Below are 141,631 nucleotides of genomic sequence, written 5' to 3'. Positions count from 1 at the left end.
AGTACATTTCAATCAAATACAGGCTAACCTTGAAAATCACACAGAGATTAAAAAAAGATGCAAGACACAAACAGGAACACACAGTCTTAGTGAAAGTTTAGATAAAATTATTTTTCCTTGATTCTTAGATCTTCTTGATTCTTAGATCTGTTCAAGGTAATTTTTTGTTGCACTCAGAATAAAGATACCTAATTATTTCCTCTGTTCAAGGAAATTCTTTACACACACAGGTTAAATCTGACAGAGATCTACTCTCTGATATTTCTCCTCAGAGACCTGAAAATTAAGGTTCCATAATTTTAGAATTTATTCTCTCATAACAATGACTCAGATTTCCTTTTTGAAACCCTAGACCAAGAAACTTGGGGGTATACTGTTTATTATAATACAAGTTGGGGTTTGTGGCAGATGTCCCAAGTTTCCCAGGCAGCCCCAAAAATAATTTTGTGTGCACAAATTATCAGTTTATCTTCATGGTCTACTAATGGAGAGCTCTTTCAATAGAACACATTCTATTGATGTACTCCCTTTCCTGCAAGTGGTTAGAGTGAAAATTAGAAGCTGCAACACTAAGAAAAACTTAAAACAGACATAGAATATATAAACTTACCCAGAGAAGATCTAACAGCTGGTAATAGGGAGAGAGTCAAATCACAGCAGGAAACCTAATAGAAAGTTCTCCCTTGTGGACAAATTTTCCACTTGGGTCCAAAAAAACACAGGGGAGTTTTCTAATAAGAATCTGGAGTGTGGAGCTCTATTCCCTTCATGGTCACCAAACTTTGACAAATTGAAAAAACAACTTATTAATTGGGCTAGCTAATAATCGGTAAATTGATGTCAGCAGTTTCTCTTGGAAAACCAAAGACCCCCCAAAAGAGACACTAAATGAGAAAGTGAATTAGAAATCTTCAGCTCCTCCTACTGAGAACATGGTTTGATCAGAAGACTCAGTCATTTCCACCAATCTGAATGGGGGAATCCATCTCCACCCAGATCACTCTGGTTGGTTTTCTCCTTCATGAGCTGGATCACCCTAAATTCTAATGGAGGGGTACAAGAACAGGGATGTTCTACTTAGGGCAAGAACTCACCAAGGCTGGATTCTGTTTACACTTTGATGAATCCTGGTTGGATGGGGCTTGGCCCAAGATTAAAGAGCATGTTCCCTGAGGGTTGAGGATAATCTCATCAATCAGTCTTGTCCTGCAGAGACTGACTGACCTTCTAAGGGGCATGGTCTTTAAATGAGGAAATAGGGAAAGAAAAGACCTGCATTCCAATTTAATAATTGCTTATTAATATAATAGAAAAAAATTTTCTCATGTTCACATACTTTCAGGCTCTAGGCAATCTATTTGTTAAAGAAAAGCCTATGGAAATATGACATGCATCTTCACAGGTTATAGGTCACCTTTCCCAAATTGAACTGAATTTGACTATTCTGCTTTCTGACCCTAAAATGTTATTTTAACATTTATCCTTCAGTTGCTGTAACAATATAGGCTACATTTCTGCATGATTTAACTATAAGAATGTTATGACCATTTTGTTCCCTTTCATGATGCACAAATTCATGCCTTTTGAGTGAATCAGAGGGAAAGCAATGCTGGAGAATGATGAAGTGATAGGCCACACTTCCCAGACCTTTACAAGCTAGGTTAGTTAGTCCAGAAGAGGAATCCATTTTCTGATAAGACATTTGGAAGATATGGAGTGGGAAAAGGAGACTGTTTCACCAACTTAGAATTTGTAGTCAAAGTATTGTCAGCAACGCAACCTCTGTCCAAGACATTCTTCCTGCCTCATTTGCTAAAGCTGTTCATTCCCTGTCTTTCATCTTGCCTTTCTCCAGCTCCATCTATATGGCTATTCCTGAACTCATTGGTCTTTCTGAACTGGGCTTATAGGTCTATGGAGGTTTCTGAAGGTCAGGAGATATCATGACCAACACTTTACTTTCTTTCTGATTCAGATGAGATAATATTTGTAAATCACTTAGTGCAGTGCCTGAAACATAATAAGGCTTAATAAATGCTCGTTCCTTCCCCATGATTCAATCGAGAAAATAATTAGAGCCTTACAAAGAGATTTTCTGGTGGAAGGAATTTATTATAGTTAGTTTAATACTTCATCAACTCCTTTTTCCTCATGATTGGGTCTGTGAAATGCCAGTTACCATATAGAATGCTTTTTTTTTTTTTTAGGCAATCAGGGTTTAGTGACTTGCTCAGTGTCACACAGCTAACTGTCTATGGCTGGATTTGAACTCAGGGCCAGTGCTTTATCCACTATGTCACTTAAATGTCCCTTAGAATGCTTTAAAGCTGTCCTAAGAATTTTGGGACACCTTCTGTGTCCCATTGAATATTACAAAAACCCCATGATATGGGTACTATAGGCATTTCTGTCTCCGTATCATAGATGAGAAAACTGCCACCCAGTGTCATACTTATAGGCTTATAGGGTGACACATCAAGTCAGTAAGAGAGGCAAGCTATGAACCCAAGATCTCTCAATTCCAAGTGTGGTATGTTAACCATAATACTTTGAACTTTTTGAGGAAAGATATGAATTAAGGATAGTAAGAATTAAAGTTCACCATTTCCTTTTTATTCCTAGTGCTAAAGCTTTATTTGATTTTTCTTGATTATATCTTTCCCCTTGCTGCAAGAAACTTGTGGGACCTATGGGGTAGTCATTCCACTTTCTCTCAACTCTGGACAACTATAATGTGCTGCTTTATGAAGTGATGATGGCAATGATTCCCCACCAGGAGAAAATCTTCTTCAAAGCATTTTTTCCCTGGTAATTACAAGTGACATTCATGCACATTCCTAACTAGCCTGTCAAAGGTCCAATGGGAGGCATTTGTAAGAAAATTTAGGTTAAGTTTGAGGCCATGAGATATCTCTTTCCTTTGTGAAAGATGATCAGCCCATTCAAATCTGTCAGTTCAGTCTCAAAATCATTACTATGCTCTCTCCTTAATGAGATCATCTACTCCCGACTTGAAATATCACCTTTATGCAAAAGCCTCCCAAGATCTCCATCTCCATCCCCAATCTCTTCTGGTCCTACATTTTTTTTCTGTAATAAAAACATTTTATCTACTTATTTATATTAAAAATTAGGATAGCATTAGTCATTCATCCCCTATACCACTGCTACTAGTTAAATATGTAGCTTGACTAACTTTATTAAAGAGTAATAAATGTTTTGTTAAAAATAAAAACCATAACTTGGACCTTCAATGCCACCAACTGAACTTGCTTAGTAACCATTCTCATTTAAAATAATTGATTTCAACCTATAAAATAGTGGATACACAGGGCACTAGGCCTGGAGTAAGGAAGACTTGATCTGACCTCAGTCACTTACTAACAAAGCATTTCACCTCTTTCCTACTTCAGTTTCCTCAATTAAAAAACCTTGATAACAACAGCACCTACGTTCCAAGGTTGCAGTGAGGACAAAATGGTATAATTCTTAGCACAGTGCCTGGCATATAGTAGGTGCTTAAACAATGCTTGTTGACTTCCTCTCTTTTTTCCCCTCATCCCCCCTTCCACACTCTTTCCTTCTTAAGACCACCTTAGGATGCTTTGTCCATTCATTTTCACTCAATTTTCTGTGAATCTTTCATTATTATGTACAGCTTGATTCTTTCAAAAACGAAACACACAAAAAGCCATGGTTTTCTCAGTACATGTTTAGAATGCAAGTAAGAATGATGTAACAGGTTTTGCTTGTCATTGCCTGGATGAAAGGCACATTTGCCTAATGATATATGCTTTGGAGTTACTACATTAAAAATATAGCATTAGGGATTCCATTTTGCTTTTAGCCACCATTTGGTGAAGCTAAATTTTAACTGCTTGTAAGTTACATGATTTTGGAGAAGTCACAAGATTACTTCCCCTCTTAAAAGTCACCTGTTTTAAGGGATGTCACAAAACTACCCTTGTCCCTCTCACCTCAGTGTGTCCCCATTTTCTCTTCCAATAAGAAACCAGGTGTCTCAAGCTCAATAATCCTGTTTTTTCAGTAATCAATCTTCTTGGCTACTGAAAGCCTTCAACCCAGTTTGCTTCCATATCTGCATACATTGCAAAATAAATTATCTGGATATCTGCTCAGTTCCTGTATTCCATAGTAACAGAATTTTAGGAAATGGAGAAGACACAGAGACTCACAAATAGTATATATGTTAGGTTGTATGTGTTTGTCCTTCATTGCTGAAGAAGACCATGCCATCAGAGAAATATGACATGACTTGCACTCAATTTTGTTTTGAGGGAGGACTGTGCAGGTCACCAGCCTCCCTTCTCCTCCAGAGCCATCTCAATCCAGTGACCAGATATTCATCAGGATGACTGGAGATGACCCAGGATGAAGCAAGTGGGGTTAAATGACTTGCCCAAAGTCACACAGCTAGTGAGTGTCAAGTGTCTGAGGTGAGATTTGAATTCAGGTCCTCCTGACTCTTTCACTGGTGCTCTATCCACTGCACCACCTAGTAGTCCTCTATATGTTAGGTTAGAAACCACTTGAAAGAGGTCTAATGTCTTCAGTTTAGAAGTCAGAGAAATAAACATATGATGCCTGACTTGACTGTCAGGAGTTACTGTCAGTGGATAGAATCTTGCTATGATACTGAATGAATGAATAAAAAAAATTTAGTAAGTGTTTACTATATACCAGGCATTGTGCTAAGCAATGGAAATACAAATATAAAAGTGAGACAATCTCTGCCCTCAACAAACTTACATTCTAATGTTTGGAAGTCAACATACATACCTGTATATGCATATATATGTATATATATATATTCACACACAAACGTATATGTACATATATATATATATATATATGAGGGATTATTGCTCATCCTTTGTTCTAGAAGAATACCATCTTGTGATGTCTTTACTTGCATGTGAATTGGATTTAAGTGAGGCACAGTTCTCTAAAATTCATCAGCCTTACTCTTTTCTGTAGAGTCATCAGAGTCCAGTGGCAAGACAAAAGTCAAGACTGGTGATGAAAAATGACTCAACAGGAAGCCACTAGAGTTTGTTAAGTATGGATACGATATATGTGGAAGTAGGAAAATGTCAATTTGGCCTGAGTAGATACCTGGTTGGAATGTGAATCATCATTTGATCTGGGGTATGTATACCCTTAGTCACAAACCAATAAAGCCAGTTCATCTCCAGGGCAGGAGTTTCAGTGGCTAGAGAAAACACAAGCTAATAGACTGGTATTGAGTTATCCCTTATTAAGTAGCTGAAATTTTGGCGAATTTGCTGTTCTACACAACAGCCCCAGAGAACAGACAGGGCTCAGCAAAGATAATACATCACAATTACTGGAACTCAATCCCTAAGGAGTGGCCAGAACTTAGAATGACTATATATCTCACTCCACTCCCCCAAAAGCCCATTACAATATTTAGGGGATGTTTCCTTGACTGTCTTCAACATAGCTAGAATATCCCAATGGGTCAGAAACTGAAAACAGACCCAACTCTGGGGAAAGGTCATTTTGAGTCAGGTGATGAAAGAAAAGATCAGGAGCTATAACTGGAGGATTTGAAAACTGGGCATCCTATAAAGATCCAAGATTTTGTATTTCCAAAAGCCTTTCTCAACCATGGGCAACCCTGAACACCATGATGATCGGGGATTGTCGTGGAAGCTATGTAGGGAACCTTAGGCTTTCTCCGTAACAAGAGAAATTATACTTTTAGGTAGATCCATGGTAGAAAATTTTGTTGTTGAATATCCAGAAAAATCTATGGTCCTACTGTTCTAGGCTAGGCTCCTGTTACACAGCACTGATACAATTAAGGCTTAATTAACTTCACCCATTTCTAGTTAGAACCAACTGCTGAAATTCTCCTTTGAGTTGCAGTACTGTTATAACTTCACCTTTCTCATCACGAATAGGCCTTTCTACTAATTAATCTTTAAAGAACTTACTTTTGCTACTGGTTCATGTTCTCTGTTGGTCCCGTTGTTCCATCAGCAACATGGTAGCTACTGTGGTAGGCCCTTTGTCTGAAAATCTTGAGTAAACAAGATTCCCAGAAACTCTGAACCTTCAAACAGGATGTATATCCCACTGCTTGTCTGGGCCACTGTCTTTATGCTACCCTTGAGACAGTAGGGACAAGGAACCCTCTTCCACCTCCTTATTTTTTATTATTGTAGACAGCATCCTCTTAGATCCTCAGGCTACTAACCTTAGTGTCATCTTTTATTCAGCACAAGAAGTGATTTTCCTGAAGCACAGATCTGACCATTTCAGTCCCTTACTCAATAAACTCCATTGGCTCCTTATCACTCACAGGATCAAACACAAAATGTTCTGTTTTGGATTCAAAACCCATAACCTAGACCTCTACACATTTTGCCATTTTTCTTATGTCTTATTCTTCCACATACACTTTTCAATGCAGTGACAATGAAGGTTAACAGCAGCTATGAGACAAGTTTGATTCATAGCAGGGCTTCATGACCTGAATGTGGTTTCTGAAGGTACTTGTCAGAGCTCAGGGACCACTTGGGACTGGTGTGAAACAATTCTGGGATGTTGCAGTGGCTGAGTTTATCCAGAGGGTGAGGACAAAGGATTGTTGTTATGCCAAGTTCAGAGCACAGCTTGCTTGCTTGGCATTAACTCTGGAAAACAGGGTGTCTCCTAATAGTGAAAAAGAGAGGGGTGGTCTTGGCATGGGGATCCTGACATATTCTTAGGGCTTAACACAGTGCCTGACACAGGCATGTAGGTATGTATGAATGAAGTCTCTGTTTTGTATGTAATCTCAGCCTACATGCTGCCCTTCAATTTCATTTCACCCTTTTGTTAAAAGATAGGGTTAGGAAATTGTACATCGAACTCCTGGACCAGGCTGACATCTTTTCTCCAAGTCATAGTCTTAGGGAGGGTGCCCCTTAGACATTAAGTAGCTTGCCCAGGTTCACATATCTGGTGATTATTAGGGTCAGGATTTTCTACAAGCTTCTCCACCTGGATTTTTGACGGATTCTCCATCATAAGGTGGCCTTATAAGAAAAACTTTAAAAAAACAAAAATAAAAATGTCTAGTATGGCCTGAAGACATTAAGAAGGAAAGAAAATAGAGGTTCACACTTAATCTGTAGTATTCAGGAGCTTGTTTTGCTCTTTGCCCCGCCCATTTCCACTTAATTACTTCCTTTTTTCTCCCTTGATTGAAAAAATTGAGCATGGGTACTTATAGAAGGATCCCAGATACCACCCCTCACTTGCCCTTCCTCTTTGGTTTGGCTTAGTTCGGCTCAGCATACTCCAGCTCAGCTCAGCTCAGCTCAGCTCAGCTCAGCTCAGCTCAGCTCAGCTCAGCTCAGCTCAGCTCATTTCATTTCACCTCCTGGCTCAACCTCAGCGAAGATTAAAGAAGATTATAATTCCCTGTGGAAACTATGGACTGCCCCAAGGTCTCTCTTTCAGATTCAGGTAAGCACCTCTTGATTTTTTAGCTAGTAAGGACCTAAGTGTGGGATGTCAGAACCCTCATGCCAAGACCACCTCTCTCTTTTTACTATTAGGAGACACTGTTTTCCAGAGCCAAGGCCCTGAGCTTGGCATAACAATCCTTTGTACTTATCCTTTAGACCTTACAGCTAAAGTACAGCCAGCCTCGGGTGGTCCCTGAACTCAAGATAAGCACCTTCAGGAACCACTTTCAGGTCATTTCCACCAGACAAACTTGTCTCATTGTTATGACTGCTCCATACTGCCTGGTTTTTTGTCTACCTATGATTATATGCATCAAGGCTTGTCCTTGGTACTAGAGGAAAACTTAGCTGTCATATCTAGTTTTCCATCTCTGATGGAATAAAGAAGATTTTTTGATATGACTTCTATGGGCATTTATTTGCAGAGTTTGACAGGGATAATATAATTTGAAAGGAAGATCCTGGAACTCTAGAAGGCCAGTGCAAACTGAAGTTGGAGTAGAGCAGACTGGAGCCCATGTGAAGGGGAGGGGTCTCCCCTGCTGTGATCACACAAGCCAGTCTAGGGCTGATATCAGAACCTGATGGTGAGTTGGTTGCTCAAGGAAATAAAAACCCTTCTGGGGAAGGAATTATATTTTCTCTCTCTCTCTTCCACCCAAGCTGTTAGCAGTAGAGGCCCTGGCTGCTTGTCTAACTGCCTGAGCCCAACTGGCCCAGAGAATTCTTAGGAACTTTGCAGTTTATAAAAAGACTCCTGCGTTAGAGAATGAAATTATTAATATTAATTATGTGGTTCCCACTATTTGCCAGGCACTATTCTAAGCACTTTACAAATATCTCATTTGTTTCTTACAACCTTGGAAGGTAGGTGCTTTTATTATCCTTATTAAGGTAGTTTCTCCATTGAGAAAACTGAGGCAGATAGAGGTTACATGGTTCACCTAAGGTCATGAAGTTAGTATCTGAGGCTGGATTTGAACTTGAGGCTTCCAGATTCCAGGTGCTTTATTCCCTCAGCCTGTAGCTGCTGCTCCTCCCCACCTCCCACCTCATGTGAGCTCCATTCAGAAAGATTATTGTGTTTGTATTTATATACCTTGAGATTTGCACATAGAAGGTGTTAAATAAATTCATTAAATTGGGAGAGGTAGGGACTTCAGAAGATGCTAGATCTGGAGCCAGGGGACCTGAATTCCAGTCTCAGCTTTGCCCACTCCCTAGCTTTTGGATTTTGGGCAAGTCCCTTCTGTTCCCTAGACTTAATTTTTTTCTCATTTATAAACTAAGTAAGTCGGACTAGACCTCTCTAAGACAGAAGAGGGTGGTAAATGCTTAACAAGAGTCTTTATTAAAAAAAGAAAAAAAAAGTAAATATATAGAGTATATTTTTAAGATTCCTCCACATTATTAACTTGTTCTCCATCACTTTCTTAAGTGTAGACAATAAACAAAATGACAAATCAAGACCCGATTTGTAGCATTTCCCAATTTTCTTGGTGTTGTTGACCTTTAAATTTGGTTAAAGGAGGCAAACAGGCTAGGCAATATGTTAATCCATATAGTTTATTCCCTTAAAGCTAGTCTAAGCTGGCAAAGTTGTACAAGGAGTCAAAATCTAAGTTCTGACTGATTGATACAAGAATGAGCAGGCTTAAATCTATTTTAGTACAATCCCAGGATGTCTGTGTCCCTCAGATTTATGGTCTCTATATGTGTTTAACTATACCATGAGAAAGGAATTTTCTTAATTGAAAAGGTGGTAAATACAATAAGAGTTGACAAAGTGTCAATTGAAACCGTGACCCACAATATCTGTGTTTTCTTTACCATTAACATGCCATAACATAGTATATGACCACGAAATATTAATAGACGGAAAAAGTCCCATTACTCAAGAAAGTGTCTTGGGTTAAGGGTCACATCCGTAAACAGAAGAAAAAAAAATGGACTTAAGTCAGCCCCATCTGGCTTTGTTGACATAAGAAGAAGTATTCTCTGAGTTTACTCAGAGAACAAAGAAGCTGTTTGATTAATTCAGGTTCTGGCCCTTATTAAAGTCCAAAAAAATGATATTAAGTGATTTTCAGTGTAAATGAACAATTTAATATTTGATTCCCTGAGGTTCCAGCACATCACCGCCTGAACTTCCTTCCAGGTCATTCAACGTAATACAATTAAAATTGCAATTAAATAATTACATATTACTTGAGACATTTCCTAAATTGTTTAAGGCAAACACCTTTGGGCCTCCACCTAAAGACTTAGAGATGAACAGGGGCAGCTAGGTGGTGCAGTGGATAGAGCACCACTGCAGGAGTCAGGAGGATCTGAGTTCAAATCTCACCTCAGACACTTGATACTCACTGTGTGACCTTGGGCAAGTCACTTAACCCCAATTGCATCATTCTGGGTCAACTCCAGTCATCCTGATGAATATCTGTCTGGTCACTGGATTTAGGCTCTGGAGGAGAAGTGAGGCTGGTGACCTGCACAGCCCTCCCTCACTCAAAATAAAGTCAAGTGCAAGTCATGTCATTATTTCTCTGATGGCACGGTTGTCTTCTGCAATGAAGGATGAACACTTACATAGAGATGAACAAAGGGAGATAGGTGGAACCCTCTGCTAACTTAATTTGTTCAGTCATTTCTTTTTTTTTACTCTGTCCAACTCTTTGTAACTCCACTTGGGGTTTTCTTGGCAAAGATCCTAGAATGATTTGCCATTTTCTTCTCCAGTTCATTTTACAGATGAGAAAACTGAGGCAAACAAATTTAAGTGATTTGCCCAAGGTCACACAGCTAAAAAACTGGTCTGAGACCAGATTTGAACTCAGGTAGAGAGTCTTCCTGACTCCAGGCCCAGGCACTCTATTCACTTTTCCCTGAAGACATACTATTTCCCCACTATCTACCAGTGGAGGAATAGTAAGAAGGGCGAGGATAACAGAGGTAAGAAGGTGGTTTATTAGACTGTAATGTATCCATAAGTGTATGATCTTGGGAAATGCCTCACTTGAGACAAGAGGGAGTAGCTAGATCTAAGCTATATTTTGTAATGTGTTCACTCAACACCTGTCTACTGAATGCCTCCTAAAGATAAATCCTTCTGCTAGAACTTAAAGGATGCTTCAATCAATAAATAATTATTAGGTACCTACTCTCTGCCAGACACTATGCATGATACAAAGAAAGGTCAAACAACTAATTTGGCAATAATAATCAAAAGAAAAGCAGTAGAATAAAAGAGGATCAGGAAAGGTTCCTATAGGATTTTACCTGGAGCCAGGGAAACTGATGAATAGAGAGGAGGAGAGTTTTTCATATAGTAGGGAAAAGAAGTCTTTGTGAGAAGAACTACCCCAATTAAGCTTGGTGCTCTCTGCCTACCCCTCCCTACCTTTCCTGCCACCTTCTTGTGGATTGTTTTCCTTGATTAGGTTATAAGCTCCCTGAGGGCACAGATTGTCTTTGTTTCGAATAATTGTATGTCTAGCACTTAGCACTTAGTAAGTACTTAATAAATGTTGGATTGGATTCAATTGGAAGAGCTTCCCAGACCAATGTGGAGGAGGAAAGTCAATGCTGGGAATATGTGAGAAGATAGAAAGGTAATGGGGAGAAGATGAAGAGTTTTCAATGAGAGGACTTTCTATTTGATCTTGGAGGTGATAGAGAACCGGAGGAGGAGAGGAGGTTGATGTGGACATGATGAGGTTTAGGGTTAGGACAGCTGGTTCAGGTGTGAAAGAATTCACTTAGACCGTCTCTTTTGGTCAATGGAAGCTTTTTATTTTATGTGAAAAGGCATCACAGGCCTCCTTAGCAAGAAAGCTAAGTAAGCTTGAGATATTTGGGGGAGTTATAGTTATAGAAGTTTCAGAATGATGATGTAGTTTTAGAGGTTTTTATGGGGTTGAATATGAGGGACAGAATAGGAAACACAAGATAAGGGAGACCGGGGAAATTTTATAACCCAGAATGGGGGGAAACAAGGAATTTTATGGTTCAACATAAAGGGGAAATTTTATGGCATTTTAAGATAAGGGGAAGAGATTTTAAGGTGCCTCGGGTTACAGAATAAACTAGGGGCTTCACAAAGTACTGGAAAAGCAACCCTTAATATTATTTTTAACCCTTAGGGCACTATTTGTATCTGCATCAGTCAGACCTGAGCTGTAGGAAAATCACTTTGGCAGCTGAGTGGAGGCTAGATTGGAAGGGAAAGACACTAGTAAAAGGGTGACTAAGAAGCAGGCTATTGTAATAACAATGAGAGAGAGAGAGAGAGAGAGAGAGAGAGAGAGAGAGAGAGAGAGAGAGAGAGAGAGAGAGAATGAGAATGAGAATATGAGGAGTTAACAATTTATATCTGGGGGGCAATGGATAGAACGCTGACCCTGGAATCAGGAAAACCCGAATTCCAATTTGACCCCAGACACTTCCTAGCTGTGTGACTCTGGGCAAGTCACTTCTTTAAAAGAATTCATACTTAGAGGCTGTAGACGTGTTGAATTGAAGTTCAGGTACAGGACATTTAGTTTGAGATATTTTGATGGTAGTTGGAGATGCAAGACTGGAAGTAAAAAGAGGTTAAGGGTTGGATAGGTAGATTTGAAAATGATCAGCATAGAAGTGATCATTGAATCCATGGAAATTGATGAGATCACCAAGTTCAATAGCAAAGAAGGGGAAGAGAAGGAGGCCTAGGGACCCTTACCATTAGCAGGTTTGACTTGGATCCCAAAGATGACAGAAGGAGCCATCAGAAATGTAAGCAAATTGAGTTCTGAAGAGATCCGCTAGTAGAATTTGGAGGCTTACATCACCAAATTTGAGCCCAACAAAGAGGAAGGGCCTAGAACATAGTTTGCCACAATTAGCTTCAGGACATAATTCTTACTCTCTTTTCCCCTTCTTGATGAATGGCCATAGGCAGTTTAGTCTCTTTTTCCCCCAGAGTTGGGACCATGCTTCAGAGGAAGGAATCATCATTTTCTAGAGGTATCACCAACAGCACCATTGGAAGCATGAAGGCATTATTGGCTCACTTTCCTCTGCACCACCCATCCCCCACTTCAACATGCTGGTCCTCTGCTAATTTAGATTCCATACTGGAACAAATCAAAGCATTCGTGAGTCTTTCTACAGTTAACAAAAGGAGATTTACTTAGCCACGGCAGGAAAAGGATATTCAAGATAGGCAGTGAGGTCACCTCATGTTGATTCAGGTGAATGTAATTCTCTTGTTTATGTTACCCATCATGACTCACTGCCTAAAGTTCTAAAACCTTCTCTTTCTTCCCTCCCTCCCTCCCTCCCTCTATCTCTTCCCTTCCTCCCCCACCCCCAGTCCTTATGTGGCTTACAGATAATGAGGAAATGTCAACAATCTGAATCCTTGGTCCCCAGAGCCAACTAAATCTCAAGGAATGTCTCAATAGTTTTAAAGAAAAAACCATTCTAACCTTTATGAAGGGGGAGAAAGAGAGAAGGGTTGAATTATTGCTCCCATCACACAAGGAACAATATTCAAATCTATAAATATATGCAAAATATTTTACATAGTGTTTTCTGTCATTAAAAAAGGGCAATATGGTATAACACATAGCAGAGGGCAGCCTTGGATTAGGAAGAACTAGGTTCAGGTCTTACTGCTGACATGTGTTATCCATATGACCAAAGTTGAACCTCTCAATGCCCCAGACACTTTTCTAAAATTCTGAAGTTATAGATAAGGTGGCTATCTTCATCTGTGAAGGGTATTTATACAACAGGAGTCCTCCCTCCAATATGGATGAAGTCACAGGTCTAGACCTCCCCCTCCATCTCCATGTCAATATCAATTCTTTAAAAAAAAGTTATCAGATGCAGAGTCCTGAAGCTAAAGTTCCTATCCTCTATAATGGGTTAAATTCCCTAATCCAGGAACAGAAACATTTAAATAATGCTTTCAGGTTTGCAAAGTCTCACTTACTATTCAAAATATCCTGTGATACAGTTTTTACCATCTCCTTTTCTTATAGCCAAGAAAGTTCCGTGACTTGACCAGGGTCACACAGCTAGTAACCTTCTGAGTCATAATTGGAAGCCAGGACTTCCTGATTTCAAGTTCACTTTGCCTCCTCTCAAGCTAAGCTAGGCAAGTATGATCCCCATGAAAGATTTGAACCTGGACTCAATAAGAACGGGTTAATATTTCTGGCTAGAAGAAAAGTCACAAGACTCCTGCAGTGTTCTTTTTGGGTTATCTTCTTTACCGTGCACTCATAGGTCGGATCTGCCAGAGGGTGACTAATACAGGTGCAGGGCATTCAGTGTGATTGTTGTTATACATGATACACCTGTTAGATATGAAAAACTAATTTATCTTTACTTAACAAACTAGTGCGACAGAAACACTAATGACATGACACTTACTAATACTAGAAATCAAACTTTATTAATCAAATGCATGCAAATATTAGTTCATTTTATCTATTTGAACACTACAAACGTTTCCCCCACCTGATTTCCTAAGGCTTCCTAGTAAGTATGTCTTTATTGGCATTCAGTGATAAGGTTTCCTTTTTGCCCTTCCAGAGGCACTTTCAATGGTGATTAAATCTCCCCAGTACAGATATTCAACTAGTTTTGGGGAAAGTAGCTGGAAGGCTGACTTCAGACAATTTTATTTTGTTGATCTTTTCCTGTTTCAGGCCCTTCGGAATTTAGTGATACCAACAGACTCACGGGAAGCTCAACAGTGGAACCCAAGTCCAAGTCCTTGAATAATGGTTCCAATAAGGAAAATAAAGTCAGGAAGAGGACAACCTACAGCGAAGAACAACTTCAGGAATTGCACAAGCATTTCAATCAGACTGTATATCTTGATTCCCCACAGATAGGATACATATCTAGAAGACTGGGGATCACCCGCCGTCAGGTGAGCAGGGGACATTAAAGGCTCAAGGTGCAAAGTTTTGCAATGAGTAAGAAGGTATGCCAGGTTTGCTTTGGCTTGGTTTTAAACTGAGAGATGTTAAAGGGTTTCTTCTTGGAGAGCATCACAGGACAAGACCTACCGGTGTCCCTTGGTAACATAGTATGGGGGCAGTAGAGAGAACGTTGGTCTGGTTGCCCAGAGATATAGGTTCTAGTCCTATCTCCATGACTGGATTTTGTACTGGACTTTTCCTTTGCTCAGCTGAAAATGAGGGGACTAGACATTGTTCCCAAAGGTTCTTTTCAGGACGTAAGATTCCTATACCAGGATGGGAGCTAAGACTTGGATACAATCATGTCTTCTCTTACTTCTTTGCCTTCTGCCTTTCTTAGATTGTCTTATTTGCATTTTACCCCTAAACACCTGCCTACTCCCTTGCCTCTTAGGCTCTTAACCTGAGTTACCATCATAGTTCCTAAGGTCCCATTATAGAAGCGATTCATGCACCTCTGTTCTTCATTTCATTTGTTATTATAGCAAAGGTTATCTACCTTTTCCTTCAACATAGTTCACTTTGACATTAAAGAATTTTTTTCTTCTTACACTTTATCTCCCACTTCTCTCTTCCTTCCTTGTCACATTTCAATGCTTTACAGAAAAAAATTTGTCCCACAAATGTATAGGTTTAGTTGATCTCTGGAAATTTTTTGAGGCTTGTGATTTAATATTTTTCTTCTTTGGGATATGTCTCAGCAAAATGTATGTTTTTTAAAATATATATTAGAAGAATATGTATTTTGCCTGATTATAACTACCTTATTTTGGCCATCCTCTTTGATCCTGTGACCTTGCTTATCCTTTTCTGTCACCTTTTATTTAAAAAAAAAAAATCTCTGCCCTTGCACTTTTTTTGACAGGTGAGAAAATGGTTCCAGAACATGAGAATGAAGAAGAAAAAAGAAAAGAATGGTTTAGTCCACCAATTTCAGTCATCGAAGGTAAGGATATTCCTCAGGCATTACTCAAGAAAGACATAGCCTGATGGTTTCTTGGGATCATCTTTGACTCCTCTTTCATCCTTATCTCCCATATCTAATTAGGTGCCAAATACTTATACTTCTGCATCTAATTAATAGCATCTCGTATCCATCTCCTTCTTTCCACTTACATTACCTTTTTCCTGTTTCAGACTCTCCTCCCCTCTTATCTGGACCATTGCAATGTCTCTCTACTACAATGTCCTACTCCTTCCTACCTGGATGCCCTGCTTCAGACCCACCTACACCATTTTCAGCCATACACTAGATTCTGGAGAATAAGCATGTAATGAAACTCAGAAGTCGGAAGTTTTGGGGTGAGGAAGCCAGGGTTGGGAAAGAAGCATGGTCCATGGGAGAAAAGCACATATGAGATGCTGATGGTATACCAATGTCCCCTTCAACTCATGACACATGAGTCATAACCATATTGTCAAGTCAACAAGCATTTATTAAGCACCTACTATGTGCCAGGCACACTGTGCTCAGTATTTAGGATATAAGGCAAGGCGAAAACAGCCCATGCCCTCAAGGAGCTTATGATTGTATGTACATGCAAACAACATAAACAAAAATAGATAAATAAATTGTAGATCATCTTGGAGAAAAGGCACTAGCATTAATCTTGTATCGGTAGCACTGGATCTTGGTAAATTCTGGATCTTGCAGAAGGTAGGATTTTAGCTGAGACTTGAAGGAATCCAGTGAAACTAAGAGGTAAGGATGAAGAGGGAGAGAATTCAGCCAGTGAAAATGGAGTCTCTTTTGCAAGGAATGGAAAGGGGACCAGTGTGCCTGGATTGCAGAATGTATGGGGGGGGGGTGCTGGAGGTCGTAGGGTGGGGGTGGAAAAGTATTAGAAGACAAAGTTGGAAGGGGCTAAGTTATTAAGGACTTAAAAAGCTAGACATTGGATTTTGTATTGATCCTAGACTACCAGAATTTACTGAATAGAGGGGTAAAGTGGTCAAATCTGTATTCTAGGAAAATTACTTGGACCCCTTAGTGAAGAATGGACGGGAGAGGGGAGATGTTTGAAGCAGGGAGACCAATAGCCAACAGCCTATCACATTATTCTAGGTGTGAGTTGATGATGACTTACAGCAGGGTGGTAGCATTGTCAAAAGAGTATAGGGGTGTTTGTGAGAAATATTATGAAGGTAGAAGGAGGGAAGGAAATAAACATTTTATGAAACAATTACTATGTGCCCAGCTTTGTGCTAAATAATGGGGATACGAAAATAGGAAACAAAAAAAGAACCTGTCCCCAAAGAACTTACCTTCTACTGGGGGGAAGAAAACACATAAAAGAGAAAAATTGAGGTTATGGGAAATAGATGAAGGTACCCACTCAGGGCATGATTTTGAAGTCCAACAGTTAGGAACAAGAGCCTGTAGAGGAATAATGGATAAAAAGACAATACTTAGCTTCGAATTGGGTATCCCTCAAGGCAAATTACTATGTCATTTATTTCAGTCTTTGCCCTAAGACCTTGCTCCTGAAATCATGCTATATCCTATAGCAGGCTTAGATTGAGCTTAACAGCTTACTAAGAGTCCAGACCTTGTCCCAGTCAACTGTCCTTTAGCTGGACAACTCCATGTTCTACTTTTTTTATCTTTTGATTCAAAATATGAGATGTTATATTTATCCCTATTAAAGTCTGTCTTACTAGATTCAGTCCAATAGCAGGGATGGGGAACCTGTGGCCTTGATGGGTGTGGCCTTTTGACGAATACAAGTTTTATGGAACAAATCTTAAGGGGATTTATTCTGGATTCAATCAAAGGGCCACACTTGAAGACCTAGAAGGCCACCTGTGGCCTTGAGGCCTCAGGTTCCCCAACCCTGTAGCTAATGTAATAAGAGGTAAATTTTGGGAGGGATGCATGTTAGTGATCTGTTCTAGTTTTGTGTCATTGGCAAATTTGATTTTTTTTGTTTCAAAGTCAAAGCATGCTTAGTAATGACTTTGAGAAATGAAAGAACAGTACAATGTCCAGCATAGATCATTGGGCCCCTCCAGTAGAGATCTCTTTGTGTCTGGACATTCTGCCTGTTTGGAATCTACCCAAGTATCCTTAGTCGTCTTAGCAATGTGTCTATCATTTCCAGAAGAATGATACAAGATACTTTATCATATTCTTTGCTAAAATCTTGGTAAGTAGTGTTTCCAAACTTTTCCACTGGTGTAGGAAAGCCCCCCCCTTTTTTTTTAAACAAATGCAATTCATTTGGCATGTCATTCTTGATGAAGCTGCACTGATTCTTTCTGATCTCCACTTTTATTTTTAGAATGTTCACCCATCATCACTTTTCAGTTCTCTGTGGGCTTTGGATATATAGATAATGGTAATTAATGAGGAGCAGGTTAATTTAGAATTTAGGAGAATTCTTAGCTCAGTCCTAAGCTGGTATATATTGAATTACCATGTATGTAGAACTTCAAAGGAATCATTTCCTTTCCATAATATTTTCCATATAGTCCAAATTCAATCCTTAAAAAAGAAGGTACACAATTCTTTCTAGAAAGAAAATTGTGCTAGACTACCTCTGATAGTCCCAATTGGACATTTTTTAAATGGAGATGAAGACCTGAGGCGCACTGCCTGAGTTTTCTATGGAGGATTTATAGGAAGATGTAGAAAATCACATAGGATGATAGCTGTGCAGTAGGAGGGAATACCCACATAGATGAGATTATGGGTATATTAAAGGTGAGAGAAGAAGAGATTGATATGAATTTATGATAGATTAAATAAGCTTGATTTTTTTGCTTTTATCAGTAAGTCTTATCAGGGCTCAAGCTTGAACACAGGAAGGGTATGAATAAAGTTACTCAGGACTGAGAATTAACAGTTTGCAAATAGAATTTTTAGAGGAGGGGAAAAGAAAAAGGAATTTTGGGGATGACTAGGTATTTCCATTGAAAAGCAGTGGAGGAAATAAATGAAGTCAAAATGATAGAGCCATATGGAGAGAACGGTGAGTGCTCAGTGATATGACTACCAAAAAGATGATGAACATGGTACACATCCTTTTGAGCTTTAGTGTGCTGGCTAAGGGACAGAGATCATAATACCACTGTGTTCTCTGCTAGTTATTCACATAGGACCTTGACCCTCATCCTCCCTGACCCATATTCGACTTTTGCAGCTCCATCTTCTGACTCCATGAATTTTCACTGACTGTCAGCCACACCTGGAATTTTCTCCATCCTCATCTCTGACTCCTGGCTTCCTTCGAATCTCACTTATAACCTATTCTATAAGAAGCCTTTCCTAATACCACTTAATCCTTGCACCTTCCTTTTGTTATCCCCAAGTTATCTTGGGGAATATCTTATGTATGGCACAATGGATAGAGCACTGGACTTGGTCTTCCTGAGTTCAAATTTGACCTCAGACATTTACTAGCTATGTCACTTTGAGCAAGTCACTTAACCCTGTTTGCCTCAGTTCCTCCTTTATAAAATGAGCTGGGGAAGGAAATGGTAAATCACTCTAGTATCTTTGCCAAGAAATCCCCAAATGGGGTCACAAAGATTTGGACATCACTGAAATGACCTCAGAACAACAACAATATTTTATTTGTGCATACTTAGTTGCATACCATTCTCCCCTATTAGAATCTTAAGTCCTTGAGATAAGGGACAGCTTTTTTTTTTTTTTTTTTTAATACTCACCCTTTTTTTGTGTCCCAAGTGCTTGGCACATTGCCAGACACAGAAGCTGCTTGACAAATGCTAGTTGGTTGCTTTGATTTGACAGTGCTCTTTCTCAGATATCCTCTTCTCCTTAAGCTTCTGTGACAGTGCCTACTGCTGCTTCTCCTGCCTGACTCTTCCCTTTTAATGTCCTTTTCTGGCTTATTGCTCCCCCTCCTACCACCTATATGGGTTATCCTTAAAGTGTCCCAGGCCTTCTCTACTCTCTATATCATGTGCCTCCCCTCATACATTCATTCAATCATTTGCCAATCTGGTCAATTTTATCTCCCTAACCTCATGGATCAGTTCAATTATCACCTCTTACAAGAGACCTTTCCTGATTTCCCTCAATTATTAGTGTTCTCTAAGATCTGTTGTTTCTCGCTGTCTACTTGATGGAGAAACTATTCCCTGGTTTAGTCTTTGGATCCTGAGCACATGGTGTTTAACAAGTGCTCGCTGAATTGAAACAAACAATTTTTCTAGGACCTCTGACCTAAGCTTCTTTATCTGGAAAATGGAAATGATTGTTTAGGTTTACTATTCACAGGCCCTGTTACCATATCAGTTTTCCATATTGACATAGGAGGATTAGGAGTTCTGTCAAAGTACCAAATAATGATGCCTCCTCTTTATTTTTCAGACTTGTGACCCATCAGTAGTGAATCCCAGTAGGACTCAAGGTGTTGGCCAGCCCGATGTTGCATTGCAGCAAGTCTCTTCGATAAATACTACTACTCACCCAACTGAAAGGGACAACCAATCCTGGGATTACTTCTCTCATTTACATAAACAACAGAAGACAGTTGGGTTCCCAAATGGCTATTATCAACAAGCACCTGCTGTTCCCACTTATTTCAGTCCTTATTTAGAGCCTCATACTTTTCAGCCAAACAATGATATGAACCAGTCCTGGAATATGTCCTCACTAGATATCTTGCCACAGCAACAAAATAGAGGAAATTACCAAGCTAGCCCAGTTTATGGTTACCCTGAAGCCAGCTCATTGACTAGTGAACATAAATTCTTCACGCAACTTTAATACCATCATAAATCCCAGTCATACTTTGTCTACCTCACTATCCAGTCTGCTCTACCACCATATCAATTGCTTTTGCTCTCAAGTATTCCCCTATTTGGATCCTGTTTTGAATGAGTTCAACTCTTTTCTTTTGGCACTTGAAATATTTATTTTTGTGGATTTTTTTTGTTTTTGCAAATTGTGTAAAAAAACCAAACCAAAACAAAACTTGACACTTATTTTTTTTTTAATTTTGAATTCCAAATGTTCTCGTTCTCTCTCTCTCTCTCTCTCTCTCTCTCTCTCTCTCTCTCTCTCTCTCTCTCTCAGCAATTTGATACAGGTTATACATGCCAAAAGATGTTGTAAAAGAAAACACAGACCAAAAAACCCCCATACAAATAAGAAAAAGAAAGTTTTAAAAAATCTGTGTTCAGACTCCATCAGCTCTTTATCCCTAGAGGTGGATAACCCAGGGAATAAATGGGGGAAACAAAACCTATGCTTCTCCCCTATTTTTTTTTCCAGTTATATTTGTAGAGCTGGGCTCAGGGGATTCCAAAACCCAATCCCACTATTTTTTTTTCCTCCCATCTACCAGTTGGACTGTTTTAGGAAATAAATGAGAAAAGTAGTTTTTTTTTTTAATGTAACAATGTCTTTACAATCTTAATACTGTATTTTAAACTGTATTTTAATAAACCGTGTGGTTGTTTAAAACCACAAAAAAAAATCTGTGTCTGTGAATAGATTTAAGAGGGGGAAGTCTATCAATTTGGGGGTGATAGTAGAACCACTAAGAGACAAATTAAAATTTGCATAATTCTCACATTTCAGGGTCCTATTCTATTTCTTTCCTAGATAAAATTTGAATCTAGCCAGCATAGAATCACAGAACCTGTGGTGCTCATGGGAAAGGAGGAAAGATTAGTTCAAGAACTAGTAGGTAAAACATTCCCTGGTGAGCAATTGGGCTACTTCAGCCTTTGGGAACCTGTACAATCTCTGATGCTACTGAAAGGTGAAGACTAGGTTTTTCTTCTACAGCTGACTCTCTTCTCCAGTTCCTGGGATAATTCTTGTCTCAGAGCTTGCCCATGATTTTTAAGACCACTAAAGACATGGTTGGTCTTGGTCTATTTATGTTTAACTCTATAACTCCAGCAAGGTGACAATGATTTCACTCCCAGTTTAATTTTTTTTTTTTTTTAGTCATTCGATCATTTCAGTTATGACCCCGTTCGGGGAACTTTTGGCAAAGATGCTAGACTGGTTTGACATTTCCTTCTCCAGTCCATTTTACAGATGAGGAAACTGAGGCAAGCAGAGATAAGTGACTTGTACAGGGTCACACAGTTACTAAACATCTGAAGCCATCTTCATTTATTACTTTGTCTAATTCTCCCTGAGGAAGATATCTTCCCTGTGTTATAATTTGAGCCCAAATGTTGTAGATTTAATTTAATAGATTGAGCACTGCAGCAACTATATGTTGCAATACTAAATTTATAAATCAAAGAAGTTTCTATAGTTCACCTGCCTGATTACAGAAATACACTATGAAAGGAAAAGGAGGTCCATAGTTATGAAAATATCAAGACTTGTCCCTTCAAGTGCACAAACTGACCTGACATAAGCCGTAATAGGAGGAAACTCCTGTTTCTTTCCTTTTAATTTTCTTTTTCAAGTCCTTCCTTCCACAGTTGAATGTGTTTTGCTATATGACTATTAGTCTTCATTTTATGCAGCTTTATTATACAACTGTGATTTCCCTCGCCTTTGCCTTTTTTCCTCTCCATTACAGTTCCCAGTCCCTTCCTTCTTTTCTTCTCCTATGAACATTAAAAACCAATATAACCACACACAGACCTTCTGTTATTTCAAATGTTCTCTTTGATCCTTAAAGATATTAGGGTTCTAAGAAGACATTTTTTTATCTTACTGTTAACATGTAAACAATTTATTCCCACATATTTATTTTAAATCAAACCAATATTTTTACCTTTATATTTTTCTATTGGAAAATCAGTCCATCAGTCAATCAAAAAACATGGATTAAGCATCTGCTATATGCAAGTCATTGTGTTCAGCACTTGAAAGCAAGCAAATATCTGCTTCAAAATGTCTTTTCAATTTGACCTTTTATCAGGATTTTTTTTTTTTTGGAAACCCTCTACTCCATTAAAGATCTTTTTTCCCCTAGGATTATACTTGGTTATGCCTGATGGGTTGTCCTTGGATATAAACCGTTTTTCTTTCCCTTTTTTGGATAGCATATTACGAGCTCTCCTCTTCTTTATGAGTTCTTTGTAGCAGTAGCTGCTAAATCTTGTGTAATCTTTGTTAGAGTTTTTGGTATTTGAACTCATTTTTGCTGTTTATGGTGTTTTTTCCTTGATCCACAAACTCTGAGTTTTGATGTTCTTGGGAATTTTTATTTTGTTTTCTTTAAGGAAGTAACCAAAGGATTCTTTCTTTTTTTTTTTTTTTCACTTTGTCTACTGGGTCTAAGAAAGTTGGTCAGTTTTTATTTATAATCTCTCGAACTTTGGTATCCAGACTTTTTTCTGGTCATAGTTTTTAGATAGTCCAATAACTCTTAAATAATCTCTTTTCAAATTATTTTTCTAGGTCAATAGTTTTTGATAATAGATTTCTTAGATTTTATTCCATTTTTTCTTTCAGTCTTTTGGTTTTTGTTTTCATGTTGCCTATTGTCTCATCAACTTGTTTTCTTCCTGGTCCATATCATTTTCAATTATTGATTGAATCACTCTCTGTCCCAAAGTGTCCATTTTCCACTTTTTCCTCCCTAACCTTTCCATTGTGTATCTTTGTTTTTGAGGTATTCTTTTGGTGCCTGTGGGCAATACAGTTTTTTCTCTGAGACCTTATCTGAACTTATTATGTGGTCAATATTCTCTTCAGGGTATACCTTTGTGCATCTCTCAAACCAAGGTATTTCTCATGGTGTTCAGTTTTCCTTGGTCTACTCCTGCTGGAGTTTGCTTGGATCAAGATCTGCAGCTGATTGTTATGGGCAGGTCCTGTTTGGTCTTGAAAATAGTAAGCCAGACTAGGCCTTTCCTTTTTATACTCTAGGAATGCTCTGGCCCTAGGCTCCACCTTGGACTTTCATGCTATTTTGCTGAGTGCCCACAAGTTCCAAAACCACTCTCCTGCAGCGAAAGACCTTAGAGAAGAGACTACTAACCTGAGTTTAGAGGCTTCTGAACTCAGGTAGGGAGTGCTTGATCTATCCTAAGGCTCTCAGTGCCCCCTGACCTCTCCTCTTTATACTTCTCCTTCCAGCTCCCCCAGTGTTTCTATTCCAGAACTTCTGCAGGATTCTAGGCATCCCTCTGTGAATTTCTGGACTGGGCAGGGGAGTCCAGAGGCAGTTCTTTTAATCTCTTAATAGGGAAGTGCATATCTTTGCCCTGATGGAAGGTATGTGGGGCATCTAGGATCCTAGTTCTAGTACACTCTCATCTTCCCACAATTCATAATTTTATTCTTAACACCTATCCATCTCTCATGATACAACCTCCCGTATGGGATTATATGGAACTTTCCCATCCTTTCTCTGAACTCTTTAAACTCTGCTCTCTCTACATTTGGCTTGTATATAAGACTGGGTTTTGGTTTTTCTTGGTTATTTGTGCCAGGGACAGGAGTTCCTGAAATCAAATACCTGGGACTCATCAGATTATGAGAAACCTGAGACTGGGGAAAGATTCCTGAGACAAGCATTGCTGCTAGGATTCTTCTCTCTAAAGGTTTGTATGACTTTCCATGTTTTACTGATCCCACGAATAGTTCTCTTGTTTTACAGTTATCAAATAAAAGATGGGATATGGCTCATCAGTAGGGGCTAGTGAGCTAAGCATTGAGCAGACGCCGACTCACAGAGCTTTTGGAATCTTCAGAACTGTTTCTGGAGGCCTTACTGTAAGAGAGAGGTGCCCCAGTACTTATATGTTTAAATGGGATTTTTTTCTTAAGGTACTATAATTAAAGAACAAACAAACAAACAAACAACTTATCAGTATTCAGAGAAGAAGTTAGTGCCAAGTAGGAGGAAATTTCACCCACAGGAGAGAAGTAATTTGGGAATAAAAATGTTCTTGAAGATCTACTAGCATTTTTTTTTCCTGGAGGTAAATGGGGTTAAGTGACTTGCCCAGGGTCACACAGTTAGTAAATATCTAGCTCTAGGGCCATTGCTCTATCCACTGTGCCACCTAACTGACCCAGAAAGCTGGTATTAATACCTGATGTCAGTTTAATTAAGTTGACTTCATTGATTCAAAGCTGAAAGTCGTCTTAAGGATCATATAGTCCATTTCCTATTTAAATTAAGACACTGAGTCACAGAAAGGTTACCTGACTTTCCTAAGATAACTAAGGTTGTAAAGAAGCAAAGGCAGGATTCTAACTTTTGATTCTTTTACTCTAATGCAACAAATTCAGCCCAACACTTTCCATACTGTGCATTGCTTCCCTGGAGAAGGAAGTGGTACCCTCAACATATTTCCACTCCTGGGGAAAGCTCTGCTTGCCCAGACCTAATTTTGATTCTATTAACTCCCTCTCTGATTCCCCATAGCCACTGTTCCAAACCTTTTACTTTTTCCTATTGCCCTGTCAACTGTACTCTTGTTCCCCACACTTTTGAGCAGGTGACTCAGTTTCCTTTCCTCTAGCTCCCCCCACCCCCTTCATCCAATGCTCAAAACTTTTTAGCAGCACCATCATCCATAGTTCTGCTTTTTGGTGATGATAGAAGAATAGATATTCCTCTTTTGCACTAAGGCTAATGTGCAGACCCCTAGTCTTTAATCTGACTCACAGAACTGGGGTGTGGGGGTGGGGATGGGGGAAGAGACCTTAGGGGGCACTCTGTCCCTTCTCCTCAGAGGTGGCTTTGGAATGGGGTCAGTTCAGCACCTGTAAATCCAGCTGGGCATTGGGTACAAGATTTCAGCAGATCCAAGAAACTAGTAGAGAGTGAAGTATGGGAGAGACAAAAGGAGAGGGTACCCTACAAGCTAACATGTAATGAAGGGTTTTTAAATACGAATTCCTTTAGGATGACTTTTTTAAAAAGCCACAGATATTTGTTTAAAAGGCAGAAAATTCGGTTTCCCAAATCTAATTTGGTTGATGAGTTCAATGCCATATATGTTAGTCGAAGTCCAAAGGTTCCATGTGACCTTGGGAGTTCTACTAATTTGAAGAAAAGAGAAACTGGGCTTCAGCTCCTGGTCGTGTGGGCACAATGGTTCCTGGTTCATTATTATTCCACCCCGCACTCCCCCCTCCCCCCCCCCCCCCCCGCTTCCCACTCCCCCTTCTCCTCTTCCTCCTCTTTCCTTGATTGATTTCGTGTTAAAACTTTAAATTTAAATATACCCAGAATCACCTGTTATATAGTAAACTCACATGGGACCAAACGTGATATTCCCTTTTTATACTTCAAATAGACAATCCTTAAGTACACAAAACAAGAGGAGTCTCTGTGGCGCAATCGGTTAGCGCGTTCGGCTGTTAACCGAAAGGTTGGTGGTTCAAGCCCACCCAGGGACGTTTTACTACGAGGCAGAAAATAAAAAGCGTCATTCCATTTGTTCAAACGATAGGCAAAACCTTCCACTCAAAGTATGCTAGTTCATTCTAGGAAAAGTAATTAATATTCTATCAGAAAAATGGTACTGAACTTCGTCTAGGTTATAATAGAGGTCTTTGGGGTCAGTTTTGTACTTTCTCCTCTGAAAATCCACCAGGTTTCTTTCCGTATCCCATGGATACGTGGCAAACGACGTATGGACAGGTGACCATAGTAGTGAGCGCCACTCTCCTACATTCTACCTGTAGAGAAAAGGCAAGTGTGTGCTGGCGTCAGTAGGACCCTGCAGATTCTCCCAGTAGGATGCTTAAGACCTTTCCTCAAGGACTGGTTCCACGATAACCATCTCGGATTACCATCTCTGGAACAAGGTCAAGAACGTTCTCCTGCTTAGGGCTCAGGGGCTTTCCGGAAACCCCCCCAAATCAAGAAACGTCAGTGGTTCGACCAAGACCTGATGGGACGCTGGAACCCAACATTCCAGTCACCTTAAGTGATTCTTCCTCCACCCACCCACTCACCCCTGGCCCCCAACCCTCTTACTCTCCATCTCCATCGAAGCCAGGTCGGCTTGGTTTTCTCTTTGTTTTGCCGAGTGCATTTATTGACATGAGGCTGCGAAGTGAAGTGGATAGAGACCTCTTTCTGCCTCTGATACCTAATATCCAGTCTTGTAGACAACTCTCTGAGGCAGAGATTCTAAATCTTTTAAGGCGGTGTCTTGGTAGCAGCTTTATTGACCCACTTCTCAGAATGTTTCTGATCTGGACCCTGTTCATTTACTGATGGTTTCTCTCCCTTTAAAGAAGTTGTTTAAAGGGCGAATTGCCCTGTGTGACAATGTCCCTCCACCTGCCACTTTTTCTTCTAATATCCAACAATGTATCTGCAAATTGGGTGGGGTGGGGTGAGGCGTGAGGGGGAACAGAGAATGAATAGATACTTCTATAGTGCCAGTCATTTTACTAGGTGCTTTTTTAACAAAACAACCCTGGGAGGAAGGTACTATTAAATCATACTCATTTCACAACTTGAAGAAACTGAGGTAAATAGAAGTTAAGTGACTTGCCCACGGTCGCAAACCTAATGAGTGTCTGGGACCAGATTTGAGCTCAGTTATTCCTGAGTCGCCAATGGGACATGGTCACAATCTGATGAGGAGAAGTGCAATCTCCCAGCGTCCTCGCTGTAATCATCAAGTTCTAGGGTCGCCTTTTCCATTAGAACCCTGGGTAGGATCCATACAAATAAATATAGCCAGCATAAAGGGAAATTTCTTGGAGACAGGGCACACCTACCTACCCGTATTTGACAGTCACTACAGAAAGAAAAGACATTTATTTCCCTGACACATCTTTGGTAGTAGGAAACTACAACATGAGCTTCAGACCCCCAGAAACACTGCACCGACAGGACCTAGATGGGTTTTGTCCATCTCTATTCCCTCGTGAGACCAATTTTTAATTTCTTATCTGCAGCCCAGATTCCATTCAGACCACTAGCACAGAAGGAAGTTTGGAGAGAATTCTTCTGCTCCTCTAATGCTGAAAGCTTATAGCAGCACTTTAGACCATGCTACAAGAGTAATATCCCTTAGACTGCAACTTCATTCTCCATTCCACCCTAGTTTTAATTCAGTCTGAATCATATTTCTCTCCCCATCAACGCTCAACCTCCCTTACCCTGGATACTGCCTAGGTCTTTTCTACATATATGTGTTTAGAGGTAGGTGAGGGACAATGATTCTCCTGAGCAAAACCTGCCATTTTATTTATATGCCTCCCAGTCCAAACTGGCTAGGAATACTCAAGAGCCTAGGAGTCCAGCTGATGTTGTCCAAAATTTCCTCAGTTCTATAAAATGTTCAAATCATCTCCCCAAGGAAAACTTCAGGTCAGTATGACCAGTGCCTTCCTGTCTCTCCTCGAATTCACCAATCTCTCTAGTGATTGTGTTAGGCTGAGTATAAGGAAAAGATGAACGGTTGAAGATAGGAGAAATGGACAGAGCCCAGTGAAATGCTTGTGTTGTGTTGTGCATAGAGATGTAGTTTCTCTATTAGTCTGTATTCAGTGCTTATGCATAGTCTCTATATCCTGTTGAAAAAAGGCATGTTCCTTCCCTAGTGATGGTCAGATTCTGTGGAACTGTGCTCTCCTTCTGTTCTATGTCATTTATCCAATCTGTATGTTTTTTTCCCTTCTCCTAATACCAGGAAGAGGCTATAATAGAAAGAAATAAATGGAAACAAGATCCAGAGAAACAGAGTGGAATCCCAACCTGTGTCATAATGTTGAACGGAGGAAGAACATGGTACTGAGTAGATAGAAAAGAAGACACATAAACACATACACAACACATAAAGTAAATAAAAGATATATAGCTTTTCCCAGAGTAGAGCACACTAGATTCACTAAGGAAGCAGCTTCTTGTCTTACAAGAGATGATCATGTGTTTTTGATGGAGCTAGTCTGTAAAAAATAGCCAACAGAAGTCAGAGGAAAGAGGTATATGTAGAGGTGGTTGTTTACTTTCTGATAAGAGATGCAGAATAAGATATTTCTCATTTAATAATGGTAGAGAAGCCAACTGTTGTCTCCAGACACATAGCCAAAAGATGATAAAGAACTTCCCAAGGCTTATCAAATTTGATTATTACTGTATTAGGGACTTCTGTTGGAGCACAAGTGGTCCTGCCAGTTGTAAAGAAACTTCTTTCAACTCCTCTGTCTTTATGAATGTCATAGTTAACAAATGGCATCTTTTAGCTGTTTAAATGCAAAGACAAGTCTCTTCCCTCATTTAGTTCCAGCTAGGTGGTCGCCATTAAGTTGCCAATTGAAAGGGCATTATTATAGATAGTTCATTTTCAGTCCAAAACTGTGATTCCCAGTGGTGGTCTAAATTGAAAAGGTAGCTTCCTGTTCCCTAATTTTGAATAAAACTCTCTCCTTCAAAAGTGGTACCTTTATTGTCACATCTCAGAATATTAGAGATAAAGTATCACTTCACCTTTAGATGAGGAACTTAGAAATAGCTTTAGGTCTTAGCAATCAATAAAGGACTTGACCAGCATTCCATCTGACTGGAAGCATTGGGCAAAGAGGCAAGCAGGCCCTCTAGGGTCTTAGACCTTGACCTTGTCCTCTCCCACTCTATTTCTCTTTGGCCACAAGGAAAAAGCTTCTTTCCTCTGTTCCTATCTCCTCCTTCCCCTGGGACTGAGCAGAGGAGTCTAGGCTTAACCTTACCTTTATTTTCACCCCTTTCCCTTCTTGTTTCCTTCCAGTTGAGCAGAGTCCAAGAAAGAGCAGTACATAGTTAACATTACAATCATCAATGTACTGAAAGATGATAAACTTGTAATTCTGGGTGACTTTAATGCCAGAGTAGGCACAGATTATCAGACATGGCAGGGAGTCCTTAGGAGAAAGAGAGTCAGAAACAGTAAGAGCAATAGTCACTTACTATTAAAGACTTGTGCACCTCATGACCTCATCACCAACACTGTCTTCTGTTTGCCTAAATGCAATAAAATTTTGTGGATGCACCCTCACAGCAAACATTGGCACTTAATAGACTATGTCATTGTAAGGAGAAGAGGCAGACAGGATGTGAGAGTGATGAAGTTAATATGTTGTGCAGATTGCTGGATCAATCACAGACATCCTCTCCAAGCTAAACATTCCCACTCAACCAAAGCTGCAACCCCAAGGCAAGATGACTATCAGAAGAGTCAAGAGATTACAGTATTTCTCCAATTATGGACATGTTGTTGTTGACTTGGAGGGAAAGCTGAGCCAATGGCAACAGTAGAGCAGAAAAGGAATGTGCAGCTTTCAGAGATCTGGTGCACATTAAGTACCATGTTTACTCATCTGAGCCAGAACTACAAACATCAGGATTGGTTTGATGAAAATGATGGGGAAATTCAGAAGCTACTAAGTAAAAAATGAGGATTCCACAGGGTTTATCAGCAGGATAGTTCATCTTTCTGTAAGGTAGTGTTTAACTGCATCAAAAGTAAAGTGCAAGTGAAGCTTAGAGAGATGCAAGATTCTTGGCTCAATAAGAAGACAGATGAAATTCAGTTTTACACTGATAGTAACAATCCAAAGCACTTCTACAATGCTGGAAGTGTACTATTTTCAGGCCAAAGACCTATGGTACATCTCAACTATTCAGTGCTGATGGAGCCATATTGATCAGTGATAAGGACATGATCTTGGAGAGATGGGTTGAACCAGGGGTGGGGAACCTGTGACCTCAAGACCTAGGTCCTCTAGAACCACTGGGTCCTCAAGTGAGGCTATTTGACTGAATCCAAACTTCACAGAATAAATCCCCTTAATAAAAGAATTTGTTCTATAAAGCTTGGACTCAGTCGAAAGGTTGCACCCAAGGACCTAGAGGGCAGCTGAACACTTCTACGGTGTTTTCAACAAACTGTCATCAACAATGCTGAAGTCACTGACCATATACCTCAGGTTAGAGTCAATTCCTCTCTAGCTTAACTTTCAACTGAAGAAGAGGTTTTGACTTCCTTAAGGTCCTATCATATGGCAATACACCTGATGCTGATCCCATTGTGGCAGAGATTTACAAGACAGAGGTCCACTGCTTATACAAAAGCTGACTGAAATCTTCCAGGTTATATAGCAAGAGGAGGTTGTCACTCTTCAGGAGATCAAGTATGCCTTCATTGTCCATCTCTATAAAGGTAAAGGGAATAGGTTGTCCAGTTATAATTGTGGGGGGAGGGGACAAGGGGATGGGGTGTCTCTCTCTCTCTCTCTCTTAGTCATTACCAGCAAGATTCTTGTCAGAATCTTTTTAATAAGGAAGGATTGCCTCTAGGGAGTCTTTAAGAATTTGTCCTTGGCTCTGTTCTGTTCAACATTTTTATCACTGATTCAGATAGAGGCACAGATGGGATACTTATATTTCCAGATAAGATGAATTTGACTCACAGTTTGGGACCACAATGAAATCTTGTTCACTAGGTGAATAAAATCACAAGTTAGATGGAAAAAAAATGGGTGAAATCAAGTAAGCTAAAATTCAATACACTTCTGTTAAAAAAAAAAATCAATGTTACAAGGACAGGAGAAGGCACAATAAATAACAGTTTGGGATGAAAAGAGACTGGGGTTTTAGTGGATTCTAAGCTTTTGGGAGTCACTGCAGTCCAAAAAATTAAAGTGACGAAGTGGTTTCCACAACAGGGGAAGTTATAGTCCTACTGTGCCTTGACCTGGTTCTATCACTTCTGGAGTATTGTCTTCATTCCTGAGCCCATCTTTTAGGAATGATGTTGACATGTTGGTAAGAGAAAGGTATCCAGGATGTGAGAGAGCTGGAATCCATATGGACTGGCTAAATAAAGTACATATGGAATTGGGGGTGGTGGGCAGGTAGGGAGCATGAGAGCTTCCTTCAAGTATTTAAAGGGTTATCCTTTAGAAGAGAAGATTGCTCTGCTTGATCCCAAGGGGGAAGACCTAGGAATAAACAGTAGAAATTTAAGGGAGACAAATTTAGGTCCAATGTCATAGAAAAAGTCCTAACCACTAAAACTGTCTGAAAGTAGAGAAGACTGCCTCCCAAGGTCAAGTGAATTCAGTTCTAATAGAGGACTAAGCAAAGGTTCTGAGATCACTTGCTAAGAATATTGCAAACTAGATTTCTGCTATAATATGGGCCTCATTAATGACCTTTGAGATCTATTCCAGCTGTGAGAGTCTGTGATTCCATAAATATGACCACTAATAAAAATATACTACTTTTCCATAATTGGAGAAAATCAATGAAGAGAAAGAAGGAGAGAGCAAAAGAGGAAAAAGAAAACAGAGGAATAGAAGTATAGCGAGTATCCAGGAATGAAGACACATGGAGTCAAAAGAAAAGGACACATTTTACCCTGGCAATGACCAAATTTAATGATGAAAAAGATACTCCATTCCCCTCTCCCATATGTGTTACCCAAAGTCACTCACTTTCAGAGCTAGAGGGCATCACAACCCTTGAGTAAGACAATAAAGCATGCTTCAGGAGATGCCAATGTATTTTTCTTAAGGCAAATCTCCCTTTGTGAATTGAGTATAGATTGTCTGACACCTAAAATTCATCTTTCTATAAATAAAGTACCAGCTGTGCTATGCTATACTTTTCTATCAGAGACAGAGCTGACCTTGATGATTTTATCCTATGTGTATCTTTAATAGAGCATCCAGATTATCGATATGAAGACTGAAAAATTCCTGAAATAAAAGACCTTTAAATGTCCAAGAAGTTGGATGCCTTTATACAGGAATATCTCCATTAAGCTTTTAAGGTCACTGAAAAATTATAGAGAAGTAGTTTAGAAATCCTGTTGGCAAACTCTAACAGCACTCTTTGGAAGGATGTCTGCATTTAACCCAGTCCTCCTACCAGGAGATCCTGACTGTGTCAGAGGACAACGCACCCACAAGTCACAGCTTGAATCCAAGGATGTGCCAGTTCACTTTACACCATTCACCCAGCACACATTGCCCTGGCACATAATGGAAATTCCATGAGGTGAAAGGGAAATTTGAGAAGGTCTGTCTCATTAGTGGAAAAATAAACATAAGGTATACTTGACTAACGGAGCAAAGGATTTAATAACAACATCTTCTCATAAGAAAGATGGCATATGGCTCCGTTCTTTGTCACTCTCATCTATTCAACAAGCATTTACGAAACATCACATAAGTGGCAGTGTGGTGTAAGGAGAGCCAGCCTTGAAGTCAGGAAGAACTGAATTCCTTTCCTGTCTCAGGCACATGTTAGCTGTATGACTACAGGCAAGGCACTTAACCTCCCAGTACCCTCACATTTTTGTGTTTGTGTGTGTGGCAATCAGGAGTTGAGTGACTTGCTTGGGTCACACAGCTAGTATGTCTGAGGCCAGATATGAACTGAGGTCCTCCTGACTCCATCTATCCACTGCACCACCTAACTGTGCCCCTAATGTGTTTTTTAAGACTCTAAGGTACACAAGTATATACATTTAATCTTCCTAATCACATGGTAAGCCTTTAATAAATGCCTTATTCATCCATTTTGAATTTATTTATTCATTCATTCAACCTATAATCGGTAAAGAAAGTTTCCACGCTGATGAAAAAAGCGCAGGTTGAAACCAAATAAACAAAACAAGCAAATAACAAACCCCCTTCATAGGTACAACATCTATAAGCCGTTAAGTAGCTCAGTTGTCAGAGTTCTGGACCAGGAGTCAGGAAATCATGAGTTCCAATCCAGACTCGGATATGTGATCTTACACAAGTCACTTCACTGCTGTTTGCCTGGGTTTCCTCAGCCTTAAAGTGGAAATAATATTAGTACTTATCTCCCAGGGTTGTTGTAAGGATCAAGTCAGATAATATTTGCAAAGTACTTAACACAGTCCCTGGCACAAAGTAGGTGCTATATAAATGCTAACTAATTGTAGTAGTAGTAGTAGTAGTAGTAGTAGTAGTAGTAGTAGTAGTAGCAGCAGCAGCAGCAGCAGCAGCAGCAGCAGCAGCAGCAGCAGCAGCAGTAGTAGCAGTAGTAGCAGTAGTAGTAGTAGTAGTAGTAGTAGTAGTAGTAGTAGTAGTAGCAGCAGCAGCAGCAGCAGCAGCAGCAGTAGTAGCAGTAGTAGTAGTAGTGGTAGTAGTAGCAGCAGCAGCAGCAGCAGCAGCAGCAGCAGCAGCAGCAGCAGCAGTAGTAGTAGTAGTGGTAGTAGTAGTAGTAGTAGTAGTAGTAGTAGCAGCAGCAGCAGCAGCAGCAGCAGCAGCAGCAGCAGCAGTAGTAGTAGTAGTAGTAGTAGTAGTAGTAGTAGTAGCAGCAGCAGCAGCAGCAGCAGCAGCAGCAGCAGCAGCAGCAGCAGCAGCAGTAGTAGCAGTAGTAGTAGTAGTGGTAGTAGTAGTACTGGTAGCATTAACTATCATCGTTAGACAATCAAAACTAACAAAGACACATAGTTTGTTTGATTCTGTTTCCATTGGGAGAGCACCACTGCATATTGCCCACTACTCTTAGCTATTCAGCTCGCAGATTTTTATATGGTTTTTACGTACATTTTACAGGGTTTTCTGCACTTATAATCCCCTCTCTTTGTTGGCTGCCACAATGGGCTGGTGTGTGGCACTCAGTCTTCTGTATCTTTCGTTGTTTTTGTGTGATATTGCTATGATGTTGCTTTACATTAGAAGTTCTAAGAATGAAAACAAAACAAAACACATCTCTCCCCTCCACCAATCCTAGCATTGTTTTCTGAAGCTTCTTAAGGCCTTACCTGCAGCTTAGTTTTTAATTGTTGTTGCCCAATGGAACATTTGCTGTTTCTATTTTTTTTTAAGTTTCACAGTTTTGCTTCACAGTGCTGGTCTTGAACCTGAGGTTACAAGGGCTAAAGATCTTCATTTACCTTTTTGAAACTGAATAGGGTTAAAGGTAGTAGGAGCATGACAGTGATTCCTAATCTCCCTCTGGAACATAGTAGATCAATAGTAAACAAGCATTGTAAAGCACCTAATGTGTACTAGGTATTGTTCTAAAGCTCTAGGGAGACCAAAAAATGTGTGTGTGTGGAGGAGCCTTTAAACACTTGTTGACTGACTCAACCCTGAGTTGCTCTAGGGGATAAATAGCCAGGGAGATAATGGAGCATTTCCACCTACCTCTCATCCCTAATAGGAGAGAAGGGATAGTGTTCAGTCTCTTTTTGTCTTTAAGAGCAAACAGAAACAGGCAGGTCAAAAGATGGAAAGTCAAAGACCATCAGGTATAACCAGTCCATGGTCACTCAAAATGTGTTGTTATAACTGTTTTATCAGCACCTTTCCTAATCATAAGTGGGAATAAGCCTTTCAAAGGCAAAAACACAGACATGAACCTATTGGATGGTGTTTATAAGTCTTGTGGGGTTGCTCCATTCCTGTAAAACTGTTTACTTCCACTAAATACTGGGGAGAGGGGAACATCAATCACCAGGTCTCATCGCTGTTGACTCTAGGGCTGATTTTTTTAAAGAGGGGAGTAACTCTTTCCTGGAATCTGACGGAGAAATTGGAGGTAAATGTCTCAAGAAAAGCAGAGAGGGCATAAGGGATGTTTGCTGAGTAAATATCAAAGCCCTGTATCTATGGGGCAGTGAAATTCAGGTAGGCCCAGAGTAGTCACATATTCCTTAGTCATATCCAAAAGGGATGCAGCTCCTATCAATGAAATCTCCACCTTCAGAGATATCCAGGCTTTGCCAGCACCTGGCACCTAAGGAAACAATGAAATGTGAGTCAGGACCTCATCCTGGATGACAGCAAAGTTAGAGAAATCAATAGGACATTTATAAGATGCTTAGAGATTCCAATCAGTGCCTTTTCTGTTTGGAACGAGCACAGCCTGGTTTCACTCTCCATTTGTGTTCTGGGGAACATCCTTGTCAGGGAACATCGGCTTCTTTATGTCCGTGAGAAAAAAAGTGAAAAATATATTTGAGCATCTCCATCCCTCCCTTTCAATAACATTTGTGGTAAGTAATAGTCCTGGAACACCAGTGACAATTCTGACCCTAGGGTAAATTAAGGATGTCTTTAACAACAAGGTCCTCATAGTGTAGTGTCCCTAAGGTATCAAGAAGGATGCTGAGGGAGTGATTTCAGGTGTGTGTGTAGGGGGCGGAAATGTGTCACATCAGATGAAATAAAGTCATATCAGCTGAAGTGCCAGTTTCCTGGGAGACGTATGACTGCTTCCTCTCTGGTACTGACTACATGGTCTGGGTAGCACAGTTCTCCCACAGACAGATTCCAAAATATTCACTCAGGTTTTATTTTTGAATATGAAATTACACAAGCCCTCTTTCCCATCACACTCCCAGATGCACATGTTCAAATAGTCCTGGTTTTAAAAGGATCATCAGAAGTGTGACTGATCCTTGGCTAGCCATTGGCCAACTGCCTTCTAATTCTATTGGTTTTGATGAAGCATCTTCTTCGAACCTTGTAAAGGGCTAAACAATCCCTTGTTTAAAATTCATTTCAATTCTGAACACCTGTCTGTTACTTTTCCATTACTTCCCACAATTTTATCAATTTGGCAGATGAGAATCCAATTGATATGGGACAGTGGTGGGGAACCTGCAGCCTCAAGACCACATGTAGCCCTCTAGCTCCTCAGGAGTGACCCTTGACTGAGTCCAAGTTTGACAGAACAAATCCTTTTATTAAGGGGATTTGTTCTGTGAAGTTTGGATTCATTCACTTGAGGACCTAGAGAGTCACATGTGGCTTTGAGGCTGCAGGTTCCCCACTCCTGATCTAGGATATCTTGTGCAATTTCACTACCATCACCAGAGAAGAAATTTCATATAATTTCAGCATACATCAAAGAAACTTTGTTATGGAAGAGCCTTTAAAGTGGCATTTTGGTCTACTAAACAAATCTTCCACCAGTCCTATATCTCTAACTGTCTACAGACCATCTCCACCTAGATATTTCACCAGTACCTCAAAATAAATGTGCATGTAACTCCAGACCCAAAGCATATTGGTACAGGCCTCCCTCCTCATTGATGGATATAACATCTCGTGCCTGTATGAGGGGCAGGCAGGACAGAGGAGACATTCACTCCTCTGAGCTCATGGGTCTCTTTGAGTCTCTTTGTCTCTTCAAACTCTCTTGGAATCTCTGAGTTCTGCAGTAGCTTTGGGTACTTCTGGCTTCCAGCCTCAAGAGAGAAGATGGAAGATGCCAGCCCCATTTTAGGTTGCTGAAAGAAAAGACTCTGGGAAGAAGCTGGCAACCTCCATCACGTCCCTATCCACAGATAGAAGAGACTTTTCAGAACATCTCCTCGGATGAGATCTAGCACTTGCTTTGTCTTGGCTGAGCTGTTACCTCACTCCCAATGGGAGAGCTCCTTCACTCTGTATTGTCTAGTACATATTCTCCTATGTACACTTTGTCCAATTTCTGTTTTGTTACTGAATTGGATAAATGGATTTCCTTGATAATTACTATCTGTGTTCATTGTGGAATTGGGATTTGCCTTGGATATATAGCTTGTGATCCTCCTGCTGCTTCCCTGATAATGAAACAGTAATCAGAAGCTAGATTGAACAGCAACCAAAAAAAAAAACAAACCAAAAAAATCCCCTAGACTAGTAATAGTAATAATATTTAAGGAAGCATACAGGTATAAGTCTAGCCTGGTACCCCATCTCTCTTCGGAGACAGAGAGTGACCAAGCTTCTGTTGGCCCTAACTTCCTGCTTCCCTTGCTGGCAGAAACTAAAGTTTCTCTTGGAGAAGGATGGGGAGAGAAGAGGCAAAAGATATCTACTTCTGTCTCCCTTTGAGTTACATAATGACACCCCCAAGCTACACGTGGAACACGGTTCTCCCAACATCTAAAACTGAGCTTACTATATTTTCCCTTAAGCTAGTTTCATCTTCTTAGATCACCAGTCATTCCTATTCACAATCTTGATTGACTTTCCCTTCTCCCTCCCATATTGGATCAAGAGAAATGTCTTTGAAGTAGAGGATTGAGGTTTAACTATTACTGCTATGTGATCTTTGACATATCACTAAACTTCTCTCGACCTCTTTTTCCTCCTCAGTAAAATGAGGGTGTTGAACGAAATGGCTTCTAAGTTTCTTTGTAACTCCGTATCTGCGATCCTAAATAGTCCCTGTGAAAAATACAGAAAATGTAATTAGCCACAAAAAAACCTAATCTTGGGCAAAAGTCTAGAGTATTGTGTTTCTTTCCATAGTGTTTAGAATTTCATATTCTTTTTCAGGGCTCCCAGCTTAAAAGAGGGGAACGAAGGAACACACATTAGAGCGGACTAGATGGTCTCCGAATTCCTGTGATCCCTCAGTGTCACTGATTCTTTCGAAAGAATCAGGAATAAAACTAGAGAAGGGAGAAGAGAGAAGAGTGGGGAACTAATAAATAGTGCAGGTCCGGAAGTCAGGAGGACCTGAGTTCAGATTTGGCCTGATATTCTCACTAGCTGTGTAACCCTGGGCAAGTTGCTTAACCCTGCTTTCAAAACAAAGAAAGACAACTCATAAAAATCTTCAAGTTCAAGGTGAAGTCCTTTCACCTTAAGAACCTGAATCACACAGCATATATGTCATTGGTAGGACTTGAAACCAGGTCTTTCTGCCTCTGAAATTAATTCCATTTCAACTAGGGCTTGATGTTGTGATCTAAAAATGAGATTATATTTATTTTGTGTATTTGTAGAAGACTGAGTAGAAACTTTAGACAGCTGTTTTTTGTCCTCAAAGGAAGAGCTTTCTAAGGAGATAGATGGAGCTTGACCAACTGGGAGCCGTTAAACTGGCAAGCTGTCCAGAAATAAAATGTTATTTATAATATATGCATATATACTGATAATGTTTAATATAAAATTTTGGAATAATCTCTTTGTTCTCTCTGAAGCAAACTCAGAGAATGCCTCTTCCTATGTCAGCAAAAGCCAGCCAAGGCTGACTCTACATTCCTTAGGAGACCTTTAACCTGGGACACTATCTTGAATAATGGGACTTTCCTTTGTATCTTATTATCTATAGACACATACTGTGTTATGGCATATTAATGGTAAAGAAAATATAGACATCTTAGGTCGTAATTTCTATTGAACTTTGTTTACCCTTTGCTATGTCAGTTATCTGTTTAGGGCAGGAAGCCTGTCACTCACTAGTGGTGGGATTTCTTTCCTTGTCACCAAGACATATGTTTACACGGCCTGGAATCGCAAGGCCCAACCTACATTACTTTGTTAATTGTCTTGTCTTACTGAATTTATGATTTGTTCAACTAGGAGAGTTCCTTTCTCATGGCAAAATGTATATAAGCCAGAAGATTTCTGCACTGGGTAGCCAGAACATTTCTGGCTCCATAATGCATTATGTTACCGTTGTCTTTAATAGGGAATTGATTAATTAATTAATTAAATCATAAAAATGTATGCATTTAGCCTGTTGCCTTTTCTTTAACCAAGTTTTTAGGTCAACAATACACACCCATACATTCTGTGCAGTAGGGACCTCCTCAGCTCTGAAAGAGATAGAGCAAAAGTTAACAGGGATAATGTAGAAAAAATGCCTGAGCAGAGTGGGAGATTTGAGAGAAGGAGGCCAAAGTCTCTTCCACCCCGCCGACTTTGCGATGCCAGAAAGCACTCCCCCAGCCCCACCCCAGGAGAATTTCTTCCTCTCCATTCAACCCAAATATACAGTCATTGCTTCCCCTGGGAAGTCGGAAGATTCGGCCTACACACTCCACAGCTGAGACGAGTCAACCTCAAGGTACTCATCTTCCAAACGCACCCAAAACACGCAAATTCAATTTCACAAACATTTATTACGCAATCCTCCCCACTAAGTAAGCAGCATTGTACCAAACAGCGAAGACCAGAACAAAAGATGAAGCCACCTCCTTCCCTGACCTCAAGATGCTCACAAGCCATTGGGATTGTTTCCCCAGGCAGCTGCACCTGAGGCCCGTAGATCCCGCCCCCGCAACAAGGGAGGCCCAGTCTGGTTCAAGAAGGGGCTGAGGTCACCTGAATGGTGAAAGGGAGGGGTTGGAGGAGGCGTGGGGCAGCCAGAGCCCCTGGGGGTGAGGGCTGCGCGCCCTGTCTGCTGCTCTCGGCCTGGGGTAGGCGGGGTGAGGAACAGGGCTGGAACCTGCTGGTTAGAAAAGAGGACCCGTCTGAGGAGCTGGAGCCGGGGCTGTTGGATCTCTGGGCTCCCACCACCTAGCAAGAGGCCTGGACAGTACAGAAAACCAGTGGAAGAGAAGTCTAGCTCCTAGCCTCAACTTCGGCCCACAGGGACGCACGAAGTGCTTCCTGTTGTCAGGGGGCTGCTCCTCTACCAAAGGGTTGCCAGGTTAGCAGCTCCCAGTTGGTCAAGCTCCATCTATCTCCTAAGCTAGGTAAGTCAAGAGAAAATTGCCTTTCCTTCAGCCCCCTTTTCAGGGCCTTCTACTGCCATCTGGGTAACAAGAATTGAGTTTGGAGTGGGGGGTCTCTTCGTCTATACCTCTAGAGGTCTTCTTGGCCACCCTCTGGAATTGGAGGTAGGATGAGTCAGGGTCTGGGCTGCCTGCCTGCAATCCTGAATTTTTCTGTAGCTCTCTCTCTCTGGTTTGAACGAGGTATATTCTTGGCTTTGGCCGGATGTTGGAAGGGTGAGGACTCTGGACCAAGAGATAGAGCCTGGTGCCCTGCCGCTGTCCTCACATGGACTCCTTAAGGCAATCATTGATAGTAGGGCCAAGAGTAAATGACTCGTTCTCAGCTTCAGAGGTCTATGGGTTGGAGACTGTTTTGCTCTACACTAAGGATCACTGAGTCACCACTGATGTGACTGTAGGGAAGGAAAATTAGGTAGGAATGAATGGTGAAGTTAGCATAATGTGACTAACATGACCCTGGGGAGCACATTTATCTGATCTCATATTTAGTCTAAATTGTGTCCTACTTGAAATGAAGTGCGGAGATTGGAGGAAAACACATGTGGTTCCAATTGGAGATGTAATTGGGAACAGATCAGCAAGGAAAGACAGGAAAGAATTGGGTATGTTGGAGGGAAGTAGGATGTCTTGGAGGAGAAGACAGTTCCTCAAAGTAGCAAATACCAAAATATTGGTCCTTATAATGACATAAATGTGTTTTAGTCCAGAAAATGAATGCTTCACCAGCTCCAGGAACTGGATCACGTTCTGAAGGCAACAATGCAAGACCTTTTTTTTACACTCAACCCACAGCACAACCCCCATTCCCAAATCCGTGGTACCTGAATCCTCTCTATAATCCTTATTGTGTGTCAGCAGCAGGTAAGGCCAATGACCACTATAACCTTATAAAACAGCTTTTTGAAGTGCATGCTTTTTAAATATTTCAGTAGACAAACATTTTCTACCTATTGGTCTACCTTTTCCTCTTGCCTCTTCTATTTGTTTTCCTCTTTTTACCTCCTCCCTTCTCTAGCTTCGTTCCCAGTTCTTTCTAAAGACTGTGGTGACTAACCTTAACTACAGCCTAGCTTAATAATACTCTAATTTAACTCCATTTAAAGCTTCCATCTAATGAAAATCTAAAGTTCTGCATCTGTGTGATCCTTTTGCTGTTTTACTTCTCACTGATCAGAGGAAAACATCAATGGAGATAAGTTGTCATACAAAGATAGTAGTTTGGAAACATTTTTAAAAGGGAAGATTGCATTTAGGGTGTCTGGATTTGGAGCACCAGCTGGCAATGATCCCAGAGAGGTGGAAAGCTAAAGAAGTTAAGATGGAGCCAAGCAGGACAGTGTTGGCCTTAATGGGGCACCACCCCAAGAAAAGTAGTATCTTTAGCCTTGCCATGGTGCTAGTTAGAGAAAATGGCATAAAATAGAATCTGTCTTTGTTTCCATCCCCTACCCCAAGATAGCGTTGCAGTGCGAGAGTGTGCTTCAACTAGTAGCTGCCTTTGTGCTCCAGCTGATCCTATGTTCCTTGAGAACTCGTTAACATTTCGCAGCTGTAATGGTTTTTTTTTTTTTATTTTAAAGCAGAAAAGTAAAAGAAAAAAAAATGAGGAAAATGCCGAATTTTAAAGGGAAAAAGTAACACAGAGGAAGGATCTGTGGGGAAGAAGGAGAAAATGTGAATAAGTGAAGCCTTTAACAGTGCCTATGAATTCAGGCCTCCTCCCCCTTCACCTTTTGTTTCTGCATGTGCTGTTTTGTGACCACCAGAGTACACACATAGGCTCCCTGAGAACATCTATCTAATTTCTTTCTTTGGCTATTAAATCAGGATGTTCTATCAAGAGCTAGAAAGGGCTTCTAGTCAAAGATCTTTTTAATGAAAGGAAACAGGTCCGTCAAAGTGAAGTGATTTGCCTGAGGTCACAGACGAAATCTGTCAGATCAAGGGAATATAATAGAACATTGTGTCAGAAGACTGCCAAAATCTGAAGCTGTTTTTTTTTTTCTTGTAGAAAAGATGGAGTGCAGTCTGGATGATAATATTATGGGTAGATTAACTTCTAAACAACCATAGCACTCAGAATATTGACCAATGTCAAACTGGAGGGAAATCTCTAAGAGTATGTTAATGACTTTTATTCTTTGCATTCTCTTAGTCAACAATTTCATTAGTGGCTTAGATTAAAAACCAGATTTCATATTTTTTTGGATGAGAAAGTTGAAAAGGAGAGCTAATGTCTTCTTTCACAGAAAATTCTCTTGGAATCTTAAATATTTTACAAAAATACAAGCTAAATCTAAGAAGTTTAAGTTTGTAAATGAGAAATTTCAATTTAGAGATAAATCTGATAAGTTTAATAGATAAATGTGTTAAGCTTAAATCTGATAAGCAGTGAGGTTATATTTCACTATGCAAATATAGAATGAAATAGTTGATTTAACAATAGGTGTCTTGGGTTGGTTAGGGAGCAGAAAAACTAGAGTTGTTGACTGTCCATAATGTGACGTAATGACCATAGTGTCTGTTACAAACTTTGACTAAATTAATAGACCTATAATCTCTAAAGCAATGATACTCTATGCTGACCAGAGCATATACAAAATATGTTCAGTCCCTATTACTGTATTATTAGAGCGACCCTGGTAGATTAGAAGTTGACCCCAAGTAGGCTTCCCATCTGAGAGAAGTTGGCCAGAATGGATAAGAAACATCTTGGGCTAAATTGAAGGAACTGGGGGATCTTTACCCTGGAAAAGGGAAGATTAAGGGATAGACAATAATAATAACCTTCAAATATTTGAAGGATTATCATGATGGGGGGGAAAAGTCTAGTTTTTCTACCTCTTTTCAGAAGGTAGAATCCAAGCCAATGAGTAACAGTCTTAGAGAAGCAACATTTGATTCAGCATGGGAAACTAATTATGAAAGTTACATATTTTTTTTAAAATGGAGTGCAGAATCCTCAGAGGTAGTAACTTCCTGGTCCCTGCAAACATTCAAGCACTCATCAACTTTAGGATCAGATGGCTGTAAAATCCCTTCCTGTAAGGTCCAAACATCTAATTTCACTTCCTTGTAGAATTTTAGAGCCATCAGGAAGTATACTTTTTCTTACTTTTTAAAAATATCTATTTATATCCTACAAGTCCCTGAATAGCCTTTGTTTGAGAAAATTTCAATTAAAAAAAAGTTAGTGTTCTACATGATAATTATGTTATAATATTAGTCACTAGAGTGGCAATTATAATCCTCTTTAACAATATGAGTTCAATTTTATGAATAATGGTCATGATGCAAGTCTACATGTTTTTCAGCCAGAATTTCCTTTTCAGAAAATTATCTACACAACTTGAATTAACATGATAATTCTTAATATTCTTTCAGTCCTAATGAGGTCTCCTTTTCTAAAGACTGTTAGAAAATTAACTCATAACTTTCTTCTAGTCTACAATGCAATATTCCTGCATCCCCTCTATTTTCTTACAGACACACTAACCAAATTTGCCTCAAGCCCAGGAATTCTTTGGACCCTGTCCCCTGGCCATCAATTGACATAGTCAGCTTGTCATTACAACCTCATTTGAAACCCTATTACGCCTGTGTAGGGGTGGAGCTGGGTGGTCAGAACTTAAATTATCCAGGTCTAAAGCCAATCCCTATCTCTAAAGGACATCCCTCCTCCTCCTTTTCTCCTACCAAGTAAACACCGATTACAATTCTTCAGTCACTTGTGAACAGACTAATAGTAAGTATTATGTATAGCCCACATATGGGCAGCTAAGTGTTGAAGTGGATAGATTGACAGGTCTAAAGGCTATCAGGAAGATGAATCTTCCTGGGTTCAAATCTGGCCTCAGATACTAGCTCTGTGACCTTGGGCAGGTTACTTAATTCTTTTGTCTCAGTTTATCCTCTTCTGTAAAATGAGCTGAAGACAGAAATGGCAAGCCAGGCCAATATCTTTGCCAAGAAAACTCCAAGTGGGGTCACAGAGTTGACACAACTGAAAAACAACTCAACTACATAGACCACATGTTCCTAGTCAATGAGTAGATTTACTGTGATAAAACCAAATGCCCAAATAGGGCACATCCCTTTCCTGTAATATACCAGGCCCATAAATCTAACTAAATGTAAGGAAAAATCATGGTCATCGTAGACCAGACTTAATTTAGGTTAAGGCTAAGAATTCACAACATTGTACACAGCAACAACAATGTTGTACAATGACCAACTTTGCTAGACTTAGCTGTTCTCAGCAGTATGATGATCTAAGACAGTTCCAAAAGACTTGTGATGGAAAATGCTAATGACATCCAGAGAAAGAACTATGGAGTCTGAATGCAGATCAAAGCATGCTATTTTTTTTTTCATGGTTTCTTCTCACTTTTGTTCTGATTCTTCTTTCACAATATCACTAAAGTGGAAATATGTTTAATATGATTATACATGTATAGTGTATATCAGATTGCACACTGTCTTGGGGAGGGAGAAGGAAAATTTGAAACCCAAAATCTTATAAAAGTGAATATTGAAAACTTTAAAAAGCTTCCAGCAATCAAGATATAAATTGCTTGACTGTTTTATATTTAGCATAGAATGACCTCTTATCAATAAATCAATTGACAAAAAAGAAAGAAACGACTAAGAACTCACTGTAAAAATTCACCTAAATGTTTTTCTTTTGTTTCTTCCATAGGGTTCAGAAATGGAAACCCCTACGTTCCATATTATTCCGTTGCTCTACATGAGTACCCTGGCTTTCTCATGCCACAAGCTCCTGTGCCAACCAGAGTGAACAGAAGGCCCTATTTCCATCCTCAACCTTCATATACTCTGTTCCAGCATGCTGCACATTTCTGTCATTACAGCAGCCCTGGGAAAAAAACAGAAACCAAAGAGACCCAGACTGATCCCCAACAGCCTGAAAGCAAGTTCAAAAAGCAAGTCCAAAAATTAGATTCCAATGGCTGCAATTCAGGTAGAATGACTAATGCTGCCTCTGAAAAAAAGACAACCATTTTATCTTCCCCAGTGCAAGAGAGAGAGGTTCATGGTAAGAGTCCTTCATCAACTACCATGTACAGAAACATTCCTTCAGGGAACTATGCCTTTGAAAAGGAAGAGATAAGAATAGAATATGGAGATGGTTCTCCAGCAATACAGCTCTGGAAATCCTTTAAAGAAACCATCCCTATTTATGATTTAACACATGGCAAAACAGCACCAGAAAACATAGTACAATGTGATTTGTTTCCACTTAGCTCTTGTGAGAGGATAGGGGTTCTGTATACCCCTCATAAGGGAGAAGAAATGCCAACCATAGAATGTTCAGAAGAAGACAAAGATAGTGCTATGTTGACCAAACAGTATCCTGAAGGTGTACAAGATAAAGAGGTCCAGATGCCAGGACCTAGCCTGGAAGGAAGTTTAGATAAAGACAAGGAGAGGGTAGCCACTCAGAAATTTTCGACTCCCCTACATACAGCAAACCAATGGCAACCTAATGAGCTGAATAGATCAGGTAAAAAGGTCCACTCAGTGGCAAGTCCAAGTCTGTCGGTGTTGACACCAAATAGGTCTACTCAGAAATTGAACCAGCAAGCAGAATCGGTTTGTTCTAGCATGGAGGCCATCAATGGCTCGAGTCAAGAACCCCCCAGCCCAAGTAGACAAAATGGGCAGACCAAGTTAAGAGATGGTTTTTGGAGCAATGAATTGGGTGAGTTCAATCCCACTCCCACCTGGCTGGCTCGCTTTGAGAAGATTGATGCAAGCATCCATCCCTTGCCTCAGAGAAAGAGCCCAAGTGTTAGCTCTGTGGAACCATCCTCCAGAAGTGAAGAGTCTTCCCTGGACAATGTGCCTATGACTGACCTTGTACTTGAGAAGAATATGTATGGCAAAAGCACAGAGGGCACTGGACAAGAGTCTGAGATCCAAGATGATTACTATAATGAGGAAGAGGAGGGAGTGATGATGGTAGGTGAAGTTGGTGGTATAGTTGACCGTGATACTAAAATGAACTCAAGTAGAAAGCTTAAAGAACATATCAAAAGAGGCAGGGAGCAGGAAGACCTATCTAGGTATCCCACCCAAAAAACCTGCTCTTTCAAGGAAAAGGAGAGTCTTTCTGATCCTGATTCTGAAGATTTGTGGGGAATAGAAGGTGAAGAGATTGATGGTGACAAGGACTTGGATGAGGCTGAATATATTTTTGAAGCAGTTGATCCAAGGGGAGATCTGACCCCTTCTAATGAGAACTTTTACCAAGAGATTGGTCATCGGGTAATCTGGAAGCCATCTCATACTACCGCATCTCCTCAGCTAATTGTTTGGCCTGTAAAAACCAAAGACAAATCTAAAAGTGGTGACTATGAAAGTATTCCCTTGTTTCATAAACTTAAGGACAGAGACTACTATGAAACTGCTTGTGGCGAGTTGCTGAAAAAACGAATGGTGGTCAAGAGAAAAGGTGAGCCATGTAGAATCTTGGAGAAATATTTTCAGAGTGTTTGACTTTGGGAATGCCTAGAACTACTTTTTAATGATGGTGGTACTATAGGGTGGGGAGTGGAAAGAGAAAATACATTAACATCTTTCACTTTAAAAAAATTTTTTAAAGGTTTTTCCATTCTCTTTTTTGGGTCTGTCAATAGGTTTGTGGACAGAACCATAACTAGAAGTTTTAGCACTCAGAACAACTCTGCCTTTAGCAAGTGGTCCTAACGAGAGCCCTCAAAAAAAACTTTCAAATTTATTCTATGAAATCAATGTGTGATGTAATCACAAATTCATTTAAGAGAAAAATGAGGTACTGCAGAAGTATAGGGAATATAGATTGTCAATAAGAAGAGACCTGATCAAAAACATGAGATCTGAGGTCTAGCAGGTGCAGCAGAAAGAACACCAGGTCTAGATTCAGGGAACTTGGATTCAAATCTCACCTCTTACTTTTCTATTATGATTTGTATATATTATTTACCATTTCTGGACTTCCATTTTCTCATCTCTAAAATGATGGGGCTAGACTAGACGGCCTTGCCAAGGTCTCTTCTAAATCTAATTCTGTGATCCCTTGCTTCAATAGAGAGACTGTGGGCTCCTTCCCACACTGCCTCTGGGAAGAAAAGTAGCAGCAGAGATTATCCTTCTCCTTCCAAGTTCACTCTCACACCTGAACCTTGTTTACATCTCTAAGGGCTAAGAAGAATTCCTCCTCCTCTCCTCTTAGCTAGAATCTGAATTTGTGCCCTTTATCTCCCTTCTCACTGGAGTAATTAGGTTTAATTGTGCTACCCTCTAAAGTGCTTCATCCTGGCCTGAGGTCCTACTGGTCCTGGGCTAGTTACTGTTCTGCCTGTAATCTAGATATGCAGTCAGCAAGCTTCTTTCATTTAAAATTTTTTTTTTTTTAAGTTTTCAACATTCATTTCCACAAGATTTTGAGTTCCAGATTTTCTCCCCATCTCTCCCCTCTGCCTATCCCAAGACAGCATGCGTTCTGATTACTCCTTCCCCCAATCTGCCCTCCCTTTTATCACACCCCCCTTCTCTTATCCCCATCTTCTCTATTTTGTTGTAGGGCAAGATTTCTGTACCCCATTACCTGTATATTTTATTTCCCAATTGCTTGTAAAAATAATCTTTAACATTTGTTTTTAAAACTTTGAGTTTCACTCTGTTTCCTTTCCTCCCTCCCCACCCATCCCCACTGAGAAGGCCAGCAATTCAATATATGTTATACATGCAAAATACTTCCACAAAAGTCATGTTGTGGAAAGACTTTATTTCCCTCCATTGTATCCTGCCCCCCATTTATTCTATTCTCTCTTTTTGACCCTATCCCTCCTCATGTGTTCTAATTACTTCTAATTACCCCTTTCTCCCATTTACCCTCCCTTCTATCATCCCCCCACATCTTGCTTATCCCCTTCTCCCCTACTTTCCTGTAGCGTAAGATGTTTTCATCACAAATTCAGTGTGCATGTTATTCCCTCCTTAAGCCAAATGTGATGAGAGTAAGGTTCACTTTTTTCCTTTCAGCTGCCTCCTCTTCCCTTCCATTGAAAAAGATTTTTCTTGCCTCTTTTTTGTGAGAGATAATTTGCCCCATTCTGTTTCTCTCTTTCTCCTCCCAATATTTTCCTCTTACCCCTTAATTTAATTTTTTTTAGATATCATCCCTTCCTATTCAACTCACCTTGTGTCCTCTGTCTATATGTATATAATCCCTCCAACAACCCTAATACTGAGAAAAGTCTCAAGAGTTACAAATATGATCTTTCCATGTAGGAATGTAAACAATTCAACTTTAGTAAGTCCCTTATGATTTCTCTTTCCTGTTTACCTTTTCATGCTTTTCTTGATTCTTGTGTTTGAAAGTCAAATTTTCCAGTCAGCTCTGGTCTTTTCATCAAGAATGCTTGAAAGTCCTCTATTTTATCAAATAACCATTCTTCCCCTGAAGTATTATCCTCAGTTTTGCTGGGTAGGTGATTCTAGCTCCTCTGACTTCTGGAATATCATATTGCAAGACCTTCAATCCCGTAATGTAGAAGCTGCTAGATCTTGTGTTATCCTATTGTATTTCTATAGTACTCAAATTGTTTCTTTCTGGCTGCTTGCAATATTTTCTCCTTGATCTGGGAGCTCTGAAATTTGGCTACAATATTCCTAGAGTTTTCCTTTGGGGATCTCTTTCAGAAGGTGATCCATTGATTCTTTCAATATTTATTTTACCCTCATGTTCTATAGTATCAGGGCAATTTTCCTTGATAATTTCTTGAAAGATGATGTCTAGGCTCTTTTTTTGATCATGGCTTTTCAGGTAGTCCCATAATTTTTAAATTGTCTCTCTTGGATGTATTTTCCAGGTCAGTTGTTTTTTCCAGTGAGATATTTCATATTGTCTGATCTTTTCATTCCTTTGGTTGTGTATTATAATTTCTTGATTTTTTTTCATAAAGTCATTAGCTTCCATCTGCTCCATTCTAATCTTTAAGGAATTATTTTCTTCAGTGAGCTTTTGGACCTCCTTTTCCATCTGGCCAATTCTGCTTTTTAGGGTATTCTTCTCCTCATTGGCTTTTTGGATCTCTTTTGTCATTTGGGTTGGTCTATTTTTTAAAGTATTATTTTCTTCATTTTTTGGGTCTCCTTTGACTTGTTTTTCATGATTTTATTGCATCACTCTCATTTCTCTTCCTAATTTTTGCTCTACTTCTTTCACTTGGTTTTCAAAATCCTTTTGGAGTTCTTCCTTGGCCAGAGACCAATTCATATTTTTCTTGAAGGCTTTGGATAGAGGAGCTTTGACTTTGTTATTTTCTGTTTGCATGTTTTGGTCTTCCTTGTCACCTAAGTAAGATTCTATAGTCTGATTCTTTTTCTGGTTTTTCTCATTTCCCCAGCCATTTACTTGACTTCTGAGCTCTTTGTCAAGGTAATTTCTTTGCTTTCGGTGAGGGTAAGGGGTATACTATCAGCCACTCAATTTCCCCCACAATCTGTGGGCCTAGAGCTCCAGAAAATGTGGCTGCAGCTGCTTCTGCTATTGCTGTGGCTGTCAAGGGTTCTTCCACCCCCTCCCACTCTGCTGCCTTAGGGCAGCACTCTACTCTCACACAGGTCCCACAACTTTTTTTCCACTGACCTTCCAATTTGTCCTCAAAGTTTTAGAGTCATGAAGTTTGGAAACAGTCACAGGTGTGAAAGATTCAGTAGCCCCAAGGCCTGCTCAGGTCCCTTCTATGCTGGCAGGGTCCATGCTGGGGTGCACTTTGCTCCCAGCGTGACACAATAGACACTTCCCAGCAACCTTCCAGGATGTCTTGGGCTGGAGATTTGCTTCACTCCATCATTCTGTGGGTTCTGCAGCTCCAGAATTTTAGAGTCATTTTTTTTTACAGGTATTTGACTGAGCTTGGGGGGAAGTGCTCTAAAAAGTCTGTACTGTTACTCTACTATCTTTACTTGACTATCTTGGCCCTACCAAGAAGTAAGCTTCGTAAGTATATTTGACTGGCTTTTTCTGTGAAAGTGTGGAATAGGGGTAAAGGATAAGTATCTCTGTCCTCTAGGACAGTTCACCACATACAGGGGAGATTAACATAGCTTGGGGAGTGTTAAAAGAAGGCAGGCTGAGGCAGGTGAGAACTGAAAGATGACTTGGAAGATGTGCCAGACCAAGAAGGAAGGGAATATGATGAGTAGACGTATTCAAGTTTGACCATGGCATTTGGGGGAGAATGGCATATAGAATGTGATGGTGACAGTCTTCAGTTGGATAAGTAGAGTGAAGCCAGATTGAGGAGGCTTTTGAAAGTTGAGAGGAAGTTAAGATTTTATCCTGTAGGTGAGTCATCCACTGAGAATTATCAGACTATATAAATAACTTTAAGTTCGGTGTTTTCTTCCTTGTTCCACCCTTTCCTCCTAACTTTGTGATTGGCACCTTTTCTCTGACTTGTCTGAGATGTGGAGAGCTCTAGTAACTTGTCCAGGGTCATACAGCCAGTATGTGTCACAAGCAAGAATTGAGCCTATGCCAATAATGCCTCTCAGTGTTTGCTCATGTTCTGTATGCTGTCATTTAATTTTTCTTAACCCTAGGAGACAGATGGTGCATGTGTTATTTCTACTCTTATAAAATAAGGAAAGGTACTTGCTTAAGGTCACACAGATGATAGAAAACTGAGACCTGAAGTCCAGTGGCAGTGGACTAGAGCCATGAGAACTGAAGTAACACCACATCCTACTGCTTCCTATGTTTTAGGAAAATTAATATGTTGGGATCCTAAGACTGCCTGGAGAAGAAACGAGGAAGTAGAAAGATCAGTTAAGAAGCTGTTGAGGGTCTCCAATTAAGGAAATCATCTCTCTCTCCCTCTACTTCCCCCTTTCCTTCCCCCCCCCCCCCACCTTGTAGAGCTAAGGTGATGCTGATGAATTTGGGATCTGCATTGGTTAAGGGATTTACCTCTTTGGGAATTCCCTGTACCAAAGAATGATGAATGCAGTCTTTCTCCCTTGTCTTTCCCCCCCTCCACCCCCAAATGCTGTTGAAGTCATCTAGATGAATCATGATGAGGGTGCTACAACTGGAGTGCTACTGGGAAGAGAAGGGGAAGCATTAGAGATGTGTAATAAAACAATAGATAGGACTTGGTAACTATCTTCTTTATATAAAGATAAATGAAGGATTGAACTCAGGTAGTAGAGGGTAATGGTAATATCGGTGATAGAAATAGTACCTTTTTAGCCTTATTTTTGCATTGTTCTGTTCACTTCCAATCAAACTAAACTTGCTACCTTCAATCCTTATCTGGACTCTGCCTAGAGACAGCTAGTTAGTTGATGCAAAGGTTAGATGCTGGACTTGAAGTCAGGAAGATCTGAGTTCAGATTCTCAGATACCAGCTGTCTAACCCTAGGCAAGTAACTTAACCTACCTGAAGCTCAGTTTCCTCATCTGTAAAGTGGAGATAATAATAGTATTCACCTCACAGGGTTGTTATGAGGACTAAGTGAGTACATCAGTAAAATGTTTTATCGACATTAAAGTATTCTATAAAGGCTAGCTATTGTTTCTCTGCCATTGATTTTATTCTAACTCCATACATTTCCACAAGCCAACTTCTATACTTAGAATGCACGCCTACTTTATCATAGCTTCTTAAAATCCTCATATTTCAAACTGTAGTTCAAGTACCATCTCTTCCACAAAGCTTTTCATTATTATTCCCTTCCCAATTAAAAAAAATCCCTTAAACATTTTTCTAGAGTAATTTGTGTATCTATCACTCTCTCCCCTGCCCATCACATGCTACTTTGTAGATATCCCTGTGGATAGAGCACTGGACCTGGAGTCAAGAACACTTGAGGTCAAATTTAATATCAGATCTCAGATGCTGTGTGACTCTAGGCAGGTCACCTATTTGCCTCAGTTTTCTCAACTGTAAAATGAGGATAATAAGACAGCAATTAGCTCTCAGGGTTGTTTAAGGATCAAATGATATCTCAAAAAATATTTCACACAGTGCCTGATATGTAGTAGATGCTAAATAAATTCTCATTCACAGCTCTTTCTGTCAGCCTGTGTGCCCAATCTCCCCTTGTAGACCATAAGTACCATATTTGAACTCGTCTCCCTGATATCAGGCCCAGTGCTCTGTCCACTGGAATATCTACAAAGTAGAATGTGATGGGGGGAAAAGTAATAGATACACAAGACTTGGTAGTCTGAAGACTTTGGGGAATGTGAGGAAAGGACAAACCTTGGAAAAAAGAAGTATTTTTAAAGAAAGAAGGGGTGGTCCCAATGATCCCAAACACAGCAAAGATCTGCTAAAGAGTGGAAACTGGTAAAACTTCTGAATTTTCACTATATTCTCTGAGTACCAGATAGAGGACTCAAGTAAGACTGAAAGAAGAGAGCATGAGGGTAGAGAAATGGAAACTGTATGAAGAATCAAAATAATATATTATTTGGAATCAAGTGGATATGATAAATTTTGAGGTAGATGAGGAAACTTTTCAGATTGAAATTTTTTTTTTTTTTAAAGCATAACCGTAATTTCCTGAGGTGAGTAATTCTGTGGTAATCTGCCTTTACCATTAAAGTAAGAGGTAACAGAAAACTATAGATATGAGAAAATAAGACAGTAGGACAACAGTAGAAAAGTTTTGGAATGTGCCTGAAAAGAGTATACAATGAATCCCAAAATGAAGAAAGCTAAGTAACAAGGACCTAGTTGGATGGGAAGTTCTGGTGATCCAGGTGTTTCTATGGTGGTCTTCTGGGTCCTGGGATTATAAAAAAGAATAGTCAGTTTAGGGATTCCCAGGGTTAAGAATGTGGTATTAAGTTGAGTGACCTACCCCCCCCCCCCCCCCCGCCCAAAGCATGGCGTAGTGAATAAGGCACTGGACTTGGAGTCAGGATAAAATCCCACCTTTGCCACTTGTTATCTGTAACACTGTGAGCAATTCACTTAATCTCTCTACATTTCAGTTTGCTTGTCCGTTAAGGGGCTTAGATTTAATAATCTTTAAGGTCCACCTATAAAAATCTATACTCAGAACGCAGTACTGAGCCCAGGAATTTGGTGATCTGACCAAAACAAAGATAACAGCAGAATAAAGGGAAGAATCTAGGTCACCTGACTGCAGTACTATATCCATGATCATGTTGCCTGCATTTTAATAGTGCAATGGCTTTTTGTAAAATTCTTCCCAAAAGAAAAACCCAACTCTAACTGTATCAGATATACCTGGTGCATAGGGAAGAAATATTCCCTGTATCATGCAAGAAACAGTGTCCATGTTTATCTAGACACTAAAATATAATCCTCGGAAAGACAATTATCCTCTCTAGATGTCTCTTACTTCAACATAAAGTCAGAATATCACAGAACTGGCAATAAATATTTACCAGCCTGGAGGCAGGGGTCTGCATCAAGACTTCTCAAGTTCTTTTCTGGCTACAAGCTATCCTCCTATTCTGAAGTTTTTAGGGAAAGTGTAGGCTACAAAAGTTTTTCTTTATTTAAAAAAAAAAAAAGAGGCTTATAGAAGCTTAAATGTCAACAAAGTTTCATCACTGTAGCACCCCCTCAGCAAGCGGCACAGTGGAGGAATAACCTCTCTTCTTTATACTATCCACCACTTCTTTCAGGAACTTTCCAAAATATTTAGGAACCAGGAAAAAGTATGTGTTCGTACAAGTCAACTGGCTGTTAAAACTATCTTGGGACATTTAAACATGTGCACCTTTCTTGTTTCTAGTACCATATTGAAATTTCTACCATCCTAATTAGGTAGACTACAAAAGGAGGACTTGATGGTGGCAGGAGATGATTTCTGGGTTAAAAGTGGTGCTAAACCCAAATTCATCAGTCAGAATATGTCCTCTACAGTCAGGAGCAAGGAACAAGGTATGTGTTTTTTGAATTCTCCCCACACACTTTTGTTGGAATTAATTTCTTGAAAAAAAAAAAACAACTAAGTATTCATATAGGGCTTTAAGAGTTACAAAAGTTTACAAAGCACTTTACAAATACCTAGTTTAATCCTCACAATAAACCTGTAAGGCAGATACTATTATCCCTATTTTATAGATGAGGAAACTGAGTCTGAGAGGTTGTGACTTAGGGCCAGGACAACCCAGTGAGTGCCTGAATTAGGATTTGAAATTGTCTCCCTGACACTAAATCTAGCCCTCTACCCACTGTACCACTTAGCTGGATCAACAAGCCAGAAATAGTTTTATGTTAAGTGGACAGAAATATAGTGCAGAAATAGGCATACTGTCATGAGATCCAAATCCAGCTCTTGGCCTTTAAAAAAAAAAAATCTTAGGTACTGCAAGCTAAGGATGGTTTTTAATATTTTGAAATGCTATATACATATGTGTGTAGACACACACACACACACACACACACACACACACACACACACACACACACACACACACACACACACACATAGACATACACATATATAAAAACACCATTCTTAGCTCACAGACTATACAGAAGCAGGAAGGCCAAATTTTGCCTTTCCCATGTCTAATAGAAAGAACTCTGGATTTAAAGTTGGGAGATCTGAACTGAAAATCCCAGTTTTGCCACTTTCTAGCTTTGTGATTTGAGACAAATGTCTTCCTTTTTTTTGAAGCCTGGGTTTGTTCATCCTAAAAATTGAGGTTGTGATCAAATAATGCCTAAGGACCTTCCCTAGGGACAGGTTTATGACCCCTTTAGTTGATGTGACAACTCTATGTTATTGTGGTATGGGAATGTTTCCATAGTCTTCTAATACTGGCAGTTTTGAGGGGGTCTGGTGTTTATATAATCTTGTTTCCAAATTATCTTACAGTTAAACAGATTAACTTAGTACAAACCATCTGAATACTATTTAACTCTTTCCCTGCCTCTCATCTGAATAGGTTTTTAAATTAAAGTATCCTTGGTAATCTATTATTACGGCTTTTTATTTTTGCCTTAGAAACTCAAACTGATTAAAGATGTTAGTTTCCAGCAGAATAGAGCCAGATAAATAATGACACTGATGTGGCACTTAGTGCTTACAGTTCAATTTAGGTACAATCTCATTTGTTTCTTCAGGAACCATCAGAACTAGTTAGAGAAAGGTGTCAACTCCATCCGAGAGGTAACAAAAGTAAAGCTAAGAGATTCAATGACTTGTCCAATGTTACACATTTAGATAGAGCCTTGTCTAGATCAAAGGGCTAGGTGTAATACTTTGAGTCTGATTGGGGTTAGATTGGGTTAAGTTTTTCCAAATTCTCTTTGGACAGGTAAGCTGAAATGGATATGAAAATTCTAGTTGACCTGCTTCCATCCTATTTTTCCCTTCCATCCTTATATATCATGTAGATTAATGTGGGAGAGACTCAAGTATCGAAGGGAAAATCTTCCACCCAACCTAACTTTTCCTTTAATGAGACCTGAAAAATAATATTTTCTCCCTCTCCCTCCCCCTCCCCTTCCCTCTCTTCCTGGCCTAGACAGAAAGAGGATCTTTAAGACAAATGAAAACAGCCAAAGGGAAGGGAATAAGCATGTATATAGTGCCTACTGTGTGCTAAGTGCTTTTGCAAATATTATTACAAGCCCAAGAGGTAGGTGATTATTATCCCCATTTTAAAAATTGAGGCAAACAGAGGTTAAGTGACTTGTCCAGGGTCAGAGATTTTAAGTGTATTGGGATGGACAGACATCAACTCAGGTTCTTCTAACTTCAGGCTCAGTGCTCTATAGAGCCTACCTGTCTAATAACATAGAAATATGTTAATGTTCTTTCTTTATATCTAACCATATGGGATGATACAGTGGATAGAGTGTTGGCCCTGGAGTTAAGAGAACCTGAATTCAAATTCAGCCTCAGACACTTACTAGCTGTGTGACACTGGGCGAGTCATTTAACTCAGATTGCCTCAAAAAAAAAAAAAAAGAAGAAGATTGTTATGTATCGGCAGAGGTTTAATACATGACTCCTTCCTTCAGTCAAATTGGACAGGCCAAAAAGGAAGATGCTTCGTAAACACAAGGACATGAAACCTGAAACAGAAGCTATAGAAGTATGGACAGTACCGAAACGCAGCATACCCAGAGGTAGGTAGGAACTATGTAGCTTGTGTAGAAAGCAAATCTGTTGGGATATAATAGTTTGGTCTTGGGATTCTTCTGGCTTTGAGCTCTCAGCTAAAATCTAATCTCTATAAAAACTTGGGAACTGAAGTTTTATGAGGAAATCTTTCAATGGGAAGATTCTTTAATGGAATAAGCAGGAGTATAGATAGGACCCAGCTTATGTTCCTGAAGATAAAGTTGGTGCTTGTGTATTTCTTTTTTCCTCTGTAGGATCCATAAAATTGTAGGCTAACTGTGTGTCTTATACGTTAAGCAAACTTTTTATAGGCAGGCCTAGGAATCTGATGCATCTTTCCCTGCTTTGGAAAACATATTCAAAGGCCCAGCTTAGAAGTTGGGCTGCTGGGAGGATCTTATCTTCTGGTACGGTCCCAACTGTGTGAGGAGACTCCCTGTTGACAAATGTTTACACTAATACCGGCAACCCCTGGGTTGGGGGTGGGAGAGGGAGAAAGAAAAAGGAGTACACAAGAAACTAAAACTGCAGCTTATAGAACTATTAAACATTTTTTTAAAAGTTGTAAAATTATATAATAAGTGGGACCCAAGGATGAATTTAACATTTGTCTTAGACTATTTGTGTAGTGGAAAAGCAACTTTTTAAAGACTTATTTGTGCAATTCTTTATAGGATACGGATTGAGGAAATCCAGCTACAGGAAATAATATTTTCCAACTAGGGACAACTGATGACAAGTACATGGAGCCTGGCTATTTTTACTTTGACTTGTATTAGAGTTAATAGAGATTACATACTTTCATAACAGGGGGAAAGATAGTCTTATATAATGCCATGTAATCTATTGAACAAAATCTGGCCCTTCAGACTATGAATGATATAATAACAAATAAACAAAATTGCATAAATGTGTGGCTCTCACTTTTTCTGTGTGTGTGTGTGTGTATGTGTGTGTGTGTGTGTGTGTGTGTGTGTGTGTGTGTGTGTGTGTGTGTGTGTGTGTGTGAAGAGGGGGAGGATGCCACTGAATAAATTTCTGAAAATTATAAAGAAAAAGTTGGATACTTATCAACTCAGGGATTTCTCTTTTAATTTTTTATGTCTACCATCTGAGGACTTTATTCTTCCCTTTTTTGAGTGAAAGGGGAGGAATAGATGGATTTTTTTCAGTAGATGCCTGAGAAATGGAGGTAAGCTGATAATAAGTAGTTGAAACACTTTCTTTATCACCATTCCTTTGTGGTCTTTGTCCTCTGTTCCTATGATATGACTTCAATAATGGTCACTTTAACCAGACACTACTTGCATATTAGGTACTGTTAGGCATGTTAGGGCAGCTAGGTGGTGCAGTGGATAGAGCACCAGTGCAGGAATCAGGAGGACCTGAGTTCAAATCTCACCTCAGACACTTGACACTCACTAGCTGTGTGATCTTGGGCAAGTCACTTAACCCCAATTGCCTCATCCTGGGTCATCTCCAGTCATCCTGATGAATATCTGGTCACTGGATTGAGATGGCTCTGGAGGAGAAGTGAGGCTGGTGACCTGCACAGCCCTCCCTCACTCAAAACAAAGTCAAGTGCAAGTCAGGTCATCATTTCTCTGACGGCATGGTCTTCTTTGGCAATGAAGGATGAACACACTTGCATATTATATAAGAACGCTGACTGATAAAGCTGCTTCTTCCTTTTCTTTCTTCCTCCTTACTTATTCTTCCTTCTTCTTGAAATAAAACATGTATATTTCCATAGGGAGCCATCTGATTCCTGGGTTGGGATGCTTGGGCATTATTCAAACAATTTGTGTTTGGGATGATCTAGAAAGCCATAGTAGTAGTATTGAAGTTGTGTGTTCGATTTTTAAAAGGTCCAGGACCCATCTCCTGGGAGACGTATACCATTCTATAAGGAGACAGGAAGACATTGAAAGGCTCCCCTTAGGTAGAGAACAACAGAACTCGTATGTAAAAGAAAACACCTAGACCTTATCATAAGGTTTCTTTGTTTCAAGTAAGCTGTCTTCCTCTTAATGCATGTCAACATTGTCCTAGGTTTCTAGGTGTTAGTAATAAAAGAAACCGGCATGTAGCCCAGCCTCCTAATTTTACCAATGAGGGAATAAGGCCCAGGAAAGTAAAGTGACTTGCTTAAGATCATGGATAATAAATGATGGAGCTGGAATGCAAACTTGTGTTCCGACTCCAAATTCAATGCTTGTTCTGCTGTACCACACTCGTGACTATCATGTCTGTCAAGCATGGACCAAGTGCTGCTGTGGGTTGAAGACAGAAAATTGAAATAAATAAATAAATAAATATATAATTTAATATTTATATTTAATATATAAATGTATATGTATATACACATATTTATTATATATGTATAATTTTGAATTACTAATGCAACATAGACATCTAGATCTAGCAGTTGCCTTTATAGATGTCTAAACTGTCTGGGAATGTTGTGGGCCTATGATCCTTGCTGCTAGAGAGTGAGGCTACTGGATTTCATGAGTTTAAAAGTTCTGAGCTGCAGAGGACTAAGTCAGTCCTGTGTGAGCACTATGTTTGGCATTAAAATGGTGAACCCCAGGAACGGGGGTGGAGGGGGGGCAGCTAGCAGGTGGCCTAAAGAAGGGTGAACTGGCTTGAGTTGGGAAACAAAGCAGGTCAAAACTTCCATACTGATCAGAGTGGAACAGGTTCATGAGGAGTCTTCATTTTCCATCAGCAGCTCTGGTTGGTTTCTACTTCAGAGAACATCATACCTTACCCAGGATAAGATGACCACCTAAAATATCACTATGCTGATTGACTCAGTTTTTCCATCACCCCCGTAGTTGCTTCTCCACTTTGAATAGAGGGCTGGATAGTGGAACACTAAACTCCTCCCCAAACCTTCCTTTATAGAGGATGAAAATCCAAACATTTTAGGTAACTTTCTTTTTACATAAATTTCTTTATTTTTAGTTTTCAACATTTACTTCCACAAAATTTTGAATTTCAAACTTTCTCCCCATCTCACTCCTACCCCCACCCCTAGACAGTGTGTATTCTGATTGCCCTTTCTCCCTTTCCTCCAATCTGCCCTCCCTTCTATCATACCCTACCGCCATCCCTTTCCCTTCCATTTTCCTGTAGGATAAGATAGATTTCTATGTCTCGTTGTTATATATCTTCTTTTCTAGTTGCATGTAAAAACAACCTCTAACATTCATTTTTAAAGTTCTGAGTTCCACATTCTCTCCCTTCCCCTCTCCCCACCCACCTTCATTGAGACGGCTAGCAATTCGATAAAGGTTATACATGTGTAGTCATGCAAAACACTTTCATAACAGTCATGTTGTGAAAGACTATATTTCCCTCTCTCCTATCCCACCCTCCATTTATTCAGTTCTTTCCTTTGACCTATTCCTCTACCAAAGTGTGTGCTTATGATTACTCTTTCCCTCAATCCGCTGTCCCTTCTATTATCCTCTCCTATTTTGTTCTCCCCTGCTTTCCTGTAAGGTAAGATGAACTTCCGTATCCAGCTGAGTGTGTATTTTATTCCCTCCTGAAGGAAGGTTCACTTATTCCCTCTCACCTTCCCCTTCTTCCCTTCCATTGTAAAAACTTTTTCTTGCCTCTTTTATGTGAGATGATTTACTATATTCTACCTCTCCATTTATCTTTTTCCTAGTAAATTCCTTTCAACCCTTAATTTTCTTTTTTAGATGTAATCCCTTCATATTCAGCTCACCCTGTGCCCTGCTCTCCATATATATCTATACATACATATACATAGTATATGTATATATGTGTATATATATATATATATATATATATATATATATATATATATATATATATATTTTTCTTTTCCTCCAACTATCCTACTACTAAGAAAGGTCTCATGAATTACAAATATCATCTTTCCATATAGGAATGTAGACAGTTCAACTATAGTAAGTTCCTTGTGGTTTTTTTCATGCTTCTCTTGATTCTTGTATTTGAAAGTCAAATTTTCTAGTCAACTCTGGTCTGTTCATCAAGAATGCTTGGAAGTCCTCTCTTTCATTGAAGTTCCATTTTTACCCCTGAAGTATTGTAGTCAGTTTTGCTGGGTAGGTGATTCTTACTTTTAGTTGTATCTCCTTTGACCTCTGGAATATAATATTCCAAGCCCTCATATCCCTTAGTGTGGAAGTTACTAAATCCTGTTACTAAAGTTACTAAATACTAAACTTGAGTTGTTTTTTTTTTTTCTGGCTGCTTGTAATATTTTCTCCTTGATCTGGGAACTCTGGAATTTGACTACAATAATTCTAGGAGTTTTTCTTTTGGGATCTCTTTCAGGAGGTGAGTGGTGGATTCTTTCCATTTCTATTTTACCCTCTGGTTCTAGAACATCAGGGCATTTTCCTTGATAATTTCTTGAAAGATGATGTCTAGGCTCTTTGTTTGATCATGGCTTTCAGGTAGTCCAATAATTGCTAAATCATTTCTCCTGAATCCATTTTCTAGGTTAGTTGTTTTTCCAGTGAGATACTTCACATTGTCTGTTATTTTTTCACTCTTTTGGTTTTGGTTTCATAATTTCTTGATTTCTCATAAAGTCATTAGCTTCTATGTGCCCCATTCTAATTTTTAAAGAATTATTTTCTTCAGTGAGTTTTTGGACTTCTTTTTCCATTTAGCCCATTGTGCTTTTTAAGGCATTCTTCTCCTCGTTGGCTTTTTGGACCTCTTTTGCCATTTGGATTAATCTAATATTAAAGATGTTATTATCTTCAGCATTTTTGGGTGTTTTCTTTAGCAATCTGTTGACTTGGTTTTCATTATTTTCTTGCATCATTTTCATTTCTCTTCCCAATTTTTCCTCTACTTCTTTGACTTGATTTCCAAAATCCTTTTTGAGCTCTTCCATAGTCTGAGACAAAGTGATCAGCAAATGTAGTCAAGGTCAGCTGTTGTATTTTACTGGTGTATACAATGGCCATACATATGTCCTTGTTTGTGTTATCAATGTATCTTATTTTCTTACTTGCACAAAAGGAGAACTCTTAGCTTGGTGGTATGTTTCAGAAGGGGACAAATAGAATGTGATCTTCAGATTGTCTAATCTAAACCAAAATGTCCTCAACCAAACTTGTTTATACAGCAATATTCTACAAGCCACTGAATGCTCAATATCTTTAATGGAAAAAAGGGTCTTGATTAAGCATTCGTTTTCTAGCACACTACCACTATCAGGACATTCATGTCCTGAGCTAGGTTGCTTTTCATGTGGCAAAGGGGGCTTGTGATAAAGGCAACTATTTGTTACAGTTCATTTGAAGAGAGTCACAGGGGAAAAGCTTCCTAGATCTCTAAGACTCCTTGGTAGCTATTCTAATCTTTTCATTTCTCTCTCAAAATACTAATGTTTTAACCTAAAAGACTATAGTTTGAATTCTCATTCAAGGATAGGTATGTTATGGTCATGATATGTGTTCAGCTCCTTTAGTGTTGATTATGTTCATCTTTGTGACAGAAAATCATCTCACAAAACCACCGCCACTTCTCTGGAACCCTATGCAGGGAGAAGGAATGCTTTATTAATAAACAGTTCACATTTTATATAGCATTTTAAGTTCTGTAAAATGCTATCTTAATCCTGAGAAATAGTTTGAGCAATATCCTTTGTTTCAATATGAAATTGGGCACTGGGAGGTTGGTTCATGCTCTGGGCTGAGCCTGACTCAGTCTAGTCCTCTGGTGTTTATGTTCACTTTTGGAAGGGGGGAAATGAGAAACTCGTAAGGTATTCTCCAGTTAAAGTGGGATATACATATGCCATTCACTAGTTTGCCATAGAAGGGGAAGGATACACACACACACACATACATATACATACACATACATATATACATATATACACACACATATATATATATACACACATATATATACACATACATACATACATATATATATACACAGACACACACACACACTGAGGGCTGATTAAATTGAGTGAATCGCCCATTTCCAAGCTGCCTATCCTAGTCCAGTGGCCAATCATCAGAGAGCAACTGGAGCTCTCTGTAGATATCTTATACTCTGGTAACCAGAAAGAGGTGTGAATGGTTTCAGTCTCAGAGGAAGTCAAGTCTTGAGGATCCTTTCAATACCTTTTAAGAAAAAATTAGTCTAAGTTGCATGGGGGGAACAGAGATCAGTAGGGTTGTATTAGAGTGTTGTTCCCAGCACAACTTGCTGTAAGTCACACACACACAGTATCAGAAGTGGGGGTCTTTCAGTACCATGTCTACAAATAGCATTTCTTGCCTTCACTTCCAATTCCTTCAAGAACTTCTGTGTGTTTGGCCTTGCATCTTGGTGCTTTTCCTATACTGATTCTAATTTATTAGGTTTAGAATAAAAATAGTGTTTTTTAAATCAATAAACCTAACAGCTGAAATATCTTACATATTCCTGAGAATACATGACAGTGACAAAGAATTGATAAAATTTGTATCCTGTCACTAAAGATGTCAGAGTTTGGAGGGGATTGACCTAAGGGAAGAAACCAGAACTTTTCCTACAAAAGTATAGTTTCCTAATCTCTCCTCTTCCCTCATGATTTTTTTTGAGTGAAATGTTTCTATCTTTTTTCCAGAAGAAAATCAATTAATTAAATACCCTTTATGAAAAACCTAAAGAAAAAAAATTTCTATGTGTGTACTTATGGCACAAAATTTAACTTTTTTGACAAGTCCCCCAAGACCCACTGCCTTAATGTTAAAAAAAAAAAAAAGTACACACATACATGCTTAACAAGTTGTAATTTTGAAGTAAGGTGACCAAAATGTCTGTACTCTTTGATTTAAGAATTCTCCTTTGGGGCATATGCCCCCAAAGAGTTCATTGAGAAAAGTTCTATATACCTCACCACATTTATAGTAACACTTTTTGTCTTAGCAAAGATTGGGAAAAAAAATGGATGCCCATCAATTGGGGAATGGTTAAACAAGTTGTAGTAAATTAATATAATGGAATATTATTGTGTTGTAGGAAATTACAAATATGATGAATACAGACAAACAGGGAAAGATGTATATGAGCTTATGCAAAGTGAAGTAAACAGAGCCAAGAAAACAATACACACAGTGACTAGATATAAAAGGCAAAAACTACTACAAAACAGTCAAAGCTGAATATTGCAAAATATAAAGAACCAGCTGGGCCTCAAATAATGGTTATGAGAAGACATAAATTATAATGGTTATGAGAAGGGGAGGAGTCTAAGGGCACAGAACATCATATAAAATGGAGGGGTTTTTTTCTTCTGTCAGTTTGGTTGATTTTTTTTCTTTTCACCTTTATTATTTTCTCTTGAAAAATTCTTTGTTACAAAAGATAGTTCTCTGGAAAGATGGATGAAGTACAGTACAGGGGTAATCTAGATAATTTCAAAAGAAAAGCTATCGATTCAGAGGTCAAGTCACTGGCTGGGAAAATGCCCAGAAAAGGGAAAAGAAATAAGACTATAGAAGGTTACTTTCTTGGCGAACAGGCATTTCCTCCCTTCCTTTCTGATGAGGAAGAACAATGCTTACCATCAGGCAAAGACACAGAAATCAAGGCTTCTGTGTCCCAGCCCACCCAATGGGCTCAGGCCATGGAAGAGCTCAAAAAGAATTTTGAAAATCAAGTTAGAGAGGTGGAGGAAAAGCTGGGAAGAGAAATGAGAGACATGAAGTCAAAGCATGAACAGCAGATCAGCTCCCTGCTAAGGGAGACCCAAAAAAATGTTGAAGAAATTAACACCTTGAAAACTAGCCTAACTCAATTGGCAAAAGAGGTTCAAAAAGCCAATGAGGAGAAGAATGCTTTCAAAAGCAGAATTAGCCAGATGGAAAAGGAAATTCAAAAGCTCACTGAAGAAAATAGTTCTTTCAAAATTAGAATGGCACAGATGGAGGCTAATGACTTTACGCAAAACCAAGAAATCACAGAACAAAGAGAGAAGAATGGAAAAATGGAAGATAATGTGAAATATCTCATTGGAAAAACAACAGACCTGGAAAATAGATCCAGGAGAGACAATTTAAAAATTATGGGACTACCTGAAAGCCATGATCAAAAGAAGAGCCTAGACACCATCTTTCATGAAATTATCAAGGAAAACTGCCCTGAGATTCTAGAACCAGAGGGCAAAATAAATATTCAAGGAATCCACAGAACACCGCCTGAAAGAGATCCAAAAAGAGAAACTCCTAGGAACATTGTGGCCAAATTCCAGAGTTCCCAGGTCAAGGAGAAAATACTGCAGGCAGCTAGAAAGAAACAATTCAAGTATTGTGGAAATACAATCAGGATAACACAAGATCTAGCAGCCTCTACATTAAGGGATCGAAGGGCATGGAACAGTATATTCCAGAAGTCAAAGGAACTAGGACTAAAACCAAGAATCACCTACCCAGCAAAACTGACTATAATACTTCAGGGGAAAAAATGGTCTTTCAATGAAATAGAGGATTTTCAAGTATTCTTGATGAAAAGACCAGAGCTGAAAAGAAAATTTGACTTTCAAACACAAGAATGAAGAGAACCATGAAAAGGTGAACAGCAAAGTGAAGTCATAAGGGACTTACTAAAGCTGAACTGTTTACATTCCTACATGGAAAGACAATATTTGTAACTCTTGAAACATTTCAGTATCTGGGTACTGGGTGGGATTACACATGCACACACGCTCACATACATAGAGACAGAGTGCACAGAGTGAATTGAATAGGATGGGATCATATCTTTAAAACAAAATGAAATCAAGCAGTGAGAGAGAAATATATTGGGAAGAGAAAGGGAGAAATTGAATGGGGCAAATTATCTCTCATAAAAGAAGCAATCAAAAGACTCATTAGTGGAGGGATAAAGAGGGGAGGTGAGAGAAAAACATGAAGTCTACTCTCATCACATTCCACTAAAGAAAAGAATAAAGTGCACACTCATTTTGGTAGGAAAACCTATCTCACAATACAGGAAAGTGGGGGTTAAGGGGACAAGCAGGGTGGGGGGGATGATAGAAGGGAGGGCATGAGGAGGAGAGTGCAATTCGAGGTCGACACTCATGGGGAGGGATAGGATCAAAAGAGAATAGAAGTAATGGGGGACAGGATAGGATGGAGGGAAATATAGTTAGTCCTATACAACACAACTATTATGGAAGTCATTTGCAAAACTACACAGATATGGCCTATATTGAATTGCTTGCCTTCCAAAGGGAAGGGGTGGGGAGGGAGGGAGGAAGAGAAGTTGGAACTCAAAGTGTTAGGATCAACTGTCGAGTAATGTTCTTGCCACTAGGAAATAAGAAAAACAGGTAAAGGGGTATAGAAAGCTATCTGGCCCTACAGGACAAAAGAGAAGATAGAGACAAGGGCAGAGAGGGATGATAGAAGAGAGAGCAGATTGGTCATAGGGGAAATTAGAATGCTTGGTGTTTGGGGGGGGAGGGGACAAAAGGGGAGAAAATTTGTAACCCAAAATTTTGTGAAAATGAATGTTAAAAGTTAAATAAATAAATTTAATAAAAAAGCAAAAAAAAAAAAAAAAAAGAAAAAGAAAAGCTATCAATAGAGATCTCATTTTAAAAGGTCTGCTTAAAAGCCTGGACCAGTTCAATTCCTTTCTCCTAAAAATAATGTCTTGGATGAAAGAGAGAAGTTAACAAAAGGTGATAAACTCTAAATCAGAATTTAGTGTAAAGGTCCTTTGAGTAGAAACATCTGCCTTTTAAGAGATAAACAAAGGAGGGAATTAATTCAATAAATTACCACAAAGTAACATTAAAATAAATGGAGCCATGAGTGGTGATTGGGTGGTTAACAGTCATGGAGCTAGGCTTAACATTTCAATTTACGGTACTCCAGTGCTCTCCTAGCTTTGAGATTACAGATCTCTTGGACAAAGTGCAACTCAAAAAGGAAAATGGCGTACAGTAAATGATTATCTAGATAGACTGCCTGACAAAGCACAATCTGAGGGGAGGAGTCACTACCTCCTGAGGCAGCCCATTCCCCTTATGGGTAGCTCTAATGGGTACCATGTGAGACTATGGGTAGCCAGGGTCTCACATTGCATCCTGGGCCACCTCCAGTGATCCTGATGAATATCAGTCATTGGACCCAGATGGCTCAGGAGAAGAAAGTGAGGTTGGTGACCTTGCACAGCCCTCCCTCACTCAAATCAAAGTCAACTGCAAGTCATGTCATCATCTTGATGTCATGGTCATCTTCAAGAATGAAGAACAAACACAAGCTCTAATTATTGGGAAATTTTCCCTTACATAAGGCTAAATGTATTTTTTGAAACTCCATCCACTGCTCATGGTTCTGCCTCCTGGTACTGAAAACAAGTCTAAGACTTTCCAGGTTCTTTCATGGACTTCTTGGGCATGGATATCCAAAATTTTATATTATAAATAGTACCCAATAATTTGCATATACATACCACAAATAGATTGTAAATTTAATTTCTAAAAATGTCTTATTCACTTTAAGTTAGACCAATGTGTCCACTATCTTATAATAGAGAGAGAAATCCCTTCCCAGTTTTCTACCTCACACAAGGGATACTACCTAGTGTCCTTGAAGTCAGAAAGCAGGTATTTAGATCTATTCACCGAATGAATGTTCTTTCTGTCTTTTAACATTCACCTAACAAAAAGCCTTTTTTTGTCTTCAATCTATTACCCACCTTTCAGAGGAACTTTTCCAGGAATTTGGAAAGGGTTTTAGAGAAAATTATTCTTCCTTAATTTCTCTTGATGTCAGTCACTTCAGTTGACATGTCCAACTCTCCATGACCCCATCTGGAGTTTATCAGTGTCTTGGCAAAGATACTGGAGTATCTTTGATAGAGCCTTTCCTTCTCCAACTCATTTTGTAGATGTGGAACTGAGGCAAATAGGGTGAAGTAATTTGCCCAGGGTCATACAGTTAGTAAGTGTCTGAGATCAGATTTGAACTCCAAAAGATGAGCCTTGCTGACTCCAGGTCTGGCACTCTCTCCACTCCAACTGAATCGAGTTCTAGCCAAGGTGTATGTGGATTACTGCTTCACATTGGTGCTCCTGTAAGTGCCCGTGTACTGGTAAATCTAGAACCTTGTGATGAATGGGATCCCTAAAATGTTTTGAGTTTTGCTTAGTTTAATTGAAGTGAAATTATTCGAATTTATTTGAATATTCATCACCACTACTTCCACTAAGAACATTCTTTGATGGAAGTGATCCTATCTTTTTAAATGCCATGCCAGTGATGTTCAAATTTTGGCAGGACCTACCAAGACTGAAATGCTTCTGCTACAGCCTGGTGGAAAACTTCTTTCTGTTGCCCTCAGGCTCCATCTATCTCTGTTTGGAGAGGGGTTTCACCCTGGTGATGTTGTGGTTTCATGATGTGTTGTGGTGGAACCATCTCTAAGAATTCAGTCAGACTACCTCTAATCCAAGTATAGGCATTTATTGAAATTGATGCCCCTCATGAAGCTGGCTAGGTTCCAAGAGAAACCAGCAACTTCAGAGAAAGCAAGATGGATTTTTATAGGATAAAGATGCAATTACATAATAGAAATTATGAATATTAAGAAGGCAGGAGGGGTTTATTAAGGAATTCAATAATAGGGAAGGGATCCCAGCCACAGTGAAACTGTGTGTGCAATTACCCTAAATGCATATAGAAAAACCCATGGCAGGGGAGGTATGTATTACAATAATGATATTATAAATAAGCCTCTCTTTGTCACAAGTTCATCTAAAGGACAGCTTTTGCTATTACTGCACAGGTGCCTACTTAGGGACAGTCTCTTCTATTGTTTTGGGGTCCACATCCTGCTTGGGCATCTTGATCACGCTGCTTTCTGATTGACTGAGTATTGTGGTCCTGTCTGAGACTGGATGGATGTGGTTGTAGTTAAGTGCATGGACACACTGACTGTTTCTGTGGGAAATATGAGGAATGGGTCTAGAAGCAGTGGCTAGCTACAGTCAATGACTGGGATCCCACCACATGGATATGCCATTCCTATGAGAAATATGAGTTCATGGACACACCTGTTGTTCTAGTGAGCAGTGAGATATATATATGAAGAAGTCAGGATATTGAGTTGGGGGTATTGGTGAGTGACTAGGTAGAGGCAGTGGGCCTGATGTTCAATGGGGCCTATAAGGAAGCTACAATATTGGGGCTGGGGCAACTTTATTAGGATTCCATCAGTGATTGGAGGGTGATAGATTTTTCTCCTCAGCCACAGTTGAAAACTGTACCAACAAGTACTAGAGCACTTAATACCTCCATGGAAAGAGGAACAATCCCTAGGGATGCAACTGTGTTCCTTGAAGTGAAGTCCACCCTTCAAATTCCACCCAAACCCACCTGTAAGACAGAATAATTCTGCTAGAAGGAAGAGAGGTAGATAAGCTGATTCCTCATTCACTGCCACTAAGAATGCAATTTTAAGTTCATTCCAATGCTTTATTCTGTTCCTAAATATCTTTACATAAAATGGAAAACTCTTTTGTTCTATATCCACCCTACAATCATTGGGGCAAAAAAAAAATGCTACTGAAGAAAAAGTATCTCAAATATTGAAGACTGCAGTGGGCTAACACCTGCTGCCTAGTGTCCTGGTATAAGAATAAACTCTATTCAGTTGGCTGGGTTAGAGGCTGAAGAGCACAGAGATTTCAACTGTGCCTCTGTGCTAGAGGCTTATGATGACCCACCCACCCCCTCCCAATCACCAGTCTCACTTCTTATCCCCTCAACTTTTAATTGCTATAAGCAGAAGACTACCTTACTGTTCATCTCTCAGCAGTGGGAGATGGCCTCAAATATTACCTCATGGGGGGGAAAGGGCGGGGTGGCTCAGTAGTCAAGGTGTGGTTGAAACAGTTTGAGGAACACAGTGAATCTAGTTATTGAGTCTCCTGTGTTAAAATGACCTGTAAATCTATCCTGGGAATGCAATTTCCCAAATGCCCACCCATCACTGAACATTTTTACAGAATCAGGACCTGAAAGCTGAGAGAACTCTGAAATCACTCTTAGTCTCAGCAACACAGAGTTATTGTCCCCAAGTTCTGGATTTCCCAATAGCTACCTGAACATCTGAGGCCCTTGGAGATCAGGCTGCTAGGATTCTACCACCCTATCTTTGGGAATAATGAGTTAATTTAGAAGAGGTGGCAGTCTCATGCAGCAATACATGAAATCTAGAAGGAGGAAAATGTGGATAATTTCAATGCCAGGCAAATTTTTCTTTTTTAGGCAAAGCCAAGATGGTGACAGAAATGGGATCCTGAGCACAGTGATCAAGAAATCAATCCCACTTTTTTATGGGAAATTCACAAATATTAGAGAAGTGGAAAAATTTATCTTCTATACTTCCTTCTGTCCCTTTGGAAAAGAAAAACAGAAATCAGCAAAAAAAAAAAAAAAAGAGAGACATCCAAGAAAGGAGACTTCTCAATGCAGTATAATGGGAAGAGTGCTGGAATCAGGATAACTGACTTCTAGCCTTGATTGGACATATTAGGTACTTCTGTGACCTTGCCAAGTCACTTAACCTCTCCCAGGCTCAGTTCTGTTATTTTTAAAAATCAGGGATGAAATGGGAACTAGAAAAAACTAAGGTCCCTTCAGTTTCCATCCTTCTGCGTCCTTTTGTCTCCATTGCTTGATGGGAGTGAATATATTTTGAATATGCAAATGGTACTTCTAGAGGGAGCAGAGTCCAGATCCCACAGCCCACGCCCACAATATGAAAACAGAGATTGCCAGCACTCTTTAAAGGAGAAATGAAACCTTCCTATAGGGAACCTATAGGTTCCCCCCAACAGGAACCTATAGCAAACAAAAGAAGAAGAGATAACACAGAGCCTAAAGGAAGATCTGAGTAAATGAGTGACTATAGAAGCTCCATTCCCAGAGGGAAAAATTGAATAGTGAGTTTGGATGCCCAAAGAGTTTTCTCTCTTATGGAAACAGAATTAGGCAGAGTTACTTATACCAGTTCTTCTTGCCAGTAGAATATAAATTTCTTGAGAGCAGACCTCTCCAATGTCTGACTCATTAAGAGCTTAATACATGCTTGCCGAATGAAATTTAATCGAATGCTGCTCTTAATCGCCAACCTTTTGTTGTAATAGTCAAAAACTACAAGCCTCTGGAGCCACAGAGAGGCCCACTTACACCCACTTCACACCCCACCTGGATAAGCAAGGAAAAGGGCATTTTCTCCTTTGGCCAAGGAGTCACATAATGGACCTTCACATCTCAGGAGAGATTGACGGTGAAAGGGACAAAAAGGGTCCTCAAGAGAAGAGAAATAGCTTTCCACAGGCTACGAGCATTATCTGACATCTGACTTCGAATCTGGGATTCCTGCAAACTACGAGACCACCGAGGAGCTGCAGCCTCTGAAGGGTGGTCCGTATGTCCTCTAGGTCTTTCTCTCCTGTTCTCTGACTCAGAATTCATTCCCAGTAAGCCTCCTTCATCCTCAGAGTTTCAGAACCACGGTCAGTTCTCAGAGCTAAACTTTCCACCTAAGAGCATTTCTCACTTTGCTTTTTCCATCCCTTCGCATAATTCTGGATGGGAAAAATAGAAAGCCACAGAAAGGCAGTGCTTTGTGCGTGAGTGAACGGTACGTGGGAGAGATAAGAAGGTCTGTGGAAAGATCAGAGAGAAAAAGTGCAAAATTCTTCTGCGTTTTCGATGGTTTCCCTAGCTGCCCTCCCATGCCCCTTAATCTTCACAACATGTATTACTGTCATAGGACTTTCAAAGATGGAAAGACGGAACTTTAATTATAAAGTCGCCGCTTTTTTTTTAATCCCAGGGGAAATACCGAGGCTTTTAGATTTTCTTTCGCATCACTCATTCTAGCTTCCCCTCACCTCGAATTGTTTTACTGGCGGAAAAAATGCAACTATGTTAGAAAACTCCGAAGGCTGAGAAACTTAAGGAAAATCCATATAAAGAAAACCTGGAAGAAAAGTAAAAGTGATAAAACCTGACATTCAGACGTGCTATTCAGGAGCAGAGTGGCGCAGCGGAAGCGTGCTGGGCCCATAACCCAGAGGTCGATGGATCGAAACCATCCTCTGCTAGCAGTTTTCTCCCAGTGTAAAAATGACCAAAGAAATAAAATTCCCGTTTTCAAATCTATCTAACTTGTTTGTTAACTTGAATTGTTGAACTGTGCAAAGTTAGCCTTTCCAAGATTTCCAAGCTTGTGTGTTTTCTGAACACTTTCTCTTGGTGCAGCAAACGGTAATGAGCTCTCAAGGTCGGATTCTAGGCTCCAATGTCCAATGTCCGTAGAGCTATGGACACGTGATAATCGCACAACAAAATGAGACCATTAATTCAATAGATCTTTTCAACCTCGTTATACACTACTACACCTCCTGCACCCTTCAATGTAGCCAGTGTTCTCTCTGCTTCTCACATAGGGCATTTCATCTCCCTCTGACCCTTTGCATTGTCTATATGCCTATATGATTGTAATGTACAATTTCCTAATCTCCACCTTAAAGTATCTCTCTGCCTTTCTGTCTCTCTCTTCCTCCTCTTCTTTCTCCTCCCTCTCCCTCAGATTACCTTTATTTCTCATGGAACATAACCAAGATGAGAGGTCTGAGTTTTCTCAAATTAAATTAACTTTTACAGAGATGAAGTTTGAGGCAACTGAAATGTTATCAAATACTGTAGGTCATGTTACATGTTTGTCTTTTCAGTCTTCTGAGATGAGATGAGATGCATTTCCTTAGAGAGCAAAGCTTTAGTAACCAAAATGTTCTGAAAGAGACTGTCTTCCACCACAAGTAGTGGCCTTCTGAGTATTCTGACATTTTCCCTCTCCCCCATCTTGGAGATGAGAGGTCTCCAGATGTTACACATTGTACACATTTCCCAAATACATTGATCATGTGAACTGACTTTTTTTCCCTCCCCCCAAATCCCAACCTACACATCTGCAGGATCCTTAGAGATCAGTCAGGGATGGAGTGCAAGAGGTAAGGCAGAGGACAGATGGGATGAGAAAGGGAAAGAGAAAGGAGGAGGAGTATCCCCTTCATCATTGCTTGTAACATGAGTGTTCCATCACATTTATAGAACATAACTGGCTTGGCTATTTCCCAGGTGATGGACACCCTTTTAGTTTCCAATTTTTTTCCCACCATAAAAAGAACTGTTATTAATATTTCTAACATATTCTAGAGCACCCATTAGCTAAATGAAAATTCTCAGCGTATGGACATTATCTAGAGTTCCCAGATCTAGAATGATACCAAAAAACCCCCTTGTATATTTGGGATGAAATGAGCGTTTTCATGATTTTGGAAATGAGGAGAAAACTTCCCAGCATTTAAGGAATATGAAGCAAAATAGTGATGAGCAACAGATTGCATAAGTAAGCAGAATAAACCATTTGTAGTAAGGAATGTTTTATTCTTTCTATTTGTCGAAAGCTAGCCAAAAAGAATGTCTGGCACATAGAAGAAACTTACTGATGCTTATTGATTGATTGGGATCATATTCCCTAACAGAGTTTTTTTTAGCTTAAATAATAACTGTTGACAAGGTGAAAGGCCTTAAGATATGTTCTTTTATCAAAAGGATAATAGAGGCTTTGCTTTAGGGAGCTACAACTTTGATTAGATGCATTTCCAGCATCAATATCAATTCATTCACTAAAGGCTAGCTTATGAATTATGCTAGACCAAGGCAAGGCTTAAATGAAGGTCTTCCTAACTGCAGTCCAGACCAGAGAAGGACCTAGGCCAAAGTCGAAGAATCATGCTCCAATAAAAGCAAAGAGAAAGAAAATTCAGAGCATAGTAGTAGGCAAACCAAAAAACGTCACCGCTGCTGAAGGAAGTGAGGGAGAAGAAAGCAGTCCTGAGGGTGAGCAGATCCAATTCGTTTGACGTTCCCCATGCAAAATGAAATCAACCTTGCCGAAACCCGGGATTGAACCAGGGACCTTTAGATCTTCAGTCTAACGCTCTCCCACCTGAGCTATTTCGGCTCTTCTGAAAGATGGCTTTGATTACTATTCTTTTGTAAAGACAATTGTTTTCTATTGTTTCAAATCTGAAAGTTTCTAAAGGAGAAATTTGTTGACTCTGAGTAATTAGTTCGGAATCAATTATGGTACACTGCAGTTCCTGATACGTCCCTCTGATCTTGTTGCAAAGTGGATGAAGTGGCATTTCTGTGGAGCAGCAAAGTCTCAGCCTCTGCTAAGTGAGAGAGGGACCATGTGATTTCACTGATTTTGTTGAAGTAGACTTGTAATCTCATCGGTTTACAGAACTCCAAATTCCTGTAGCAATGGACTCAAGTGAAGGTCAGTACCTTCTTTTCAACTTAGAATTTTTGAGAGCTCTTGAAGAGACTAAGAATTAAGTTCATTTTATTCTATAGGAGAACTAAAGGAGGGCAGAAGAGTATCCAAAAAGGAAGTGAGAGACAGGGACCGCTAGTGTCAAATGTTGCAAAAGCACGTGTAGGAAACAGGTAGCTCACATCGCCTGAAAGTCTCTTTAATAGAGTCTTCAGGATGTTCCCTTAAGTGTCACCTAGCTTTTATGCTGCTTTGAATTTCCATACGGATTGTATTTGGCTCCCGATGAAGCCACTACCGCTAGTTGTTCCGGGGATGATGCTTAGAATGAAAGAGAGAAAAATGAGGGCAATGATTGCTACGATTTCTCCAATCCCAGAAGAGAAATAACAAAACTTTGATTTCTTCAACCTGAATAATAATAAAGCAATAAGAAGGCACCATGACTCAGTGCTTCCCACAAAGCCTGAGATAGTGGTAATCAATCCCAGTGTACCTTTTTTTTTTTTAATTTTAAAGAGATTTGGCAGACTAATCTCGAAAGGGAACAAATATGAGACATTGCAAATTGAACTGCATAATCTAATCCTTTCTTTCTGACAAAAGAGAGAATTCTAAAGAAATAGTTTAATGTGTCTAGGTAAAGGGGAGATTCCATGATCTAATAGGAATATAACACAATGCTGTCAAAAAACAACAACAACAACAAACAAACCCCCCAAAACAAAAACCAAACCACACTTTTCAGATGGAAATGGGAATCCTGGAGGCACCTGCTTTGTACAGTAACACTTGTGAAACCTGGACTATTTGAGCAGGTTAGAAAGACATAGTCAAAACTAGAATTTCAAATTTCCTTGAGAGAAGAAAAACACTAGTGAACAGAGGTAGAGAAGCCAGATATGACACAATATAGGCTGATTCTAATGTGCTGAGTTCCCTGTCACATTAAGTTCTCAAAAGAAGCTAGATGATCAGTTGTTAGGGAGTTTGTAGAGAGGATTCTTTAATCAGACAGGGTGTTGCACTAGATTATTTCTATGTTTAATGACAAAAGTTCCCCAACAAAGTTAGACCCCCTTGACAACAACATTGAAACAGCAAACAAAGGACACCTGAACCAGTATTCTCAAATTAAAGTAAACCTTGAATCTCTCCTACTTACAGGCCTATAGTATAGTAGTCAATCAACATATGAATATTGATTGATTTCTTACTTTATCTTTTTTTTAAAAAGCCTGGATTTGAACCACAATAAAACTAAGTTTCTTCTTTTTTCTTGCAGAAGCCAGCATTCCTATCTTGTGTCACTGCACAGGACTCTTCTAAATAGTCTACCTTAATCATTGGTGTTGAGCAAAACTATTTCACTCATTTATCTGTAAATCACAAAATTTTTGCTTCAAATCTGTAAAGAGCATTTTTTTCTTGAGGAAATCTAAAACCTCTAATGAGAGGTTTTTTCCTTGATTCTTCAATCCCAATTTCATTCTACAATTATTGTTATTGTCATTCCCCCCAATTGTCATTGATCTTTCCTATGCTGAACTATTTTGTTGAGGATCAAATTTCATTATTTGTGTGAGAAATCAAACAATTAAAAGCTGAGAAAGGAACTGTCTATGTCCTTAGGCTAATCAATAGTTTTATCAATTAATTTGGATGTGAGAAAAGATGATTGGCTTATCAAAATCGCAGATGACAGACATCTCTGAGCTAACACTTGGTGTGACAGTCCAAATCCAGAAATATTTCAACAAGCTAGAACTATGGGCCAAATCTTACTTCAGTAGATATGTAAGCTCGCTCATCTAAGTGTTATATCTTACAGTGTACAACACAATCAATCATGGCATTCTCATACTGTATGAGGCTTGCCCATGTCCTTTCATAAATTCTACAGAAGATCTCAACAAGCAGGCCTTTATTGGAAAGACTTAAAAACACTGATCAACACAATGACAATGATACCAGAGCACCAATGATCAAGAATGCGCTCGACATCTCCTGACAGACATGGAGGGACTCAAGATACCGAGTGACACACATACATACACATACATACATACATATGTACATATATATAAACGTATGTGGTCAGTGTGGGAATTTCTTTTGCTTGGTTATGCATATGTTTTGGAAGAGTTTTATATTTCCATCCCCCCCACACTCCATTCTGGAAGACGGTGAATGGGAGGGAAAATAGATTGTTGTTCTTTGAAAAAAAAAATTTAATTTAAAAAAAAATTTTAAATTTTTAAAAATTAAAAAAAATTTAAAAAGAAAAAAGTAATGGATATACTTATCTGTTTATGTGCTATATTTCCCGCCCACTCCTCCAGTAGAATGGAACCGTCTGGAGGGCAGGGATTGCTTTTGTTTTTGGTATTGTAACTCTAGAATCCTTCAAGACAGAACCTACATAAATCGTCCTTAGGTAGGATTGAAAAGGATTGATTGGATTGAACTGGATTGGATTGGACTTCCTTAAATAGCGCACGGGTGTAGTCAGACACTCCGAGTAAGGAGAGAACTGAGACTAGAATAAGGATGACAATGAGGACCCAGTGAAAAGGAATCTGTAGCTACCTTCCTGGCCCAAGAGAAATTGAAAAGAAAACGTCCGGAATGATCCCCCAAAGCCCTATCTTCTTCTCCCTAATGACTTCGAAAACCTTAAGTATGACATTCTCTCCAAACTAACAGTCCCCACCTCGCCAAAAAAATCCCCCTCAATCTACACATTTTCTTGAGGAAAAAATGTTTTCCCTCCACACAAGGGATGGTACCAGGGGAATGTGGCCCTGTGACAGTTCCCGGGAAAGTGGGATAGTGGGATCGCCTTCTGTGGGAATCTAGCTAAAGAAGATCTGATATAAAAAGTTGGCAACTGATTAAAAAAAAAAAAAACCAAGCAGGTCTGGATAAACTTTCCTGTGCTAACAAAACAGTACAGAACTTCCTACCCGGATTTCAAAAGCCTCAACTCAAAAAAAAATCTGCATTCTTGCCGAAACCCGGGATTGAACCAGGGACCTTTAGATCTTCAGTCTAACGCTCTCCCAACTGAGCTATTTCGGCCCCGCCGAAAAACGGTTTCTCCCGCTTTCCTTCCTTTGGATTGTCAAAGTTTCACAGAGTGAAGATTTCTGAAGAATTTTGGTGGGGAAAGAATGGAACCTAAAGGCCAAATATCCCATTTTGCTCTAATTTGCTCCAAACTTCTGTCAAAGAAGAACTTAATAATAGTCTGACTTTGACCAGAAAGAATGGAACGTCTGGGATCTCCTGAGACCCTATCCCTCTTTCCAACTCGTTTATACTAGTTGCGAGAGACAGGTTGTCGGCTAAATTGGTCACCTGTGGTGGGTACCCTGATGGTTTTGGGAGAGGAACCCAGAAGAAAAGGGTATCAGAGGTGAACAAAGAGATGGAGGAAAAACTCGGGGGTTAGATTTAAAAAGCATCACCAAGTGCGTTAGAGAACTAACTGTCCGTACCACGAAGCAAGCCAACTCGTTAAGTCGTGTCAACACTGGGAGGTGCATATTGTCATATAGTATTCTCATAGATTTGAAATTCACATTTCGTAAAGTCTGAAGTCGAAAACGTCCCTGGGTGGGCTCGAACCACCAACCTTTCGGTTAACAGCCGAACGCGCTAACCGATTGCGCCACAGAGACCTCTTCCGCAGATGATTCAAGAGAGTTCCATTCAGATGTGAAAGAAAGAAATTTTATTCCCATAAGATTTATTGGTTTAGGTAAGTTTAGTATCCGGGAAGGGGCCTTGGAATTCATCCAAAGTTTTAAATATGACCAACCAAAACTTACAGAAAAAGAATCCCTGAATCAATGTGACCGACAGAAACCAGAAGTCCCTGGGTGTATGCTGATCTTTTTCTCTATGCCCTGGTCTTCTTCACACTAGATAAAACTTGTTAACGTGGACTCTGTAAAGACTGTGCTATATGTTAGAACTTCCCTTTCTCGCAGGGGAGTCCAGCAATGGAGGTCCACAACCACGGGTCAATCGGGAAGACTTCTGAATTCCCAAACTGCTTGACGTAACAGTGATCCTTTGCCGAGTGAACTCCAACCGAATTTGGAGACGCCTGTAGCTGCCAGAAACCACAGAACCGGCTTCGATCAACTCGAGGGCAACTTTGAGCAGAAGATGCAGACTCAAGACCTTGCTCAGAACTTTCTAAACATCCCATCACCTGGCTTACTGTGTCCACAGTTGTCTGTCCTTTAACCCTAGCTCCCCGCCACAAAGTCTTTAGAAACTATTTTATCCCATCTCTTTTCCAATCCCTTTTGAACAGCTAAGAACTCTCCCCCTCTCTGCTTCTCTTCCCTACAAGCCTTTCTCAGATAATAAATGCTTTTAATTGGCATACTGGACTCCGATTCGTGTCAGGTCCCTTTAGGGGCCTGGGGGTCTTTTGTTAACCAACCCATTCTACTTGGAAGTTTTGAGGCTTATTTTAGGGACCTAGAAGAATCGGATTTGGCATTTTCAATATGTGAATTTATTAAAAGGGATTTTTTCTTTGCAGAGGTGGAGGGCTATGGTTGAATAACACTATAATTTAGTCAGATTTTTTTCAATGTTTTGGTTACTTTTACTGAACTGCTTCACCTCTCCCTATTAAAAAAAAATCTTTTTTTAAAAAAAAATAAGAGCTCACTGACAAAGAAATTGAGGAGGGATATATCTGGAAATACAGTGATGTAAAAAGAAAAATATAAACACTTTTGTTGAGTGTGGATGTGGGTGGGAGGGGGAGGAGGTGCGTGTGCCTGTCGAAGGAATCTCCTCTCTCATCCCTGAGAAATGTCAACTAACTTTTTTCTAAACCCTTCCAGTGACAGAGAGCTTTTTGTATTACAGGGAATTTATATCATGAGTGACATGGCATCGAATAGGTTGTGGTGGGGTTGTGGTGAGACAGAAACTTAAGGAAGATCATTTTGAAAGCTGAGAGGGGATGGACTGGGACGGGAAGAGATTCGTGATTGGGAGGCCAACGGGCAGGCCATGGCCTCAACCCAGGCGTGAGGTGACTAGGGCAGGCAGCAGAGTGTTGCCAAAGGAGACACTCAGAAGATAGAACAGACAGGACAAAGTGGGGTCACCGGCGTTATTCTTCGAAGTGCCGGGTTGGGGCGAGCTTCAGAAATGATACAACTTAATTCCGTCTGCTGAAGAGTATCCTCTCTCATCTCTGCAAAGTGATTGTATTTTGAACCTGGGACAGGGGACTTCCTGCTCAACAGGGATGCCTAGCTTTGAGTGACATCCAGCTTTCCCACCTCTGCTCCCAAGCGATTTTTCTTTTTGTTTACTTGGAAAATGAAGCCGAAATCAGCCCCCTGTTGGTACTGAAGTCTTATACTATTTTGTTTTTCCTTAGTCCTCTACAATGTGAGCATCTGAAGAAGTCTCTACCTCAATTAGGGCGACTCAGGTACAAGCCGGTGGCTTCTCATTTCGACTAAAGGATGCTTAGCGCCGGACGCCCACCAGATGGAGCTGCCACTCCCTTAAATTAGATGCTTTGATAGATGAATTAGATTTGGGGGTTGGAAAAAAACCATTGTCATTTATCCACCCAAACCCCTCTTCCCCACCCCACCAGCTCCCACACACCCGAGGTGGCAGATTTTGGTAGCCACTGCTTCCTAGTGTTCCCTAGGAAGGACTGAATCCTGGATTTCGCCCGACTGGCTTATGTGCAATACGAGGCAAAGAGAGCAGTAGTTTTATCTCTTTACAAGAAACTTAAAATCAGATCTAGTAAAGATTCAGACATCGAAGGGGTCGCCCCTCTCATTCTCACCTTTTTTCTCTCCTCTCTCCTGCCTAAATTTCAAGCGCAGGTGGAAAGGGAAAGGAGATAAGAGGCTGCATCTGGGATCTCAAACCATCACGCATTTTCTCTTCCTTTGGAAACTGAGATTTTAGTTATTTATTTAAAAGTTCGCACATATTTTTCCCGTCTGAAATAAATTTGCGTGACCAGGTCTATGGAAAATTGCTTCTCCAGATTCCAATTTAGGAGAAAAAAACGAGTAGAGCTACAGGTCTCTGCTCTTTCCTCACCATTCTGCCGCAGATGAGTAGAAAACCAATTTAGTTTTTACGTGTCTTGTTTTTCATTTGTTTTTGGTTCCAGAATCCTCAAAAACGCTACTTGCCCTCTCTGAGGCTCGAACTCAGGACCTTCAGATTATGAGACTGACGCGCTGCCTACTGCGCTAAGAAGGCAACTGCAATTTTTATTGTCTCCAAGTTCTTGAGAAAAAAAGTCATCATTCTCAGCTGTTGAGATGTTTGTATGTTTTTCTATGTTCTACTGTTTATTCTAAGTTGGATGTGATGTAGTTTGTAGTCATTCTGAGAAAGAATCCTTGACTCCATTACCCATTTTACTTTGGTTTCTATTTTGAAGTGCTGGTTAAGACTTGGATAATCCTCCCCTTGTGAAGAGCCCCAGGAGAGAGGACGACTCAGAACAGAACGGTCCTTTGTCATCACTTTAGCTAGAGATGTCTAAAAGCAGATAGGCTCCAGTCGAATTTTCCCATCGTCTCTCACACCCACCCTTCCTTCTGAGTCAGACCCGGCCTACGCACTCCTCACACCAGTATGCCACAAGAGGACCAGAGCGTTCTGAGAGATGTCCCCTCCTGAGACCTCCCAGACACGCTTGATCTCCATTGGCACCCCAAAACATAAATGAGCATAATTAGAACAATGGGGTAGGGGCCTGAAATTTTCTTCCGTAGTACAAAAAAAATTACAAATTCGAAGCCGGTTGAAAAACACCTGAGAATGTATTTTTTTAAAAATCCGTTTAATAACAGAAAACTGGGATTATTTTTGTTACAAAATTAAGAGGTGAGAACACTTTTTACGTGCCTTCTTAGCGCAGTAGGCAGCGCGTCAGTCTCATAATCTGAAGGTCCTGAGTTCGAGCCTCAGAGAAGGCAAGACGTAATTTTGTAAGCGAAGCAACAACGACTTGCAATATACCTGTAGCAGAATGATAATTAAGTGCACTCGGTAACGAACTTTGTTAGACGTCAGAATCTAGAGACATTAATTTTCCAAGATTACAAGATTATACACACACACACACCTCAAATCCTTATAAAAACCACGTGTAAATGTTTAGAAAAATAGCTAAGACCTTAATTTCCATAAAGGCCCTGCGCTACGGTGTCCCAGATGGGGCCTCTTCTCTCCCTTTTCCTCCTCTTTCCCACCTGTACTTGAGATTTAGACAGAAAAATTAGAAAGAAAAATGACAGCGGCAAAGACTCCTATCTCTGGATCCTGATGTAACTTTCCTGGAGATAGAGAAAAAGTGCTCGAGTCTAAAGCATTCCCATCTGGTGGGAATCTGGCGCTCCTCAGAAAGGATCGTGCACTAATCTGAGCTGGCAGCAGGCACTGATTGAGAGAGGCTTCTTCAGCTGCTCGTGTTGTAGAAGACTGCGGAGGTACTTAAGACCTCCGGGGCCCCAAGTGACTGCCTTCTACTTGACTTTCCAAGAGGCAACAGAAAGGAAAAAAAGCTTAAGAAACAGAGGTGGGAAAACTGAGCTTCACCCAAAGCTAGTAACCCCTGTTGGCTAAGAAGTTCCTGGTCACTAATTCAGAATAACTTGCACTATCACTTATTAGGGATGAGGGAGGAGATTCCTTCAACTGGAAGGAAATTGGACTAGATCATTCTTCTAACTCTGAGACGCTCCAGGAATGGGAATCAAATGTGAAAGGGTTGGGAGCTCTCATTTTTCTTTCTTCATTGAATCAGGTCAGCCCCTGGAAACACCACTGGATGTCAGATCCGGTGCCACAGGGGCCAGACCAGAAATCAGCAGGACCAGACAGATACAGACTGAAGAACAGGAGGACCATCACTTAGTGAAGGTGAGTATCACTTAGTGGAGATGGATGCACACATACATGTATGCACAAGTTTTTTATCTTTTGCTTTTACTATATACTTTATTTCTCTGCAGCCTTCTACACGTTGATCACTCTCTTCTCCTTGATACCATTTCAATTTAGGGAGCACCGTTCCCTCCTGGTTTTCCTTGTACCTTAGCAGGCTGCTCCTTCTAAGTCTCCTTTGCTGAGTCCTCAACCAGATCATGCCTTCTAACCATAGGCATACCCCAGGTTCTGTCCTGGGCCCTCTTCTCTTTTCCTTCTATACTACTTCACTATGTGACCTCATTGGCTCCTATGGATTTAATTACCATCTCTATGCTGATGATTTTCAGATCTACTGATCCTGCCGTAACCTTTGTGCTGACCTTAAATCTTGCATCTCCAACTGCCTTCCAGACATCTCAAACTGGATATTCAGTAGACTTGTTAAACTCAACACATGCAAAATTGAGCTTGGTCTCTACCTCCTCTATTTCCCTATTCCCTATGTAGAGAGTAATATCATACTCCAACAGGTTTGTCACCTACATATCATCCTCAACTTCTCTTTAATATTCAATCTGTTGTCAAAGGGGTGTAGATTTAACTTTTGCAACATCTTTAGAATATGGCCCCCTTCTCTCCTCTGCAGCTGACATTGCTTTGGTACAGGCCCTCATCTGTTCACTCCTGGACTATTGTGATAGCTGCTGGTGGGTTTGCCTACCTCAAGTCTCTCTCTATTTCAATTGATCCTCCATTCAACCACCAATGTGATTTTCCTAAAGCACAGTTCCAGCCATGTCACTCTCTTTCTAAATAAAATCCATTAGCTCCTTATGACCTCCAAGATCAATTGCAAAGTCCTATGTTTGGCATTTAGGGTCCTTCATAAGCCAGGACCCACCCTCCCACCCCGAACATATGCACACCACCTGCTCTTCAGCCCAGTCACACTGACCTCTTTTCTGTTCCATGAACAAGACACTCCTCTCAGCTCTAGGCATCTGTCCACCATGCCTGGAATGCTCTCCCTCATCTCCATCTGTTGGCTTCCCTGACTTCCTTTCATTCCATTAGGGCTCCAGTTTCTTTTATTCCTAGGTCCTGCCGACAGAACGATGCATTGATTCCTTCTGCCTCTAATTCAAAGTTTGGATGAGCGCAGGAGCAATTCCCAGGTTGCGGCGGCTTACCCGAACGAACACTTGTTCTGATATCTGATAGGTACAATGTTCTCGTTCGATATACGAAAAACTATGATCTAGAAAATTTTGGCAGAACCGTCTCTGTGGCGCAATCGGTTAGCGCGTTCGGCTGTTAACCGAAAGGTTGGTGGTTCGAGCCCACCCAGGGACGTTTTGCCTTCATTAAAAAAAAAAATTAGACAGTTATTCCTGATCACAAGCCCTTGCTCTTCAGCGAGATGGCAAAACCGGTAGAGCACTTGGTATATTAGTCACCTAAGCACAGTTCCTGACAAATACTCGAAAGTTGGTCAATGCCTTTTGATTGAGTGCAGATATATTTTATTTTGCTCACTCTGATTCTCTTGCGTTCTCTGCATAGATTTTTCACTGATATCTCCTTTTTCTCCACTTTCCTTCTCTATAAGACAAGATTTCCACCATAGGTGGCCAAGCTAGAGAACACCTTGCTTCTTTCCTTCCCCCTTTCCCATACATACGCGCCTTGTTTTACATGCTGAACTTGGAGTTAGTTCACCAGAGTTCAAATCTCATTTTATACACTTAGCTGGAGCATCACTTCTGACAAATCACTTTCTTCATCTGTAAAGGAATTTAATTAGATGGACTCTAAGATCCTTTCCACCAAGAAATCTCTGCCATGCGGTCTGTATAATGGGCATAATTCATACCTACACTCCATAACTACTAGCAGAGTGTTGTGAGGGACATGCTTTACAAAACTTTTAAGATCTACAAAAAATGTGAACTATTCACACCATCAGAAAATGTATGAATAGAGCACTGGCCCTAGGGTTCTGAGTTCAAGTTTGGCCTCCCATTCTTACTTAGAGACCCTGGGCAAGTCATTTAACCCTGATTTCCACCCCCACCCCCCAAAAACCAGAAAGAGTGCACAAGAGTGAATAAGTGATGGGAAGGAAAAGACCTGTACCTGTGGTGGGAGTCAGGTGATTCTCTCAATTACATGTTTTAGCACCCAATATGTAGAGGAAATTGTCATATATGCGCAAGGGAAGTGGATTTCTTTACTGTTAGGAATTATGAAACAATTCCTGCATCAAATGTGATGTAATTATAGGGCAGGTAGTCATTGGATGATGCTCTTAAAAAAGCAAATTTGGCAGCTCCCCACTCAGTTAAGACCGAAAAGGTCTTTCTGCCTAGGTCAAGGAATCATCCTTGGCAATCCAGAAAAGGGCAAGCTGTGGGGGGAGAAAAGGAAGCTCCAGAGACAGAATTCTTCCTTGACTTTTTCTTAGGAGCCTCTACTGAAGGTGGAAGATGGGGAGGGGGAGAAATGACAGAGGAGAATCAAGAAATTTCTCTGTCCTCTAGGCAGAAACATTTTCTTGCATATAACCAAGTGTCTCACAGAATTGAGTTTTGGGCAGGTTTGACTCAGGGTGCGGGCACCAAACACTTTTCAATGCTAGCAATCAAGCGTTATTAACTAAATGCACGCACAAAGTTCATGTTTTCTATTGAGCAATACAAACTTGAATCCCACTAGGAATAAACTACCAACCTGATTTCCTAGGACTTCACAGAAAAGAAGTCTGATACCAATCCACAGTGACCCTTCTTTGTCCAAAGACCACGTGTCTCCCTGTGAGGTGGTCACCTGATAAGTCAACAAATCTTAGTCAATCAGCACAGTAGTCAATGGAAGTCAGCTGATGGAGAACACAGGGGCTGCTCAGTTGACCTTGACCCAAAGTCAAGCTGGATACTGGGGTTCACTGATGGATTTCTTAAAGTTCTTAAACTTCTTAAAGTTAACTGATTACACTTAAATTCTGATTGATGGTGAGTGATTTAATTTATTTTCCAATTAATTTGATTGATGCTTCATGATATAAATGAATGGCACAAGGTTGTTTTACCAAATGCTTTCATTCTGGATGTCTTGTCTGTTTATCAGTGGTTTGTGAAGACACACAAATTGTTTACCAACCTATACCACATATATGTTTATCTTAATATTGGGAAATGCTCAAAACAATTCATCACAAAATGGTGGCCTAATACCAAAAAAAAGAGATGCGGTGAGTCATGTGATGGTGACAAAATTATTCACACCACAGTAGTCCCTGGTAGCCCAAATCAGCTGTCAGCTCAATAGAATACTGAGGAGGAGCAGCAAGAGGGCATCAGGACAGAAAAAGGGACATGGAGGTCTCCTAAAGCTATGACTTGAATTGACTTCCAGTGTTCTTTAGATGTCTCTCTCTTAATGTTCACTCTTCCACTGAGGCTATGACGATTTGTGGGAAAGTATGCCCCATTCTTAGGGAGGAGATGATTTACAACTAATATTCGTGGTTTGCCATTTCAAAATGCCTTTGCTTTGAGGAAATTATGGCTAATCAAACTCTTCAATGAAGGCTCCCAAGTTATAGTTCTAGTAGTTTTAATAGAGTAACTTGAACCTAGAGTAGCCAACATCTCTAAAACCAATCTATTAGTGTGAAGATTAGAACTGAGAAAAGTCACTACACCCACATAACACTTATGTATCTATGTATCTATCTATCTATCTATCTAAAAACATTCTCTAAATCAGTAATGGGAAAATATGTATTTTTTTAAAATTGAGGTTTTATCTCATATCAGGATACTTGGCACAGGTGAAAAAAAAGATGGAAATGATCTGTGTTGAAGGAGCCGTGGGGAGATGAGTATGCTGATGCAAAACCACTTACCTCCTATATATGGGATCTACTTTGCATACAAATGGAAACTTAGAAGAGTTGTCATGAATTTAGTGCAATTCAATAAACATTTATTAAGCACTTACTATGTGCCAGGTACTGTCCTGGGTATTGAGAATACAAATAAGAAAAACTGGCCCTCTCCTCCAGGAGTGTACAGTCTAATGAGGGGAGAAAACTAAAAAGCTAGAGAGACGGGGCCACCTGGGGTGCCCAGCAAGGGGGTATGATGTTCCCTGGAGTGGAAGCCAAGCAGAGCTGCAGATGGAAAAATAAATTTGTCTGGAGGATTTTAAATGGAATGTTTGATTCTAGTCAAGTTATCTCCTGATTTGTTTTGCTTTCTTTCTAGAATGGATCAGTGTCCTGGGATCTTCAAGAGCTCTTGAGGTATACAAGTGTAATTGAAGCTAGGATGGGATACACATATCAGATTCCAGATCTTCCATTCTTCTTGATCAGAATTAGACACTTTATTTATGAAACCAAACATTTCCCACCCTGGAACAAGAATGAAGTATTTTTCCTTCTTTTTTTCACACGAATGTAGATTAGGATTTAGAACTTGGCTGCTTAGACTCGATTTTTTTCTTATTCCTCAGTTCTGCTTACCTGAAATTATTTATGAAAAATGGAATTGTCAGACAGTGACAATGCGTAGAGAGGAAATGGAGTTGCTAACCTAACCACCTGAGCCGAAATAGCTCAGTTGGGAGAGCGTTAGACTGAAGATCTAAAGGTCCCTGGTTCAATCCCGGGTTTCGGCAGAGTTTTTAAAAATTCCTGTACCTTAATACTATGGGATTACAAATCAAATGTCAGAGACAACAGGGAAAAGGGGCAAGCTATCTTGCATCTATGGATGCCAGCGGCGGAAACCTCAGTTTTGGGGCCTTTGTGTTTCAAAAGGTAGGGCCGTTTTTGTTTGTTTTTTAATGTTGGAGAGGTCTCAGAGAGACTCCCGAAAGATGACTCCCAACTCAGGAAACTGCCTTCACAGTCCCAGGGGACTCCCAATACCTGGAAGAGAGGGAAAACTTGAATTTTCTCAGGCAATTCTAGGTGTGAAAAGGATACCACCTGGTCCACTTCCTCACCCTCCTCCCTGTTCTGATATCATCAGTTCATCCCTACTCTGAATGGGAAGACTCCTACTCCCTGCTCGTCTCTGAGACACCCCTTCCAATCCAACAAGGACATATCAAGTGCCTATTGTTCTGGGCTTCTAGGGATATAATGACAAACTAGCCCTTGACCTCTATTGAGAGGAAACACGGCATGTAAACAGTTAAATACATAAGTGAAAATTTGAGGAAGAGAATAGAGAAGTAGCAAGTGAGGGAATCAGAGGCTTCACTTAGGAGGTGGAAGATGATCTGAACCTAGACTGTGTAATAGGTGAGAACATAGTACTTTTGAGATATGGGGTAGGATCTGTCCAAAGGTATGTAGACCAACCTGTGCCAAGTCCTAGAGACAGAAAATGGAAGGTCACACCCTGGAACAGCAAGGAAACTAGTTGAGCTGACCCTGAAAGTGCCAAGAAAGGAGTAATGAACAATACATCTGGAAAATTAGACTGGCAATGGATTGTGAAGAGCTCTAAATACTGGTTTGCATTTTCATCCTGGGAGCTATAGGGAGACTGAAATTTTCTGAGCAGAAGAGTGACCTGGTCAGCCGTGTACCAGGAAGATAATTTTGGCAACTGTGTGAAGGTTACATTGGAGAGCAGAGAGACCCAACTAAGAGACTGTTGCAGTAGTACAGACCAAAAGTAGTGAGGGCTAGAGTCACAGCAGTTGGAAGGCTGATGGTGTCCTCAAGAGAAATAGGGTTCTATCCACTGTCACTTAGCTGCCTCTCATTTGCTTGTTCTGTCCGTCCAATAATTCTGTCAAAAAAAAAATAAGGAATTAAAACAACACTGAGGTATCATCCCACAGCTATCAGATTGGCTAACAAGACAGAAAAGGAAAATGACAAATGTTGGAAGGGGTGTGGAGAAATTGGAACACTAGTGCATTGTTGGTGGAGTGGTGAACTGATCCAACCATTCTGGAAAGTAATTCTGAACTATGCTCGAAGAGTTATAAAACTGTGCATCCCCTTTGATCCAGCAATGCCACTACTAGGTCTATATCCCAAAGAGATTTTTTAAAAAGGAAAAGGACCTATATATTTAAAGATATTTATAGCAGCTCTGTTTGTGGTGGCAAAGAACTGGAAATTGAGGGAATTTGCATCAATTGGGGAATGGCTGAACAAGTTGTGGTATATGATTGTGATAGAACACTATTGTGCTATAAAAAATGATGAGCAGGATGCTTTCAGAAAAACCTGGGAACAATTATATGAACTGATGCAAAGTAAAACAATACCAGGAGGACACTGTACACAGTAAAAGGAATATTGTATGATAACCAACTTTGAATGACTTAGCTATTCTTAGTAATACAATATTCCAAGACAATTCTGAAGGACATGATTAAACATACTATCCATCTCCAGAGAAAGAACTGATGGAGTCTGAATGAAGAGTGAGGCATACTTTTTTTTAACTTTGTATTTTTTATTTTGGGGGGGGAGACGTGTCTGTGTTTTATTTTATAATATGGTTAGTATGGGAAATGTTTTGTATGATTGCACATGTATAATCAGTATCAAACTGCTTTCCTTCTTAAGGGGGGGAGAAAATTTGGAATTCAAGATTTAAAAAAAACACAAATGTTAAAAATTATTACATGTAGCTAAAAATATGTGTAAACATTTTCACTTAAAAAGAATTAGGCACAAAAGTTCATCATATATAATAACATGCCAGATAAATCTTGAGGATTTTTGAACTATACAGAGACAATTTCATTTAATTTCATAACTAAAAACAATTAAACATTGATTTTGGGATTTGAGGTAGGACAAACAGGTGAAAGGAGGGATACACTACTCAACTTTTGTTCTTCAGAGCTAGGAGCTGAACTGAAGTATTTGAATGTTGAATACAGTTCAAATAAGCACCTGAAAGTTTTGAGTTATGCTCCAAGTAGTCAAGTGTCTTGGCTCTCTGGAAACCTGGATTGAAATGCCACCAGATTAGGCTCTTTTCTCATATTACTTCTGCTTTCTTTCCCCCTCAGTAACATAAAAGCCACAAAAAATATGTTATATTACAGCTCAACCTCCAGTTTTGAACAATATTGTTGGGATGTGCAGAAAGACTATCATCTAACAAAAGAGAGTTTTAAAATTATTTTTAGACCTTTTTTGAACCTCATTATGCATAGGTTTCAACTTGTGGAGAAAAACAAGTTGAAGTTTAACTGTATTTGAACTGGAGAGCCCAGCCTTAAGACAATATGAAGTTCCTGTAGTCACAGGGGTGGCAGGGATTTGATTGTCTAACATACCTCAGAATATATGGCTTTCACTGTTATGAAGGAGATCATTCAAAGAAGTACCCTTGGAGCAAGAGTTTCAGGGATTAAATCACAACATCTGCTACTAGTGGTGGGTTGACATTGCCCACAGATGTCCAAGATGTTTGTCTGTCCAGAGACCACATGGATAAACTGGGAAGCCTATGGACCTCATTGCACTGGTGAAACCACATAGTATTTATTGAATGAGATAAATTAATTTTGCTTCATATTATCCCATGCTGGATATTGATTTTCTTCTTAATTTTATGTAAGAACCCTCAGGATAATGTTGTCAAATGAATAAAATAAATTATATAAGATCATTATAAAAAAGATCATATCCTCTTCTTAACAATTCCATTCTGACTCATAGACAAACTTCTTCCCTTTGTAAGTATTCACAAACAAGCAGTAGAATTTTGCCAGGAATTAAAGTCAGCGTCAGTGGTCTATGTCTTCTCAAGTCCTTCAACATTTACTTTCTCCAACAAATCAGAATTTGGTACTCTGAGAAATTCATCATAAGAAAAATCAGTGACAGTTACTCCATTAAATTGTGAACATCTTGAGGGCAGGAGCTGCCTTTTACCTTTTTGTATCCCTAGCACTTAGCACTTTGTGCCTGGCATATAGTAGGTTCTTATTAACTGACTGGCAACTATGGATTAGAAGTTGGCTTGATGGATCAAAGAAAACAAGTTCTGTGTGTCTGATATCAAATTTTCTCAGGAATAAAAATTGCCTATGAATTTGAAACACCAATCTGTGGTGTATAACCAAATCAGGGAACCAGTTGGCCCACAGAAATGATAAAGGCATAATTTAGAAGATTCCACAACTGACAAAAAAAAAAAAAGAGACTTTTGGTTTGGGGAAAGAAAAAAGAACAAAGGCAGCTTTAAAAAATATTTTATTGTTATGTTTTATTTTCATATCCCCTAGATTCCCCTCTGTATTCCTGGGCTTCTTTCTTCCCAGAAAGCCATCTGTTATAACAAAGAATTTTTTAAAGGAAGAAACTAGAGGAAGAGAAAAATTAAGCAAAACCATCCAGTACATAAAAATAAAATGATATTAGGTGCAATATTCTACATCTATGGACTGTTCCCCCTTTATAGTGACACACGCCTCCCCAGTCCTCTGCAAAGGAACTGGGTAGGCATCTTGGCATCTCTTCTTTGGGAACAAGTTCATTCTTCATAACTTTTTCAATATTAAAAATATATACCCTTCTAGATTTTCATTTTATTGATATATTTTGTGTTTACCGTTGCTATCTCTCCTATTCTCTCTCTCCCTCTTATAATAATTGTTTTGAAAGGACAAAAAGTAAGAAGCATGAACAACCATCAAAAACCGACCAATAAATAGAACAAGTTCGACAATATATGTAATATTCCATACACATGGACCGACTCTCTCTCCTGGGAGTGAGGTGGAAATGTTTTATCTCTTTTCTTTGGGGTGGCCTTTACTCTCTTCAATTTCATGACATTACTTGTCGGATTGAGAATTCATGATCTTAATTTCACTGTTATTTAAATTCTTTTTTTTTTCAGTCTTTGCAAATATTTCACTGCGGAGGACACCCGACTCTTAGTGTCTGCTCATTTTGCCGGATGTCTGAAAACTGAGATGTAGCAGTCTTTATACAGGACATAGTCATGAAACGGTGAAGGTAAAAACACTTTGCCCTCTCTGAGGTTCGAACTCAGGACCTTCAGATTATGAGACTGACGCGCTGCCTACTGCGCTAAGAAGGCTCATGCTGTGTGTTTTCTAGGCTAAGAATTTGAGTAGCACTTTTTTTCAACAACAAAAGAATTTGTAGATTGTGCTGTATTTTGTAATTGACTTTGCTTTGCCTTAAATGTCTTTTTTTCCCTTTCTTCCCAGAGGTCTCTGGATTATCTCCCACATTCTATCTTCTGCTTTAGGATGAAATTTCCAGAAAGTATTAGGTTTAGCATGGCTGAAGAATGACTTCTTCAGTCTCTCTACTCACCAGAAATCCAGGGGTCATTTCTCAGGGAACAGAATGAAGATAGACTCTAAACGAATGAGAGAATTTGTTTTTGCTTGGCTCTTCATATTTGTTACTAGGATTTTGTTTTACTTTTATTTGGGGGAATGGGAGAAGAAGGAAAAGAAAAAGAAAATAAATTCTTGTTCATTAAAAAAACCCATAAAGTTCAAAAAATAAAAAGAATTCACGCCAAGATTTAGTTCCCATCTGTCTTTCCAGTCTTCACTCTAGGGCCTTCCTTTTCTTGCACACCAAAGTCTAGTGTCCCCAACTTAGATGTTCCTAGTTTGATCTGGCTACTTGTTCTGTACAGATCCAACTATACATTGCCCATGCCTCCAATGACTCTCCCTATCATTCTGTCTCTGAACATACGCCTCTTTCTTCGAAGTTGAAAGCCTCTTTGCAGAGATATTGTCTCGGCATTCCCAGACAGAGAATCTTTCATCCTTCTCTGTCTGGAGTCTCCTGTTCTTTGAATTATATCTATACTTCTAATTGCTTATGTTCATTTCTTATCCCCTTCCTAGATTTTAAACTGTTGTTGTCAGAAACTGGACTGGCCTTTCTTTTGGGTGCTAGGTCAACACAAAGCTCTGGGCCTGGCTCCTTTGCTGTGTCCCACTGAATTGAAATGATTCTCTCATGTAGGAAATGCAGCTTTTCAGCTGCCTGGTACTTTAGGCCTCTTTGGCCTTTGATGTAATCAATGATTGGGAACTTGAAACCTCCAGGCCACATGTGGCCCTCTGGGTCCTCAAGTATGGCCCTTTGACTGAACCCGAGTTTCACAGAACTCTAAGTTTGTATTCAGTCAAAGGACTCCACCTGAGGACCTAGAGGACCACCACTCTGGATTAGAGCTTCAGTTCCTTCATCAAAGTCTACCCTGTTATGCAATCAGTAGCCCAGAATCTCCCCACAAGCTTTTCAGGCCCAGAGAGACAGTTATTTGTCCCATCCTGATTTGAAGCTATGACTCCTGAGGAATGAAACACTATTCAGAGAAGAATATCAGACACCCCTCACTCTAGCCCCTTCCCTTTTCAACAGATTTCTGATGGCAGAACTTTCAGATCCAGGAAGTCATTATATCACCTTGTGTGGGATGGCTCAGGTCCCTACATAAATCAATTACTCAGAGGCCTCTCAAAGTGATGACAGAAAAGAGATTTATTCGAATCTCGAGAAGTGGGGCTAACCTGTAGGAGTAGGAAAGCTGAAGACAAAGAAAAGGGCAGTGATTTATATAGACCCTAACGCAAGTCCCTCCTTCCCCACTGACCATTATCCTCATAAGCTGAGAATATGATCTTACATTCTAGACATGAAATCTAACCAATCCCCTTTGAAATGAAGACATGGAGGAATTATGTAAGTTTTATCCAATCATTGAGACCCTAATACACTACACAGTTTTATATCCTTATATGGAACTATTCTATTCTAAAAATATTGTAACCTTGAGCCTTTAGGCCTTACCTCACCCCTGGGAGAAGAATTACAATCTGAGAAGTCTTCACTAAACCTATCCCACTCAATCCCTCCTCTTATTTATTAACCTGAAGACTTCTCACGGATATTTCAACCACAGTTCTGTAACATGATCTCACACTGTCTATTAATCTCCTCATCCCAATCAGGATCATTCCTGTCTTTTGTCTCCCAAGGTGCCCATCCTTCCTTCTTAAAGGAAGGAGCCTGAATGGCTCCTTCGGTCCTCTCTTCTACTCTAGCAAGTTTTAGGAGAGAATTTCTAACTATTTTAGTAATAAGTGAAATCAAACAAGGTAACAAATAGGAAGTAATATGATACCACTAATTGCTATGATGCCAAACCACAGTAATCTTTTCCACCAGCTCCCTTCAAAACAGGACCACCAAGACGTATTGAAAAGGGAGTTCCAAGTTTGTACAGGAACATGAGCAACCTTCCTGATATTTTTGGTGATCTCTTTCACTATTCTTCCATTATCATCAATTTTTAAGCAACATGTAGATAAACTGAGTTTCCCACAAACTCCTCCTTCTTCTGCAAGTAAATAATCTAAGATTAATCTATGTTGCAGTACTGCTTCCCTAGTTTGTGTGCCTTGATCGGCCAATAAGTCCAAAGCCTTTGCTGTTTTGATTGGTTATAATTTCAACTACTGCTTGGAGTCTGATTAATCTATTTAATAGATATATCCAGGCCTAATGGTCCCCCTTTCGTGATCTCCGACTTACCCTTCCATAGTTGTTGTTTCCTCTTCCATATACAATGTTGATAATTCTCCCCAGTTCTATTGATTACACTCCAGAAAACATCATCCTATGTGTTCCATTCTCCCACTTCCATACCCATTCTTTATATTCTGTGTTATTCTTAGTACTATTCATATATATATATATATATATATATATATATCTCCACAAATAGTCATGGTCATGACCCCATTCACATGGTTTTCTGGGATCAGAGGGGTTGTAAAACTTATACCCACAACTTTTGTGATATTCCCCTTTTGTTCTCTCTTCGTATGAAGAGGATGGGAAAAATGAATGGGTACAGGGAATCACCCTACCATCTGAACAGGTAATACTGTTCTGATCCCATCTGTTTGCATACTGGGCACAATCAATATGAGCCAGGGTTTCTGGCCTTCATGTGAATGTCCACTTACAATTACTTTCCCCCAGCCATGTCTCCTGTAATTCAGGTCCTGTTTGGTTTAAACAATGTTCACCTGGAACTGATTCGGACAAAGACCATTGGTGTTTCTCCTGGCTTGTCCAGAATCTTGTTCTGTCATGTACTACAGATCTATTACTTAAAATCCAGACTGAACTCAGCGGTACTGCTACCCATGGCCATTGGCTTAACCGCTGAGGTCCCCCACAAATCCAATAATCGGATACCTCAAAGGTATCCACAATGGTATGAATTAGGTCCAGGAAACTATTTTCAAGGGGGGGGGGGTTGATAACTGAGGCCTGGTGTCCCAGCAGTGGGAGCAGGATCATGCCTAAAAGGGACATTCCCAAGGTATTACATTTTGGTTGCATTGTTCCCAAGGTTTGTCAAGTCCACACAATCTTAATAGAAGAGTCCTATTTAGATATTGTGATAAATGGCTTAGGACAATTGCTGAACAGAGAATCCTGTTAAGAACAAACAATAACAATCCTAGTATAGTTCCCCAAATAACAAAACTTAAAATGAATTTATATATATGCCTCATTGGCTATCCCTTTCCAAATTCTGTGTGTTCTCACACACACTTCAAACGGAGCTTTTAATACTGACAAAGTGTGTCTCCCAAGCATGAAGCTTGAGAGTTTAATAACTAATAGTAATAATTATAAATGACAGTAAACAACTTTAAAATTTTTAAATGCAATAACCTTCCATAACTTTGTCTACTAGCTTCCCAATCATGCTAAACATTTTCTGAATTGGGATGGGGGAATAGACAGTTCAAGGTTCAATCTTACCCATATTCCTCCCCTCCTCTTATTTATTACTGTTTCCACACCGAAATCCAATCAATAAATACCTCTTCACATTCTTTCCCTTATGAATCCTTCCCTTCATCTATCTCCCTTTTATATGAATATGGGAAGGAAGCAAAGTTGACTGACACATTAGCAAATTACAGGGGCAGTCACCTTGTTATAAGTACAGATACAGAGATTTAAATTAATGAACTGTCCATTTAGAGGTTCCATCTCATACAGCAGTCTGGGGAGAAATATCATCTTATGCAATTTTCTGATCTGGATGCTCCTTCAAACAGTCTTCAGCATAGCATCTCAGCATCTTCTTCTCTTTATCTTCTTGTAGAAATCCAGATGTCCACTCTCCTACAGAACTGAACTTAATACCATCTTAGATTACCATTCCTATCATTCTTACAAAAATCAAAATTGAAACTTTGACAAATTGTCATTTTCTTTTCTTTTTTTTTTAAGAAAAGAAAATTCACATTAAAATGCAGCTTCTACATTACACAGTAAGTCATTATTCATTCCCTCATTATGAAGATGAGATTTCACTAAGGAGTCAATACCAGGTTCCAGTACTTATATAAATACAATAAATAATCATTTTTAACACAGTGCATATCACATCATAAAATAATTCCAACTTCTGATCATGTGATGCTTCTTTTAAAGCATTTACAATATAGTCCACAAACCATTTTTCATTTAACATTAACCAACTAAGACTAAATAATAACTATGCATGCTAGTCTCACAAGCCCTTAACCTAATCATTTCCACACTGTTACTAAGAATTAGAGGGCCTTAACTTATTGTTGTTGGTCTAACATCCTAAACCTGTTAGCTCAATTTTAGACTTAACCTCAGATGTTCCCCTACCAACAATCTATTATTCAACAGATCTGGTATTATTACTTACAAAACTTCTGATTTTAGGAATTTGCCACTAAGAGTAGGGACATTGCAGGGAAACAACATCTCCCTCACTTCATGTCAATTCCAGGCAGGGGTGGATTGTCAACTGGCGTTCAGCCAGGCTTCAAGTCTGCCAAGTGTCAGTGCGGAAATTGAGTCAGGAGAATCCTACCTCAGCTCAGGCTGAACAGCCACTCTCCCAACCTTCCCATGAGATCACCTTTTTGCAGTTCATACCAGCATCTCACAGCCTTACTGGCATCATGGATCAGTGGCTCAGACCGCCTCTCTTGCTATCCACACCTGGAGTTAGACTCAGAAGAACAGTCAGTTAATAGTCCCACAAAAATCTTAAAATAGCAAGCTCCAATAATCAGTTTCAAACATGACTAATTTCACATTGGCCAAGGAACATCTTTTGAAGCAAGTCTTAAGTAGCTTACATGCCTTTCTATACATGTTCTAGTTCCTGATTGAATAACAATCATAAGTCATTGCTCTAATAGATTTATATCTGTTTCCCAAACTATTTTATCCCTTTCTAACCCTGCTCCATCTAAAAGAATGAGCTACACATGTGATAAGTTCAAACACTAACTTGAATTTTTATGTTTATGTAATGAATTCAAATCAAAACAATCATTAACTTTCAATGCCAAATATTACCAGAGTCTACCTACCTCTAAGAAAATGAGACTGAAATTCTTTTTCCCAAACTGAAGATGTCTCTGATTTAGTCTCAGTAATTAATTCAGTTAATTGTTTTAATACTAATTGCTTTTACATCATTTTGTAACATGTAAAGATCTCATTCCAAGTTGGGACCTTTGTCCATTACCCCAAAAGAGTTTTAGTCCCATTTGTCTAAAGGCCCTGAAAAACCTCACCTTGCAAACTCCTTGGTTTTTTCCACGTGAACCGGCTCTCCTAAGGTCCACTCTATCACTATGCCCAAGTCTATTTTACTTCCCACTCTTAATCCTATCAGTCCAAATCTCCAGTTTACTGGCCACTCCCATCAAGACCATTCCTGGAGCTCCCAGACCACCTGGGGCTCCCCCCCCCCCTTTTTGTTTTTGTAAGGGATTCCTTTCCTTGAATCCCCTTATAAAATACAATTACAGTTAACTTTAAATCCCAATTTTGTTCTATGTAACAATGATACAATATCTATTTATTCCCATTAGATTTAGAAAGAATGTTCCCAGGGATTTTATTTACCTCTTAGATCTTAAATTTGCCCTAAAAAGCCAATCACTGAAGATCATTTCTTATACATTTTCAAATTCTCACCAAAGCAAGTTCTATATACAATCTCCTCAGCTGTTGGGGCAGTACTTGTTACTAGACTGAGGACTGCTTCTTTCCCCCACATATACACACAGTGTACCAACTTTAGGTTTTAGCATTAGAATTACAAATGGCAAACATAATTTTTATAAGTGATAACAAATTGTTTTAGCTATGAACCTGAACAATAAATTTCAGATGACATCAATTGCATTTTCATATCCTATTAGAGAAACTAAATTCTTCCCACTTTTGTAACTTACAAATACAAATTGGATAGGCAGGCCTTCCAAAAACCCATACAAAAGATTTTACAAAGTATTTCTTAATACAACAAATATTTCCTCTCTTATGGACAGTTTATAATTTATCACAGTCCCCTTGAAACTAATTGACAGAAATCACAAGAAAAGACCTAAACCCAAAGCCTTTTCACATTTGCCCATAAACTTTCTTTTACAAACATAACTTTAGAGTAAATGCTTGATTCATGGCAAAAACAATTTTACCTAAAATTTCCTTTTCAACAACAGAAATCAACTTTTAACATAATACATCCTCAGATGAAACAGGCTTGACAATCACACACACACACACACACACACACACACACACACAGTACATTTTTAAAGCATTCTCATTTTCTTAATAAGAATGCTACAACAAGGAAACAATCCATAACAGCTCTTTTTAACCAATTCATTAATTAACTTAACAATGCAATTTCTAATACAATATTTAGATGAATTACCTAAAAATTTAAACTTATTTAAGTTTACTTAAAACTTAAAATAAGCCATTAACCTATTCAACTCCTTTTTTTTATATAACAAGTATAAGTTTCAAATTATCAAATTTCTATCACATCTTTTTAAAACCCCAATCTATATGTAATAAATTACAAAATTTAGAATCGTGTAAACAGTTACATTAGATTAATGTTGCATCTAACAAATACCTATCCTTTTGTTACTGGATCTAACATTTTTGGCAGAAATGCTACTGGGTGTCTCTGCCCTCCTCTTGTTTGTGCCAGGATTCCCAAGGCCACTTTGAAACTGCACGTAACTTATTTCTTTCTACTCCTAACCTGACACTTCTCCTACATTCTTTTACTTGCTGTTACCAACCATATAAACTGAACAGTAAAATAATATTTTTTTTCCCTTTCTCTCCCTCCTTGTCCCTCCACCCCTCTGAAACTAATCTGGAGGGGTTAAAGAAAGGGAGTAACAGAAATTTCAAGGACAGTTCAGCTCAGCCTTTCTGCTCCTGCTGGCTGGCTGGCTAAATTTACAACCTTATCAGATAAAAACAGAGACACACACAGACTTTCATTCACACAGAAATACCAACACAATATATACAGACAAAACATTTAACAGAATAGAATAGTACATATAGGTTTAAATTTTTGGCAAACCCAATCCTTGGAGGAACCATATTTGGGCCAGATTGTGCCTCCTCCTCCGATGTCTTTTCACCCCATATGAAACAATACTTAATCTCCTTCTACATTCTTTTCTCTATAATTTGGTAATTCATGCCAATTTTGTAATCGGTTTTCCAAGGGACTATTTACTGGTATTTCTTCCTGACTCCACTCCGAAGCTCTATTCTTGAACTGCTTTTGTCCCATTTTGGACTAGGGTTGTTGCCAACACCTCCGAGTCTGAGACTCAACGAATTATGCTAGCTTCCTTGCTAGCTCTCCTGCTAGCTCTCTTACCAGCTCTCAGGTGAGGGTCGCCCGTCACCAGCAGTCACCCAGCAAATGTTTTTGGGGGGGGGCCCTTCACCCTGGGGTCCCGCAGTCCACTAATTTGGTTGGGAGTCATCACCTTCTCCCCGAGTGTATCTAAGACTCAACGAATTGACACCCAGGCCCCCCCCCCCTTTTTACACACTTTACAGCTTCGGAGTCTTTGGAGTCCCTATCACTATTCTTTTCTGTCTTCACTGAGTTCCTTTGCTTCCGGTCGTTACCTTGCAGAGAGGGAGGCCCAGCAGCCCTTTTCAAGGACGATGGGGAAATCTCCCCACGGGCCCCCAGTCTTTGAACTGAGCTGTCAGCCGTCTCTCAGAAAGGCCACAGATCCCGGGCAAAGCCCCCCAACTGTGTGGGATGGCTCAGGTCCCTACATAAATCAATTACTCAGAGGCCTCTCAAAGTGGTGACAGAAAAGAGATTTATTTGATTCTCGAGAAGCGGGGCTTACCTGTAGGAGTAGGAAAGCCGAAGACAAAGAAAAGGGCAGTGATTTATATAGACCCTAACGCAAGTCCCTCCTTCCCCACTGACCATTATCCTCATTAGCTGAGAATATGATCTTACATTCTAGACACGAAATCTAACCAATCCTTTTTGAAATGAAGACATCGAGGAATTATGTGAGTTTTGCCCAATCATTGAGACCCTAATACACTACACAGTTTTATATCCTTATATGGAACTATTCTATTCTAAAAATATTGTAACCTTGAGCCTTTAGGCCTTACCTCACCCCTGGGAGAAGAATTACAATCTGAGAAGTCTTCACTAAACCTATCCCACTCAACCTTGAAGTTTTCCATTTGAGTGGACACAATCATTTCCAAGACAATGGATGTTTGACTGAGCATGGGGCCTCATCTGGCCAGTAGTAGGCAAGGCTTCTGGAGTTCTGGTCTTTGACCATCTATGCTCATGGATCTCTGGTCAGTGAGCTGCCTCCCCTCACCTTTCCCCCTTTTGTCTCCTCTTTTCTCCTTGAGACCAGCTAAAGTAATGCAGTGCCAAATGCTTGATAAGAGAGGTTGCATACTTTCTATTTCTAGGGTTAAAAATTATATTTTTATTATAACATGCCATTATTGATAGTTTTCTATTGTCTTATATGATGAACCTGGGTCCACATATATGGCATTTCAATTTATACTAGGTTAACATGTTCATTCCTGAGCTAAGAATTCTCACATACAGCTTATATTCTGAGAGTTCCCATTAAACCCCACTCTCTCTGAAGCAAAGATTCTTAACCTATTTTGTATTGTGGTCAGTCTGGTAAAGCCTATGACCTTCTCAGAAAAATGTTTTTAAATACACCGAATTAAAATACTTATAATCAAAGAAATCAATTATATTGAATTTCTGATATCAAAGCATTTTTAAAATATATGCATAAACACTAGTTATAAAACCTTTATTAGAGAATAAAACTGTAGATATGCATTTTGAGGGCTCTCCTTTGCTTGTAGCTAAGACCAAGGCCAAAAATTCTCCAGAAGACCTGGGATCTCACCAGACTTAATTCAGCAGAATCAATGGCTGGTGGAAGTTGGGGGTTGCCCCCCAGTCCTCAATAACCAGTTTAACACTGTGAATAACTCAGTTCATAAGGTCTCCTTGGACAAGTGAGAAAAGCCCTTGGTTTGAACAATACGACTTTTAAAAAAATAAGCATTTCGTTTTATGCAAATGGGCCTCCATTCTTTGTCTGGAATCAATGATCTAGGTTATCTGTACTTGAGGCTTTTGGATTTCACTGTCATGAACAGCAAAAGGGGAAATTCTACTCAGATGGATTAGTGCAAGGTACCACAAAGAGCCTGATAGAATTTCTGAGTCAGCTTCCAACATTTAGGCAAACTTGGACACAGAAGAATCCAAAATGGAGCCTTGAATGGAAACTGCAGAGAGAATATGGACACAGAGTACAGATAAAAGCATCCCTGGGCTTCTTGACTAATTGCCTTGTCTCTCTCTCCTACCTTCCTTACTGAGAGTCTGATTTTCTAACATCTTTCCACTCTATAATCACCAAGACTAGCTCTGACATTCTCTTTTCAGTCAGTCAACCAATAGGCATTTATTAAGAGCCTATTATGTGCCTGGTAGGTGCAATGGATAAAATACCAACCCTGGAGTCAGGAAGATTCATTTTCCTGAGGTCAATTCTGACCTCAGACACTTACTAGCTGTGTGATTCCAAGCAAGCCACTTAATTTGCCTCAGTTTCCTCATCTGTAAAATGAGCAGGAAAAAGAAATGGCAAACTACTCCTGAATCGTTGCCAAGAAAATCCTAAATGGGGTCATGAAGAGTCAGACATGACTGAAAAGACTGAAAATGTGTCAGGGAGAGGACTGGATTCTAAGAATACCAGTACAGAAGTAAGATAATCTTGCTCTCAAGGAATTTTGTTTCCTATATGGCAGTCCTCCTTTGACCTCTCTACCATGCACATAGGAACTTCATCATGGGAAACTTCATTATCCTACAAGATTGACTCTGTCTTAGTACCTGACTCAAAAGTACCCTCTGCCCCTCTGACTGGAGGTCAGAGCAATGAGCTATGAACCTCCATTTAAGGAGGGAGCCCAGGACAGCCATCTCCTCATTTCCCACCCAGACGCTCTCCCTGACTTTTCCACCATGTCCTCCCTTCCTCCTCACCCCAGTTTAGCTTTCTTTTCTGTGCTATCTTTCTTCATTTGATTATGAACTTCTTGAGAGCCAGGACTGTCCTCTTTATTTTGTTCTGGTTTTGTCTCCCTAGTGCTCAGGAAAGCACCGAGCACACAGTAGGCTCTTCACAAATGTTTATTTACTACTAATTGAAGAAATTTATCTTCTACTGGGGGTCTACACTTTATTTATGTATAAGTACATTTAGGATATATACAAAACCAATACACAACGATGGGAGGGCGGAAGGTAGCCCTCACAATTGAGAGGATGAGGACAGGTCCTTTGAAGCAGGTAGCATTGTAGCTTAGTCTTGAGGGATCTAAGAATTCCAGGAGGCAGAGATGAGGAGGGAGTTTATCCTAAGTGTGAGCAACAGCCTGTACAAAGGTCGTTGTTACTGTGTTGTTTTCATCCTTCATTTTCGAAGAGGACCATGACATTAGAGAAATGATGACGTGACTTGCATTTGACTTTGTTTTGAGTGAGGGAGAGCTGTGCAAAGTCACCAGCCTCACTTTCTCCTCCTGAGCCATCTGAATCCAGATATTCATCAGGATGACTGGAGATAGCCCAGGATGCAATGGGAGATCTTGACCTTTTTAGGCTAAGGCCTTTTCAGGCATTCACTTAGAGGGAGGTAATGCCCATTCAGTGAAGAGGCCTCTTTAAGAAGTAGTCAGAGAATGGTCCCTTTAATGAGTAAAAGAAAAAAATAACTAAATCAAGCTGAGAGGGAAAGAGAAACAGTTACCATTGATAATCACTGTAAGCCAGGAGGGTCCAGAAAATAGTTATTAAGTGGAGCTTGGGCAGGGACCTATTATTGTCCAGTCTATGGGTTTCAGAGTGCACTGGGTTTAAGGTTTTGAGAAAGGAAGGAAAGAAGGGAGGAAGAAGGAAGAAAGAAAGAAAGAAAGAAAGAAAGAAAGAAAGAAAGAAAGAAAGAAAGAAAGAAAGAAAGAAAAAAAGGAAGGAAGGAGGGAGAAAGGGAGGGAGAAAAAGAAGGAGAAAGAGAGAGAGAAAGGGAGGAAGGGAGGAAGGGAGGAAGGAAGAGAGAAAGAGAAAAAGGACATCTAGTCAGTAAACCCTAAGTTAACTGAGAAGCCTCTGGCCATCCAAATTTACCTTCCTTTGGAAAGGAGAAGGAAGGGAGAAGATGAATTGAGTTTCCCAGCTAGCTGGGTCTCCATTCAGGCAGCTCAGTCTATTCACATGTTGTGTTTGTCCTTCATTTTCAAAGAAGACCATGACATCAGAGAAATGATGACATGACTTGCATTTGACTTTGTTTTGAGTGAGGGAGGGCTGTGCAAGGTCACCTGAAACACTTTCTCCTCCTGAGCCATCTGGATCCAGTGACCAGATATTGCCTGTACAAAGGTACATTGGTGGGATATGGGAGGCTGCTTTAAATAAATCAGCAGTTGGGCCTACCCATTTGCAGGAGTGTAGAATGTGTGAGGCAGAGTAAAATGTGATTATCCTGGAAAGGTAAGTTGAAGTCAAATTGTAGAGTGTTTGGAAGACCAAACAAGGGTTTACATTTTGTCCCAAGTTTGTTTGTTTTTTTGAGGGGGGAGGATATTGAAGTTTCTTGAGGATGGAAGTGATCAAATCCAGATGTCAGACTTTGATCCAGGCCTATCACACTTTGGCAACTGTGTAAATCAGAAAGAGCAGAGAATGACTGCAGAAATATCAAATTTTAAATGGGATAATATTTGTAATAAAGTACGTTACAAACCTTATAATGCTACTAAGTAATAAGTATTAACTATTGCTGGTATTACTATTAACATTAAATAGGAAGTGTTTGCAATAGTTCAGGCCTGAAACTGTATGTAGAGAAAGAAGGGGATGAAGGTGAGATGTTGATGAGCTGAAACGGACAAGACATGACAACTGCTTGGCTATGAAGGGGATGAGAGAGAGTAAAGACTCAAGGATGAAATTTTTAATTTAATTTTTTTTAAGAAATCAAGTGTATTTCCTAGTTGGCAAGAGGGTGTGTTTAGGGGGTGAGATAATGACCTCTGTGTTGAACAAACTGAGTCTGAGATGCTTATCCAGGGGGAGATTAGGAGACAGGAGATGAAATATAAGGATAAGGAGATGAAGCACTGGAACTGGGAGAAGAGAGGACTGCAATATGTAGTTTTGGGAATTATCCACGCTGTGATGGTTAAACATATGGGAACTGATAAGACAGTGTAGAGAGAGGAGAGGGCTCAGGGCAAAGACTTGGGGGACATATGAATGATCAGCCTTCCAAGGTGACTAAGAAGAGACTGAGGAGAAGAAAACCACATCAGAGCAGTGTCATGAAAACCCAGAGAGGAAAAACGGTCACGGAGAGTGTCCAATTCTGCAGAGAGGTCAGGAAGGACAAGGACTGAGAAAAGGCCATTGCATTTAGCAAGACATTATAGATGCCCTGGGCTGTGTCAGTCTCAGTCCAGTGGTGGGAGTGGGACCATACGACAAGAGAGTGAGAAGGAAGTTTAGCTGCCTTCTCTTCAGGTTATTTATTCCCTAAAACCAATCAGTCCCTTTTGGAGAGAATCAGTTTCTTTCCTTCTGCTATGCCCAGAGATGGGGAATGTTCAGATTGTGAAACTCATCTTCATCTGAAACTCGGTTGTCTTAAATAGTTTAATTGGAGTGAAGATTCCTCTATAGACAATGCAATGGACGTGCAGCCTGCTCAATGAATGATTCGACTTCACAGAAGTAAAGACAGTGGGTATGAGGAACGGAATTATTTTTGTCCTCTGCCCTTGTCTCACGGTGGGAGGTAGGAGCTTACCGTCTGGCCCCTGCTCTTTGCAAATGGTAGAGAGAATTCAAACATGCTTCTTGAAGCGAAACGAGGGAGCACAGGGATCCAAAGGTCAGTAGCCCGCCCTGACCCATTAGGTTGCTCGACCCTGCCTCTCAACTTAGGAGGAAAACGATGTTACTGGTTCTGTGTGCTCATCTCTGAAGCCTGTGCCTTTCTCTCCCAGCTGGAAGCTAAAGTCACTTAAGAGATGGGCCTCATTCAGCCTTTTCTCTCCATTTGCGTTCTGTTTTCCTTTGATGAGCCTTGTGTATTTCTTTCCCTTCTTTACGTAGCAACCGCAAATTACAGTAGCCGAAAGCAATGTCTTTTTTTATTTTGTAAAATACGAAGCTTAGCAGAGGATGGTTTCGATCCATCGACCTCTGGGTTATGGGCCCAGCACGCTTCCGCTGCGCCACTCTGCTAGACACTAATCTGAACCGTAAGATGTCCTTTTCGAAGGTTTTGTTCTTTTTTTTTTTAATCCGGCTATTTTCTTTCTCCGTTTTAAAATTTTGATCTATTTTATGGCCTTCATTATCTATTCCAATACATACTGAATAAACCGACGCTTTATTAATTTTTAAAAGTTATGGGAGGGGGAGACCAGGATGAAGAGTAAAGAAAGTCATTTTTTTAAAAGAAAGACATTTTTTGAAAGATACACTTAAACCCTTTTGGGTTAAAAATGTTTTCGTGGTTTTGAGGTTTTTACTCTCTTGAGCCTTATGCTCAGCTTGCACTTTTGTAAACAGTACGCAAAGGCGAAAAACTCCGGAAAATTGGCAAAATCAGGACGCTGATCAAAAGCCACTGACCGTGAAAGCCCTCCTCTTTCTTTGCGTTTCGGGATTAAAATCTATTTCGATCCTCTTCCCTGCGGTTAAAAACCAACAAAGGAAAAAAAAAATAGAAAAAGTTACTATTAGCAGAGGATGGTTTCGATCCATCGACCTCTGGGTTATGGGCCCAGCACGCTTCCGCTGCGCCACTCTGCTGCCCTAGATTACAGTTTAACTGGTATATTAACACATCTCACTTTCAGCTTGGCTTCGTTACTTACGGTGGTTCTTTCTCATCCCACAATCTTTTCTGGAATTTCACAATGCATTTAGGTTTTTCTCGCGTTAAAAGAATTGAGGGGGAAGAAGGAGGGAGACGTGGGGCCGTGCTGGAAGACTAAGGAAAAGAAAGAAGGCAAAAAGGAAGGAAAGAAAGAAAAACCGTCAGGAGGGAAGTAGACCCGCCATTTCCTCCACTGTCTCCGCTGAAACCCTTAGGTGACAGTCTATTGAACATAATACGGTAAAGGAAAATTTTTTTTCTCCGTTGCTGCTTCTAAAGTCTGCTTCTTACAGGATCCCACTGATGAACATGAAGAAACTAGGAGTTAGCAGATTACCCAAATGCTACATCTCTTAGCTCCTTGCTTTTTCTCTTATTTCTGCTTACAGTTCTCTTTCCTGTTTTAATCTCCTGAAGAAATGCTAAGCAATTTCTAGTACTTTCATGCCAAAATTTTACTGTAATTACTTCTTGTCTTTTTCCTCACTCTAGAACATGGTTTTCTTTCCGTATTAAAACGTTTAGGTAAGAATCTGATACTGTATTAGTTGTCTATTTTTAGCAACTTAAACATATAAAAAAGTGCTTTCATCGTCAGTACGAATCAGATAGGAGCAGCAAGGAGTTCGTCGCCATCTCCAAGCTGCTGCAGAGACACTAATCACGTGTCATGCAGGCTCCAATCATCATTTACTGTTCTCCAAAGAAGGAGTAACAGGTAAGGATGTACCGTACTGACGATACCGAAGCTTCTCCGGTAGCCAAACCCAGAATAATTTGACTCTGACTAAGCTTATGACGAATTACGTTTCACTTTCTCTTCCTTTCACTCCACCCAATTGTCACTTAAAAAAGTAATCCTTTCTCCGTTTTTTCCCCTTAAGAGAACTGAAATAAGTCATATTCCACTTCTCTCATACTCCCAAACAGTGCTCTCCCAACAACCTTTACGATTCATTTGCATAATGTTTTAGGATTCGTGACGTATTACAGTGTGCGTAATATAAGGCGTGGTGGGGCACTTAGCAGCTAAATTCTTTGAAATGGACCGTAATCACTAGAAGAGAAGCGTACTCCGTCAATTTAAGGATCTTTGATTAAATAGGAAAACCCTATTTCCCCCGACTTTTTCTTTCTCTAGCAGTGTGATCACAGTCCAACTGTCTTTGCGCTTCAAGTCACAAGCTTTTTTTTTTTGGTAATATAAAAGCCGAGTTGTGCTAAAACTACTACTACTTCTACTACTACTACTACTACTACTACTACTACTACTACTACTACTACTACTACTACTACTACTACCACTACTACCACTACTACTACTACTACTACTACTACTACTACTACTACTACTACTACACACATTTCGGAATGCTGTTCTGGATCAGAGACGCTAGAAACATGGGGTTCTTACTTAAACTTGGGGTCTATAAACTTATTTTTAAAAAAGATCTTTGATAACTATTACAATATAATTGGCTTCCTCTGAAATTCCATGTATTTCATTTTGTGCATTTACAAATGTGATTCCAGGAAAGGTTCATCAGACTACCAAAGGGTCCAGGACTCACTCCTACCCCACCCAGACCCCTCAGCCCCCAAAAAGATAAGGATCTTTGCCTAGAGCTATTGGTTTTTAAAATCTCCTTCCCTAGAACTTTTAGAAAATGCATAATTCTTTAATCAGGTGAACAAAGTCGACTAGTGAGCAGGCCAGCCCGATACAGGTCCCCATCCCGCAGATAAAGAAGCATAGTGGTGTGTGACCCTGGACAAGTTACCTCAACTTCTCATTGCCTTAGGTCATAGAATAAGGAAACTTGGAGGCCATAGGGTAGCATCTCCCCTCCTTTAGGAAATTAGTCAATTGACCAATATTTATTTATTACGTACTATCACTATGCTAAGTTCTGGGAATACAAAGAAAGTCACAAACACCAAATAGGAGTCACCTCAATTTAATAAGCACCCCCACACTATTCATATACAAAGTATAACAGAAAAATATTATCCTCTATTACATACATTTTTTAAAAACACATACATTTTTATGTAATAAGTTCAGCATGTTACTTTAAAACTGTCCTACCAGTCTGGATTTCGTCTTAAACTTCCTTCTTTTCTCTTCTGTGCATTACAAAATGCTTCAATGACACTCTTTTTAAAAATTCTTTTTTGCCAATACTGTTGCTAACTCCCTCTTTCCTCCCCATACTTCCTCCAATAAAAGAGAGAGAAAAAAAGAAAGGCACAATCCTCGTAACCAATGACCATGATCAAAAGCATATTGGTTACAAGGATTTTCTTTTTTATTTAATTTTAATGGAGAGGTGGCAGGTGGTAGGGATAAAAGATAGATTTTTGTTAGATTAAATGAATGTGTCTAGTTAAGCAAAGACAAAGCCATACATTTGCTGTGTCCAACAGTGTATTTTCATTTTGCTCCTTGAGTTGACCACCATCATCTCTCTACCAGGAGGTGGCAAGCACGCTTCATCGCCAGTCCTCTGGAGTCACAGCTAGTCATAGGAGTTCTCAATTCTTTCAAAGTTGTTTATCTTTGTAATGTGCTTTCTTGATTCTCCTCATTTCACTCTGTATCATTTCATACAAGTTTCAGAAACTCTCTTTATGTCTTACTATGTAATAACATTCCTTACACTAGTATACCACAGTTTGTCAGTCATTCCCTGAGCAATTTTGTTTCTAGTTTTTGCTTCAACAAAAAGAATCACCATTTTTATACCTATAGGTCTTTTTATTCCTTTTCCTTTAATCTCCTTGGGATATAGGTCTAATTGTCATATGTCTGGGTCAAAGGGTATATACAGTTCAGTGATTGGGGTGGGGGGATAGTTCCAAATCGCTTTATTGATTAGCTGGACAGATTCCGTTCCACCAGCAATGAGCCATTGCTGAAATCTTCTCACAAATCTCTCTGACAATTGTCATTTTCCTTTTCTTGTTATCTTGGCCAATATGATAGGTGTGAGGTGTGGCCTCTGGAAGGTAGGATAGATTCTCCCCAGAGGAGTAAGGGGAAGATGCAGATGAGGATCATGTGGCATTGAAAGCCTGGATGTATGGTTTGAGGTAGTACCTAAAGCTATACAAGTTCATGCAGATTCATTGAAATAGGATTTCTCCAATAGTTCTAACTTTAAGATAATCCTAGATTCTTACTATGTCAACACAAGTTAACCATTCTGATCAGTCAACAAGGATTGCTTAAATGAATACTTACTATGTGTCAGACACGGCTAGGAATAGAAGATACAAAGATGCCTTCAAGAATGTTACATTCTAAACATATAAACAGAAAATAAATAAAAAAGATACAAGGTAGCTTTGGGATTTAGAGAAGTGCTGGGAGTACCCAGAAAGGTCTATTGCAGAAGACAACACTCAGGCTGTTTCTTGAAGGAGACTAGGGATTCCAAAAGGTGGAGATGGGAAAGGAATGCACTCCAGGCATCAGGAACACCCAATGTAAAGGCATGGAGATAGGAGACAGAGTATTAAGTGTGAGGAGCCGCAGGAAGGCCAGTTTGTCCGACTTATAAAGTATGCAGAGAGTAATAATGTGTAAGGCTTTAAATGTGGGATATGATCAGGCTGTGAAGAGTTTTAGTTGCCCAATCTGGGAGTTATATTTGATAGTAGAGATCATAAGTAGCCACGGAAATCTATCAAATAGACAAGGGATGCAGTCAAACCAAAATTTTAGGAAAATCACTTTGGCAGTGTCGAAAGAGAATTTTTTTAAAGCTAAAAATAGTCCATAGTTGGCCTGTGAGCAGCTAGGTAGTGCAGAGTAGAGCATAAGCATAGAATAAGGAAAACTTTTATCTTCATGAATTTCAAATCTAGCCTTAGTAGAAGGCAACTTAGTAGTTGTTTGATCCTGGGCAAGTCACTTAACCCTGTTATGACAAACCACTTTAGTAACTTTGCCAAGAAAACCTCCAAAACGGGGTCATGACAAACATGTCTGAACAAGAGAAGTAACTGACTCCATTTGCCCCTTTATCCCACCTAATAAAGCACACAGTAGGTCCTTAACAAATGCTTGACTGGCTGAATTTCTTTTGGTTTAATGAAATTGGCTATGATAACAAGGACTGATTCTTTACTTGGTAGCAAGTGATAAGCATCTTTATTTGTTGTTACCCTTCCCCTCACAATTAAGTCCCTTAAATGATCCTATTAATATCAGAATTTCAGTAATGTCTTTGCATTCCTCCTCTTAAGATGTTTGCTCTTGATAAGGTTGCGCTGAACCACACCGAGTCCCACCCTATAAACAAAACTTGCTTGAGCTAGACCAGTTTCCAAAGTATCTCCCAATATCCTTGCCCCCTTTCATTAGGATTCATGGTTTAAAGGGCAAAACAGCCAGAATGAAGTGGTTTTCCTTGTTTGGATTGCTGAGGGCAACTAGGATTGAATGACCAGGACTTGATAACTAAGGTGAATCCCTCTCCCTTTCCTCCTAAATGTATAAGAAACTTTTCCTCTGACTCTGCTGTTGGGACATCCACTAGGGTGGCAGTTTTGCTATCCTGTTATGGAAAGTCTATTGTGTTGTTGTGGTTTGTCCTTCATTCTCAAAAGGACTATGACATCAAGGAGATGATGACACGACTTGCAAATGACTTGGATTTCAGTGAGGGAGGACTGTGTAAGGTTATCAGACTCACTTTCGCCTCCAGAGCCATCTGGATCCAGTGGCCAGATATCGATCAGGATGACTGGAGATGGCCTGGGATGGAATGGGGGACCTTGGCCCTTTTAAAAGTCTTTTTTTTTCAGGTTCTTGCTTTGAGTAAGGCAATGCCTACAGCCATGTCGGAGGGCCTGGATAGCTCAGTCGGTAGAGCATCAGACTTTTAATCTGAGGGTCCAGGGTTCAAGTCCCTGTTCAGGCAACCAAGGTTCTTTATTGCCAGTAATGATGTTTTATTCCTCCATTCATAAAGTTGACTAATTTTAGGACATGACAATATAAAACTTGTTTGTTTACCAAAGAGACTAGAAAGATGCTGGCCCCTTGAACAGTGATAAGGAAGTATGAAAGACAGGTAGGTTTACAAGACAGGTAATAAGTTCTTTTTTGGACATATTGAATTTGAGATGCCTATAGGATGTTCAGTTAAAAATGTCCAGTGGGCAGTGTGTGATATGGGCCTGGATCTCAAGGTTAGATTAGAGTTAGATATATCTATCAAAGAATCACATGCAGAGACTGACAACTGGACTCATGGTAGCTGATTCATCTCCAAATGAGAACCTATCGCGAGAAAAGAGAAGGACAAGGATAGAGTTGTGCCATGTACCCATAGTTTTTCCATATGACATGGAATTAAATCTATCAAAAGAGACAAGAAGGAGTCATTAGAGCAGTAGAAGAAGGATGAAAGAAATAGTATCATGAAAACTCAAGAGAAAAGTATGTCTGAGAAAGGGTAATCAACAGTATAAAAATAATGCAGAAAGGGCAAGAGTGAAGATTGAGAAGAGGCCATTCAATCTAACAACTAAAAAAATTTCTTATCTTAACTCAATTGATTTTGATCATACAAAGCCTCACAGCCATATGGCAGGGTAAGGGAATGGGATCAGTTGCTCTCAGACCAGTGTGGGGATTAAAGTTGTCCAACCTACAACAGAAGAGACTGAGGCAGAGCTCTGAGCCCATGGCACTTTATTAAAGGGTCCATGGTCCCCTCAGATCTTCCTCACAATCTAAGATGACCCCCTTTTCTAGGACTTTGTGTTTTTTTTAATAAGGTTTGATAATAAAATATACAAAAGATTCAGTGCAGAATCTCATTGATACATCTTGCTTTAAGGGTCAAAAATGACAAATCGCAGAAGTATCATATGCTGGGTGGAGCATGGGACATCTCCACTGACTAAGTGGTCATAAAATGGTCACCTGTTCATGTTGGGCAAGAGAGTGGTTCAGAGGCACAAAAATAAATTGGAGGACTTTCCATGTAATTGACTCACTTCTGCTCCACACTGGGCTTGGTCACTATGACAAGAAAAAACAAGGGTGAAGGGCCTCTAGTTAGCAAGTAATCTTACAATCTGCAGCTCACGGTTCTGAGGAAATTAGAATCACTACCCTTATGGAATCATATCAAATTGATACTGATTGGAATAGAGTAGCGGTCCAAATGGATTCTTTCTCATACCTATACTGTTTCTCTCTCTGCTGGAAAAGAAGTTGCTGCAAGAGTCCAGTGGTTTGTTCATGCACAACCCCTGAATCACCAGTTCCTTGGGTTTAGTGTCCAATAAGAGAAGTCTTCAACAGTCACATATGGCCAGAAGTAAATCCAAGTGTTCACATGTGGATTGGAACCAGGCAGGGAACATTAGTGAAAGTTTAATAGATAACCCCCATGGGCCATTCCACTTATGCCACATTATAAAAATTTTGGCTTAATATTTTGTGCTATCCTTTATCTTTTGTTGGTATTAAAACACTCCTAAAGGAAAGTGTCACTATGTTGAAGAACTACAATAATTCATCTGCATAAACTTGCAGATTTGGAAATGACTTCAGTAATGATCAAACCTAGTGCCCTCACAGGAAGTCAAACTTCACTGAACACTTCTAGCAACAGGAAATTACTTCAAAGCCAGCCCATTTTACTCTTTGATATCTCACTTCTCCACCTCTGCTACCAGTTATTTGCAATGGATCAGTCAATCAAAAAGCCTTTATTAAACACTATTTGCTAGTCATTGTGCTAGGCCCACAAAAACAGAAGGAGAAAGTCTCTGCTCAAAAGTTTACTTCTAAGGAATTTTCCATTTTCCTTTTTGTTGAACCTTAATGAAATCAAGCAGAAACAATCTCTTTTGCAATCCTGAGGCCCCTGTTATCATATGTTTTTCAGCTATTTTCAATAGTGCAGATTTTAAAAGTTCTAGTGTACTGAGAGTGATTATTGGTATCCTATTTCAATCCACAGAGAATATTCTTTTAGAAACATATGTGGAATTTCAAACTCTTTGGATATTTTTCCTTAGTTCTCCCAGCCCAGCTAGACAAGATGCTGTTAGGATATGTATTTATATCAACTTTGTTTTGGTCAAATTCAAACTTGTGAGTGTTTTTTGCACTCTTTTTGTGTGTAGGAAATAAAATATTTGACCTAAACCAAATTCATAGTTTGCATTGAGTACCTTTTAAACTCCCCTTTTCTGGGAAAGTATTAGGCATAAGCCTATACCTAACTTTTACTAATTTGCTGACGGAATATGAGGTTTAATTAAATCAGAGTCTTGGGGAAAAGGAAGTCCAATTCCCCATCTCATTAAAGACTAGTCCTGTGTTGAAATGATTGGAATCAGATTGAATCCCCCCAGCTAAGACAAAGGGATTCCCTAGGAAGAGGGAGTGGGTGCAGTATCTTAGATCTTATGGGCCTTGTAATGGAATTCTGCATTTTAGAAAAGTATGAAATATAGTCATTTTTAATGCCCTGGGAGTAATTTTAAAAAAAGGATTCTAGCAAGGATTTTCTTCTAGCATAGTTCCTGGTATTGACATTCAGGGGTGTTGGGGACCCTGGAATACCAACATGCTGGGTCCTGCTCAAATGAATTCGATTCAAGCCTTCTTAAAGCCAGAGAAAAACAAAGTTTATTAAAGATTCACCATATTGGGTTGACTCTTAAGGAGCCTAAGCATTTGTAGTGCTTGTATTCACAAGTGGGCCAGATAGAATCTCAGCTAGACAGAGTCTGTGATGGATTAAACCTGAACACCTTCATGGAGGCCAGATGGAATTTACATACAGAAAGTCCTGGGGAAGATCTAGAGGTGGTCTAGTAGTCTGGGAGGAGGGTCTAAGGAGGATCTTGATGGGATTGGGGTGACTGAGGAAGTAGGTGGGGAATCAAGAGGTAACAGATAATGGAAGGCCTGGCTAGGCCTAGGATGACAGATTTGAATATGAAAAACCAGATTAAGTGGAAAGATTCAAGGGGAGTTCAGGGAGGTTCCCAGAGTCTGAACTCCATCACTGGGACCAATAAACTTCTTAGTAAATATTCTCTCTATTATCTATCTATCTATCTATCTATCTATCTATCTATCTATCTGTCTGTCCATCATCTATCTATCTGTCTGTCTGTCTGTCTATCTATCTGTCTATCTATCTATCATCTGTCTGTCTATCTATCTATCTATCTATCTATCTATCTATCTATCTATCTATCTATCTCTATCCTCAACTCTGGCTTTTCCAAGCAGAAGAATGAATCAGGGCTCCTGACAAATTTAGGTATGTACAGGGTAAGGAAGGAGGGTTAATGTATCAAAAAGAATACAGCATATTCCAGGCACTGGACTAATTACTTTAGATACAAAGTAAGGCAAAAATTGCCTGTAATAAATAGGTACCTATAAGATAGACAAACACACACACATACACATTTCAGAGGCAAAATATTATTTTGATTTCTAAAATTATTACATCTGCCTTAAGAGAAAAGAGTGTGAAACTTTCTTTTGTGCCTACATTATTACTTTTATTTCCCCCACCAAAAAAAAAAAAAGACATTAATGAATAGCTAGGTGTTAAAGCAGATAGAATGCTAGGCCTGGAATCACAATGACTCATCTTCCTGAGCTTAAAATCTGGCCTCAGACTCTTACTATCTATGTGACCATTTTCTTCATCTGTAAAATGAAGTGGAGAAGGAAATGGCAAACCACTAATACTGATGTTTACAAGAAAATCCCCACAAGGGGTCACAAAGAGTTGGACATGACTGAAAAAATCACCGAACAACAACAAAAATTGGCTCTTTGGTATAAAAGTTGATAATGCTCATGGAACAAAGGTAGACCTGGTAAGGGCCCTTTATCTGTGGGGAGAAAAACGGGGAAGAAAGGGGTGAGGAGGTAATAAGGAAACACTGGAGTTTATTGCGTAAGGGGAATGATATTGTCAGTCCTGAGTTGTAGGAAGATCAGCTTGACAAATGAGTGGGATGGAGAGTGGATAGGAGTGCAGAGAAGCTTGAAATGCTAAAGCCCTTTAGTAGGGGAAGTATCCTAGGAAAGTGGGAAGTATCCTAGGAAAGAAAGGAGCATATTTGAGAGCCATTAAGAAAGTAAAATCGACAAGCTAAGACAACAGACTGGGTATAGGAGTGAAGACATGTGTATGCCACTTAGGGTTAAAACCTGGGTGACTGGAAGGATGGCAGTACCCTTGTCAGCAATAGAGAGTTAGAAAGGAAAGTTCCAGGGGAAAGATGAAATCAGTTCAGTTTTGGATGTGTTGTTTAAGATGTCTATATGACATACATTTGAGATGTCTAAAAATTTGAGATTGAGACTGGAGTTGGGAGTGATTAAATCAGGACTGGTAGATCTGAGAGTCAACTGAAAAGAGATGATAATCGAACTGGAGAGAGTTGATGAGATCATGACCTGTTAGGGGGTAAGCTCAGTTTCATGAGGACAGTCTCAGGCAGGTAAAAGTGAGGACCTCTAAATCTTAGAGTTCTCATGAGGCCCCCCAGGGAACAGCTGGGGATTGAGGCAAGAAACACAGGCTATCTTGTGTATTTCCACCTCTTCTCAGTTGGAAACTTGCTGGGGAGAGCATCCCACCCTTGAGATTGGCCTGTGGTCTGAGCACACCTGTTGTTGACTAGCTAGGGGTTGAGAGCAGGCACGGTATTCACGTGCAAACTATGTGGCTGGGAGAGCTTAAGTAGGGACAGGAAAGCCTGAAGGCACTCTTTGCACTGAGGGGCCCTTAGAGGGAAGAGGGTCCCTCCCCTCTTCCACTCCCATCCTCTTGCTGTGTGATCCTTGCGCCTTGGGAGGAGGAGGATTCCTCTCTCCTGAGGAAGAATTCACCCTGCACGTGTAACTAAGACCTTGAATAAAGCCTAACCCTTGTTTGGCTCTGGAAAGTCTCTTCTCTCAACACATAAATCCGGCTGATCACCGAAGACCTGGATGACAGGTAAGAAGGCTTGGGTAGTCCATCAGCCTCTAGGCCGAACAATGACCCTAATGCCGTCAAGGTGGGTCAATCAATGCCTAATTGCCTAATCAATTGCCTAATGAGGTTTCTACCCTATTTACTTCAGGGAGGAGTCCTTTAGGAGTGGGGCATTGTTTTGCAACTGAGACATAAGGAAGAAAGACAAGTTTCTTTTTCTGAGTAGTCCAAAGGCTTCAGATTAGTTTAATTTTAGAATGCCTCCTTAATTTCTAAAAGGGGATAGGAGAAGAGCTTTGTCCGATTTCACAAAGTATATACAAGAAAATATTTAAAATAAATGCAAAATGTTAAGGGAAGGGGCACTAAGACTTGGGAAGATCAGGAAAAGTTTCCTGTAGAGTATGATGCTTGATCTGAGTCTTGCAGGAAGTGAGGGAGTCCATGAGGAAGAGATGAGAAGTAATTGTATTCCAGGCATATGAGAATATCAAAGCAAAATCAAGTGGGCAACACAGTAATTATGTAATGAGATTAGAAAGACAGATTAGGACTAGTTGTTGAAGGCCTTTAAAAGCAAAACAGAGGAGACAGTCTCTCCTAGTGGCAATAGGGAGCAAGCATTTGCAGGTAATTAAGTAGGAGAATGAAATGTCCATATCTGTGGTTGAGAAGAGGAGAGAGAAAGAGACAGAGAGAGACAAAGACAGAACAGAATGGAAGAGATTAGAGAAAGAAGAGAAAAAAATTGTCCAGAAGAGAGCCTTGAGAAACACCGTAATTAGAGAATGTGATATGAATTGATGAGTCAGTATAAGAAACTAAGTTGGAATGGTCAGTAAGTTAGAAAAAGAGCCAAGAGAGAGTAGTGCAATGAACATATGTGGGACAGAGATCACCACCTCAATACATATTGGAGTCTGAATCAGAAATCAGAAAAAGTCTTTATTCTTTCTCATGAGAAAGGGCACAGCATCTTGTTGTTCAATCAGCGGTAGCCAAAGAGTGTGCTCATTCGCTGGTTGAAGGAAGCAGATTTTTCTAGCCCTAACACAAGTTCCTTACCACCCCTCCTTATCCGTTTCCCCATTGGCTGAGTACTTGGCACATACAATCTCATTATAATAGCTACTTTTCAATAGAAACAATTATGCCCATATTTGGTGGGGAAAAGCATACGTGTACCAGGAAGCAGAGAGGGTCCTCACGTGGATTTTGGGGAATGGTAACTTACCAGAGGCTACTGAGACTTAAGATGGCATGTAGAAACTTAGCAAAGGGGGAAAGTCCTTCGAGTCTTCAACTGAGGAAACTACACTACAGACCATCTCCCACAACCACCTGGCCAACAGTGAGGCCATCTCCCAAGGCCTCAGCTCTCTTCACATATATACAGAGACTAGGCCTGTGACATCATTAGCATCAGTGAAATCCTTAATGAGGATACTTTACCAATACTTCTCTTCAAATCATCTAACACAGTTTCCTAGAGCACTGAGGACTTGCCCAGGGTTGCATGGCCCATATATGTCAGAGAGAGGACTAGAACTTAGCTCTTCCTGACTTTGAGGTTAGATTTCTATCTACCATGCTGCCTCTCTCCTATAAAAGGAATTCCATAAAAGTTTATGGTATTATTGTTGATGGGAACAATCTATATCTTACAACTCCCTCACCTTCACAAGGAATTCTAATCATGTCAAAGCTCCAAGCTTTCTTTCTCCCTCTCTTAATGATTCATCATCTCCAATTTCTCTCTGCACTCTAAGTTAGAGCATACTGTTCTCTATGTTGCTTTATCTCCATAAAGTTTTGATTGGAAGGCCTGTGGAGGCCTCCTCTCCATGTCCAGCTCTTCTGTAGGCAAAGTGATCTTCATTTTTCTGCTGTTTGTCCTTTGTTCTTGAAGAGGACCATGATGTCAGGGAGGTGATGCCACGACATACAACTGAATTGGATCTGAGTGAGGAAGGGTTGTGCAAAGTTACCAGCCTCACTTTCTCCTCTGGAACCAGCTGGGTGCAATGCCCAGATATAGATCAGGACAACTGGAGATGGCCCAGGTTACATTGGGGAACCTTGGCCTTTTCAAGCTACTGTCTTTAACAGGTCTCAGTTTGACTGAGGCAACACCCATTCACTACTTAAGGCTAGGTAAGAACCATTCTCAACTTTCTTTCTCCCTCTTTCTGATGCCTCATTAGCCTGAATAGAATCTTTCTCTTCTCCTCTGGATTTAATGAGAGAGATGGGAAGGGGAGCTTCACCATTTCATCTCATACTTTCCACCCATTACTTATAACCATCTTCACATCCTTCGACTCATAGCTTTGATCTCTCCATCCATGAAGCAGTAAAAGTATCTGATGCCACAGGTTAAAGAATGTGTCCAGGAAAGAGCAGCAGAGAGGTAGAAGGCATATATTAATGGCAAACACTTATGTAGTGCCTTAAGTTTTGGAAAGCACATCACAAATATTATCTCATTTGATCCTCACAACAACTGTGGGAGAGAAGTGCTATCCTACTATTCCCATTTTACATGAAAATGTAAAGAAAGGCATAAAGATGACATGAAATCATGAAGCTAAGATGTGTCTGAGAGGGGATTTGAACTATGTCTACCTGACTCTAAATCAGGTCGCCATACCACCTAGAAGAGTTTAGCCTGGAAAGGTGAAGACTTTGGAGGAGAGGGAGATTTGAAGGAATAGGGGAGTTTCTAATCACACTTGATCAAAGTCCAAGAGAGAAAAGGCACTGGAAAAAAATTCCAAAAGAGAGGGGCAGAGCTGTTTCCATGACTCTTTATGGATCATAGAGCCATCTTCAGTAACTGCCTATAGAACTTTTAAAAATCTTCTCCAAATAAGAATCTATCTTTCTTACTCTTGGCTACCAATTACCTTCAACATATCCCTCATCCAAGTCATGAGGAACAATAGGGAGTTGCTTTGTCATTTGGGCAAAGTGGATGTCCATTAGTAAAAAGTCCAGCTCCTGGGAAGGTACCCCAGTTCAGCACATCAAGGGTTCCCGTGAGGCCTGTCCCAAAGGACTCTGAGAGCACACTGACTGAACCTATGGGCCTATCCCACAGAGGATGAGTTTATTCATTTTACTCTTATACCATTGAGAAGTTTTATTGTGGAAAAACCCTCTGAATGAAGTTTTAATATAACTCAAGCACCAGTATTCAATGTACAATATAAGCATTAAGTATGGGATGATATGGCCTTCACCACCCATAGAAAACATGTAGGATACCAAGGACTCTGTGGCAGCCATGAAAAATACAGAAACATTGTTGCATTTACATTGAATATTATATTTTCCCAGAAGGTAAAGACACTGTGGTCTGTTGAGCAAGTGCTCCTTATTCTTCTTGTGTCTGTACTCACCAAGCAACTAACACCAAAAGTATTCAAGGTTGGCAAAGTCCAGAATCTCTGGCCCCACCATGATGTTTCCATTTTTATGAGAGCAGGGATTATATCTAAGGTCATGTTGTTGAGGTAATGTCCTGCTGGGTGGTCCAATGCTCCCATTTCTTGAACCTTCAGGGCATGGAAAGTCCATCCTTAAGGACTTTCATCTTTGCTCAGAAAAAGAAGCAAAGGCAAAAGTAGTCAGGTTTGCTATATCATCTTTGAAGCATAGCCACTTGTAGCTTCTGAATTTCACATTAAAAGTCTCATAGTTCCCCCTCCCTTTTTTGGGTAACTTCTGCAAAAAATCTCCTTCTCTCTCCTCCCAGATAATAATAGCTTCTGTCTAGGTCATTCACAGGCTATTTTTTAGTGTCCAAGATGAGCTGATATAATGCTGAGATAAACACCACTTCCAAAAGTCACAACTGCATGTCATCTTTAGGTTGAGTTTGAGAACCAGGCTACCACATCCTTAGATAACAAGTACCTGGGTCTAAGACTGTTGGGGATGTTGAACATATGCCAAGGCTTTGTTATCTCAAAGAATAACTGAAAGAGCAGGAAAGGCTGTCCATGGCAAGACCTTATGACAGTTAATGCTCTTAAATCCCGAAACACTTAAAGATGAGTGGGAGAGGTCTTACTGAGAAGGAGTGATATCAAATCAGAATTTTTTTCTCTTTGTAAGTAAGAACAATTCAATCTCAGATTACAATTAGATCAAATTTTATCCCGTTGTCCCATATAGATACCGGAACTTTTCTTAGCATAGAGAAAACTGATAGAGGAATAGAAATTCAGCAGAAATTCATCTAGATGTACCTAAAGTTTTCAGCTGCTTTCACATTTCCATTTGAAATGTGTAATTAACCTTACTGGAATATATATCAGTTATGCATTGGACTGTGCTTTCTGCCTTCTACTGGCATGGAGGTAATTTTATCATGTAAGAGAGAGCATGTGCTACTAAATGTTGGGGAATGAGTATCACTTCTCTAATCCCTAGAATTAGTCCCATGAACCTAGAACATTAGTTAGCAGATAATCAAAGTGAGAAAATCAAACCGATTCTGATTCCATTTTGTAATTGATTCAGTGCTAACATGTAAAATCTCCTAAGCCATGTTTCTTTGTCTCTGCATTAAGTTCAGAAGTTCATCTTTCCTCTCTGAGCTAAATTGTCCCATAAATCATCTTAATCCAAAGAAATATTCTGTCTCTACACATCTTACTGCCCATCCATGATTAGAGGAGACCTTTTATCTTATACAGCATCGCATATACACGTACAATTAAGGGGAATCTGTAATCCTATTAACAAGCCTTACAGAATGCAAGTGGGCCTCAAGAAGTCTGATGTCTCTGTTCAACAAATGAACAGATGGGACTCTATCAATCAACCTCTCCTGAGAGCAGATGGAAGCATGTTTTTTGCTAGCTCCTAATGTCCAGTCAATCATATTGTTTTTACCACTTATGATACTTCAGACTTTGTAATCAATCATATTGTTTTCCATCTGTGATGCTTTCTGTTCTTTGTTTTCTTTTACTTCCCAAAACTATATGAAGGCTAGTAAACCCCATATGTAGTCCTGGCTTGCTAAGGAGTCCAAGACACTTTGTTTTTGACTACTATTCTCATCAATAAAACTAATGTGCTCAGAACTTTATTACCTCAGTTAACCTTAATTTTCAAATGTAATAATAGTGAGAAAACCAAACTGACTCCATTTTGTATCATCTCCAACATTTTGTATAGCTGCTGGAGTTGTCTTGTTTTCTGTTTACTTTTCATGTAAGTCATATAATTTCAGGGAAGTCTTTTATCAATATATTGCCAATAGTTTTGCAGGATGCAGGTGGATGCAACAAATCAGAGTCTCCGAACTCTGGAAAGAACCTAAATCTAAAAATAGTAACCTGCGTAAATCTCTCTCCAGGGTCCTTGTGCCTACTAAGGGGACCCTGGACCCAATTTGTTCTGAAACTGCTTGCCTTACAAATAAATCATATAGCTTGGACTTTGTTTCTTCAGTTATTACAAAACTACTCAGGACAATAGGATAAAATGTCAGGAGACATGTTGGACTTCTACAAGTGGGCATTCCATTCATTATGGAATGTCCACTTTGGTGACATTTCCTCACTGCCAGGGTTCTGGCAAGTCTCTGGTGTCTTTACCTGCCAGCCCCAAACCTTGGAAACTTCATGGGAACCAGGAAGTGAAGGACCTATTTCAAAGGCAGATTTACTGATCCTCTATTAGAATCTTAATAAGGCAGGTTCCCTGTCCATGAGGTATCTCTGGGACATCTCCGAGATATCCAATACAGTCCTAATTAAGCATTTCATCCTCTCCATTTTAAGTGCTCCAATCAGCAACAATTAATGATCTGTTGGCAATTTTATATTCACCAGTAATTCAAAGTAATTCACTTATCGCTCCTTGTATTTTACATACTTGGTCTGGTACCTAAAAAATCCAGGAAATTGCAGAAGAAAAAAATCTATGCCTTTTAAAAAATAGGTTACAGATTTTATTTTGCATATGCTTATACATAAACACATTGTTCCCCTCTCCTTGCTCTTACCCACAATAGAATGTAAGCCCCTTGAGGACAGTACTGTTTCATTTTTTGCCTTTGTATTCCCAGTACGTAGAGCACTGATTTGCATAAAGTAGTTACATAAATAAATGCTTGTCCAGTGGCTCTGAGTTTGAAAGCTGCATGATTTTTAAATTTCCCTCCCATTTCTAGTACCTAGAAATTTGTCTTGCACATATATCAGTGGTTTTGAAAAGTTTAATTGAATTGAACAAATTTCTGTTCATTTGAGTCTTTGAATCTTTACTGAGACTTGTCTTATCTCCAAATACACCCATAAAGATGTCACAGGACATAGATGTGAAGAACAGGATTTTCTGCCGATAAGAATGTGTGCAATTACCAGGAGTAATTCACTTAGATATTCACTGCCCCAGGTTATCGTTAAGGCTATAAATTACAAAGGAATGATCTAAATGCTTAGGTGGAGGGAGTTTCACAAACTTAGAGCATCCTATACCATCTTATAACTAGAGTGAAAATATTTGAAAAGGAAAAAAAAAAGTCATATTCCAAAGTGTCTCTTATTATGCCTCCTCCCTGGGTGTTATGACTTTGGCCACCTACCAATAGTTCTGATGGTCTGATTATCCTGATGTAGAAATGGGATAATTGGTCTCTTAAAAAAGCTGTCTGAAACAGGTTATTTGGATCAAGTATGAAGATATAAAGGTCACAATTTTCCCAATTGTTATTACGTCAAGTTTAGCTGGTTCTCTCTCCACCCTCCCACGAATATCCAGATAAGCAGGATGCAATATAGTCTTGTACCCTGAATACTCCCTCATTTGATCAAAGTCACTAGTACTTCTTTAGGTCCTTCATGAAACCTTCTCTTAGTACAGCTGGGGAAACAACAGGAGGACCCATTGTCCCTATCCCCTCCTATGAGGACAATGCCCTATTGTGGATCTGGGTCAAGGCTTAGGAGGAAAAATTAAAGGGCAGGATTGGGCAATGAGAAAATCAGTAGAGTTACTTATTTCCTTTCTTATAGTTTATTTATTAGAATCTGGCATTTTCAGATCAGTGACTAGGGTTCAGGTTTTTTTGGGAATATTATTTTTATTTACTACTCTTATGTCCATACCACGGGTTTAAAATATAAGGGGTGAGTTTTAAATTTTCTTTTATATCACCAACAGGATTTCAAAGGAAAATTGATCTGTGAACTCTGTTCATTTTACTGTTATTATCTGAGAGTTCATTTCTTTCTACCTCTCCTATGCCAGGACAAGCCTGTCTCTCTGAAGGACTTGAGAGGGTTTATTGGGCTCAAAACTGATGTTATGCAAGAAACAAATTCTGCCTCAGCTACTAATTAGATATGTGACTTTAGGCAAGTCACAACCTCTCAGTCTCACTTTCTTCCTCTGTTAAATGGGGATAATTATACCATTTACCTCAAAAGGTTGGTGTGAAGATCAAATGAAGTAATATAGGTAAAGTGTCTTGTGAACTCTAAACAGTTATATATGCAAGTTAGCTGTTATTATATTGTTTTTTGGTTGACTCAGGATTTAGAGAATTGAGTTTGTCCTTCATAGTTTATATTCATCTCCAGCTAGCGATCTCATAAGACTTTCTCTCTAAATTCATTTTTTCTTGAGTGAAAAGGAATAGCAGTTGGGGACTTTTCTGTAAGACTTCAAGGTTTGCATGTGACTTGTTCCTCTTCCCTTTCAAATGACTTCCTAACTCTCATTTTCCCTAGTAAGCTGGTTAACTACTCTTCTCTTCAGGGTTGGGAGGGGGCCTTCAAGCAGTGTCCCTATTAATTACTAGCAAGTCCATCTTAGTTAGCTTTTAAAAGGCAATACACTCAGTGGCATAGAAAGTACACTTGGCGTAAATTGATGTTCCCCCAGAAATCTGGGTCACAGTGTCTGGCATGTACATAGAGAGTCCAGGGGAAAGTGGGCTCAAGCTTGGATATGTATATGACAAGGCAATAACTTATAGCTCTCAGACACATGTTCTTTCTTCCATAATGGAATCCTTTGGAAGTTTCTCTTGAAGGATGTTTCTGTCTATGTTTCTTTTTTGTTGTTGTTGTTGGGTTCTGATAGAGTCATGAGGGTGAAATCCACTCTGCCCCAAAGAGCTGGCTTTCTCTGAAGCTACCTTACTTCTGTGAGTCTAATCTGTTCTCTATCAACTTTCAGCTGGATACAATGTTTGCTACTGGTACAGTCTCTTTCATGACATGGTTCAGGAGTAGGGAACCTCAAGTCCCCTGACCACTAACATGGTATATGAGGGTGAAGGAGAGACAGGAATGTATCACTCCCTCTGAATTTACTCCAATCCCCCGGGCACAAGATGTTCATATTCTCAAAGAGAATAGTTATTACTTTCCTGCTTAAATTTGATGTATCTCTGTCCAGGGGTATTGAAGTGGACATTATTTCCCCCCCCCCCCCAGAGCCCCTGGGTTGAGAAATGTCTATTTTGTTTCTAGGCAGAGTTGGGCCTAGTAGCCACTTTCTGTTAGTGGCTACACTTTCTGTTGTACCCTTTTGCCTAGCAGCTTCCTGGGCCCCCCTCTCTGTTGTACCCCTTTGCCTAGCAGCTGCCTGGGCCCCCCTCTCTGTTGTGCCCCCTTGCCTAGCAGTACATAGGAACCCCTGTCAAAACTGTTCTGTGAAAAATGTGAGCTATTGGAACCGCAAGGCTGTACCGGGAGGTGCTAAGATGCTTAAAAGGCACACACACCTTTGTTCGGGGCTGCCACCTTTGTGGACAGCGGCCGGCTGATAAAGCCACTCCCAAATTCTCAATTAACTCTTGCTTGTCTCAGTCTGTCCATTTCAGGTATATCTATTTTTTTCAGGTAATTCCAATACATTTCCTTGTGCTATTTCATCCAATGGCTAGAAGCACTTCATTCCTAGAAGCTGTGTTACACCTTTGATTGATTCAGTGGAAATGCCTAGGAACTGTTCACAATTAGTTTTGACTTTTGATGGATTCAGTAGAGGTGTGCAATGATTGTTCTGGTACAGTCTACACATTTAATTCGTTGATTCCTAAAGCCAAAGAGACATTCTCACCTGATGAAGGAATTAGGTCTTGAAGCATTGTGTTCTTTACAGTAATTGAGGGAGGGAGTGAAGCACCCCTCTCAAATTTTAGATACATTGTCGGGCTTGATGGAACAGGCTAATTGTTCCAATTTTTGTTGTCCTGTTTTGGAAAGTTAATTCCTCCAGGGGATTGTCAGTATTAACTATTTTGTATTGTTATCTCCAGAATACACAGTGCTTGGCAAATACTAAATACCTAATAAATGAATTTATATTCCGTTATTAATTACTTTTCCCACAATGTCCCAGTATTTGTCCTTACAGATGAGGAATTTGTGGCCCATCGAAGCTAAATGACTTTGCCAAGATCTCAAATTAGTCTCAGAGATTGGGAATGGAGATCTCGCCTGACTCCAAATCCTGCCCTCTTTCCTCTATGTGTTCCTTCTCCACCACCTCAAAAAAAACTGGGTGTTGAAAACATTAAATAGTGAGCACTAAATCACCACAGAAGGATTGTTTCTAGATACAACTTTACACTAAAATTTTTCCACTGAGTAGGTTTTAGAAACCAGAAGTGAACAATAAATTCCATAGACCTAATAAAATAATGATAAAACTTTCACTCCTGTTTGTATTTCCAAGTAGAAAGAACTGGGAAAAATAAAAAAGCCCCCTCGACCCAGGGGGCCGCGTGGCCTAATGGATAAGGCGCCTGATTCCGGATCAGGAGATTGAGGGTTCGAATCCCTTCGTGGTCGCACAGGATTCATTTTTTCATTCCGTATGTATGTTTAACAGCAACCTTGCTTACCCATGTAGAGCCGTCCTTCTTTTCCAATTTTATTCTCTGTCACATGAGGTGAAAACGTATTGAAAGGCGTTGTGAACCAGCCCCAGTCAGTTTACCTCTAAGGATTTACATCAATCCTCATTTAGCTGCGTGGAAAAACCTCGGTAACGTATGTTCCACCCTGCTTCCTAAGGCAAAGACAGAGAGCTGGAGCGCAAGCTCAGAATGAGGGAAATGGCGTGAGATGGGGAAATTTCATTTCAGATCTAGGGAATGAATGGGTGTTCCCCCATACCTCATCCTTGACCTCGCCAGTCCCAGCAACACAACTTGGCTGAGACAGGGAGCTTTGGTTTACAGGTATCTTCTTTTCGTGTCCACAAGTATCTTACGTAGTCGGGGGTGGGGTGGGGTGTTAATCCAGTCCAGAGGGTGGGGGGTCCTGAAGGGTAGCCCCTGGGGATGCTGGGATTTTAGGGACAAGGACGGGGGGCCAAAGGGTCTCAGGCCGCTGCCGGCTTTCCGGAAAAAGACTTGGGCTATTGCCCAATCATCCCTCCCCTCGTTCCTCGGAGCCCACCCCAGCCCCCTTCAAGAACACAGTTTAGCAGGCTTTGTAGCTTGTGGGAGCCATTCTGCGGCAAGCCTTTGCTTTGCTTTCTTTCTCCGGTGGTCACGTTACTTGAATATGGCTACTTAGGTGAGCAAAAGATAAAGTACCCTACTTGTGTTTCCACTGAGTAGGTGTTGGGCCCTTCTCTGCGTTTGAGGATCTGCAATCTGGACCCTTCTCCGGAAAACCCTTATTCCTAGAAATACCTTGCTTAAACAGCATCCCTTAACATTGCTGGCTAACAAACACCACAGCAACTTCTCTGCCTTTATATCAAGATACTTCTCTACCTGCATATTAAAACGTAATGAAATACTAGCAGAGGATGGTTTCGATCCATCGACCTCTGGGTTATGGGCCCAGCACGCTTCCGCTGCGCCACTCTGCTACCTACTAAGAGAGTTTAAGAGGTGCTTTTAATAGATGTCATTTTCCTTCAGGCATTGGTCCTTTTTAGGAGTTTATCTCAGTTTTTGTATGGTGATACTGTCCACTCTAAATCATCCCAGCAGGCTTTTTTACACACACACACACACACACACACACACACACACACACACACACACACACACAATTTAGTTTCTCAGGAAACGAAAGATGCTGTTATATATGTATGTGTGTATATATGTGTATATACACATATATACACACATACATATATGTAATTGTCTTGACATCTCTTATTTTTAAATGCAAATTATTTCTCCATCCCACCTATCCCTTAATATTTTCCTTCGCTATTTTTGTTGAGTTAAAAGATTTGATGGGGAGTAGGGACAGAGAATTGTGACTGAAGAAGCTAAAGAGAGGAGGGGAGAGAGGAAAATCTGTAAAGTCAAGGCATCCCCCTTCAGGGGTTCGGTTTTGTTCCTCCTTAACCCCTTCACTGCCTTCATTCCGAGAGGGCCACCTTCTCTCCTGGCCTCCTGCTTTTGGAACATTATCCTTATGTGCCTCTTGCTGGAACCTTGGACTTAACCCTTAATCTTCTGACCCTAAGAGGTGAGTTTTGACTTTATCTTTCCAGTCATGGTGCAATTTGCCCCCCTCCAGATTTCTGTGTCCCTGTGTTATCTTCCCCCATTAGAAAGTAAGCTCCTTCAGTGCCAGCACTGTCATGTTTACTTTTATTTTTATCCCTATCCTCTGAGCACAGTGCCTGGCACATAGTTAAACACTAAGTGTTACCTGTAACTATCTACCTACCTATCTATCCAAATGTCTCTGAAGTTTTCTTCCTCTCTGTTTAGCAGCCCTTAGGTGACAGTAATGGCCATCATGAAGATTCTGGAAAAACTCTGGGGAACAAAAAGTTGAGTCATCAGTGTCTTCTAGGTGGGAAAGTAACATCTAGGCCCAAAGAGTCATGAGTCTAGGGGAAAACTTGAAAGGATCTTCCTTTTTTCCTTCTTTGTTCATCCATAGTCCTGCCTTATGAAGTTCACCTTTAAAATACACAAGCTCTCTCAGTTGGTTCCACCAACCTGCTTTACCTCAAAGGACAATCCTCAAGGCCAAGCTCTTTGCCTTTCCCACCTCCTGCCCCAATCCCTATCTCAATGAGTAGTCCTTGGGCCTCCCCTGCCCCATCTCTTTCAACTCTACTGAATTTTTGGATGAACAGAGACCCCATCATCCCTCATCCCAAGTGGGGCTGTATCCTAAGTCACACTCCTCCATTGAGTACTCCTATATCTTCATGTTGCCTCTGTCTAAGGTACATGCCTTTCTTCCTTGTGGATAAGTTCACGTTAACACCAGGTTTTGAGCACTTGTGTAGTGGCACAGACAGAAATGAGGAAGTCAGGAAGAGAGACACATCTATCCTAAAGCTACAAAGTTCAGTTTTTAGACCTGCAGCTCAGTGACAAGGAAAGGACTACAGCTATAGCATTTGAACATCAGTACAGACCGATAGTTATATGGAGAATTGAATATCTTGGACAGAAACAGTAGGTAGGTAATGAAATGGTGTTGGAGTCAAATAGGAGGAGGGGAGGGAGCTGAATAGGTCAATGAGAAATCCCACAATTCTCTTAATGACCCTGAAACAAGAGAACACTCACATTGAAAAATTATGGGTATTTGTGTAGCTTAATACATGTTCACGGATTGACTGATCTGGTGGTCTAAAGGCCAGAGTTCTACAGTTTTCTCTTCCAATTTTCAGGATTGAGTCATTCTAATCATACTTGTCATTGCTTATGAGGAAAATAATTTTTCTTTCTTTCAACCACTAAGATAAGAACAAGTGTATCTGTGGATTGAAAAACCATTTCATGGAACTCTTGAATTAAATAAAATAGTCAGTTACAATCTTTTTCACACTTTAGATAATGCTTAGATCATGTCTAATGACAGTTGGTAGCCCTCAAATCTCTGTCCAGGTCCCTCTTGTCTACTGCTTCTACAATATTTCTCTGGGTGATCTTATCAGATCCCATGGGTTCAATTAGCATCTCTGTGTAGATGACTCTTAGTTCTACTTACCTAGCCCTATTCTTTATGTAGTCTACCATCTTCAACTGCCTATTGGACATTCCAAACTGGCTGTCCTGTTGATATCTTAAACTGAACACAAACTCATTGCCCATCCACTCCTAACTTTCACATTACTATCAAGGGTGCTACTATTCTCCCAGTAACCCAGGCATACAACCTAGGTGTTATTTTGAACTTTTCATTCTCTTTCACCCCCATATCCAACCTTTTGTTAAATCTTATCATTTTATTTACTTTCTTGTTGTTTTTCCTATAAGTCCCTTTTTCCCCTCTGACACTGCTATCCCCTTAGAGCAAGTCATCTTTACCTCATGCCTAGCCTACAGGTTGGTCCCTCTGTTTCATATTTCTTCCCATTCCAGTCCATCCATCTTTAGGAGGCCAAATTGATCTATCCCAAGGGCAGATCTAAATACATCACTCCCCTATTTCATAACCTCCACTATCTCTGTATCACCTCCAGAATTAAATTCTTCTTTGACATTCAAAATCCTTCTTACCCTGGGCTTCTACCTTTCCAGTCTTCTTATACCTTACTCCCTCCAGATTCTCTAGGAACCAGTGATATTGGTTCCAAAACAAGATTTCTATCTCTATGGATGCATTTTTCCTCATTATCCCTCAATTCCTGAAATTCTCTCCCTCTTTCTCTCTGTTCTCTGGCTACCTTGACTTCCTGCTAATCCCAGGTAAAATCCTACCTTGGATAAGAAGCTTTTTCCTGTCCCCTAATTCAAGTGTCTTTCTTCTGTTGATTACTTTCAATTTACCTTCTATGTATGTTCTTTGTATTTATTGTTTAAATACTCTCTGCATTAGACTATGAGCTCCTTGAGAGCAAGGACTGGCTTAAAAAGTTTTGTTTGCCTTTTTTCTTGTATTGCCAGACATTAGTACAATAGGTGCCTAATAAATACCTTAGCCTAAAAGGGCCAGGATCTCCCCTGCAATCTAAGACATCTCCAGTCATCCTGATGAATATCTGGCTACTGGACCCAGATGACTCTGGAGAAAGTGAGGCTGGTGACCTGCACAGTTCTCCCTTACCCATCTTCCTGAGATCATGGTCCTCTTCCAGAATGAAGGACAAACAGAACAACAACAACACAACAGCTTAATAAATACTTGTTGACTGACTGGCTCTCACTCGGCCACTTGCTTTACACCAAATCACAGACTTATAGAATCTTTGAGTTCATAGACATATGAACTGGAATCCCATTTTAAAATATCCCTGGCAATTGTTCAGTCAACTTTTGTTCGAAGACCTGCAGAGGAGAGGAGCTCTGATTTTCCAAGGTAGTTCATTTCAACTTGGTACAATGCTAATGGTCAGGAACTATCTTATTTGGAGTCCAAAGAGTCTTCTCTGCATCTTCCACTCCTTGATCATCTGGTGTTAGGCAGAACTAGTCTGAACTCTTTTCTATATGACAAGCCTTCAGTATTTGAAAACAGCAATGATATTTCCCCTAAATCTTCTCCAAGCTTAACACAAGCCTATATGTTCATGGCTTCATGGGAGCTCCAGGTGAGAGAAGGAAAAGGTTTCTCTACCCACCAGAAATCCACTGCTGTCTATGCTCCTTGCTTGCTATATGGGAAAGAAAACGACTGAGTTACCTTCATGAGAATCTTTTTTTTAGATGTCATGGTCCTCTTCAAGAATGAAGGACAAACACAACCTATGAGTGAGTAGCAGCTCCTCTTCTCTCCTCTCCTGTCCTCTCTTCTCCTGTCCTCTCCTCTCCCTCCTTACCTGGGGTGCTCTGCCAAGGGGAAGGTACACTTCCATGGCCAAAAGTTGCCTTTTTAAATTTGGGGTTACTGGATAGGTTTCTTATTCAAAGACCAAGCTTTAAGCCTAATTTACTCTGGAGCTCATGGACTGGACAATAGGTCCCTGCCCTCCTAGCACAGACTGAATATAAATACTAAATAGTAACTGTTTCTTTCTCTTTTGCCCAGGAACCCTAAGGGTCTTACCTTCTCAGTTTGATTTTTTTTTTTTAATTAAAGGGTTCAGCCCTTGAATAACTACTTCTCTCAAAGTGAGAATTTGAAAAGTCTAAAATGACCAGGGTCTTCCATTGCATCCTAGACCATCTCCAGTCATCCTGATGAATACCAGGGCCCTAGATACAGATGGCTCTGGAGGAGAAAATGAGGCTGGTGGTGACCTTGCACTCAAATCAAAGCCAACTACGAGTCTTGTCATCATTTCCCTGATGTCATGATCCTCTTTGAGAATGAAGGACAAACACAATAAGCTGCCCATTCTCTTTGCTTGCTATATGGGAAAGAAAAGGACTGAGTTACCTTCAGGGGAATCTTTTTTTACACACACTTATTTTTGGCTCAGTATATAATCACAAAGACACACACCAACTGACAGGAAACCTGAATGTGCCCCAAAGGAGAAATCAACAGAGCATGCTGCACATGCTCGTAAGAGCCTGACATTCATCAGTCAGTCACCTGATAACAAAGTAAGATTTGGCCCATAGTCCTATTGTGATATTTCTGAATTCTGACTCAACATGTTAGGTAACTATTGTCTGTCATATGAAAACTTGATAAGGAGGAGTGAAACCTCCGTTGAAGCCATTGAGAAAATTATCAAATAACTGTGTCAAGTACAGATCCCTAAGGCACTCTAGTGGTGAAAGATCACCACATTTAGTAGGTACGGCCTTCCAGCCATGTTCCTGCCATGTTGCTCTGAATGTAATATTTCCATCCTCACTATGAGAAAAGAAATCAAGCCAACACTATCATTCCAGAAAAGGAAAAATGAATTAACTGTCCTGTGACTACTCACCGTCCTTGTATCTTCCCAGGGCAAAACAGTGCTCCAAGACTCTCAGTGCACTATATGCTTTGCTTTCCTTGATTAGAAAGCGAACTCCATGAGAACAAGGCCTGCCTTGCTTTTTCATATTTACATTCCCATTGCTTAGTGTAATGTCTAGTATATAGCAAGCACTTAATGAATGTTTTTTTCATTCATTTACTCACTAGATTTTTTTCTAGGTTAATATGAAACTATATTTTGGGTCAAATCATTCAACCATTTCTGAATCCTTTTAATTGACTGCCATCTGGCTCATAATTTTTCATCTTGTTTCCAGAGACAAGATGAGAAATTTTGCTAAATTAATTGCTGAAATTCCTATCATATCACATATTTATATATGTATACACATGGATATATAACATATATATGCATGCATGTGCATGGATGAATGTGTATATTACATATACATATATGCATGTATATGTGTGTATATATATATATATATACATATATATAAAACATTTCTTTCCTCTATCAGACTATTTTGTCAATAATGGAAATTATGTTGAACTGGAATGCTATATTCTTGGTAAATCCAGTCTGTGTATTTCTATCTTTAAATGTTAAGAGACTATCCCTAGAGTTTTACCAGGGAATTAAGTCTATTCACACAATTCAGATTGCTTCACTTTGATAAGTACAAAAATAAAAATGTGTTCAACAGGGAATGTTCATGACAGGACATATGAGTCACAGTTGCTGTGCTAGAATGGGTATTGATTTGAAGAATAAAGGAAAACAGCGTTTTATGAGTCAAAAAGCAATACCTCAGATTTTCCCTATAAAAATCATTTGTTTATTAGTCTGAAGCACCAGCTCGGGAATTTACAGTTAATTAGTGGAACCAGTTGCTGAGACAGGAATGATAAATTATGGTAATTTAGAAAATTACCTAACAGGCACACAAATTGGGGCACTTTGGTTTTTGAAACAAAAAAAAATAGCGAGTTTGGTTTTTATTGGAATTCAAACTTAGGACTTTCACTAAGGAGACAAATATCATACCTAGCACACTACGGGAGTGTTTGTTCTTTGTATCTTGTCACAGTAAGCCTCATTCTGGTGAAAAGTCACAATCATTAATCATAGAATTCTAATGGAGAAACAACCTCAAAAAACATCCAGCCCTTGTCTTATTAAGGAATTCCTTCTCCAATATCCTTGGCAGGTGATCATTCACTTTTTGCAGTCAATAGAGCGCTGGGTCTGGAGTCAGGAAGATCTGAATTCAAATCTAGTCCCAGACATTATCTGTGTAACCTTGGGCAAGTCATTTAACTGCTATTTGCCTCAGTTCCCTCATCTGTAAAATGAGGATGATGGCACCTACCTCCCAGCGTAGTCGCAAGAATCAAGTGAGATAGACAATAATTGGAAAGGTTTTAGTGCGATCCCTGACACATAGTAGTCCTACGTAAATGTTAGCTATTATTTTCATTAAGCACACAACCATCCCATTTCATTATTTGATGTTTTGCTTCTCCACCTGTGCTCCCAAGTTCTCTTTATTTGTTACCCTTTAAAGCCTAAGTTCAAACAGTTCCCTGAGGAATCCTGGAGTCCTATTACGTGTGTGTGTGTGTGTGTGTGTGTGTGTGTGTGTGTGTGTGTGTGTGTGTGTGTGTGTGTGTGTGTGTTTAGCGAACTCCAATGGTATTACGTATTACCGTACAACAGGCACAGCCAACTCATTCAAATTCTTACCGAATATCCTATAACTGCGTTGTCCTAAATTTCCACCAGACGGCGTTGCTTTCCCTTTAAACTAAATAGAATAGTTGCCTTAGATCTGTTTTTCTTCAGCCAAACAAGAAGTATAATTAGATGGTTTAATTCAATTGAGAAAAAGAAGCATCTCCCCCCGCCCCATTCCTTTCTCCGGAAGGGTGGGGGAGGATGTCATTTATAAAACCTTAACGCAGATGTTTGTAGTGATTGCTGCCAGATATTCCCCGGGGGAGAGAGATCACGGTCCCTGGCCTGATTGATTTTTGCCTATACTAGGCAGAGAGCGGAGTCTGGATAAAGTTTTCTCGAGCTTTGCAGATTAACTCAGTCACTTAGCTTGTAAAAAGTTGAACGGTAGCCTCTTGCATTCTTCTCTTTCTTTCAACCATTTTGGGATGGATAAGAGGCTGCTTTTACTATTGCACATTTGTGTGGGTGTTGGTGGCGGTGTGAGGCAAAATTCGAACCATATGCGTTTTGTTTCTTTCAATGGAAACTAAGAATTGTATTTTCGAAATGTTCACAGACCCTCTTTCCTTTCGCAGAAAGTGAGTCCTTTTCTCTTACAACACCAGAGGTCTATTGGAATCTTCCCCCACCCCATGCTTTCTCCCTCTCCTCCTAGTTACAGGGTAATACAGGAAACTAATTTTATTATTTAATTTCCTTGTCTTTTAACGCCTAGATCGGCTTGGAGGAAGGACATGGGGAAGAAATATTTTCTACTTAAATTCAAAATGTTTTGCCCTCTCTGAGGCTCGAACTCAGGACCTTCAGATTATGAGACTGACGCGCTGCCTACTGCGCTAAGAAGGCTTCAGAAAGGGCCTTCCAACTGTAAATTCTTGAGTGAGAAACTTCGTCTCTCTCGCCTAACATTATCATAAGTTGTTTTATTTTTCATAATTCTCGATATGAAATATATATGCATTTTTGGAGATTTTAGAAAGGTATTCTTAGACCTTTCCTTGCCTGTCCTCTCGCATTAACTCCCGGTTTCTTGCCACGGAAGAGACGATTCATACCAAGCGCTCCTCGCCGACCCCAAAGGAGATGGACACTTCTTGAGCACCTAAATCTCATGGGATCATTTTATGGGACCTGGATGAAAGGAAATGTATGCCACAATTTGGATCCAATTTTTCTGCCCAAACTTATAGCTCCTGGAAGGCAAGGACTCTCTATTTCTTATTTTTATATCTCCAGTACCTAGTCAGTCAGCCAACAAGCATTTAAGTGCTTACTATGTGCTGGACACTTGGCTAAGACAAAAACAAAAATACAGCCCCTGCCTTCAAGGGACTCACATTCTAGACGGGGAGAGAACATGTAACATAGCTAGGTACGGACTAGATACGTACAATGTAAATGACAATGGGAGGGGTAGGAGGTAGGGAAAGGCAAAAATACAGAAGATAGGATTTTAGGCAAACCTTGAAGAAACACAGGAAAGCCAGATGGTAGAGGTGAGGAGGGAGAGCATATGAGACATGGGAGACAGTCAATGAAAAGGTGTGGAGTTGGGAAATGGAGAGAGAGGTTAGAGGAAGAGTGTGGTCTGTGTCACAGGAAAATGGTGTTCCTGGAGGGGAGTAACGTGTCAGACAACTGGAAACGTAGGGAGGATTCAGGTCGTGAAGGGCTTTAAAAGCCAATTAATGTTTGGAGTTCATTGAATAGGGGTAAAGAGTGGTGCTGACTGATCACACTTGTACTTTAAGAAAAACAGTTTGATCTCTGAGTGAAGGACAGATCAGAGTGGGGAGGGACTTGAAGTAGAGAGATTACTCAAAATGCTATTGAATAGCCTATGGGAGAGGTGAGGAGAGTCTGCATTAAAAATAGAACAACCTTTCTACTTTTCTAAACATTAGTATAATTTTTTTAACTGAGAGTAGTGTAATTTAAGAGGTTTAATTATTTCTAAATAGCTGTGGAGAGTAGTTTTGAACTTAGAGTACACATCTATTCATTTCCCTATCTCTTCCTCTTCCTCTCTCTTCCTCTTTCTTCTCCTCCTCCTCCTTCAAAAGTCACTCAGCCTAAGTGCTAAGGATTTTGCATTGCTAGTAGTGTGGAATCTGACTAAAACCTCCTCCAACTTCCCCTTCCACTTTTAGAAGTATAAGAAATATTTAAAAATTATCCAAGCCTGAAGTTTTGGGATTAATTTAAAAGCCTAATCAGTCTTTCTTTGGTTACCAATTCCCTCGCTACAAAGTTCAATTTTGCTCTCTCCAGATCAGCCAAAGAAAGGACCCTGACCCAGGGTGAAATGTAACCAGAAAGGTGATTGGACAAGGTTCAGGGATGCTCTGGAGGATCCATATTGATGGGAGTAAGGTAAACATTCACATAAGATTGTTTTTAATTACTTCAGTTAATGAATGTGTTTCTTGACACTGGTTTTGATGGACTGGAAAGAAGTCAAAGAGTGATAGGATAGTTTCATTTATCCAATTAGCAAATATCAATTTTCTCTCTCTCCTGCCAACCTCCTACATTGGAAAAAATGGGGAAAAAAGCAAATCCATCATAAAAATATGCACAGTCAAACAACATAAATCCAAGAATTAAATAAGCCTTTCAAAATATATGCTTCAATCTCCACTTTGACTCTGTCACTTCTGGGTAGGGAGGTGGGTCCCATATTGTGTTTCATCATGAGTTCTCTGAAATCAGTTGGTCACTGCTTTGATCAGAGGTTTTAAGTCTTTCAAAATTCTTTGTCTTTACAATGTTGTTATTGCATAATAACATCCTGGTTTTTTGGAGCTCATTTTTAGAGCTCATTTCACTCTATCAGTTAATAGAAACCTTCCCAGGTTTTGGGTTTTTTTTGAAATTATCCCCTTTTTATTTCTTAGGACAATACCATAACATTCCATTATAGTCATATATTATTATTTATTCAACCATTCTCCCAATGATGGATATCTCCCTAGTTTCCAATACTTTACCATCACACACAAAAAAAACTGCTATAATTTTTTTTTAACGTGTCCTTTTTTCCCTTTTTCTTTTGATCTCTTTGGTTCATAAACCTAGTAGCAATATTATTGGGTCAAAGAGTATGTACAAGTTTAGTAACTGGGTGTAGTTTTAAATTGTTTTCTATAATGGTTGTACCAATTCACAACTCTACCAATAACTCACTAGTGTATTCCTCCCAACATTTGTCATTTTCCTCTTTTGTCATCTTTGCCAATCTTATTAGTATAGAATGGAACCTGAGAGCACTTTTAATTTGCATTTCCATAATTATTAGCTATTGAGAGCAATTCTATATAGTTACAGTACATTGGATTTCTTCCTTTGGAAACTACCTATTCATGTCCTTTGAACATTTACCAACTGGGGAATGGCTTTCATTTTTGCAAATTTGAATCAATTCCATATATATATATATATCTTTGAATTGAGCTCAGGAAATCAGCTTTCCCTCTAAGTTACTTTAAAGGAATTATTAAAAGTTGTTGTCTTTGTCCAGGGTAATCCCTGGGACATCTGCTTGTTATCTTTATTCCTCAAAAAGTTAACTGGTGCCATGTCCCAAAAGATATGTCATCTGTCTCTGCCTTTCTTTGTACAATTAAGGAAAATTTTATCTCCTCCAGAGGGACAGCAAATCTAGAGCAGACCTGATCTCCTAGCAAAGATTACAAGATATGAATCTTGAGGAGAAGAAAGAAATCAAGGATGATGTCTTAAGTTTTGAACCTGGCTGATTAGAAGGATGATGGTGCCCTCCATAATAAAAAGGAAGTTAGGAAGAGAGGAGGATTTTAGGAAAAAGATAATGAATTTGGTTTTGGACATTTTGGTTTTAAGATGCTTATGGGACATTCAGTTTGGGATGTTTAATAAAGAGCTGGAGATGCGGGACTGGAGGTCTGGAGAGAGGTTAGGGTGGATAAGTAAATTAGAATATCAACAACATAGGGATAATAATTGAGTCTAGGGTGTTGATGAGATTACCAATTGAAATAGTACAGAGGGAGAATGCTTCGGCCAGCGCAGTCCCGCAGGTCGGGGGCAGTTACCGGGCTCACAGAGTGAAGATGAAAAGACAGGCGGGACACAGCAGTCTGAACAAGCTGAGTTTATTCTGGACGTACTGAGCCAATAAATTAGGGGGTCGGGGTGCTTAAATAGTAAAAAACAATAGGGGTAGCAATTGAGGCATGAAGCAGAAGAGATTGTGATAAGTAGAACGGGAGGTCTCAAGGCCTCTTTATCGGAATGTTATCCTGTATAGCAGGGGCCCTGATTCCTGGAACTTCGACACCCGAATTCAAGGACGTGCACCTGAGAACAACATATCACTTAACTTCTCAAGTCAGCTACTCTCCTTTGGAGGAGGTGAACTCTTGATAAGGAGATCTTTCAAACCCCTCAAGGTTCTCTACAGGAGAAGTGGTGGCTCAGGATACAGTCTTGTGGGACCCCCACAGTTAGTGTATGACCTGGATGAAGATCCAGCAAAGGATACTGAGGTCATATAGCTAGGAGGAGAATCAGGAGAGAGTATTGTCACAGAAACCTAGAGAGAAGAAAAAAAGTACAATAAAATGTGTCAAAGGTTTTAGAGATAGTTAGAAATATGAGGATTGAGAAAATGCCATTAACTTTGGCAGTTATGGAGAAAGTTCTGTAGAAACCAATCCCATCTGTATTCTCAGGGTTTTTCAGGGAAGCCTGAATCAGAAATGCCACATTGTTCCTAGTGACAATCAAAGAAGTGTTATGGGAAAGTGCCATCATATATACATTTCCATCAGAATACTGGTGTCTCAAATGATTGAGTCCCTTTCCTAAAGTCATAGAATGTTTGGAATATTCAACTATTTTCAACTCTTCCAAATAAGGGGACAAAGTAAGCTTGTGTCTGTCTCAAGGTTTATGTGCCCTACTTGCAGTAGGAAATCAACAAGGACATCTTATATTTGGGGATCATAAAATCTATTAATTTCACCTCCCCCCTTTTCAATTTGTCCTACTGTGAACCATAAGAGAGGGTATTTTTCACAGTACCACTCTCCCTTTCTACTGCCTGTCATGTGCTCCTGGTCTTCTTCTCTGAGGAAACATGTGACCCTCTATGTCTTCAAGGGTGGCCCTTTGACTAAATCCAACTTCACAGAAGAAATCCCATTCATAAAAGAATTTGTTCTGTAAAGCTTGGACTCAGTCAAAAGACTGCACTTAAGGACCTAGAAGGCTACATGTGTCCTCAGGGTCACAGGTTCCCCACCCCTGACTTAAGCTTTCTTGGCAGACACTGGAAGAGCCAAGAGAGATCTGAACTCAGGCAGGGAGAAGTCAAAATCTACATACAGTAATTCTTTAAGGCCTAGTGAATGTCCCTAAGTCCTCTGGAGGTTTCCTACATATGGTAGGAAATCAATAAAGACATATCTGAGGCCAAGGCATTCATGGGTCCATTTGTTCTGGGATGCATTTGTTGTATCACCTGATAATCCCATTTGATAATGAGGAAGAAAAGTGGCCTGACATTTTTAGGTGAGGTAGGAGTTCAGAGCAGAGGCTGTGAGGATAAACTGTAGACAAAACCTCAAAATTCCTACAGTCTTGTCAAATAAGATACTCAAAATTGCCTGCACTGCAAAAACAGCTCCCATATACAGAGTGCTACGCATCTTAAAATCCATTCCTCATAGCAAATTGTAAAGTTGATAGTAAAATTACTGCTTTCTGACTTTATAGATGAGGAAACTGGTTAGAAAGGTTAAAATGAATTACATGAGTGTCTTGTGAAATATCGATCCCTTGTGGAACTAATAGTAATTTTTAAAAATGGCTTTCACCTAAGGCTAAAAGGTTGCAAAGAACTTTACCTTACCTCATTTGGTCCTCAAGATAAACCTCTGAAGTTAAACCACAGTTGCTATTTTTTCTCATTTCACAGATGGAGAAACTGAAGCACAAGGAAGGGAAGTGTTTTGTCTATGGTTAGAGAAGCAGTAAATGGGAAAGGCAGGATTTATAGCAAGGTTTCTGCACTCTTGCTACTATGCCACATTCAATGAAGATGGACAAATTCAAGAACTGCAGTGATCGTCACATGGAAATGCACTCTCCAGGCAGTCTAGGCTAACTGCCCAAGGATTTCCTAGAGCCAAGGGGCCAAGTGAGTGAGTGTTTGCCTGGTTCCTGGAGACCTACAGTACATATAGTGTGTATAACAGGACAGATGTTGCTCTCCATCAGTCTCCAAGCTCGTTTTCCATATCGAGTACTACACATTGCTGTGTTTCTGTCAGTCTGTGGTCCCTCCAGAGTACTTCCCTAGGCTTTTGGAATGCTCAAATCCTTTTCCGGAGTCTCTGAAGTGCCAGATTCTACTGGGGGTGAGGGAGGGTAGGGGAAAGATCTTTGTTATTAAAGTCGAGGTTCTGGGATACTTGTGGTTTCAGGTGTCTGCCCTTTCCTTCTCCATGGGAATTTCGTTGTGCATATTGTACCTGTGGTCCTCTATGCATCTCTTGTTTCCCAGACTGGGATGTAAATTCTTTGAGGGAGGAGATTTTCCTTTTTGAATCAGGAGGGCACAACTATAAAGTAGGCACTTAATCAATGCATGTCAGTTGATTAGATAAATATAGAGATAGACAAATGAATGCGTGTATAGATGGAGATACCCTGAAGAATTTAAGACCAGATAAGTAGTTCATTCCAACAGGAAACATTCAAAAAAAGACAGGCAATAAATTTTATATAATAGGATATGACTATGAAATAGCAACACTGACACAAGTCTCCCTGGTGGTCTAGGGTTAGAATTTGGAAGCCAGGGCTCAATTGTTGGTTATGAAGTTCCTTTTTTTAATGGTCCTGCTTCTTTTACTTCTTATCTAATTTATTAGGAACTTAGAAACTATCAGTTCAATCCTTCTGACCAGTACCTGGGCTAATATGAAATTTAATACCATCCTGGGTTATAGGGTTAGAGTATTGCACCTATTGTGAAACATGGCTGACATATCAGGTGGTTTTCCTCAACTGCTTTTGTCCCCTCCAGGGAAAAAATGAAGAGCAGAGAAAGGAGGCATGTGTTAAAAAATGAATGTGATGTAACAAAAATGTAATTGTTTCTTTATTTTTCTTTTCTTTTTCTTCCTCCATTCCTCTCTCCCTTCCTCCTCTCCTTTCAAAATTTCTTCCCTCCGATATCCAAAACACATTTCCCTCATTCCTATTGGCTTCTGCCTGGAACCAAAGATAGAAAGATATTAGGGGAAAGAAAATAAATGACATTAACAATTATAAAAGCAGATGTGCTAACTTCCTCTTATTGATTTAAACACACACACACAATCAAACAAAAGGTAGATCCTTTGCAAAATTAATTCACTACATAAAATAGAGATTCCATTTGCTATGGTTAAATGGAAGTTTAAGAGATAAAGGAAATGGGCCAGACTGGAGTCCCATCCTATTTGATGCCATAAATCAAGTAAAAGTATCCAAGGAAGATTGACCTTTCAGTTTATCCACAAATCTGAGTGAGATGAGGAGATTATGAAGACTTTTCATAATAAAAATATGGGGAATATTGGATTTCCTAAATAAAATTTTTCTTCCATAAGGCCTCTCTAGCTGGATACCTGAGTTTCAGGTATCCAGGGCTTGTGGGTGGTCAGTTGGTTCCCTCTCTCCCCCCCCCCCCCCCCCCTTAGCAGCTACCAGCTTTCTTTGTGAAAGTGCTGTGGGCTGTAGCCTGAAACTTGGAAGTTACTCAAATCTCCCCTTTGTTTGTTGTACTGTTGCCACATCAATGCTACCATTTCCCGCTTCTCCTCCTCCCCTCTTTTCTAAAGCCACATCAGCAGTTAAGTTAGATATTAGATGAGGTAATTGTGTTGGGATAGGTGAAGATTTCCCGGGGTTTGTCTAGTTTCTCACCCTTAGATTGTAAGCCCACCTCCCAGCCAATGGAGAGGGGGATAGTGGGGAGGTGGGATTCTCTGCGTTAGGGTATAAAAATTGTGCTTCAATTTCTGTAAGTTGCCTCCTTCCTTCAGATTCCCCAACCTGGTGGAAGGACATCCCTTTCTCGAGAATTGTAATAAATCTTTTTCTTTCTGTTCTTATTGAGAAGCCTCTTCATTTATTTAAGGGTCTTTTTATCCCATACAAACCTGTCAACTATTTCAACTTAGAGACACTTGGGGATTGTGCATTTACTGCAATTGATGCTCAAGCACAAAATGATATCAGTGAAACCTGAGGAGTCAGGGAGGAGACGATAGTCAAAACAGTATCCTACTAGAGTGTGTATTCACTAAACTGGACCAGCCCTAAAGGCAAAGGGCAAAGACTGAGACAAATGACCAGTCTTCTTGCCCAGTACAGGAATCCCACATCCCATGCAAAGGAAAAGGTATGGGTTACCCTTTCTAGAATGCCAATATTAGAGTAACTGAATGCTTCCAGGATTAGCTCATCTGGCTCATTTTGCTGGGGAGTGGTAATGGAATTCAACAATCAACCAACAAGCTTTTAATTCAGGGGTTCTTAACCTTTTTTTAATGTCACAGACCCCTTTAGAAGTCAGGTGAAGTCTATGGACCCCTATTAAAATTAGTGTTTTAAAATACATAACATAAAATGATTATATTATAAAGGAAAACATATAAATGGAAATATAGTTATTAGCTTCAAAAAATAAAGTTCAGGTGCACTAGGTAAAGAATCATTCATTTAAGTGCTTGCCATGTGCCAGGTGCTATAGCTATGTTCTGAGAAAACAAGTCGAGTGAAAATACTTGTCCTGAAGGAATTTACATTCTGGAAGGGGAACAACATATTTATTGCAGGCATGTACTACTAAATGCTTAATAATTACCTCTCCTCACAAAGTGTGAACACACTTTTAAGTTTAATTTACATTATTAGCATTTTTAATAGAAATATAAGACATACATATCAAAATCAAGGTGATCTTGGAGAAAAAGACCCTGGTAACTGGGAAAAAAGGAAGAGCCTTATGCAAAAGGTAGAATTTAAAATGAGTCTTGAAGGAAACTCACAATGCCTAAGCAGACTGGAAAGGTAAAAGGGAGGCAGGTTGTGAAATGATTAAACGCCCAAACAGAGAAGCTTATTTTTGATCCTAGAAGTAACAAGGAGCTACAAGAGTCTATTGATTGGGCAGTTTGAAAAACGGTGGTTACACTGGACAATTAAGGAATCATTGGTGACTTTGGAAATTGCCATTTCAGTTGAATGATGTGGTCGAAAGCTATACTGCAGAGGGTTTAGGAGATTTCATGAGAAGGGAAAATGGAGGCCACAAATGAAACTGCCTTTCTCAGTTTGCTTAAGAACAAGAAGAAAGATTTTTCCTTGGAGAAATCCTCAGTCATTCTTATTTTCA

The 141,631-nt window shown here is 39.8% G+C and overlaps 2 protein-coding genes, 1 long non-coding RNA gene and 17 other non-coding genes across 23 annotated transcripts; 10 read left to right on the top strand and 10 right to left on the bottom strand.

Annotated features, from left to right (window-relative positions):
* Positions 1-7,116: 7,116 nt before the first annotated feature.
* LOC140499514 (uncharacterized) lies at positions 7,117-20,900 on the top strand. The gene is made up of 4 exons (XM_072601014.1): positions 7,117-7,500; positions 14,201-14,427; positions 15,345-15,425; positions 19,818-20,900. Exons 1-4 carry the CDS (start codon positions 7,467-7,469, stop codon positions 20,214-20,216), a joined length of 741 nt encoding a protein of 246 aa, XP_072457115.1. The 5' UTR covers positions 7,117-7,466; the 3' UTR covers positions 20,217-20,900.
* Positions 20,901-25,710: 4,810 nt separating this feature from the next.
* Positions 25,711-25,784, top strand: TRNAN-GUU (transfer RNA asparagine (anticodon GUU)). Its single transcript has one exon. It is a non-coding gene; the product is annotated as a tRNA-Asn (tRNA).
* Positions 25,785-39,237: 13,453 nt separating this feature from the next.
* LOC140499513 (uncharacterized) lies at positions 39,238-56,876 on the top strand. Of its 4 annotated transcripts, XM_072601009.1 has the most exons (6): positions 39,238-39,790; positions 40,535-40,693; positions 44,532-46,307; positions 53,653-53,769; positions 55,864-55,971; positions 56,641-56,876. In XM_072601009.1, the coding sequence occupies exons 2-6, from the start codon at positions 40,543-40,545 to the stop codon at positions 56,673-56,675; spliced, it is 2,187 nt and encodes a 728-aa protein (XP_072457110.1). In that variant the 5' UTR covers positions 39,238-39,790; positions 40,535-40,542; the 3' UTR covers positions 56,676-56,876. The 4 variants fall into 4 exon arrangements, with proteins under 4 accessions (XP_072457110.1, XP_072457111.1, XP_072457113.1 ...); XM_072601010.1 differs by lacking the exon at positions 53,653-53,769; XM_072601011.1 differs by lacking the exon at positions 40,535-40,693 and having other exon boundaries at positions 39,450-39,790.
* A 14,163-nt stretch (positions 56,877-71,039) lies between these two features.
* On the top strand, positions 71,040-71,111 carry TRNAM-CAU (transfer RNA methionine (anticodon CAU)). The gene has a single exon. It is a non-coding gene; the product is annotated as a tRNA-Met (tRNA).
* A 1,852-nt stretch (positions 71,112-72,963) lies between these two features.
* TRNAF-GAA (transfer RNA phenylalanine (anticodon GAA)) lies at positions 72,964-73,036 on the bottom strand. Its single transcript has one exon. It is a non-coding gene; the product is annotated as a tRNA-Phe (tRNA).
* A 3,326-nt stretch (positions 73,037-76,362) lies between these two features.
* Positions 76,363-76,435, bottom strand: TRNAF-GAA (transfer RNA phenylalanine (anticodon GAA)). The gene has a single exon. It is a non-coding gene; the product is annotated as a tRNA-Phe (tRNA).
* Positions 76,436-76,963: 528 nt separating this feature from the next.
* Positions 76,964-77,037, bottom strand: TRNAN-GUU (transfer RNA asparagine (anticodon GUU)). Its single transcript has one exon. It is a non-coding gene; the product is annotated as a tRNA-Asn (tRNA).
* Positions 77,038-79,554: 2,517 nt separating this feature from the next.
* Positions 79,555-79,627, bottom strand: TRNAM-CAU (transfer RNA methionine (anticodon CAU)). The gene has a single exon. It is a non-coding gene; the product is annotated as a tRNA-Met (tRNA).
* A 652-nt stretch (positions 79,628-80,279) lies between these two features.
* On the top strand, positions 80,280-80,352 carry TRNAM-CAU (transfer RNA methionine (anticodon CAU)). Its single transcript has one exon. It is a non-coding gene; the product is annotated as a tRNA-Met (tRNA).
* Positions 80,353-82,586: 2,234 nt separating this feature from the next.
* On the top strand, positions 82,587-82,660 carry TRNAN-GUU (transfer RNA asparagine (anticodon GUU)). The gene has a single exon. It is a non-coding gene; the product is annotated as a tRNA-Asn (tRNA).
* Positions 82,661-85,917: 3,257 nt separating this feature from the next.
* On the top strand, positions 85,918-85,990 carry TRNAF-GAA (transfer RNA phenylalanine (anticodon GAA)). Its single transcript has one exon. It is a non-coding gene; the product is annotated as a tRNA-Phe (tRNA).
* A 4,342-nt stretch (positions 85,991-90,332) lies between these two features.
* TRNAM-CAU (transfer RNA methionine (anticodon CAU)) lies at positions 90,333-90,405 on the bottom strand. The gene has a single exon. It is a non-coding gene; the product is annotated as a tRNA-Met (tRNA).
* A 13,575-nt stretch (positions 90,406-103,980) lies between these two features.
* On the bottom strand, positions 103,981-104,052 carry TRNAM-CAU (transfer RNA methionine (anticodon CAU)). The gene has a single exon. It is a non-coding gene; the product is annotated as a tRNA-Met (tRNA).
* A 501-nt stretch (positions 104,053-104,553) lies between these two features.
* TRNAM-CAU (transfer RNA methionine (anticodon CAU)) lies at positions 104,554-104,625 on the bottom strand. Its single transcript has one exon. It is a non-coding gene; the product is annotated as a tRNA-Met (tRNA).
* Positions 104,626-104,652: 27 nt separating this feature from the next.
* On the top strand, positions 104,653-140,345 carry LOC140499510 (uncharacterized). The gene is made up of 3 exons (XR_011965475.1): positions 104,653-104,932; positions 134,473-134,574; positions 138,161-140,345. It is a non-coding gene; the product is annotated as an uncharacterized lncRNA (long non-coding RNA).
* On the bottom strand, positions 105,296-105,433 carry LOC140502899 (U8 small nucleolar RNA). Its single transcript, XR_011966622.1, has one exon. It is a non-coding gene; the product is annotated as a U8 small nucleolar RNA (small nucleolar RNA).
* Positions 109,548-109,620, top strand: TRNAK-UUU (transfer RNA lysine (anticodon UUU)). The gene has a single exon. It is a non-coding gene; the product is annotated as a tRNA-Lys (tRNA).
* Positions 124,427-124,499, top strand: TRNAR-CCG (transfer RNA arginine (anticodon CCG)). Its single transcript has one exon. It is a non-coding gene; the product is annotated as a tRNA-Arg (tRNA).
* On the bottom strand, positions 125,461-125,532 carry TRNAM-CAU (transfer RNA methionine (anticodon CAU)). The gene has a single exon. It is a non-coding gene; the product is annotated as a tRNA-Met (tRNA).
* On the bottom strand, positions 132,975-133,047 carry TRNAM-CAU (transfer RNA methionine (anticodon CAU)). Its single transcript has one exon. It is a non-coding gene; the product is annotated as a tRNA-Met (tRNA).
* Positions 140,346-141,631: the final 1,286 nt, after the last annotated feature.

Source organism: Notamacropus eugenii, chromosome 4 (assembly GCF_028372415.1).
Source record: "Notamacropus eugenii isolate mMacEug1 chromosome 4, mMacEug1.pri_v2, whole genome shotgun sequence".
In the NCBI taxonomy this organism is placed as follows: Eukaryota; Metazoa; Chordata; class Mammalia; order Diprotodontia; family Macropodidae; genus Notamacropus; species Notamacropus eugenii.
The sequence above is the reverse complement of the archived record's forward strand: the minus strand, read 5'-3'. Positions and strand labels throughout refer to the sequence as shown.

Coding starts and splice junctions, on each gene's coding strand:
- LOC140499513 (XM_072601009.1), top strand. CDS start 40,543: ATGAATGCTTCACCAGCTCCAGGAACTGGATCACGTTCTGAAGGCAAC. Junction 46,308..53,652: donor AATGGTGGTCAAGAGAAAAG/GTGAGCCATGTA, acceptor CATCCTAATTAG/GTAGACTACAAAAGGAGGAC. Junction 53,770..55,863: donor AGTCAGGAGCAAGGAACAAG/GTATGTGTTTTT, acceptor TCCTTCCTTCAG/TCAAATTGGACAGGCCAAAA.
- LOC140499514 (XM_072601014.1), top strand. CDS start 7,467: ATGGACTGCCCCAAGGTCTCTCTTTCAGATTCAG. Junction 14,428..15,344: donor TGGGGATCACCCGCCGTCAG/GTGAGCAGGGGA, acceptor TTTTTTTGACAG/GTGAGAAAATGGTTCCAGAA. Junction 15,426..19,817: donor ACCAATTTCAGTCATCGAAG/GTAAGGATATTC, acceptor TTTATTTTTCAG/ACTTGTGACCCATCAGTAGT.